Below are 144,179 nucleotides of genomic sequence, written 5' to 3' on the forward strand. Positions count from 1 at the left end.
GGCCCAGTATCAGTCTTGATTCATAAAATACGAGAAACAGATTTGCTGGATGTTAAGAAAATATTTTTCTGCTGAGCGTTACTCTAAGTGGGTTTAATCAAGTTTGACATCCATGAGTTTTAAGTATTACTACATAGATAATCTTACTTCTATGCTGATAGAAGTGTAGATATTCAATTTTATAATTTCAGAATGCTACTTTTAAGGCTGAGCAAAACTTGTTACTTAAACACAGTAACACATATACATAACATTTTATATTGATATAGTAATATTTCCACTTATGAAATCTATAATAAAAGGCCACCGAATTTGTCTGGTGTGACTTGCCCTTGGTGCAGCCACATTGGTTACCACCAATCACATTGTCTTTATTCCTATTTGCCTTAGAGCTTTCTGGAGAAGTTTCTCCATGAACTTGCCAGACACAAAGGTGATACTGACTGGACTGTAGTTGCCTGGATGGTTACTTTTTTTTTCCCCTTCTTGAAAATGGGGGTTCAGTTTCCCCTTTTCTAGTCAGTGCAAACTTCACCAGACTGACAAATCTATCAAATACGATGGATAGCGGCTTGGCAACTTCATTTTCCAGTTCTTTCAGGACCTGTAGATTAATCTAATCATGTCCTGTGGACTTGCACACCTTCAGGTTCTTTAGATGGTCTTAACCTGTTCTTCATTCACAGTAGGATGATCCCTTCTCTTATTTATTACCTCTGCTTTCTGCAGCTTGCATGGTCTCGCTAGAAGACTGAGACAAAGAAGTAATTGAGTCAGTTTTCCGTATCCCTTGTGACCAGGTCTCCTCTTTCCTTCTGGAAAAGGTCTGCATCTTCCCAGGCCTTCTTTTTATCAATGAAATACCTGTAGAATTCCAGAGCTTTATCTCATGTTGCTCTGCCAAGCAGTTCCCTGGAGAGTTCAAGGTCTGCTCTCCTGAAGTGCAGAGTAGCAAGCTTCCTGCACAACCTCTTTGATGCCCTAAGGTTCAAGAACCCCATCATTTTGTGGTCAGTGCAAAGCTGCCCTTTATTCCCCATTCTCCTTGTTTGTTAGGACAAAGTTCAACATAGCACTACTTCTTGTGGGTTCATGAACTACTTGGAAGAGGAAATTATCACCAATGCTTTTTGGGAACCTCTTTGATTTCTGGTGCCCTGCTGCGTTGTCCCTCCAACAGAACACAGAGTGGTTGTAGTCCCCCATGAGGACCACGTTAGGTGAATGTGAAGCTGCTACTGTGTGTTCATCCACTTGATCTTCCTGGTTGGTGGCCTGTAGCAGACTCTCATTATGCTGTCTCTTTCCCCTGCGTTCCCTTAACCCTCATCCATAAGTGCTATCATCAGTCTTATCTCAGCTTATCATCAATCCTCAGATGGAGCTCTATGGACTCCAACTGGTGGCTAATGTAGAGGGCAACACCCCCTTCCCTTCTCCTCCACTTGTCTTTCATAAAGAGTATATACATGTCTATTCCTATGAGCCAGGTGTGAGAGCCTTCTCACCATGTCTCAGTGATGCCAATGATATCATAGCACAGTAGATACGCCTGCAACTCTGCTTGCTTGTTCCCCATTCTCCATGCAATAATGTACTGACATTTGAGTTGGGCTCCTGTTGAAGCTGATTACCAATTGGTGTTCCATTACCCTGCACCTTAGGTAATGTCTTACTGGCCTGTGATCTAAATTCAGGCCCAGGGCATCTATTACCATCGTCTGTCTCAAAGTGGGGTAGTTTGAGGATTGCCTCCATGGCAACTCTAGTTGAAATTATAAATTATGTAGAAGTGCATTAAATGTTGACCTGCACTGTAATTCAGCCTCATCTAAAAAAAAAAAGCAGTGTATGCACTGAGAGTTTCTTGCAATGCAAGCCAGTGTGTAGTAACTGGATACACATGCGGCATTTGTTTCACAAGCTCAACTGTGAGTAGAAGTAGAAGGCTACTGTAGATTTAACCTCTGACTCAAATGCTGTGATGGGATGCTTTGAACTAGTGAGAATTGTATGAACTGAATAAGATGTTTATTCTTTTGTCTATGGCTTGTAAGGTATAGCTAATGAGTACTGTTGCTTTATTCTATTCCAAACCAGTAACTGTGATAGCCTTTGTAAAGGCTCCTACATAATTTTTGATATTTCCAAAAGTATTACGAACACAAGTTACACATCTTTTCCTGTATGTAAAAACTGATAGTTTGTAATTACACTTTATACAAATCAAAGAGAATTTATGACCATCACATGTAACGTTAGGCTGTTTGGGGCATTGAGAAACTGCTTCTATGGGCAGTGAAAAAGAACTTTTAAATCCTTTCCTACTGTATCATTTCCTGAAACATTCAACTGTTCCAATCACCTTGCTTCTTTGTAAAACCGACAAGGAAAAAATAAGCTGGAAATGGCTTACAGTTCTCTTGCTGCATGTGTTGTTGGTGGTGGTTGTTTGCTTTTTTTTTTTTTACATTGTCTTTATTTGCATTAGTTTTCTTTTCTTGCGTGTCTGTAGATGCAGACAAAAAAAACCCATTCTCTTGTTTGAAGCCAGATGATGTCACTTTTGACACTTTTTTTTCCCAGCTGTTGACTTCACATAAATCATTAATCCAGAGTGAAATAAAAGGACGCTGAGAATATCTCTTGCCAAATAATAGGTACTTTACCTGCAGCCCCAAGGCTGACTATCTGTTTTGAATAAAATTTCATCCAACTTCTTACTCTAACAGAAGCTTGCTAATGAGAAATGGCTCATAATAAAACATCAGTACAGTGTAGTACATTGTGTTATCAAATACATAGTTAAGAACGATCTGGCTGATAACTTACCTATGTTTATGCAAAGACTTATAAGGTAACTAAGAAGTCAGGGACTAAGAAGGAAGGTCTTAAGCCATTGATAAATATGTGGGTAAAAAATACATATGAAATCACCTTGTTTTTACTTTGTTTTCTCTCAGAAGAGAGAGGTTACAATTGTAGTTCCATTGAAGCTGTACTCATACATTTATAAATGATGTAGAAAAGGATATTGTCAGTGGGTGAGACCGCTGTCAAATGTTATTTGCCACTATATTTGAAGAATTATTTAAGGACATTAGAAAACTAAGTGTCTATGTAATGAATGAGAAGTTAGAATTCATTGTAGATATATACAACATGAGGACAAAAAATTCCTAATTTCACATATGAACTGACAGGCTGTTACTTTGCCATTACAAGTGATCTACTGGTGCTATGATGATTAGTTCTGTCAACACATTGACTCTACATTCAACAGTGGACAAATAGGAATGTTAATTATTACAAATGGAAGAAATAGTAAAAATTGAGTAAAAATTCATACCCTTGTGTAAATAAGTGGTTCATGTTCAAAAAAACTGAATGCTCTTATAGCAGAATATAGGCCTATAGTAGCAGTTGTAAATCAACAGAAACAAACAACAAAATTAGCGAAGATATGGAATAGCTACAACATTAGTAGTGATTAAACTAAATGATTTTAGACTGTAAAAGCTAGAACTGGATAGGCTTGTGATAAAGAAGTCTGACTATCTTGGGAAATCTAGGTGGGTAACCTATAAACTGCCCTTTGCGGGATAAGAACTAGGAAATAATGAATGAGGTTAGTATGAATCAAGTTCAAAAACCAGAAGGAGATGATCAATCATGCAGTGGGATTGTACATCTACTGAACATTCTGCAAGGTGTGTTTTATATGTGAAAATTAGTATGAGGTCAAGAAGACAGCTTAAAAAGATACTTAGAAACGTGATGCAATTACTTGATGTAGTTTATTTAATAAATTTTCCCAAGCAATTCCATAAACAGAAAATAGTTGAGACCAGGAAAGTATTAAATGAAATGAAAGTACTTGTTTTCCTTGACACTCAGGGTAAGGATTGCTCTGAACTCATGTTATTCAAGTTTTCTGCACTTCAGTCCTTAGACTTACATCATCAACTCATATATATGAGTATATGCAGTTTATATATGCATGCATACGTATAAACTGCACACCAGCAGTTACATCTAATGTAAATGAATCAATTTAAATACATTACATACAAAAACCAAATTTTGTTCTTACGCACAAGCAAGCTACCAGCCTCTCCCATGTTCTTTTCAAAGAGGAAAAGTGTCAAAGAACATTATTTATGTGACTATAGATGGAAAACAAAACAAAAAAAATCTTGTGTTTACATGCTGGAGATTACTGCTGTTAAACTAGGCTAGTTAAATTTAGTAACAAAAAAGTCAATTTAGTAATGATAATGTATGAATTTCTATGTGTAGTTTTTTTTCTTGTAGGCTTGCCTGCTCAGCTCAAGAGCTATGGTTAAAATGGGGTTTTGTGGGATATAGTACAGAGTTGCTTTAAACTTTCAGGAAAAACGTACCTGAAGACATGATCTGAGAAGACTTTTTTGTTATCTGTAAGTAGCACAGAAGTTAACACGGTTTCATGTAAAATCTTCTTGCAAAGGAAAAGAGGACTTTGAAATTACGCTGTTTAGTAAATACTGACTACCACCAGAGCAGGCATCAGGATTTATCCTCTTAAAAAATTTTGTGCAACCACCGCACTACAGAACATAATTATAAAAACCTTAGGCTGACTTTCATTAAGTAAGCTTTTACCTCAGGATAATTACTACAAGCAAAATGCATGCAGTAACAACTAACTTCAGCTTTTCTACCAGGTAAATAAATACTTTAAAAAAAAAAAAAAAAGAGAGAGAGAAACTGAAGACCTAATCTATTTTACCTAGAGGCAAAATTGAATAACCTTGCCTCCGCTGAACCTTTTTATTTCAGACTAGATCTGTAATGCTAGATGTAAAATAGAAGAGAAACAACAGGAAAACCTAAACCATCTGAAGTTTTTGTCTTACAAAGAAAAAAAAAAAAAAGGAAATTAACATAAAACAAAAGCAAGCCCACAAGAAACAACAATCAACAACAAAAACCTACCCAAAAACCACACAAAGCAAAAGAAACAAAAACTAAGAGCCACAGCAAACTAAAACAGGATTCTAAGAGCATTACATGTACATGTTTCTTTTTGGGAACTCGGGCATATCATTATCGCTATGGCTTAACTTTTTAAAAGAATAAGCTTGCAGAAAACATTATTTTCTTTGAGAAAATCCTACAGAATTTAATCAAGAATAGTCATAGACTCATAGAAGGGCCTGGTTTGAAAAGGACCACAATAATCATCTAGTTTCAACCCCCCTACTATGTGCAGGGTTGCAAGCCATTAGACCAGACTGCACAGAGCCACATCCAGCCTTGCTTTGAATGCCTCCAGGGATGGGGCATCCACAGGCTCTTTGGGCAAAGTCCAGACAAGTCCTTGAGAAAGGACCATTATCTACGTACTTGCTTAACCAACCAACTCTCCAAGTGTCATCATAAATGATTTGTATCCTAAAAGTTGGAAAAAATTCCTTATTTTGTGACACAAATGATAAAAATCACCCGAGTATTCTCAATATATTTATTAGTAGACTTTTTTCCTGATAAGTTTTCATTTAGACTTTGGGTAAATAGATGTGCTATCTCATATATCATGTTTTTCTGAAGCAAATGAGAACTTTTGATACTCATAGCTAGTATATGATAACTGAAATCACCAGTATGTAGTAAAGTCCTAATGAACATAAGTTGATCTTCAAATTTGTTTTTAAATTACAGACTAAGCTAAACCTTGCTCCAACAAAATGTATTATGTTCAATTACTAATGTGTGAGATTTGCAAACTGCCTGCCTTCATAAGGAAGTTACTAGGCACTTGTTACCACTGGTGAAGGCATACCTAGTTTCCTGGAGAAGACGTGTCTGTACTGAAAATGACTTTTGTACTTGGGAAAGGTTTTGCTTGCTGCAGGAAGGATCAGGCACTCAGAATTTACACTGCATTGCAAAGTATTTTGGAGTATTTGGACTCTTTGCTTAAATTAAGCAGCTGCTAAATGCTTTTGACTGCATTTTTGAATTTGAGGGACCCTCCTTCCACATTGGTTTGAAAGACCCTGCCATCAAAACCTTTATGAATCTACATGGTGTCACATCTCTTAAACTTTTGCTTAAAAATCTTAATAGGGTAAGGCTTTCTTGAATTTAGATAGGTAATGTTTTGTTTTGTTTTTTTTTGCTTCTTTGCTTTTTTGTTCGCTTCAGACTCGTATTTGTTCATTTTCTTGAGAATATGTTCATGTTGTGCTGCCTAGTTTATGTGAAACTTAAGCAAGTGCTAATAATACTACAGGGCAGATAGCAGCCCCAGGTGTTTTTTAAGGAAAGTGAAAGAAACATCTAAACAACAAGCAGTGGATTTCTTCTTATTTTCCAGGAGTGTAACTTGAAACAAATTTCGTAAATGGCAAACTTCCAAATGCTGTAGCTAGAACATGTAATTAATTTTGTAGTTTTTGTCTGATGTTTGACATATGTTACATTTTGCAACAACTATTTAATATAGTGAATGATTTCAATCTTTGTCTTTTGTTATGAAAGACAATAACTAGGGGAAACTTTGTCTTGCATCCCTGTTATGACACTGAGAAAGAAGTGGATGCAGAAAATGAATAAGGTTGTGGGATACTTCTACTTCAGTTAGGGCAGAGAGAAAAGGTGTAATTGAACTGACATCTTCTGTAATGACTATGTCAATCATGTAGTGGTAACTTGCCCATAGCTCAACCACACCACATGTTTCCAGTCTCTAATAGTACAAAGTTAAATTCTTGGCTTCTGACTAAATAAGTTTCCCACGGGCTTACTGGAATAAAAAAGATTTCAAGTAGTTAACATATACATTACTGTTTATATGCATGTGTATATGCAATTAGCAATAGAGAGATTTTTTTTTTATAGATGTGAAGTTATAAAGCTTTTTCCCTTACGTACTCAATTAAAGAAAGTTTGTTCCTTGAGTAGAAGGTGTGTTAAACCCAGACTGTAAAGTGAAGGTCATTTAGTTCTGGTGATAGTAAAACATGGTCAAAGCAAGTTGCTTGACCTACTTCGACTTGTGTAGGCTGCAACAAGCTGTTAGTAGTATCTCTAGTTTATCTCACTTTCTCTGTTGGAAAAAACCATGAAGCAAGCACCATGCTTCATATTAGCTTTCGGAGGATGCTTGTACAACAAGACAAGATGTGCAGAATCCAGCCCTTATCTCATGCCACATAATGTGTCCGGTAATGTTTTTTGTCATTGTGCATATAGTTTGACAACTGATACGTAAACATTTTTCTTACACAGAAATGCCTGCTAATATATGTGAGGAATATATGTTTTCATGTTTAACTGATCAACTTATTGATCCTAGCCAAAAGCAAATGAGAAACTTGGGAGTGGAATCTCCAACAGTAATTTTCAGAGATGCAGTTTTGCTGTGATAAGTGTACTAGTATCTACCATAATACTGTGACACAAATCTTGCAGGAAGGTGATGAGTATCTCCAGAGTTAGAATTAATTTGATTCTGCATCCAGTCTACACATTTCAACTGTGCAGCACACCTTACTATATGACTACAGAATTTAAGATTCATCTACTGAAAAGTGAGGCTAGGTAACTTTCTCACTTTTTCCCCTTTTTTTCTGTCTGTCTGTCTTTCTCTCTCTCCCCTCTTTGAGGGCTTAGGAAGCTTTTTTTTTTTTTTAAATAAAAATTTAAAAAAAAAAAAACAACAAAGAAAACAAAACAGAAAACAGCACACAAGTTCCTTCTAGCATAGAAGTTTCCTTATGGACTGTTCAGTAGAGTTATTTAAGAGAAAGTTAAAGTAAACATAAATGAAATATTTTAAAACTATTTACCTATTCTCGTCGAGAACCAGAACAGTTTATTTTTGTTGTTACTTCATTTGCTGAGTTGTAGGAAAATGAGGATGCTCTCCCTATTTTGGGTTTAACTTTGTGTTAAAGATTTAAAATTTATGCACAAATTTAAATTATTTTGAGTCTGAATTTCTCTTGAATTTCTTTTAAACTGCAAGACTGTGTTATTTTTATAGTTTGAGAATAAAAGTGTTTTAAATACCAAGCTTTTCTACAATTTTAGATTAAGTTTCTTTTTGGAAAAATATCTGAACGTACCTTTTCCCTGGATCAAACTCTCCTGTAAACAGGGCTTTTATGAGCAAGAGTCTATGTTTGTATTCACGTTGTCATTCTAGGCTGAAAAATGCAGAATAATTATCTTGCTAAGTTTTATTCCATATGATTTCTGTAGTGGAGCCAATGTACTAAATTAAAGACAAAGTTCAAAAATATAGGTCATCTGATTCTTAGTAATTTCATTTAGAGACGTGATTCATGAAAAGCATGGAGTCTCTGGAAAGTGAAGGAACTGAATTAAATAAAAACTTGCATGCAGGGTGAAGCCTCATCCCTGTTATTCATCCAATAAGTTAAATAGGTGGGCTTGTATGGGGTCTGTGGCTTCTTTGTTTGGTGTTCTGTAGATGCCTCTGTTTTTTTTTTTTGTGTTTTTTTTTTTTTTTACTTAAAGGTTTGGAGAAAACTCTTGCTTTTAGTGATGCTTTTTTTGAATTTTAGGAAAGACTCATGAGGCTTTTCTTAGTTGGTTTGTGCTAATATAAGCCAATGTAAGAAAATACGTACGTGAAACTAAGATTTTTATTATGTTGTAGAGACAATATCTAAGACCTCATGCAACTTCTGCCACATTCTGTGTAACAGTGACATTACTTAAGTAAACCTGAGGACTGATGGTGATGGAGCTGTATATGTTTTTGGAAGTTTTACAGAAAATAATTTAATTTTATAATCTGTAGTATGACTAGTAAATTCAGTCAATGGTGACTGTCACAGTGAATGGGAAGGTTTTTTTTTTTTTTTTTTTGCTGTGTTCTGTTCTTAAATGCTCTTTCTTGATACACAGAGATAAGCAGTAGGTGTTGGTTTGAGAGGTTAAATTGGATTGAAGAACCGATTACAAAAGAAAGAATGAGGTGGTAGAACAAACAAGTGGTTTTCCATAGCACTGTTTTATTTAACTCTGCCTTATAGAATAAGAGAGATGCCCTAATGGCAAGGCAGTCTTTAGAAATGCGAAGTCACAGTAGGCAAATGGACGTTATGTAGTACCTTTGAAGATGAAAAACAGCATCTCCCCATGTTTCTTTTTTAAATGTAGAAAAGCACACACGCAAAATCAAGCTGTAACTTCAGTATGTGGTACAAAACTGCAATTATTTTATTTTTATTTTTTTTTTAAGATAATACATCGCTGGTTGTGAGCTGAAGATATTAGAATGAGCAGTCATATAAGCATATAAAAGGCTTATATGTACTTTTTATTGCTACAGGTACTTTGAGATAGAATCCTTTGATATTTTACACTGTCTGAAAAATGTGTTGTGTTTGCAGTTTTCTCACGCAGGACAGATCTGCTACAGGTATACAAAGAAATATGACAGTCAGATTTTAACGTAGTTTAGTACTACTGGAGTACTTTAGGAGTGTTTATGAAATAAGTGACACTTAAAGAATGGATGCTAGATTTCTTGCGTGTATGAATGATGAGCAACAAAATAAAACAAGAATCCACATTAGCTATGGATTGTTTTCATAGCACAAGAAATTTCTTGTCTCATAATCATTCGTAATTCCTGAATCTAAATCATAAAATGCTTAATTAAACCACAAAATTCTGTTGTACAGCTCTTGCAGGTATTTTTTTTTTTTTTGCCCTGTTCAAGGGAAACTTGGAAAAGTTCACAGGATAAAACCCTAATAAGAACTTCTAAATGCCAAAAAATAAAAATAAAAAAAAAAATTCCTACATCTTGTAGATAACTGCAGACAATTGGCAATTGAGAAAACTCGGAGAATGCATTATACGCTTTTCCTGTTCTTATATTTCAAGGAAGTATATATTATTAGCTCTTTTCTCAAGCAGATTGTTGGAGCTTGTAAACATTTGGGCTAAGCTAGCATAGCTCGAGCACGTTTATATCCTTCTTCTCAGTTTACATAAAATTTTAGTTCTGCATTTGTCAGTAATTATCTGAAACAAAACAAACATAATTTCAGCTCAATTATATATAATATTAAAAATAGAGTACTTGCAAGCTACTGTAACAGTTCTCTCATTTTTGGAAACATAGTTATAATTAAGGCAAAAAGTTAAAAAAAAAAAAAAAAAAATTCTTGCTATGTCTGAAAGTTGAAATGAAGCGGTTATCATCCATGACTAACATCAGCCTGTTTTTTTTGTTTTTTTGTTTTTTTTTTAAGGGATGATACCCATTTTGGTAGGGGAGTTATGATATGCTCAAATAAAATTGTTGAATATAAAAATAGCAAAAATTGCATTATTTTTCCACTTCAATTATTATTATCACTGAGGTTGTGAAGCCTGACTTAATCTTACCTTACCTTTTTATTTCACTCTATACATTAAAATGTTTTTTTTCTTTTTAAGTGAACTCTGAATTTAACTAGAAGATCACTTTGGGCTTGAGATTTGCTTGATTTAACTGAACAGAAGACCACATGAAGCAGATCTGTTTTGTAAAGCATATTGTATGCTGTTTTCCTTCTCCATCTCAGGAATTCTTAGTGAAAAAGTGTCCCTGACTCTTTCTTCTTAGACAGTATGAAGTGAGCTATTTATCACAGGAAGGAAGGCTCTTAGGTGGCACTGAAAACTGCCTCTTACAAGCTTTTGAGGCTACAGGAATAAGTAAGTGTCAGTAGTGCATCTGATACAAAGCTGATAAGTAGTTCAAATAAACAGACCAAGCTAATAAGAAAATGATAAAATAAAATCACTCAGATGAAGACAGATCTGTCTCTCTAATTTGTGTAAGTTACATTTCATTTATCTACAAAAAGATCTCTGAATAGATGAACTCAAATTCTTATGTACAAATAGATCGTTCATAGTTTTCCATGGTTAAATTTAGAAGAAAACAAAAAGGGAAACTGCTGATAAATGAAAGCATTCTCATGCTCAAGTAAAAATTAGGCATTGCCCAAGGAGAATAATTTGTCACTTTTCAAGATCTCCAAGTACCACCAGATGTTTCAGCTGTAAAGCTGGTCTCCAGTTTTTTTGCCTATTGCAGAAATCCCCTTTCTGTCACTATATATTCAGAAGACTAATTGCCATAGGTGTGAGAAAGCAAGGCATAAAGAACTATGCGATACTGAAAAATGCTTTTCAAAATCGTACATATACTTGTATTCTGCAACTTAGAGAAATGAATTTTCTAGTTCCTTGCTGTTGTTATTTTTGCTGTGAAACACTCCAAAACATCATCTTTCATGTAGATTTGAAAATAGGATTTGTTTTGAAATAATAAAAGACAAGTTCACGTTTGAGTGTTGGAAGTTCAGAGAGGCATCAGCAAGCTCAGTACATTGCTAAAGATGCTAGGAGAGAGAACAAAGGTCGCTGGCTTTGATTATACTGAGAGGGAAGCTGGTATCAATAGCTTATTTACTGTACTTTGTTTACTGTAGTGTGAGATAAGGCTTTTTGATGTCACGTGTAGTCAATAAGTATACCTCTGACTATATATCAAAGAAGATCTAAATGAAGAAACTGCTCTGATAGTAGACAGCATAATTTTACACAGAAATCTATTTTTTTTTTTTTTTTTTTTTTTTCCCCCCCCCTCTGGCACTGGTGTAGGCTCCTCAGGGCAGTGATCACAGCACCAAGTCTGCTGGAGCTCAAGACGCATTTAGACAGTGACCTGAGACACAAGGTTTTTTTTTTTTAACTTGATCCTGAGTTGGACTCAAAGATCCTTGTTGGTCCCTTCCAACTTTGGATATTTTTTGATTATATGATAAAATTAATAAATTTAAAGCTTAGACTACATCCAAAACAAAAAGAATAATTATGGATAATATTTGTAATTGTATGATGGAAGAATTTCACTCCAGATGTTATAAACTCTATAAAAGCTGATGTATTCTTGGGATTTCCAATATTTTTTTTTTAGCCAGAATTTCCTAAGAAGTCATGAATTTTGACTCCATCCAGTCTGACTCATGACAAACCACAAAATTATTTCCACAACGCACCTGTAATTATCTTCACAGTGGGAAGTCACAGAACAAAAATAACTATGAAATTAGAAACTAAGGGATTTAAGGGAAATGAAAGTGTGAGGGCTGCTATGAAATTAATGCTTCCTATTTTACACTGGTGCGCATTGTTGGAGACAGATGGTGGTATGGCAGTAGAGGCTGAACCTTCCCAACCACATTCCATCTTATTGCTGTGCGACAGTCTGACAAAATATCTGAGATGGAATTGTGTACAAAACAAAGGTTTGTCATTGAATTCTTCCATGAGGAAAAAAATAACACACACTGACACGCATCAATGCTTGCTGAACATTTCTGGAGATCAAGCAGTGTGTGTGAACACAGTGAAAGCTGTATGAGCAACATTTTCCCAGCAGTGATGTCTCATAGCAGCTGTGAAATGGGGTCTCTTCTACTGGTGCAGATTGTTATGAGTGGGGCAATTAGGCTCTTGTTCATTGCTGGTAAAAATGCATAGCTATTAGTCGTGATTATGTTGAAAAATAGTGTATTGTAGCTGTGAATTTGCTCTTTTTATCTGTTGGAGTTTCCATGGAAATAAATTAGAGGCATTACTTTCAGCGCAATCTGTTCGCTGAGACACAAAAGCACAGCTTAATTGGGAGACTCCTGGGTCTGATGATAAATAGTCAGCTTAAAATTCCAAAAAAAGAGAGCATTTCATTCTTCGGCAAGGAACACCCACTGGTACAATTAACATAAGACTAATACAGCAGAAAAACAGTGAACTTGCTTTTTAGTAAAGTCATGCAGTGTTATGGTCTGTTGTGCTAGGATTTACTCAGTCAGCTGACTGAGGTAGGACAAAAATGTAAATAAATCAACACGAAGATACTTTTTTGTATTAAAAGATGTTACGTAAACATGAGAACTGTCTTGACTAGTTATGAAAATAATAAGTTTTATCCAATTTTCTACTTCTTACTGGGTTTTGCACCAAATGAGCTATTGGGAGTGGTTGAAAGTACGCTGCTCTTACTGACACTAATGACAAAAGCATAAGGTAAAACATCAAATAAAAGCAGTGCTTCTAGTGTTATAACGTTACTTAAGAACTTTGGAATATTAAGATTTTCCTAATCTTTAATTTTATATTGGTTTCTTTATACATCTGTCTTCAAATATATACTTATCTGAAGAGCTTTTGATATGCATTTCACTTCCCATTGCAAGGTATGCTGCGCTGTCGACTTGTACAACTGTCTTGTGTCCTTTCTGCCACTAAGATAGGGATCTCATGTTTTCATTCCTAATCTGTTGTCTTCTCATTCTCGTTAAGTCTTTTACCCATTTTTTTTTAAGATATTTGTGGAAGTTGTTTTACATATTTCTAAATAACTGTGTCTAAACAGCTGTGATGTTGTGAAACAAACTTTTAACCCACACACTAATGGAAAAAGTTACAGAAGTTGCTGTGGTGGAACGTGTATACTGGTAATGCTGATCTGGCACTGTGTTCTGAACTTGAAAGTAGTCAAAAGATTGGCTGGGTTCTGGCGGTTAAATGTAATTTAATCAACTACATGTACTTAGAACAAATTCTTCACTGAAAAATAAATACTTCATTGCAACCCCTCTCAATTTTAAAATCGGTATCTTTTTGCATACATATTTTGCACGACTAACAACTAAATTAGAGTTGAAGGCAATTAGAATCAGGTTTCTTTTCTCTTTACTGATATAAGAGGAACCCTTTTTCAGATGTTTGAAATCACATCAAAATAAACATTTTTATTTGCTTGTATTTCAGGATCTTAGTAGACTACTTAGAGTTTATCTTTTTTTTTTAATAATTTTTAATTTCTTTTTTCCCATATGCTCTCTGAAAAAAAGCTGGCAACACTATGTAGTAACTCCTTACCTGCAATTCCAGTGAAAAAAAAATCCTTTAAAAATAAGTATTGATTCTGCTATAAAATAAGTATTGATTGCTATGAAGCTCTAGGGGATAGTAGTCATTCTGATTAATGAAACTGGGGGGGGGGAGGGAGAGGGAGGGAGGGAGGCAGGGAGGCTTGGCAACGTAGGCTGCAAGACCATCTTATCTTCTGATCATCAACACCTCTAAAAGAAAGGAAACTATTCAAAAAATCCATATTACCTTCATTGTCAAGTTGCAGTAACTCATGCCACATGAATTAGTTTAATTTACAGTATGTTCTTCTGGAAGCTACATCTAGATACTGGTGTGAAAATGGGCTAGTCCACCTAAATTGTTTGTTGGAAATAAGTATTTTCTTTCTATACTGAGATGTGATAGCTCCGACTTCAAACAGTGATAGCAAATTTACTAGCCTTCTGACAGCATAACATTTATTTCTTTATGTTAATATGTAGGTTGCTCTGAAAGTAATGCTTTCTGTATATTCCCATGAAAATTACAACAGATACAGAGAGCATGATAATGTTATTTGTAGCGTGAATTCTCAACCAGAAAAGACAATTTTTCAACATAGTACTATTAGCCAATCTACACAGATGAGCTGACTGAGACATTTTATTTTACAGTGTAACAGCTGTGTATGGCTGTCCAGAATGCGGCTTGTCTTTCACATTGCTGTTGCCACTGCTGAAAGGCACAACCCAACACATCACTGTTCATATCCTCTGCTTGGTTGCCATAAATGTTCAGCAAATTTCAGTGAGTATCAATGGGGACAGTTTTTTTTTTTTTTTTTTTGTGCACGGAAGAGTTCTATGACACATTTGCTTCATATGCACTACCTTTTATCATACTGCCCCTCTGCTGTATCTGTCACACATCCCATTACATATTGTTGCTATTGGTGGGAAGGTTCAACCTCTGCTGCCGTACCACCGACATCCACCTCTGACATCAGGGGCCAACGTAATAAACTAGGAGGTGTTACTTTTGGAGAGCACTCATCCATATACATACTTATATGTAACTTCTGTCATTTTATGTTTGGAAGGCATTCTTAAGAAACCATTTTTTCCTTTTGTTATTAGCTGTAGTGTTAATAACTTGCAATAGAAGTTTGGCTGCTGAGAAAAGGAAAAGTCAAATGACAGGTTCGGAGACAGATGAACACACATTGAGAGTGTTCCTCACAGCTTTTATGTAATGGTATTGTTGCTACAAGTCTATTAGTTTGCCTTCACTGTGACCTTGAGCTGTCATTCCTGAGAAATAACACAGTTGATTTGGCAGCAGCAAAACACAAACTCCACAATTAATCCATAAAAGGTGACTGAATAGCTTCTCAGTTATCTGTTTACTCAATTCTCAGAATAGTCAGATGTTTAAAAAAAAAAAAAAAAGTCACTAGTACCTTTGAGACAAATAAATTGAATTTACATATATTGTATAATCAAATTATTTTTGAAATACTAAAATAACTGTTTCATTTAACTTTGTGATTAACCTGTGACCCTTGTGCCTCACTTAATGCGTGATTCTGCATGTGTCTCCTTCTTTAAGATTAGGACCTGAATGTGTAAGTGCTTTGAACTGCTATTAGGGATTTTTATTTACCTCCAAAATAGTGTCACAATCATGGAGCTGAAATACTCTGGGAAATTCCACCTTAAAATATTCCTCCTGATTCTATCACAAACATTTTCCACTCAGCAACAGAAAGTCCCATTCTCCAGGAAGCTATGATATACTGAAAGTATTCTAACATCTCTCTTACAAGGTCAGAATCCACTATATATTTTGTGCCCGTGAACATACATGAATGGAAAGGAAAGGATGAAAAAAATCTGTTCTTTATTTTCAGAAAGAAACACAGCATCAAATAAGTATTTACTCAAAATGTTTTCATCTTTATACTTTCTTCCTTAAAAGCCTTGTTATTATAGCATACGAATAATATGTAACTTGGCTATGGCATGGATATTTCATTACTATTGCGTGATGGGAGAAACTCTACCAACAGACAGTCATAGAGCACTTTGAAAAGTCTTTTGAAGCTGAGGGAAGAATTTTATAAGGGCCTCTCATTCCTTGGATTATATTCAAACTACATTGCTTTCGTGTCACTTCATAGTAGTAGAAGTAAATGTTTTGCTCAAGTAAGCAAAACAACTGTTTTAACTAGTATTTGCTGAAAAGAGAATATGGATTAGTGTGGCTTACAGGCTGAACAAGAACTAACAGAGGCATATTGCCATGAAAAGGGAAACACATAAGAACAACTTCGTATAAGCAGAAATCCAAAATATGTGAAGTAATCCCTCAGCTCAGCAATAATAAGGCTTCAGATAGTATGCTTTGCTCAGATCTATGTTTTGATCTCCAAAATAGGCAGAGTACTGGCTGAAAAGTGCATAGAGGAGGACTGTAACAGTGGTTTGAAATCTGGAAACCTTTAACTGTGAGAAAAGAACAAGTACATTCCAAAATACTTCAACTTTTTGTCCTAAAGAGGAGAAACAAGGAATATAGTGTGGAAAAGAAATGTGGTAAATAATATACTAGCAGAGAAGAAGAGGATAATGCAGATGGAATGAGAAATAATGCTCTTAAATTGCAAAAAGGAGTTCTGTTAGATATTTGGAAAAAATTGCAGGAGCAAAAGAAAAAAAGAAATCCTGGAACAAGCTCCTAGGGAACCGTGGAGTTGCAATTATTTAAGTTGTCTAAAAACAGGTTTAACAAGTATCTGCTTAGTCTTACATGGCTGATTCTATCTTAAAGTAGTACCCCTCTGATTCTGTATTCACTCACAATGAAAATTTTAGACAGTGAGTGTGTTGATTTGCTTCAGATGTATTGAATCATGTTATTATTTAAACTGGAACTTTTAAGGAGTGTTTTAATACACAGAGTTAAATTTTAATTAAGAATTTTACTCAATTTAATTGAAAAAAATTGTTTTAAAGAAAATTATTTGTTTGATATGAAAAAGAAGTTTTAATTTGATTAAAAACAACTATCAGGATGATTATTATGTTAGGTAGATCTGTTTCACACAGAGTGATAACCTTCCAAATGTTCTGTAATTCAGCAGGTGACTAAGCCATCTGATCTCTATATGTGTGCATGTAGAGAGTGTATGTGTGCATGGTATTTAAATGCATGCGCTTTATGCATTGTGACTTCAAGACAATGGTCAGAGGATTTGGGTGGGAGAAATGGAAGGACAATTTATTGCCTCCTATTGGCGAACTGAAGGAGTGGAAAGACAGACTGGCTGCTATTCACTGTACTGATTGGAGCATTTTGATGAAAATCCATATATGTTTTAGATCCTGAGCAAGGTGAATCATTATCGCTTTTTAGCAATTTCAATCACTGGTGTACTTATGTCACGGTACCTGTTCTGAAATCAACTGTCTTATGAAAGAAGAACAGCAGAAGTCTGATTTCTTCCCATAATCTGGCTATGTAGTGGTAAATCTACCAGATTCGTCTTTCTGCCTGCCTAGGTAATGTTTGGGATATTATAGTGATGCAATTAAATGGCTTTCCTACATTTCCAAGTAGAATCCATACATTTCACAAATTTCATACATTCCAAGCAGAAACAGAGTGGAAGAGTTAATTGAAGATCTCCAAGTTTTGCATTTTTTCCTAAAAAGCTCAACAACATTGGAGTGATTCTTCAGCAGAGAGGATACAAGTAAAACCTGCATAATTACTTCTGCAAATTTTAGGAGAAACTCTTTCTCCATGAGCTTGAGAGATCTGATCAAAGATGCTTCTACCAACACGGAAATTCCAGGGAGACAGCTTATCTACTGATCTTAGAGATCTCTTCCTTGGTATGTCTGTTTGGAGACAATATCCATATTCTGAAAGAGTAAACTTCCTTCCACATTTAGTGGAAATTACTCTCCAGGGATCTATTCCTGCAAGTATCCATGAAAAGAAATGAACTGCTATCATCTTACAGATTAAAAAATGCCAGTGGGAAAAAATTCAACTCAGACTTTCGATCAGGAAAGGAATAATAATCCTAAACTGTTTGGTGTAGTTAAAGGATTACTCTAAAAACAGGATGAACAAAAAGAAATTAAGCAATCTTTTTCTAGACCAGTTAGGAGATCACTTAAATTATCTAAAGCTAGGACATTTAACTGCTATTTCTGTGTTCTAGCTCCTGTGGTATTTATTTTCTGTCTGGATGAAAAAAAAATACAAACAAAAGTATACAGACTGTTTCCATGTTTACCCTCAGATTTTTATTTTTTAAAAAGGAAGTGGGGAGTAGAATAATGATGTGAAGAGTTGTAGAATGGAAAGGGGTTGTTTAATATTTCTGGATGTTGCATAACTATAATCTTACAATCTCTAAGAGTATTTTATAGACTCTCTCTACCACATTAAATATTATAGTATAATTGAAACTATTGAAATTACACATGTCTGAATCTGAAGATCTCTCCAGTCACTGCTGAGATCAATAGAAATACTTAAACTTTGAACAGAGCAATATTGGATTGCAGCAGAATAAAAAGATTCAAGATGGCAAGCATACTTTACAGATGTTTAAGTTGGGTTCAGATGTTCAAATTAGATTTAGATTTTGTTGCACATTATTTTTATGAACATTTTTATGTTTTTAAACATCTGACTAACTTGCAGGCACACAGCACTTAAACACCACAGAAGACTCATAACTTGCTTAACACATTGAGTTCAAAATATCTGTTAAAGTTTTGAAGCAAACTGAAAACTTTAGAATGATGATGACAAAGGTTGTGATTCAATTTCCTTTAGTAAAGTAGTAATTAAACTTCCGGCTGCAATGAGATGTTTAACCATTGCCTTTGACAAGCAGGTATGTCAGTCTAATTCAATTTTCTTAGACATTTTTCCATTTATTTCAGACCCATAGAACAGGGCTTTATCCAAGCAGGCTTGACAGCAAATTCTTATTCAAACCAGATTCATAAAAACTTCAGCCTAAAACAGAATCAAGCATATACTACATTTGGAACATTGCATTATCAGTATTAATACTGTCAGTCACTGACCTTTAGCTATTGAGTAGACAATTAGGAAAATGATTTATATCTTTCTTTTCAGGCTTATGGAAGTTATGATGGAATGCATATTCTGAAAAATTTTAAGATTTTTATATCCTTTGTGGCTTTTTTCCTTAGAGGTTATATTAGGAAGACAGCTCAGAGTAGTCATATAGTGATGCTGTGTTGGGAAACTAGTAGGATTCAGAAACATTACTGAGATTAAGAGAGTAAAATATGCCAAATTAAATGGCCTGAAATCTTGTTTTCTTCTCAGATACCTTGAAAGTGTTCCACACAGTAATAACTCATCTGTCTTTTCTGCTCTGATAGGTTAAATATCAGGAGAAAATCTACTTTTTTTAATGATACATTTTTGTACATTTTGATGGGAGCTAAAAGCAAGCCTACCAGCGTTTTCCTCTAGCAAAACTTATTTTAAAAACATTTGAGATTACTTGTGGCACATTTTCATATATTTCTGTAAAAAATATTCAGTGGACAAATCAGTGGGAATCTTGTGGAAAATCTATATTTTGGTGCGCTTATGAGCAGCTAAAGTACCAAATGAATGCTTTACTGGGAATATAAAAATAAGCAAACCATTTTCGGCACTTTAATGTTGACATCTTACAGTGCATTTCTCACAGTTTGTCCTCATTTCTGTTATAAGCTCTGTTTGACATGGTACATCTGGGTGAGCAAGTGCAAGGCACAAAGAGAGGTAAGAAAGATGCAAATAAACCTTTTGAGAATCATTTGCCTTTGGCTGAGTGAGAATATTACAATTTGCTTTTCTAATAATTAGATCACTCTGTGGGAAGACAGTCTTGCACAAACATCAGTGATAGAACATTGTACCCTGTTTTGTTCAAGACAAGTACGTAAATGTAGCTTGTGAATTTATGCGCTCAATTCAATTTTGTGAACAAGTCATCTACTTTATCTGGAGTTGCCAAATGAATGCATATGAAAATTGTTACTGAAGTATGTAGAATCTCACAGGGGCAAACAAACTCACAGCAGGTTGGACTTACGTGCTTAGTGGGGCTTGAATTAGGCACCGAATCAAAAAACTACTATGAATGGAACAAATAATGGAAAACACTCTTTCTATTATAATGAAAAAAAATATTTTTGTTTTGGATGGTTTTGTGCCAGAAGAAACAGACAGGAGAATGTTGCATTCATTACTACAAGTGAAATATTCTGCTTTAATTTTAAAGAAGGTTAAGTAATTTAAAATTCACAGATAATTGTATGGCACAGCCAATATTTGTTTAATCTATACTTGTTTTTTAAGCATTAGAATGTGATAAGATTCTATGAGAGCTAGTACAAGCTCAGTAGAAATTATGAGCAGTGTCAGGAAAAGATAGCATATATGATTCTTTCTGTGCTTATTGAGTGTGTGCAGCAATCGTTTTGGGCTACTCAGTGCAACTGTGCCCCTCAGAAGAAAACAGGATAGGAATGAGTAAATTATGTAAATTATGATAGGATTTAGACATAGGCTTGATACTTATCAAACGTTGTAAGAACGGTGCTTTTAAACAATTAAGTTTTCCAGTCATTTCAGATATGTTAAAATTAACGTTTGTATTTTTTTCCGGAATTAGGTTGTAAAGGAAGGAAAGGCAATGAAGCACTCAAATTTTCTTGTAGCTCTTAGTGCAAGTGGATGCTAGTTCTCCTCACAGAAGAGATTTGAATTTCATGTCAAGCCATGTCCATACTGTCCTCTACAGAGGGAGCCAGAGTGTGAACTTGGACATGAGTACTTGTAGAAGCATTAGAGATTTTATAGTCTGAAAGATAATGTAACTGCACTACAACTGGCGCAGCTGTGTAAGATGGTGTGATCTGACGGGAGAAATAATTAGAAGGGGAACAAACCACTTTAATACACTTAAATCTATGTCAGAAAGCGGTGTTGGAATGTACTCTCAAATCATGACATCTCAGGATGTCATTAAGAAATAAAGGTATTAGAATAAAGGTGAAATCAACTTAGGCCATTAAATAAGAAGCTCTCAGAATCTGTTTTATATCAACAGGACTTTAACATGTGTTAACCTGTTAACATTTAAGTTACTCCAAAGAGTTTTCAACTATAATGGTTTTGGGCGAATCATGTAAATTATTGCTATCTTCTCTAGTTTTTTAAAGACGGCTTTAAAAACAGATTAGCCATTCATTTCCTGTGTAAGAAAATTATATTTAACAATAAGCAGTTGAAAATCAACAGACAGTTTAAAAAAGCAGACTGTTTTCTGTACTAAAATACTATTTAAATATAATGTACAGGTACACATAGAATTACGTTTTTGTGTATGTCATTAGACATGAACACTTGGTTTCTGGACCTAAGAAATTAACGTTAGCTATTTTTCATTCTAAGATAACATCACCTCAAAATTTGTAGCAATTTCAAACTGAAGTGTAGTTTGGAACACAAATACTGATTACCTTGTATATTTTCCTTTTTATAATGAATGTCAGTGTTTGGAGTCTCTGCATGAAGTATTAATTCTGCTAAAGTTCATCCCCTTGAAAAAAAATTCACTCGTGTCATCCCTTAATTCGCATCAGAGAGAGCCATCTTGTGGTTCCACTGATTTTCTGATGTTCTCCTTAAATAAGTTCAGCCTAGTTACAGACCTGTGTGGACTTGCTCTGTTCTAATATATATATGCATAAGTTATTTATTCCTACTTCTGTACCTACTGTACATGCCTAATGAGAGCTTTATATATAGCTAAACATAAATGTAGTAATGCTGATTTTCAAATAGGTGAGGTATTCTCTTTGGCCTGTTAATCGAAGAATTACAACGTGACATAAGCTCATTATGCCAGTAGAGATTTTAAATGGCTATTAACTAAATAGTGGCTGAGATTACAAGAATACTTTTTTTTTCCAGTATTATGAAGGGAATTTCAAAACCCCCCACCTGGGGAAGAACTACCCCATACATCAGCATGTGCTTGGGCCACCCAGCAACTTTGCAGAAAAGGACTTGCAAATCCTGCTGGGCACCAAACTGAGCATAAGCCAGCATGGTGCACTTATGGGAATGACAACAAATGCTATCATATATTTAGGAAGAGAGCTGCCAGGAGGCTGAGAAAGGTGAATCTGCTTAGCAGTGATGAGGCTACACCAGCAGTACTGGCTCCAATTGTAAGCCTTTCAGTACAGGAGTTTCTAAAGTGAGTCCAGCAAAGGACCACTAAGATGACTAAGGGACTGGAGCACCTCTTCTATAAGAAAAGATTGTGTCAGCCTGTTTACCCTAGAAAACAGAAGACTCATGGTCAATCTCATCAATGTGTGCAAATATCTGATGGGAAGGCATAAAGTAGACAGACCATTTTCAGATGGTGCCCAGTGCCAAGATAAGAGGCAATATGCACAATCTCACATACAAGGGGTTTCCTCTGAACACCAGGAAATGTGACTAAGTGCTGGCCCAGGCTGACCAGAGAGACAGACTGTGGAGTCTCCTCTTTGGAGATCTTCCAAAGCAAGTGGGCACGGGCCTAACACTTTGCTCCGGGTGGCCCTGCTGGAGCAGAGTTTGGAGCAGAGGGACCCAGAGGTCTCTTCAACCTCCACCATTCTGTAATTTTGGGAAGTAAATATTGAAATGCTTATTTTTTAAAAAAATGGCAATATACGTATGTATTGTGTGTCTATATATATGTTTATACTTCTTTGACTCTCCACTGCATTATCTGGCTAATATGTTCTTGTCCTATTACTTGTTTCTTACCTGGTACTATGTTTTTGTAGCTTTCATGCTCTGAGATCTATGCATCTCAACGTGAAAGCAACTTGCTTCTGTAGTTTTAGAAGATTGTGTGTGAACACGTCCTAATAACAGTGTCAAGCTGATGTTGTGCTTTGTCATATAAGGGTGGACATGACTAAGCATCTACACTGAGGCTGCTAAGAACTCTTAGCCTACGTGGCATCACAATGACGTGTGGCTATTACATTGATTACATTGAGACATTGATTTGTATGCTATTTATAAATATATAAACACTGTTATAATCAGATTAGCACAACTCGAGCTGTTCTCAAAAGACCAATGTGTTAATTTTCTGGAACCATTTTCTATGAAGAAATAGCTAGCAGATCGCATAGATCTGTCTGTTAGCCCATCAAGCTATTTTGCTGCAAGCAAAATACATTTCTAATAATGTCAGCAGGACTATTTTGATAGGTAGGACTTATTTCAGTAGGCATTTACCAATGTAACTTTCTTTACGTTTTCACAATGGGTTTTTTTTCCTCTTTATTCATTCCTGCCATACCTTTTCTTTCATGTTCAATCCTGGAATACTTAAATGGTAATGCACCTTAACTACTGGCAAGGGCTTCAATTTATTTTTCAAATGGTATTGATAGTCTCTCCTGTGGTTTTAAACACATTGCCTAAAGTGTCATAAAAATAATTGCAGTTTCTGAAAAAATGTTCTTTATTTTTGAACAAAATATCTACATTGACATGAGTAACGCCATAAATTTCACATATTTTAAGACTTCTGTCTGCAGAGAATGTCAGTTTAAGTGCAATATGATACTATAATACAATAAAAAGAACTTTAATCAAATCCATGCATAACACATTAATAGTTTTACCAAAAAGGAAGTATTTGAGATGAAATTGCCACTGGATGTTACTAGACAGAATTCACAGGAGAATATGTTTAAAACTCACAGACAAGTTATTAATACACTATATATTTTTCCCTTCATTTTTTTCTGTATCCTTTAAAAATCTGGGATCACTAGCACACAAAATATGTATATAATGTTAAAACTTTATGGCAAAAGCTTATGGCACAATTTTTTTTTTTTTTTTTTTAAATACAGCTCACAATTACACATTCCTGGAACATCAGTAACTTTTTCATTCCATTTTATCCATTAACATCGCTCTGTTATGCAACAAAATATAAACATAAAAAATGTTTATTGCATATTTCACAAAGATAAAAGTGAAGAAGTGCAGTAATATTCAAGAATGTCAAGAATATAGTATGAGCCAACACTTTTCTGGCATTTAACCCACTGCTTCTAGCAATCTAACCTGCTTCCACAAGCCTTCCAAACTGATAATATTTCAGTAACTACTGTAGGTGATGTGTGTTGCCTGAAGGCACCTTTTCCATAACCACTTAAAAATAAAACACCTATTTTATTATTAAGAAGTAGCTTAGTTTGCGATTTATATCTTTTTCTTATTAGTTTTCTCAAAAAGGAAAAAATTACGATGATTTGATAGTTCTGATTGTATAGTAAGATGTGGAAAAAGTTATTTTATTACCTTCCAGGGGTATTTTGAAAATTAATATCTCACTCAGCAGTTTCACAGTATAAGGCCAAATTCTGCTCTGTTGGATTACATTAATTCCTATGAAAGCTCAAAGGAGAGCAGAAATTACAAATAAAATATATTTACTTTTTGCAACAAAGCATCTCAGCTTGGGCTGGGTATTGTATAGATAAGTCCATTTCCAGCTAATATAAAATTATTGCTAAAAATAATAATTTTTTTTTTTTAAGGATAAGGAAGACTTTCCCTCCTATCAAAAATATAAGTTTTTGTACACTTTATCTTATCTACATTAGCAACCTACAGTTCTCTAATGGATTATAGTACAAAGTGGAAGAAATACCTAATTTCTTCAATGTAAAGTGCACAGCTAAATCACCAAAATATAATACTTTCTAGTGAGTAAAGGGAATCATCTCTCACAGATGACAATGGATTTGTTATAGAGGAGTCTAAAAAAACTTTATGGAAACAACTCTAATAAAGAGAATGGAAAGAAAATTAATATATTATTAAATTGAAAATGATAACTAAATCCCTTGTTCTTCCTGCATTCCTTTAACCTAATTAAGTAGTAGCACTTGCTGTCAAAATTCCTTAAAAGGAATGTGTACTTTATTTTAAAATACCTAAATTCCAAATAGTATAACACTATTATTTCTTCTTTCCTTTCTCCCTCAATGCCCCTCTAATTTATCAACATTATTGAGAAAAAAGACAACTCTCTAATCCTATTTCACTGATATTTGAATATGGTCTTAAAAATAAGATGCAATTTGCTATGTGGAATTTAAGTGGGAATTTGGTAGTAGAATATATCCGCTGCACCTCTGAGAGACATCTCTTATCCTTTCAAGGACCTGAAGCTCTTGGCTTTATTGACACAAGCATAGTTTTTGTCACACATTTCTAGTCAGTGGTGAGTAACAGACATTCTTGCCTTGAATTGTCTTATAATCTCAACTGATGTTTCTGTCTTTCTCAACTAAGTGACTTCATCCTAAATCATTTAGGAATAATCTAAATAAAATTTAAATCTATTTTGGTATACGCAGTATTTAGTATACCACAGAGGCTTCCGTTATGTTGGCAAATGTTATGGTTCCTGTTAAAAAAAAATCAGTGGAGAGATCTTGGTTACATTACATTGGAATTGAAAATCTTTACCGAACTCAGGGCAGCAGATTACATGCCAAATGTATTTACATTTGAAAACATCATTATGGAACCATTTTTCACTTTTCCCCTATTTGAAATACTTTTCTTACTAATATATTACTTAAAATAAAATAAAATTCAGTAATGCTGTAGAGTTTTTATAAAATAAAAATATTTAAATCTCTTTACTTTCAATGCGCATTCCTAGAAAACTGAATGCTATATGTAAGTTTTCTGTTTTGCTTCCCAGTGTAATGGCTAAAAAGCAGAATAACTAATAGTTAGAATTACTAGCAGTTATTCTGATCTGGCCTTAGGTACTTACCACTTCAATTAAGAATTCTTTATTGAAGATAAGCCAGCTGTTTTGTAGGGAAAGAATTGAGATAAGCCAATTTTTAATATGATCGCTTATTGATTATGAGTCCATCCAGTACTTCAAACTTAAAAAGATACTTTGACTTGACTGTTGACTAGAATAAATTAATATCCCTTTTCACATGACACATTTTATGACAATTTTAAGGGAGAAAAATATAATCCAACTAGTTATGTAACTTCATGATACATGGACGAGCACCTGTGCTCATAAATGAATGGGGTTTTTTATAAATAAACTTATAAATTTATAAATATGAAGAAGTAACAAAAATATTATTTGAAGTGAATTGAGTTCGTGTCAGATCATAAAAGAAGAAAAACTATTAAAAATACTATTTTAAAATATTATTTTTAAAATAATAGCGTTGAAAATGAAGGAAGATTATAAATTTTCTGACAATAGCTGAATAAAATCTTAGAACAACTATTTTAGAATCTCTCTAACTAATCCTTGGAGGAAAACAACAACAAATTCAACCAAACCCAGGGTTGCTATGTTACAATCCTCAGTGCAGAGTTGCACTGCTTCCATTACTTCATATGCAATATGCCTTTGGCAATGCACCAGATGTTTGCCTCCAGCTGTATTTTGCTTTTGTATACACATTCTGAGCAATAATGAAGCAAAAATTCAAAACATGTTCAAAACAAAAATATTTTGCAATGAGAAACAGCCTAGTTTACTGGACTTTTACGTAATGAGTAATTCAAAATATTAGATTTATATCTTAGCATATTGTTGTTTTTCAGTGGACAAGAATGGCAAGACTGAACACCTGTCTACGAGCTATGTCATAAATATGATCTATTGTCATATAACTTAAAGAAGAAACTATTGACTGATTTAGTCCCAAAGAAGGAAAGTGTATTTGAGTATTAGTAGGTTTTCTATTTATTACATGAAACATAATAAATGTAAAAAACCATTCAGATCTCTTTTCATGTTTTAGAAGACTTATGTTTTTTTCCAAAATTGTTAACTAATCAATGCCTCAATCATACAAATATACTTACAGTAGTTTTCTGTAGTATTCTTTATGATCTATTCCTACGTTAATCTTCCTGTGATATATGTAACATGTAGGAGATATATGTGGATAAACGCAGCTGTACTCATCCTCATAATATTTCAGTGAAGCAGTTGATTATTTGCCTTTAGTTTTGATCCAATATCTCTTTGCACTAAATTAAAATGAAGCATTGCGAAATTTTGATGTAGTTTGTCTATCTCAAATGCTGCATGAGTTTTGTCAATTAAGAAAAAATTTTGAACTTATAAAAAGGATTTAAAAATATTTTAAGTTGTCAAAGTACAGGTAATTAAAAGAAAAAAAAGTCTTTTGAGGAATCAATACTTTATAAATGTTGATGTATCCTCTAGGTGATAAGTAGACTATTTAGCTGTAAATATTTTGTGCTAGCTAAGATTATTTCAACTCATACCACCCGGGAGATTGATAAGAAGCATACTGAATAAATTATATTAATTAAATGTGTCAACTGTGCTCATTGCAAAACCACAGGTCCTGTCCTTAGGACGAGAAAGAGTATTTAAAAATCTAAACTCAAGTAATTTATCGTTATCTTGTAAAATTGAAATAAAGGTAGCAAATACTAGTATATTCTCTAGTACTATGGGATATGTATATACTATTCTGGATTTGGGATCTTTTTTTTTTTTTTGATTTAAAATACATGAGAGTTTAAAAAACATTAAGGAACATCAAATAGTACTGTACAATTATACTACTATGTAACAGTATGTATAAACACTTGGCAGTAAAGCTTGAGTAGAGAGTGATTTATGATGAGTTGCTAATGTTTGATCTAGAAAGTTTGCAGTTGCAGGTGTCTTCTCTTGTGTCATTCTTCCATTGCATTGCACTGTGAATGGGCATTTCAAACTAGGCAGGATCTGTTTCCCCTCCTCAGTGCTTTTTGCTTTCCCAGTCACTCCTCACTCACGTTTCTCTCAGAAAGCCTCCTGTTGATCATGGCAGACAGATCTCTATGGACTGCAAGCCTCAATCTTTTTACTGGTGAATGTCTTCATGCCTTATGATTTTGTAAATTACCCAGTAAAAAATGTTGAAAATCAGAAAGGCTAATGGGAAACAAGCTCTGGAAATTGTGTCTATCTTCTTGGCTCGGTCAATGAATACTTTTCTCATCTCATCAGGGCTTTTAGGTGCAGCTTGAGCAGGATTATTTGGCCCCTTCTGTGCCACTCCATCTTTTGCTTGCACACATGGCCCCACTCCATATGCTGTAAAACTGAACTGACTTTCCCGTGCATCGTCATCCTGTTGCATGAAAAAAAAAAAAAAGAAAAACACGAAGATTTTACAGAAATTTTTACCAGTTACTAAATATCAAATTTAAATTTTACCAGTTACTACATCTTTACCTCGGTGACATTTTTGAGTCCATTGTTTAAGTGGTTGAAATTTCAGCCCAATCAAAGTTCATGTCAAAATATTGTTGCAGCTCTTACGAGCGCAGAATTTTTCTACTTGTTTGACTTTGTAATCTATCTAGAGAAAAGAGAAAGCTTAGTAAATGAGTTTACTGGCTTAGGAAACTAGTGACAATCAGGCACACATCTTCTGATTTGTTTTGATTTTCTACATTTATGGTAAATGCCTGCAATCTTCAACCAGGAAGACTTCAGAGTTCTTTCGGACAGCACCCCTTAACTCTACGTTGCTTAAAAGGGTGGGATGGGTTCTTGTGATACCTATCACACAAGCAGTAACAGTGCTCATTAGTGAGAATTCTGCCCATTTTATCTTTGTGTTTTGTTATTTCTGCTGTTCCCTGTATGTCAGATAAAGCAAATAGTATGTAAGGTATCTAAGTTTGGAAAAGAAATAATATAAAATATTTAAAATAAAGTATTTATTTTAAAAATTTAGTATCTTAAAAGTATATAAAATAAATTTAAAAATAAAATAAACGAAAGCTGAAGGCTAGAATTTTGATTTGACAATTAAGGTGAAAACTGTAAAAAACATTCTAAATTCAGGGAGCTGTGAGTGAAAGCAGTTTAAAATCACAAGATACACACCCGAAAGTAAATGATCTTGAAGATATATATATTTTCATAGCATAGATATCTGGAATGTAGCTTCTGTTTGGAAACACGTTTTGTACATCTCCTCACCCTGTTATAAATATTCTCTATAAAGCAGGCACAAATGCGAAGTGGTAAATAATACCTGGACTGTGAAGCCAGCATGAAATTTTGTTACAAAATACATTCTAACATATATTTCTAGTGTGTATGCTACTCAAAGATAGTTCTATGATTTTGATGGCATTCACAATTAAAAAAAATCTTTTCCTATTTTTTATGTCTAATTTAGCCTACTTGGTTTAACATTCTAGAATTCTATAAATCATATATAACACGTTATTTCTTAAAAAAATTCTTAATATTTTTTTAAATGTTTTATTTCTATTTTGAAAATCCACTTCTGTAAGTATTTAAATAAGGGGGAGAAGCATTCAATTTTTTTCCGTTGCAAGAGAAATTTTGATATTTTGAAACTCAAAAGAAAGCAATATAAACTTCACACTTACCACAGTAAGCAAAGCAATTAGTGTTTTGGTTCAATAGTTCTGAAGCTTTTCTGTTTCATGTAAACCTCTTTGTTTTATTTTTTGGGCTAACTTCCCACTTATCATTGTTTAAATCTCAACTTCAAAACCCTCAATTTTGAAAATGTCAATGCATTTGAAATTTTTTTTTTAAATGGATGATTAATTCTGAACATATTAAAGTTTTGATTAAACAGTACTTGTTAGAAGAAAAGATTTCTTCGTTTCAGAAACTATCAATAAACTTTGTAACTATTAGTTGAATCAGTCATTGGTAAGAGTATGTATATAAATTAGTAATTTTGAAATGAACTAGCTGGTAAGCAGCATGAACATTCAGTGTGGCTGAATCACCCAACTGTTGTAGTTGTAATCTAATTACAATACTTTTTCATATATGTAAACTGAATAAACTGATAGACCAATTCACTGAAACTGCTACACTTTGAATCTGTATCATATTTCTTATATAAAAACACTAACAACAAAAATAAAGGAAAATTAACATGAAAGCAAAGGATGAAGAAAAAAAATCATTGATTTACTTCCATATGGAGATGAATAACAGAAATACAAAATGTTAGGATGAATTTTGATGACGTGATAAAACAAATTACTACATTAGTGTTCCTCCCCTGTCAGAAAAGGTGTCATGGTTTTGTTGTGTAGGGCTCCAAACAGCAGATTTCTATCTGCAATGCTTGCCCACAGTATGACATGATCCATCCGTGAACAGGGCAAATTTCATTTTCTGGTAGTTCATTGTATGGTGGGGCCTCTTTAGCAAGATACTACTGTCTCCAAACTTTTTACCTTCAGGCCAGTCCACCATCACTTTAGGATTCCTGGAGCTGAGATTCCCCTTTCAATCGCCTGGCTTGTCTCTGTTGCAGGTGCTGTCTCATCACAGCATTAGAGTAAGGCCTTCGGCTTTCAGACGCTTGCTCTCATTTTATTTATTAGCTCCAATTCTAATTTTATTGTATTATAGTGCGTTATCTTGCATCCTGATATCTTATTTAGTAAATAAGTTTGGTTCTCCTCAGATCGTTACCATTGTTTTGATTTTAGACGCATGTCCTGTTTTTCCCCTTTTCCCTTTCCTGGGTTTGGATCCATGGGTTCCCCTGCCCCGCTAGTCACAGAATCAGGCCAAACCTGTCTGTAAACCACTGACCATAGGAAATAATATTTTAAGAGTAGTTGTATTCCAGAAGTGTTGTAGTGATGTATTCCAGTTAACAGGAGTTACAAATATGGTAGATGTGAGAATTTATACTGTACTTGCTATTTCAGCAACTTTGCACATACGAAAATCTGTAAATTGGGGCTTAAATCTTCTCATGGTTCTCCAGAAGATAATGTTTATGATTGCATCAGCTCAAAATGATTATAAAGTAATTCTGCTGTGTAGCAGCTTTCAGTTGGTTATGCTTTCTGGATGAGGCACTCTGCTTTACTGTCTCTGTTCTATGTCTACCTGAGTTGAACAATCCTCTCAAAATAGTTTTAAAAGGCCAGGTTCCTGCTCATTTTTTACTTGCAGGCATTCTTTACTTAATCTACAAGCAGGATGATCAGTAGTACTCTTTGCTATTGAGGAGCTGATGTGAAGATCTAGCCCAATGATGCTGGATGGATAGTGTCTCCATGATGGCAGGTAGGGTCGTTGGAGACAAGTCAGACTCAAGTGCTAGGGATATAATGCATACACGGGAAAGGGCACTTTCCAGAACACTGGGTATCACCATAACTATTTTCTGGGGTACTAGCTGGAATAGATGTAGTTCTGGAAGTTTTGTAGCAGGCTCATAGTGTATAAAAAGCATTAATTTGGCAACAGATTCATATCTAAGGGTGCTCTTGTAAAGCAGGAAAGATGCAGTTGCTATTATTGTTGATAATAACATTTGAGTGCTTTTTTTGAGGGCATTAATATAAAATGACAGCAGTACTCCATGTGCTTTTATAAATTGACTTGGCTACAGTCCTTCTTTTTTGACTAGAAATATTTCTGATAATCCATGTGTTGGTCACAGCTGTCACAGCTGTTAAAGTCATCTAATGGATACCCTGTATACATTTTAGTGGAATATCTGGACAGGGGATCTTCTTGGAGCAGTCCATTGCATTTGGGGTGATTTTTTCTTTCAAAACGTAATAATGAAGCTCTTGTGTGTGTGTGTGTGTATGTGTCTGTGTCTGTATTCATTTTAGTGCATCATTGTTAAAAAAAAAAAAAAAGTTTTCTCTTTTATTTTAGATAAAACTTCTAAATTTTTAATGCAAATGAACTTCATTAAAGCTTTGGTATGAATGTGCTTTTCACAAATACTTCTTTGGCACTAGTAGTTTGAAAGCTATTTTGTGTATGGCTACATGTAAATATGTTATTATCTCTATCAAAATTGCTGTAATCAAAGAAAGATAATTTTAGATAACATTTTTTTTATTTAAAAAGTAGAATTTTTTTAAGACCCAAGGAAATTTCAATGATTATACTCGGCTATAAAGTATTAGAAAGCTTTCCGTTTCTGTGGCCATGTGTGACTATGCTCTTTCTCTTCACGTATTTAATAATACACATCTCTTGAGGAATATTATGTATAAATCCTAAAAATATCTCTGTGGACTTTTGACTGTGGGTTTTGGTAGAAGTTTGAGGATTTATTTGAAGCTCTGGCTTTGGTTATTTGAACACTATTGTTTACTACTCTATTGTTCTGCACTGCAAACAGCTTGGTTTTAAACACTAATCTGGTACCAGCTGATTTCCTCTTGAACTGATGTCACTGTTTCTTTGAAATTGCAGAAAACAAAAATTTAATATCATGTTTTAATCCTGATTTAAACAGATCAAAATAGATTACAAAATTAATGAGATAAATACCTTTCTTAACATTTCACGTCATCACATACAGGTAGCAATGAATGGAATCCACATGGAAAGACATTATTTCAGACAAAAGGACAGGGCCTCTGTTAATGATTGGATATCACATTTTGACAAATGGGACATCTTCTTCATAGTTTACCCTTAAATTTGTACTGTAGATTTGAGGCAAAGTCCCGTCTATAGGTCCTGCACATCTCAAGCCATTGCTATGCTGTAATGATTCATTGATTTCATTTCCATCAAGAACTCCCTCAAAATACTTTCATCAAAATGGATGGGTTGACCAAAAAGAAAACAAAAGAAAAGAGGTGTGATTACCATTAAAGACAACCTACTTTGCATGTCTATTTTCCTCACTAAAGATACTTGTGATCTTTAGATTTTGGAAAATAGAATTCAAAGATTGACTGTTCTTGAAAACTAAATATCTTATTTTAAAAGCTAATCTAAAATCAGTGGTATTTAGCATAGGAACACAGTTCATGCTTTTTTCCCCATACAGAATAAACACAATTAAGAAAAAGCGCTGATCATAGGTATGTTTTGGTTGTCCTATATTGTTCTTCTAATTCTGACATATTTTTCTTTTGTTTCTCAAGACCTAAAGAAGAGTATATTTAAATAAACAATTCATATTCACTCTAAAGGTGTTTCCATCACATCAACAATATAATATTTGTGAAACTTGCATTCACTGGCTAGATTTCCTTCCCAGACAGAATTAAAGCACAATAGATCAGATGCTGACTAACAAATTAAGTTTTAAATTGGGAGCCAAAATTTATATATTCATAAGATGTATTTTGCCATTTTGGTAATTATAAAGAAACAAGAACATAATCTCTTATACTTATTGTGATGCTTACTGGGAAAAAAAGCAATGGATAGATTGCATATTATGCTGCAATAACTGTTGTTGGTTTTTTTTGTTTTTTTTTTTTTGGTGAGTGTGTTTATAACAAAATCCCAGATTTCTTTAAACTATCTACAAATTTTTGTCACTTCTGTAGGAATTGTATTGAGCTTCTAAAAAGCAATATGCCTTTCAGTTATTTGGAATCATTAAGTGAAGTCCATAGATACAACAATAAAAGTGGTAGCCAGAGGGTGCAGTTATACCTAAGAATCATCTTTGATGTTGCAGCTTCTGCTGCCCAGGAAGAGAGGTAGCAAATATTGTACTAAGGTGGGTAAGAAGGAAGCAGTGACTTTCGGTAAGAAAAAAAAAAAAACATAATGGCAAAGACAGATGAGCTTTAGATGCCAAAACCTCTTGATACAGCTCTGTATGTTGCACTGTGTACAATTTTATAATTTTTCTTAAAATTCAATTATTTTTCTCTGAGCTTGATCATCTAGTTTTTAAGAGTATTTATATGTCCTATGTTTTTAATCAGTATTGAGAAAGAATAACCAATTATTTTGATTAGATTTATGAAAGATATCAAGCTTGGAGAATAAAGCAAATCTATTTGAGGATATGTTTGGAACTAAAATTTAATCCAACAATTTGAACAAAGAGTCCAAAAAAAATATATAGGGGGATAATCAGTAGGAGCATGCACATGGTACTACATTTAGCACAGAATAATCAACTTCATGAAAGAAAATGGTTCTGCAGTAGTTCTGGAAAAAGCCCTGGAATTTATGGAAGATCACAATCTTTATATGGATGAATCTTATGCTGTTGTTAAAAATGCAAATAGCAAACTGTTTTAGATAATCATGTGTATATAACTTGCAGGATTTGATCCTCTGGCTGTTTGCAGCTCTTACTGGCTACGCCTAATGTTGAAAATACAATTTTTAGGAACTATGTGGCTTACAGAATTTCCAGAGAAGGAGAATGGCAATAAGCAAAAGTGTGGGAAACATGCCCTGAGGGAAAGGATTATACAAGCAAAACACTTAATTCCATTAAAAATAGACTAAAAGTACAGTCACATTAAATATCACTCAACACAACTGTTTATATTTGACATGGGACACATTTGTCATGGCCCACCTGCCCCCTGCCCAGTATTCCGTATCTGCCCAGCCTATCGCCCACAGTCCAAATCTTCAAGCAACTTTTAGAGAGCTGCCATATTTTCAATTAAGCACCTTGCCACGAAAAAAAAAAAAAAATCTTTCTCCTTTGTGTCACAGTAAGTACATTTTTTTCTGCTGCTGTCAGCAAAATTAAATAAATAAATATTTAATGGGGCCAAGTTTTGAAAGCAGACACAGCCTATATCACCCTCTAAGCAACAGCAAATGAGTTTCTGTATATTCCTGAACAAGTCTGAACACACAGGAAGAGGCAAATGTACAAAAATGGCATTTTCATTTGAATGTCTAGCTTGCCTTTTAACAGGGACTCTTGCTAGTCGACACTGCTTAGATATGCTTTCCAGAGTTACAGATTTTCAAAATCATCTAAGGAAGAAGGAAAAAAACTTGGAAAAGAACCTCTTGTGATGTAAGGAGTAAATTGAGGTTAGTCTTCAGGAATTAAAATGTCTGAACTTGTCATGTTGCTACAGTCAGACATTCATCCACATTATAGGTATTGACTGAATGCCATTGAAAAGCTCTGCATGACACCAGTGGTGGGTACTCATTGAATGAGAAGTTTGTAGAAATATTTTCTCTCTGAAAAATCAGAAGTAGGCATTTTTGCATGCTGTTGTAAAACGTTTTGCTTATCACAAATTTAAACTTGTAACCTTAGTTGCTTGACTTTACACGTTAGCAGTGACTTCCTTTAACAGCAATTTAGGTGGCTTCTGCCATCAAATAAATATAAGTAGCCACTGCTCTACTAAAGCTCTTTGCTAACTGTATGAACAATTTACACTAAATTGACATATGGGAAAACACCCTTCTCAGCCCCTTAAAAAATGTATATCCCACAAATAAAATCAATTCAAAAATTAATGTTCATGTTTAAAATACATGAAATCTGTTAAATCTAGAGTGAAATAAGGAACAATATTTTTTGAATCTTAATGCTGTACAAAGTGCTGCAAGTAACAATCATGTTGATCCACTGAAGTATAATCTGACTCTTCTAACAGAGCGAAATTCGTGTCTGTGCAGATGGCTCCCACATGGCCCATGCCTCATTTAAAGCCCTCTTAATCCTCCTTTTGAGAATTCAAGTTGGATTTATGCAGCACGTAGTCCTTGTAGTGACCCTCAGCCTAGAGTGGATTTTGTTCTGTGCTGCCTTTTTATTTATATTGCCACTTTAAGCAGCAGTGTGTTTACCAAACTGAGCCCATATCCCAGCATAAATCAGTCCATTAGACTCCCTTCCAAGCTGTGAATACTGTTAGTTTTACCTTGTTCTTCTTCCTCTTCCGTCGGAATCGCAGGAGTTCTTTATGCTGCCTTGACACAAAATTTACAGCTGCGTATTCCAAAAGTGCAGAAAATACAAAGAGCAGACACACAGCCATCCAGATGTCAATTGCTTTGACATATGACACCTAAGAAGAAAATAGAACAGAAGACTGAATATTTTCAAAGCACAGACGTAAAGTTTAGCATTTCATGTCAGGAAGAAGCTCATTAATATCTCCAAATCTAGCACTCATTTGTGAAACAAATTTTCACATGGAAGTTCAATAATAAGAGAGAAAACAGTGGAGTACTTATATTTTAATAGTTATTTTTAAGTGTCATTCACAAATGTTTACTATTTTTCACTCTAACAGTTTCTCTTAATGTACTGTATATTTTATCATAAACAAAATAATCCACAAGGATCACATGCTCTTCCTCCATTTCTCCCAATAAGATCTGTGAATGATGCTAAGAATTACTCTGTTATACTTATTTAAAGTTCCCAGACTAGAAATTAGGTGAAGTGAGATGCAAAAGTCTGATATGTTCATTTTTTCTGCTAATACAGGCAGAAATTATAAATTAAAGATATAGATTTAAATTCAGTATAAGTACTGAAAATGAGTTACAGGACTGATGAACTCACTGCAGTCCTTCATTGCCAAGCTCAGCTGCAGGACATAACCTGGACTGGGAATACGGAACCCTCTCTGTGTAGAGATCTCTGTGTAGAGTAAATCTCTGTAGAGATTTACAAGAATTTTATCATTTAAGACAGCAGAGCTAGCATCAGGCCTCAAGAATGTGACAAATACATCTGCATCTCTCTTTGGTAACCCCTTACGTTCTTGCTTTTCAGAGTTTTTACTGTGTTTCATTTTCTCATCTGTTAATGCTACACTCAGGCATATTGTGATCCATATACATGAGGTACAAAGCACATTCACCTCTGTTAGGGTTTTTTACTTTACCTAGAAAAATGTAATCAGCAAACTTAAAAAATCTATGTCATAACTAATACAGAAGTGGAATTTGTTTTTCTTACGTACATTTTTTCCCCACTAACTGCAATGAAGACGGTCAAGGAATAAAAACTGAAAGGAAAAGCAGTCTTTAAAGCAATTCTCTTAAGAAATTCAGTCATATTTAGTAGCACGTTACTAGATATTGGGATCCAGAAAAGGACAAGCTAGCTAATTGATATCAGCAGCACACATTTGGTACAGAAAAACATTGTTTTCATCGCTTGCTGAGGTATGCTATTTAGCATGCTGTGGGATAAATATTTCAAAGCTATTTATCTCCTTCAGAATAATAAGTGTTATTAATTAAAACATGTAAGATTGATGTAAGGACTTTATTTGCCACATAATGTTTTTCCTTTGTATTAATGCAGTACACACAGAAGAAATTCCACCTACCTTTGGAAGTGATGCTCGTGAGCCTGAGCTTTGTGTTGTCATGGTCAGTACAGTTGTTATGCCTAAAGCCACTCTGGCTGGAGCTGCATCCATATTGATCCAAAATGACACCCAAGAGAGAATCACGATCAAGAGACTTGGTATGTACATCTGGATGAGATAGTAACCCATCTGTCTCTCGAGGTGAAATCGGACTTCAATACACGTAAACTTTCCTTTTTATAACAAAGAATAAATATTCAATAGAAATATATTGTTATCTAAAGAGTGTATACTGCATCAAATACATTTCTTCTCTAATGAATGGTGTTTTAATTCCCCTTCTGTGACTTTTAATATGTGCATTATGCCATTTCAAAAGGATTAACTGCTGGAAAGAAACTGATCTGAATAACTTTAAGAATTTAAATTTAAGAATTTAATAAGCTTTGGAACAGTTGTTTCATTATATATGCAAAGAAAAACCTTGTACTCCCATTATGTTTTGGTCCAATTTTATGCTTATACAATTTTTTCTTTATTCTAATGAATTGGAAGAAAATGTACTGACAACAGTGAAGGTGCTAGGTCATCTACAAGAGATCCTGTAAAGTACTTCCCTTCTCCTCCATTCAAATTGTTTTGACTTAGAAATAGAAGACTTGCAAATGGGCTACTCCAGGAAACTGATTGAATGGCCTGATTTTTTTGAATACTGAGCATCAAGAAACTTCTACTGATTTAACTGAACTAGAGCAAAAAAATCTACTGTCTGCTCATAGCAGTGCCAAAACATGCGTGACCAGGGTTTTCTCTGATCTAGATATTTTACTCTGTAAATTGTATTTTTTTTCAGTGATCTTGACCTGGTCTCATTATATTTTCTAATTCTACTCAATGCTGACATTAATCAGACATAAATGGTGTTGAAGGCAATGCTCTTACAATAAATACTGTATATATGACAGTTTATCATAGCAAGAAATATATATTTGACAGATTTCTTACCTATTTGAATAAGAGCATTTCTTAATTCCAAATTTAACATGGAAAGACATTTAATTATTTATTTCTTAATTGATAGGAGGGTTTTCTTTTTTTGCTATGCTTTCGAGTAGTTTTTGATAGCATTTTCCCAATCCAGCTTTATCTGTTTTATAAGAAATGGTTCCATTAACAGTGCTTTAATATTTATCATACTAATGACATTTATGCATCAGATTCATGAATGATTCAAAGAATAAGCTTTGAATGATTCAAAGAATAAGCTTGTTCTTTACTCAGTATACTATATGTTATGCTCTAATATTAGGCATTCAGAAATGAATACTTGATAAAGTCAAACTGAAATGTTTTAATTCCAAGCATAATTAGTGCTTGGAATTATATTCTGAACTTTGTTCTTTTCATAGTATTTCTTTTAACAGGCCCCTAGTTATTTCTACAGTACTACAGTAAATTCCATTGTGTTAAACCTTTATTCTGATAAAGAAAGAAAAAAGAAAATCAACAACCCACCATATTTACAAAGGCAGTAGTTATGTTAAATGCACAAGTTGTAAATCTAACTCCACTGAATGTGTGACTTAATATTCCTGTCTTCCTCTGAAGCCCAGTGATTTTCTGCACCTGCCAGTCCACGTTAGGAACTAATGGAATTACACTGACTTCAGGATTTCCCCCTCAGCTGTAATGTGCTTCCCAGCTAAGACTTCTGTGTTCCTCCTCTCCTCTCTTCCCATGTAGTGCTGAAGAATTAACTTAATAGGAGGCAATTTCCCAGGAAGACAGGTGGCTACCCAAATAGAAATCCTTCTGTTTCTGCACAGGTTACTGGGCTTTCTCATCCGTGAGAGACATCAGAGGAAAAAGGCAGTAGACAGAAGTCAGTCTCAGCTGAGACCATTTGCAGCAGTTCTTGGTCTAAGTGTGGAAAGGGTATTGTTAGTTTTTGCCCTTCCTGTCTGAGATCAGAACCACCTGCATAAACTTGGCTGATGAAGCAGAATGGAAATACAGCATTCGCACTAGCAGATGTGAGCTTCAGCTAGGAGGAAGCCAGCAGAGGCTTTGCTGTTTTTTCCTAGCTGAAGCCATCATCCAGCTGTGAGATCCTGTTCTTTTCCTGTCCCTCGTCCCTTTGCCTGCTGCACCTTAGATATTTACAGACATTGATCAGATCCCCTCTCAATTCAGGTTCTCACTAAAGCAACCTGTTCAGCATGCTGTCATTCTGACAGTAGAGTTTCTCCTTCTGTTAGTATGGAACTTCTTATGTTCCAGTTTCAACCCCAAAAGGTTGCAGATCCAGGGGTTATAAATCACTACTAAAATTTCAGAAACAGTCTTAGTTGATTGTCAAAAAACATGAGGGTTTGGGTTCTTGTTGACAGAGGAAAGTTTGACTTCATTCTGACTTCAAAGTCAGGTTAGCTGTGGTTTAATGTTTGTCTGGGTGCTTGGATGGGTCAGAAGAGACACACTCATGCAGTGATCTCAGCCTGGGAAAGAGAGACCATCAGCTAAGAGCACTGGACAAATAATTCATTCTTAGTACATTAGAGGTGAGCACTAGTTCAAGATATAAAATATCCAACAGATATGTCAGATGTTGGATGTAAACAAACTAAGGCCTAACATCCAGCCAGTCGAAGGGACAGAATTTTGCTAGCTGTGAATATTTGCTAACATCATTCTGGGGCAATTCAACTGTTATCATGGTCCTCTCCTCCAGCACTGCAATTTCCCCTTTGAAAAACAGCTAGAGGCTCAGATTTAGAATAAGATTAAGTTCTGTTAGAGAAAGAGACTAAGACAACTTTAGTGATTAGAATGTGCTCAGCCTAAATGGCTGATTTAAATTTAGATGTGTTTGTACAATCACAGAATCACAGAATTGTAGGGGTTGGAAGGGACATCTAGAAATCATCGAGACCAACCCCCTTGCCAAAGTAGGTTCCCTACACCAGGTCGCACAGGTAGGCGTCCATGTAGAGTAAGATTCTGTTAAATGTAAGATTCTGGGTCAATAGTTTTGCTACAGGAGTCTTTGCACATAGGTTGCTTTACATGATGGTTTTATAGACAGAAAACCTGAATTTTATATGGATGAAATAGAACTTCCAGATAATGTTCATACGAAACAAAACATCCCTAGGTGGATGATGGAGGAACACATATCCTGCAAGATTTATCTGTGGTTCTACTTCCATCTTGGAGAACTAAATGGTGTTTCTAATGTACTATGGTGGTAGTCCTAGAGAGAGAATCAGAACAAGTAGACTCTGGAATAGGTCTCAAGATGCTATCTGACAGGATAATCAGCTTGTATGATGCAAGATGACTACTGACCATTATGACTTTCACTGTTTTGTAATGATTAATATCTTGGAGTTCACAGAATCACAGAATTGTAGGGGCTGGAAGGGACCTCTAGATGTCATCTAGTCCAACCCCCTGCCAAAGCAGACTTCCTAGATCAGGTTGCAGAGGCATGAGTCCAGGCAGGTCTTAAATATCTCCAGAGAAGGAGACTCCACAACCGCCCTGGTCAGCCTGTTCCAATACTCCATCACCCTTACTGTGAAGAAATTCTTATGCACATTTATGCCCATGGTTCAGTGTGTGGCGGTTTCCCCTTGTCCTATTGCCATACACAGCTGAAAAAGAGTCTGGCCTCATCCCTTTGCCTCCTGCACCTTAGATATTTACAGACATTGATCAGATCCCCTCTCAATTCAGGTTCTCACTAAAGCAACCTGTTCAGCATGCTGTCATTCTGACAGTAAAGTTCCTCCTTGTGTTAGTATGGAACTCCTTATGTTCCAGTTTCAACCCCAAAAGGTTGCAGATCCAGGGGTTATAAATTGCTGACAATTGTAATTGTCAAGAAACATGAGGGTTTGAGTTCTTGTTGACAGAGGAAAGCATCAAAGCTTGGTTCTCCTTCTTTAGGCACTGTCATGTTAGTAGCAAAAGGGCCCAATGTAAGACATTGTCAGTAGTAGCTGAGACCTAGAAGAAGCACAATCTGCAGGTTGTTAAGCAATTTATTAGGCTTTAAGAGGAAAGAAAGAAAAATTGTGTATGGACTGCATATGTTAAGAAGTTGAATAGGTTGAATGGGGAAGATGAAGTTGAAGAATTGGGCAGGTCACCAAGATTGCAGATTTACCAAATTACAGATACAGAGACACTGGAAATGGTCCCTTACAGAATCTATCAGTTCTGCTGGTGAGCAATAGCCATTCTGCGCAGATTCCAGGATTGCTACAAACAACACTTTGAGTGAAAACAAACAAACAAACAAACCATTCTACAGACAACACAGCTCTGAATATTTTTAATCAAGATTATGATTAGTGTAGTACTCGTGGTGATGGAATTATTCAAATTTCATTTGTGCTCGCTAGACAATGTTCATTATGTATGAATTTGTCTATATATGTTGGCCTCTGCAGTTACAGGTAGCTGCAGTTGAAAACTGGGTGTTCCATGAAAGCCCAGCATGCATATGACACAGGCAGGGTAAAGCAGGACCATCTTTGTAATGTGAGAAATCACATATGACTTTTCTAGTTACTAGGCTTTCACTTCATTTTCTAATTTTGTCACTGTAGACATGCCAGAGGATGTAAAAACAGATAAAAATGATCATAAATATCATTGCATCGATTCAAACACAAGACCTCATGAGCCATTATGCTGTGCTGTTACTGAAACTCTTCCATTCCTATATTTGAAGAACTTTATTTTTAAGCTACAGTTACAGCTATCCATTCTCAATTGGACATGAAACTCTAATGAGGGCATGCACTGATTAGTTCTTAAATACTGTCCTGAAGCTTCAAGTTAATTAGTTTCACAGGAAGATTTTTAAAAATTTCTTTCTATTCTACAGAATGTCTCTCAAAAGCTTTCTATCCTGTGTTGCACCTAAACTTAAACAGGAAACTGATATTTGGTCATATGAAATGAATTATATGGAAGTTTCTTGTGGATTATTCTAAAAGAGTATCTGTTTACAGGATATATGTTCAACCTTCGAACTTTTTGTTGTTGTTGCTATCTTTCACTTATGTGTTAATAAACAGTAGTAAAAAAAAAAAAAAAAAGATGCTTTGCTACCTATACACATTAATTACGTTATATATTCTATTCGTGGCTCAAGACGATTCCTCTTCAGTCAGTGTAGCCATGGCAAGCCAAAAGGTTAGAGACTCGTGGTCATGGCTCATAGGTTATGAAGAAAAAGGGCAGGGATAGCTGGCTTGGAAGAAGTAACAGGCTTTTCCTGATGTAGCCAAGCAGAGCTTAGTGCACAGCATATGGACTTGGTCTTGGCAGTGCTTCATATCCTGAGGTGTATATGTAGTCATGGCATTCGCTAAAAAAAGAAACTCCTGATTGAATTGCTTCTTTATTATTTCAAATATGTATTTTCTTAAGCTTATTGAAATAGAAGTTTTCTCAGCTGCCAGGTGCTTTTCATTGTGCCAATTATTTAAGACAATCTTGTCCTGAAAAATGCACCTGTATGTTTCAATCTTCTTGTGAGTTCACTGAGAATATTAAACAAATAAATAAATCTCTCCAAAATAACAATAAATGTAAAATGATGGCTTTTTTGGTTTTAATCACTAACATGCTTTCCTACCTGTATTGTAATGCTTGGTGCAGTAACACAAATCCTTTTCTTCTTTCAACAGAAACTGTGGCAGAGTGAGTCCTTCTGCTACTTGAACTGCTCCTTTTTCTTGCCATTCAAAAATGAGATCATTCATTGTGTATCCAACTAAAAAAAATAAATATAAACTTTAAGTCAGTGGCAAACTTTGAAAAGCAGGGACATACCAAATAGTGATGACTTCAGCAAATGTCATTAAAGTAGAAAATGCAGCGGATCTCTTTGGGCTGGTTAACAAAAAAACATTATTTACCATTCTAAGCCACACTGAGGTAGGAAAAAAAGAATGCTTTATTTTTTGAAATCTTAATAGTTATGTAGCATCAAAATCAACTATGTTTGGCTCATTTTTATGCATTTAACCTTAACATTTGTAGCTGAAATAATAACCAAGGGGAAGACTTTGTAAAGAGCAAATAGTTTTTCCTTGTATTTCTATCTCTCAGCTGAATATGTGCATGAACTTTCAACGGGGAAAAACTGTTCTATATCCTCTGTATATGTCAGAATATATATCTTTGGAATTCTTTTCCAAAGTTTTTCTGGATAAATTGTCTGTTTGTAACAACAGGAAAAAAAAATTGCTTCCTATTCACATTAAGCTTTCATTTAGTCTTTCTCAGGACTTAATGAATTCAGACAATGTGAGATTTTAAGACTGAAATCTAAAACTATTGTTGAAATAGCTTGACGCACAAGGGTACACTTGACTCATATATAATAGATTGAAGCATGAGGAAAAGTATGGAGTCATTTTTACATTACATCTAAATTATATAGTTTTCATCCATTTAGCTTCTTTGCAATGTTTCTTTTCTGCTTTACTCCAAAGCCAATTAGCTGTTAAGAATAACCTGCAGATAACTGGAAATATCTTTTAACATTTCAGTAACAATTTAGTGTTTAAATATAGTGTTCAGAAAATACTGAAATTTTGAGTTCTAGTGAGGGAAATAAACTCTGTTATGCAGACGTCAATCTTTCCCCCGTTGTGTTCAGTGACTTCATTACTCTTTGAATGCATCTACAAATACTATTCAGACATACTGTTTTGATATACTGGCCTCAAATCTGAAACACACTTCATTCTTTCTAATCTGTCTTTCTTGAATGTCTGCACATTAAGAATCAGTGACCTTCAGATTTGTTCTGTTTCTTTTGGAGAGTACCGTTAATATTAAGGTTTTTGCAAGCACTTAGGATGATACTGGTTTATCTTCTTTGGTATTTTGTTGGGACTAGATGAAAATAATAAAAACAAATCCGTATCCTTTTAAATAAATGCTTCAGTAAGATCGGATATTACATAAGACATTACATGCATGTATTAAATGTACTTTTTTTCATCTATACTTGCATGCATGACACTATAAACACAGATTTAAAGTTCAATATCAAATGTCATAAAATAGAAAAATTCAAAAATATAGCTCTTACCAAACTTTGCATGTATTCAGACAAAAAGCAGTTGTGTGTAAAGATTAGCATTTGAACCATGTAGATTATGGCCGGAAGTGATATCCCCTGAGTAAAACTCATTGAACTGACAAGAAACAACTGCTGCGTCAAAACGTATTTCACTAAATCAAATTCATTCATCTCTAATGCATTTTTAACTTTGAATATCTACTCTGTCCACTAATTCTTCAATAGTGTAAAATATGAAAAATAGTAAATATATACAAAGTACTGATATAATAGTTTATTTTTATTGTCTACATTTTAAATACCCAAACAGATCTTTAACATTCAATACTGTAATTCTAGTTTTCTAAGACCGTACTGGTACAGTAAATGTGTCCTAAAACACAAAGAGCTTAATGGAGATACAATTTTATGTTATTCCAAATAAAATAAAATATATAATGTATATCTTACTTCTATTAGATTTTTATCCTTTTATTCAATATGAAGTACAAATAAACCAAACAAATGTGCCCAATGAATTAGTGAAATCTACAGTCAAATTAATTTTGAATATTGAACTACTTGATAACACTAATTTGTCTCTGGATTTTCTTTACTGAACAGTGTTATCTATCTTTGATTTTCTAAATGAAAATATGTTATTATTTGATACAGTTCCAAACAATTTGATGAATACGTTCTCTTTTCTACCTATCACATCATTCTTTCATCTCTGCATGAAAGAAAGCAAAAAAACTACAGTGGAAAATATCGTGTTATTTGTAGATATGAAACAAAATCAGAGAATTTTTAAGAAAGAAGTGCAAGAACAAACTGCAACTCCCTGAATATTCTGTGCAAAAAAGAGCTAAATCCCATATTGTTCCGCATTACAGTATTTTTTTTCAGGAGTAACCAGAATACTCATAGAGCTAAATGAGCTTCTTTGGTATCTCAAAACAGAAAAATATTTTTGTTTCTTAACTGCTTTCATGAAGAAGATCTGCTGCATAGCACAGTAGTTAGCACTTAGTGCTGGTGGGTATAGTTGTGTGCATGGGGCATGATGGGGAATAGAAGAATATCTATGAAAGTGGTTTTTAAAAGTAGTTATTATACTGTGGTTTAAATACAGTAACAATTTAAGAGCATGGTATTATATGAATGAGAAGCCTAAAGATCAGATATGGAGCATGTTAGTTATTTGAGCTCTTTTGAATAATGTAATTTTTGTTTCCTATTGAAGTGGTGCAGCACTATGAAGACATTATGGCATATTTTGAAGTAACCATGAGGTTCAATCTGAGCAACAATGCCAAGTAGAGACTCATGGTCTTGATATGAATAAGGCACCAAAATACTTAGTATCATCAAATGTGGGGGGGTTGTGTGCAAAGCAAGTTACGGAAACATAGGGAGCTTTGGTAAGGAAAATTTCGGAGTCTCAAGGTCAAAATGTTATTTTTTTAGATTCAGGATCCTAGAATTGCCAGTCATAAATGTTTACAATATTGAAATTATGTGGATAAATTTAAAATCCTGAAGCCACCACTTGAGTTCAGTGGGGCTATATATATCATTCATGCATATGTATGTGGCAAACTGAGGCCTACATTTGCAAAATGGGTATCTGATTAGATACTGTAACAAAGCAGGTCTGCATTTACTTTACTCAGCTGCAGAATAAAACGTACACTCAGCCATCTGCTGCCAAAATAACTCGTACAGGAATAAAAATGAAGGTGAATAAAGTAGTTCACTGCCTGTATAAGACCGGCTACTCCTAGTTGAACAAAAATGGATGACTGAAGTGAGTAATGAGCTCTCCTTGCGCTAGGTTTATATAGCACCATCTACACTGATCAAGCTTGTAATTAGAGCTGAGTGTTTCTGAAGCACAACTGCAATTAAAAATAATTGATCTGAATGTGGCTGTATTCAATAGTATAATTCAACAAGACAGATATCTTCTCTGTGTGGTCTTACGTTCTGCCTGATACTCTTGCTAGGAGAGGAAAAGGTCCATTAGTTATGCTTTTTGTCTGTGTCTTGTACATATTCTAAGAGTGAAAAAGTAGGGCATTGTTAGAAGAAGCTCTGTTAGCTTCTACATTTGACATCACTGTACAGCTTGTTTCACTTCCTCTCAGTGAGTTTTCCTTCTAGTCTGTAGGATTCTTTTACAAATGGAAGAAAGAGCATGTCCAAAAAGTAGGAAACCACTATAGTGACTGACCCACAATGTTGACTGAGGCTCTGAATAAGTATAGTGCATTCACTTGGCAGAATGAAAGTTTGTGAAAGAGAATCAGGTGCTGTGAGAGCAGGTAAGATTTTATTTTCAGGTGTTCCACTTTGGATACAAGGGAAAAGAGGAGAAAATAGACAAGGAGGCCTCTAATGGCAAGTTAATCATAGAATGAACCAGAAATCAACAAACCTACAGAAGTATCTTATTAGTTTCTGTGTAAAAAGGCTATGATGTAGCCTTCTATACTTAGAAGCAGTCTGATATAACTGGCACCAGATTCTTCCTCGATTAACTGCACGTTATCTCCCTTCCCCCTGAAATTAGAATAAACTACTTTGTTTTAATTTGGTAGTACAATCTTCTGTGATGCTAGATGACATAGAAGGGCAATAAGGACCATCATAAGAGGTTAAGGAGGATCATTACGATTTTTAGGCTTCTACTGATATATGACTTGTTGTAGCATGTTAGTAGCATTGCAAATACTGTAACCTCCTCACTAGTAAATGGAAAGAGGGCTTTAGAGTTTTTGTTGTTCATAAATATAGTTTGGCAGAAAAAAATAAAAGGTAATTGTTGATATATATATAAGACACTAACTTTAAAGATATCGCTTATAGGTTAGGAAGTCTCAAGTTGCTAAAAGTATATCAGTGTAAGAAAAGGAAGGAAAAAACCACATTGCTTGTTGAATAGCAATTCAACTGGTTAGGTTGCATTAATACTGACTATTTTAACCCAAAGTCTGAGGTCTTGCACATCTGTAATGAAAAAGCAGATGGTAAATTGTTGGTAATTATATGATGTATGGGAACTGCTGAATAATGGCCTGAACCTCTGCTTGACCAGCTGAGGTGAGCAATGAGTCAGCCCTGGGAGCACAGGTGAAGGCAATTCTCCTGTGCTATTGGAAGGGGTGGAGCCTGGCTCCACCTCTCCTAGACCCCATTTAAGAGCTAACTACTACGAGGGAAGTATCTCTTTTGGAGATTACTCTTCTTGGAGTCTTCTCAGTGAGCCTAGGATAAGGGTAAGCTTTCCGTTCATTCTTCTGTAGCGTGATTGCCTGTTTAGCCTAACTTTCCTGTATATAACTTTCCTGTATATTTCTTAATTATAACATCTGTATGTTCATTGGTTGCACATTGGACAAAACTATAATCCCAGAAGGAGATGGTTGCTAGATGGAGAAGTTCTCAGGAACAGTCAAGAACTGTGTGTATGTGTAGCACCGTGGTATTTCAGAAAAACAGCTTTTTAAAGAGGTAACTCATTTTCTGAATCCTTAAGTGATTTTTAGTAGCTACTAAAGAGTGTACTGGTAGACTGAGACCTCTGCCTGAGGCAAACTGAGTAAAATTAGTCTTAATTCTCAGCGTAAAGGCTCTGAAACAAAGTTGGATTTGGCCTGCAGAAGTTTTTCTTTAAATCTTTAGATCTATTAAAGAGCTTGTAGTAAATGTGGAAAAACAAAAGCAAAACTCTGTATGGTGAGAGGAAGTGGAAAATATAAGAAAATACAAGTCAGGAGATGAAAAGTGGTTATCAGGACTTCTGCTTGTTACATTTGGTGAAGCTATTTGAATAACCTAGGCATCAAATAAAATTATAGTGACAGTTTAATTTATCTACATAATCTATACAGAACTCTTTAGCAGAAGACAGACAAGGCCAATATAATCTTATCTTTAGCCCACGATGAAAATTTTCAAGTTAAATTGAAAACTTTCAGTGTGTGCAGTTATATGCTTCAAGAAAGCATATAGATTCATATATGCATAAAGAAAGCATAAAGATTCATAGGAAGAAGAATGTAATCTTACTGAAATATTTCGAAGTAGTAAGGGCAGTCACACTGCCTACAAGAGAGAAAATGAGACTGTTCTCTTGGGCTTGGTTATCTTTCCCAGAAAATATTATTTTTTTTTAAAAATGTATTGATGAATTGTTACCAACACTTGTAAAGACAAATGAAATACTTGAAAGAAAGTGTCATTCGAATGTTTTCTTCCTTTCTTCTTCACTATTATCATTTTTAGTATCACATAACTTCTGCATTCATTCAGTTCTGAAAGAGGATCCAAACCAACTTAAGTAAGATTCAATTCAACCTTCATGAATGGATCTATAGAGCTGTACAGAATGCATTATAATAGAGTTAAGCAATTTATGACAGCTGTATACAGTTTGAGAATATGAAGATTTTAATTTTGTTAATTCAGCATCATCTTTGGGCAATAAAAGCCTATTGTTTCATAAGCAAAACAGCAGACAACCAGCAAGTTTGTCTTAAAGAATTATTAATAAAGTGTCTTGAGAGTATGGACTTCTCTGGAATAGTCCTTAAACATCTTGGAGAAGAGAAAAACAAAGTTTGGTATTCAAGAGAAGTAATTCCCATGAGTCTTCAAAAGTCCACACATACTTTAAATGAAAACTCTTGACAAATTTAAAATATCTGACAACTGTCTTACTTGTGAATTTCTTTCCTTCTAACCACATTTAAAGTACCATTCCAAACCATGAAAAATAATATTTTTGAGCTAACTTCTGATCTACCTATATAGCAGTATGGCTTGTAAATTTTCTGTTAATTCTGTTCTATTCTTGAAAGTATTTGCTTCTCTTTTTAAAATACATATACACATTAAAACCTCTTCAATAAACAATCAAGATTAACATTATTTAAAGAAAAACAAAAAACCTGAATATCTAGCATTTTTGTACTAGAGAGTTTGGTTTGACTAGAGGTTTTATTTTATGTTTAACCTAAACTCCTTTTTTTTTTTTTTTTTTTTTTAAAGTGTTTTATAAGAAAGAAGTGCAAGAGTGACATTGGATTTATTCAGCAAACTGAGATGTTCTGTAGGTATCCAACTGAGGAAAGAACAGCAGTCATGTTGACTAGAGTAATTTTGCTGCTTTTCCATTAGGTATCCCAGCAGAACAGGACAGGCTGCCTACAGATTACTGCTGCAAAGAACGTGATAGAGTTTTGGACTGCACCTTAAATTTCAAGCAACAAGACAATAGGAAGGGCTTGGCAGATCTAACTAATCTGGCTTCAGCTTGGGGTAAGTATAAATTCTTATAATGTAAGTTACCCACTTAGAATATTAGCTCTGAAAATCAACTGTATTGTGATTGTAGGCTAAATTTATTCTGGATTACCAAGAAAGCATTATTCTATGTATTTCTGAGCCACATTCCAAAGGGACTGTCCTCTGATGGTATCTCTCACTGTGATAGGTTTATCCTTATTAGATTTTCAGAGAAGAGCAGCATTTCAGTCAGAGACCTCCCACCTCTCTCAAACGTAACGTGCTAAAGTCTGTAAGTTTTCATATTAGTTTTTATATTAGTTTTTTGTAGGTTCAGCAGCAATTGCACAGTTGCTCCTGCCCTTTCATCCTGTGTTAGCTGGGAACTGAGGAGTATGGATATCTATCTCTTGGTAGCTGTGTATGAGGTCTCACTTCAGGTATACAGTGTGTTGAGTCACCTGCTACAGAATAGAAGCCATGTACTCATTCAAGTATATACCCCAAGATCACTGGCAGGTAATAAATGCAGCCCTGATCTTTCCCACGTCATCTGTGTTTTTATGGGAGAGGAATAATATGAACATAATTTCCCATGATGCAGACTACCTATTGGCCTGCCTACAGTCTTTCTATTTCAACAATCTCTATCCCTCCAGTTTTGAGGCTGGGAAGAAAGAAATTGTACTGCTCAAGTAATAGCATTTTGCAGTACATAGTCAATTTTCTCTGAAATTCCCCGAAATGGAAGATGATTCCTTAGAAAGACAAAAAAAGCTCCTATAAATCAAAAGGGGGATGAAGGTGATTTTTTTTTTTAAGAGAGCCAAAATATCAAAATAAAACTATTTTTATCCCTTACATATACTGCTTTTCATGGCACGTTTCTTTTGTGACTAATGTAGTGTTTTAATGGTACTACTGGTTGAAGATTTAAGAATACTGAAGTTCAGATCAAGTTATAATTATAATACGTATATATAATTATAATATATGAATCAAAGAATACTGTGAGATAAAAACAAAATCTAAGAAGATAAAGATAAGGAGATCTAGTACATGAAAGAAAGAAAAAATCTTTCCTGTGAAATAAGCCTCAGAAATAAATATCTTGCTGACATTTCTTTGTGTTTTATTCAAGCAGAATAAAACTAAAATTATCTAACATGCCTGTAGGCTGCCCCAGCATGAACCATAGAAATGTGGAAGGGATTACATCCTAACTGCGTTTTGATTTACTTCTTTTCAAAGATACAAAAGCAGCTCATTCTAGTTTTTGATAAGTCTTTTGGTAAAATAAATACTTTTGAAGTAGAATACACTTTCACTTAAATACTTTTTATGTGCTTCAAGATATAAGTGAAGGGGCAAATGCAGCTGCAATTACTGACCTTGGAAAAACCATTTCAAGAGCCACATAAAAATACAACTATCGTTTGTGGGGAAAAAAGCTATACATGAGTTTCCCTCTTAGGGCTTTCTGTGCTGGAGCAATGGTATCAATATTGATGGAAAATATCTATTACTGAATAAAATTAGGTTTTTTTTGTAGCAGAGGAAAGATCTACTATTTGTCCTTTAAATTTCAGCCTTTCTTTGTGACCTTGAATGGTGGCAAGATGAGAAAGATGAGCGACTCATTACAAATTGTCCAGTTTGCTTAGTGTCATATGCAGACTTGCAAGGTCAAGAACTTTAAAGAAACTCTGGAATTAATAAACACTGTAAATTCATAGTTGTACCAAATCCTACTTAACTTGACACTGGAAATTGTGTTGCTGTGCCCACTTTCTTTGAAATGTCCCACAGACATTTCTCTCAGTTTAAGAAAGTTGTTGACTTGATCATGAAAATCTAACATGTTGATCTTCTAGCAGATATCTAAGTATAGCCAAAGCTGACATACTACAAGATTTTCTGCCTCAGGCCACGTAATTTGGCCGTAGTACCTATTTTTCAATGTCTGGAGTTACAGGTAACATAGAGGTAGACAAAGCAACTCTTCCTTGTAAAATCAGGTTTGATCTTTCTCTGTAATTAAAAGATTTTGAACATCTCAAAATGAAGCAGCCTTCTGTATTTTGTTCAGCAGCTCTTTTATGAGCATTATACTTCTCTCTGTACTACCTGGATATACAGCAGGGAATTTATACTTGCTGCTGAACAATTAAAAATGAGACGTTAGTGAAGAATGTTCTGCTGGAAAACGCAGCAAGACATCCAAAGTGGTATTCAACTAACAAGTGTTTTTCCTTATGGTACAGTTTGTGGAAGCTGAGGACTCCGGCAAGGTATCTGTAGAGCAAAACAAATGCCCATTTTCTCAAGAATGCTCAGTTATTGTACAGTCTGTCCTCACATGGACTGAAAGACACAAGTACAGATGAGTTTCATGAAGTTGTTAAAGCAACAGTTTTTAAAATAGTGTGTGTGTGTATATATATATGTCTTTCTTCAGCACTTAAATACTGTGATACCTTCTGTCTGAAGCATAGTGATGTATAGTGAATATATTCCCAATCAGTATGTATTCTGATACATCTGCCTCATCTTAATATCAGTGATATCGTAAAGATGATATATATTATTAGTAGAATTATTCACTTGAGTGAATGTGGAATTCTGCTTAAATCATGAATATATAATATTGCCTTAACTTCTTTGACATTTGCAGTGAATAACCATCTCTCAGTTTTTGTCACAGCAATTTCTGCTGTCAGATTTAGCCATTGTCCTCATATGAAAGCCTCATTTGTAATATTACCGTCTGTCCATCACAATGAAAAAAAGGCTGGCTTTCACACTTAACCTATAATATATATTTTTTGTTTATAAAAACATGCCATTAGCCACACAACAAACAGTTCTTACGTATTAGCTGATACATAATAATCTCTCTTGCATACTACATTGTTGCAATTAAAACACAAAAAAAGTAAAAGAAAAAAAAAGAAATACTTTAATCAAATTATGTATGTTGTGTTTGTTTTATAATGTATTTCAAATAATCTAGTATGCTTGTTCTATATATATATATAAAGTTCTTTTTTTGAACTATAAATCTAGATCTCATTATCTATAAATACTTTTTTACTTTTTTTTTTTTCCCCACATCACTTATTTTCACAAAATCCACATTGCCAGAATGTTTGAAAGAATGCTATTCTATTCTACTTCTTTGTTTTTGTTCTTCACGTGACTAGGAGGATAGTTCTGGTAAGAATATCTTCCAAAATTTCTATCATTTTAGGGGAAAAGACATTTTGCATCAATTTCTTATTACAGGTAAAGTAAAAATTTAATACATATTTGTGCCTTCCTCCTTATACATCCTTTGTTAGCTCAGATCCTAGCATCAGACAAAATACTTCAACAAGGCTAAGTGCAAGATGTGTGTTACACTTAATTCAAGGCAGTCTCAGGTGCAAGTGCTGACTGGGGGAAGAGCTCCTTGAGAGCAGATCTGCAGAGAGGGACTTGAGGGGTTCTGATGGGCAAAAAGCTGGACATGAGCTGGCAATTTGTGCTTGCATCCTGAAAGGCCTACTGCACGCTGGGCTGCATCAAAAAAGTGGTGGCCAGCGGGGTCAGGGAGGTGATTGTCCCCCTCTGTTCTTCCCTTGTGAAGTCCTGTCTGGATTACTCTGTCCAGGTCTGGGGTCCCAGTACAGGTAGGATGCAGAGCTGTTGGAGTGGGTCCACAAAGATCATTAAAAGGCTAGAGCACCTGCCCTATGAAGAAAGGTTGAGAGATTTGGCCTTCTTCAGCCTGGAAGAGAGAAAGCTTTGAGGAGACCTCACTGCAGTCTTTCAGTACTTGAAGGGAGCTTACAAGCATGAGGGGAACTGACTTTACACAGTCTGACAGTGATGGGACAAAGGAGGATGGCTTTAAACTAAAAGAGGAGATATTTAGATTTGATGTTAGAATGAAATTTTTTACTCAGAGAATGGTGAATCGCTGGAACAGGCTGCCCAGAGAGGCTATGGATATCCCTATCCCTGGAGGTACTCAAGAAAGGGTTGGGTGGAGCCCTGGGCAGCCTGATATAGCAGGTGGCAACCCTGCCCACACCTGGCAGGTTGGAAGTAGATGATCCTTAAGGTCCCTTCCAACCCAAGTGATTCTGTGATTCAATTATGCAGTTTTGTATTTTTGTCTGTACGTTTTGTCTGTATGTGTGCCTTGAAATGACATAGCTGCTGTACACTTTCCATCCTGTCTTCCGTTCTAATGGAAATATCAAGATACATTATAAATGCAACATATGACAGATTGAATTAGCAAATACTGATTTTGTTTCACATAAAAGGTGTTTTTATTTATTGTAATACAATTATTCAAAGCCTGTCTTCTGTGTGTTGTTTTTTTTTTCACTTTCCCTCTGCTCTCCTCAGGGTAATTGTGTATAATGCAAATATGGTTTTATGAACCCTATCCAAAACACATGCAGTTGTAAGTTTGTTTATTCCAAGTTCTGATATAACACCTGGCTTAGGCAAACCATCAGACCTTCTCTGTTGTTAGAAGATCATTAAGTAGGTCTTCTGTGTTTTGCTAGGTGTTTCCAGTCCCAGCCTAGTTGCTATACTATGAATTACTTCAAGTCTCAACAACCTTCTAGTTTCTAGGATTTCTTCCAGTGTTATGGCTGTTAGTCATGCCATGCTCAACTTTTGCTTCCTTGCTGGATGATACTTTGTACAGTTTTTTCCTCTTTGTACCCTAGAAGGTTCACAGCCCTTTCTAAGATTTTTCTAAGGGATATTTCACTGATTTAAGGTCCTGCCCCAGAAGAGAGGCTGAGGACTTGTGTAGGTGATATACTTTATATAGGATCGTGAACTTGTATATATACATGTAGTGTAACCTTTTACATTTTCTCCTTACGGTAAGCCTTTTGACTGGTCATTTCTGGGATAATTAGGTAAAAACTACAGATATGTGGCTCTAACACGTAGATAAGTTGAAGAGCTGATGCAGGAATCTGAAGAGCATCGACTTAGTATAAATAATCTTGTTCCCATTGTTTTAGTACACAAAGTTATTTTTAATCTCACGATCTGCATATAAATAACTTCCTTGATTTATTCTCATATTTTCCTTATATTCTCCCATATAACTGTCTTCTTGTGCGTGTGAACACAGAGAAGACTTCATAGTGAATCACAATACGCTTAAGCGTCACACAAAGGTAAACTTTGGTACCGAGTCAGTAGGTCAGTTTAGCAATAAATGTTGATTTACATGAAACTTGATTGTCTGTAAAAGTACGAATGAAAAAATCTTTTCTCTTGAAAATTATTAGTGTTTCACAGATTAAAATAGGTGATTCATTTCTGAAAGATTGTTCTCCTTATGTCATTAGAAAGGAGTGTTTTTATTCCATGCAGAATTGCTGTAATCTCTAGTAAAGTATTTATAAGATGATACACTGCACAAACTTACAGCTTTCCAACTGCATTATACATGTTTGTACATCCATTGGAAAATTTTTGAGATCCATTGGGCAGGACAATATTAAAGTCAATCTGAAAGAACACAAAAATATATTAAAAATATACCACAGAAATACCATATAATTGCACAAGTGGCGTACATAAAAGCAGAGGGAATCATTAGAAAAAAAAAAAAAAATGTATTTTTTCATTAGAAAGCTCTCAGAAGGGAGAGTCCCAGTAGAGTTGCCTAACTTACATCTAAGGGAATGCAACAACAGCCTGCTACAATAGAATTATTATTATTATATTGTTACAGTGTTTCAAATCCTTGACATTTACACAGAATTGCAAGAATTTCATTTCAGATATCAGTTGCAAATTGTACTGCCAAAATAATTTGTGTTATTGCTCTAAAATAAGGTGCTTAAATTGTCAATACAAAGATTTAAAATAACATTTTATGATATTAGTGGTAGGCAACATATTCCTGTAAGTTTGAAAGATGGTTGTGTTTTACATTAGCTATTATATTTCCTGTTAAATGCTTTGCAACCTATAGAAAAAAAAAAAAAGTAATATTTTTACATATCAACACAATAATTCATCTTTAAGTGGTAATTCTCAGAGGAATGAGAAAAGAAAATATGAGGTAAAGCTGTGTCTTTCCTCTAGCTGGGCATGACTAAGTATCCATTCATCATTCAGTGTTGTGACAGTACTTTGTACTTGCTAAACAGTGTCTTGCATGAAAATTTTGTTCATTTGTGTGTTCAATTGCTAGGATGCTCTCTGAGGGTTTTGAGTTCAGCTCCTTAACACATAAGGCTCTTCTAGAAGGGCAGTACTCTAATTCCTCTCTCTTTAACCTGTTCCCCCTTTTTTGGGCTTTGGAGAGCATGCTGGAATTGGAACTGAGCAGCAAGCACAGCTGCACATTTCTTTTACACTTCTTTTTTAATTCTCTTAACTTCTTTTGTTTCTTTGTTGCTATAATGTCCTTTCAGTCCACCAGAGTCAAAAGAAGGAACTCACACCTGGGTCCTGTTAAGAACAGTTCCAATTTCAAAACCTGGCAGGTAGGCCAGCCATTTCAGAGAAGAGGTACCTGGACTTTATTGTGTATTTTAGTAAATATTTTAGAATTTTATACAGCTTTTTATGTTAAATATCAGCAGTCGGTACCTTTTCACTGTTTGCTTGCACAAATATTTTATTCAGATGCAAACAGGAGGGGAAGGGAGTGGAGGAAATGAAAAGTAAAACAGATTTAGCACTACTCAACTTTCTTTCAGCATCAGTTCTTTAGCAATTATATCACCTCTTATCAAAAGCTTAAGTGACACAAAGTTGCATAACAACTCAACTAAGATGTTCACTGTATAATTTTAAATGTGTTTCAGAAATTTTAATAATTAAATCATGGGAGCTTAAGCATTCTTGGATACCACAAGAATATGGGATCCACAAGCAGCACGGTCAACATTTGCTCTTATATCTTTAGTGTTGTGTTTTTTTCCACCCCATTTCATGAGACTGTGTGGTCAGAAATCAATAAAGTTGATATCTGAGCTTGCTTCAGCAGAGTGCTTGTGTTTATAGTCTATGTGTTGTATGTATTTGGAGAGAGTAGGGCAAGAAGGAAGGGTTATTCATTCAAACTGCCTGTGTCTCTCAGATTGACTGGATCTGGAGATAATTGATTTAGCTTTATGTTTTGCTTTGGTTGAGGGAAGGAAACCTTTTTGCTTTCTTTCAATATTTCTAGTGACAGAATACATGTTGTGACACTGAAGAATGGTTATGTTCTTGGACTGGCATACTAAGCTCCTTTTGGATATGAAATGTGTGTAAGACTTTTAGCCAAAATCTTTCTTCCAGTGTAAGCTTGACAGTATGCTGCTCACTTGCACTGGAAGGTAGGAAGAAGGAGACTTTCTTGTCACCGGTATATTCATGCAAGTCACAAGCACTGCATTTTTTTTTAATTTTTTTTTTTGTCCTGGTATACAAATCGTTCTTCAGAGTCCTGATGTCTCTTCAAAAAGTGAAGTATTCAGTATAATGCAAAACCAAATGCTAAGTGGAAAAGAGATGTTACATTTCTCAAAAGGAATATATTTTTTTCAAGTAGGCCAAATCTATACCATGACTATAACATTAGTATACCTATATCAAATTCGTTTCCCATTTGATTACATTTTTGAAGGTAACAGTAAGAATGATTTTACTGCTGTTACAGTCTAATGATGTCTGTTTTAATAAAAGTGGGGAGAAAAGAATTGGAACAATTGCATCTTGTCAATATTTAGATGTGATTGCTGCTTACAGCTTCTTAGAACTTTTCAAAAATTTACATTCCGCTTTTCTCCCCACGTTCTGCAGTAAGTGAGCTATTCTTAAAATCTCATACTTCCTCGTGTTCCGAGGAACGTGGCTCGTGTTTCCGTGTTGGACTGTGACTGCAATATCCAAAAACAGTGAAAGAGAAATTACACTGGATTGTTATGACATTGGAGACTACAGTAGGTAAAGCTCATACGCAGGTCTGTTCAGATTGTAATATTCCAAGCATATATATACCATGTGCGAGAGTCTGAGTTCTTCTAGGCTCAATATCTGTGATTTAAATTGGGAATGATGCTTTTCTTATTATTTTCACTAAAAATACTTCAAATTAGAGATCTCTTTCTATTTTGGCATTAAAAATGAACAGTAATTACGATGAAATTCAATATTCAGAGTTCAATTTACTTTAGTAATTGAACTGCATGACTAGCAACTGAAAATAGCTGTTAACAATTCTTAGATACACTTATGAACTTCTATCTGAAAAAAATCATGTCATTAGAGACTCACCTGATGGAATAAAGTACATTTCCATTTTTGAAAATTCTTAACAACTTATTATCTGTTGTAACTTCATGAAAGTTGGCACCTTTTTCATTAGCAAAGAACAAATCTGGTTTCCAAATGGAATCCAGCATGGATGGATCTAAGTCTAAAGAGTCATCTGGATATTCACTATATGCAAGACGTGGATCGTTCCAATTCTGACGGAGAAAGATGTTCACTCGGTAATCCTGAATGAAAGAGAAAACAAGCAAATTTTATCAAGCATAGGGATTTAGCTTTTATTTCATTTCTTAGCCATGTAATCCCCTGTCCATCTGTGGATGACAAAAGAATTACTTAGCTGATTGTCAGAATGATACCTATTTGTATTAGTGGGGGCACAATGGATAAGCATAATTTCAAGATAATTGAAAAAATCCAAAGATAAGGAAATCCGATCTCTATGTAGTCTATATTGCTCCACATAACTCTAACCCTTCCACAGCGTTTTCTTGAAATGGAAATGGCAGAAGCATGCAGAAAGTTTAATGGCATAATCTTTTCCTGCTCAACTTCCCTCTCTTAGACAGTGAGTCTATTCCACTGTAAGAGAACCTCATTTCACATCTCCTCTCTCTAATCCTTACATATTTTAGACATATCACTTAAGTGTTTCTGTGCCTCAGCTCCCTACTGAAAAATTCTGTGAGAGTAGTACATTTCTTTGTATGAGGAGGATGTATTTTTTTCTCTTCTGTTCAAGTGTGGTAGAGAGTTTACAAAGGCTATTCCAAAAGCAATACTTCCTATTTCTTTAAGTTGGCCCATAACATCAGAGGCAAATGTTGTTAGAGTGGCAGTAGGGACTGAACCTTCCCACCAGTATTCCATGGCATGTTGTTGCTGTGTGACAGATGGCAGTAGAGCGGCTCTCTGACAGAATGGCATCTGAATGGAAGTGCGCATGAAGCAAAGGTGTGCCACTGAATTCCTCCATGTAGGAAAAATGGCACCCACTGACATTCACTGATGCTTGGTGAATGTTCACGGAGACCAAACAGTGAATGTGAGAACAGTGAGGTGCTGGGTGGTGCGTTTCAGCAGTTGTGACAGCAACAATGGAATGAATGGATTTCTTATAAAATTAGGGGCCAATTATTAGGTGTAAGACAGAATAGATGAAAACATAGCAAGAAAAGGAAAATGGAGAAAGATAAATAGAGGAGTCTACTCCATGTTCTGTAACATTGTATGTCAATTTGCCTAAACTGAGTCAAAGTAAATTGTTTTAAATTGTTTCCAGACATAAGGTGAAAAAAATCCAATTTAAGTTGTGCTGAAGCAATTTTTCTTTCCTTCTTCCCTGAAAAGTCTGTCTTAAATTGCCTCTCATTACTCATTGCCAAAAAAAAAAAGAAACAAAAACAAAAAGAAAAACCAAGAAAAGCCCTTAATCCATTAAAAAGATATACTCTTGAATACTACTGCATGAAAAACAAGCATTCATTGACTCAACTTGTAATTATACCTTGTGAACACAGTACTAACTTGCTTTAAACAAGTAGGGTTGTTTGATGCCAACACGGAGAGCAGAATTAAACTGCCTGAATTGATTTGCTTTCCTGCAAGAGGATTACTACATCTGTGTGCTACTTCTACAGAGGGGTGACTCCTAACTCAAATTACTCTGTTCTGAGAAGGTTCCTTTGTGGGGGGAGAGAAACCATCATTTAAGCTGTGTGATTTCCTCATGACCTCAAAGCTGCCATTATCAAACAGCTGCTGTGCCCTGGTTGTGCAGAACGAAGCTGATTTGTGGGTCTGCACTTGCTTCACTGTCTTTCAAAACTCACATTCACAGAATGAACTTTCTTATATGGTAGGATATCGGTCATTTGCTTCATAGGCACAATAAAATTTGCGCATAGACATCAAGTAGCTGCTCTTTGCTATCTATGCTGAGATCAAGACTGTTATTGGCTCTAGTATTAGTGTTTGATTAGCAATTTCCAACACACAGTGAAATCTAAAATATTTACAGGATATGCTGATTTCTTATTCTTTATACTGATACGAGTTACATTTCTCTAGTACATGGAATGTGGAATACTTCTAGATTCCAGAGACAGATATATAAAAACAAATTTCCAAAATACGCACTTCATCTGAGTACTTCAGATTACCTGCTCTTGTAATTTTTGAATGCTGTCATTTGGACGAAATCAACACATTTTCATGCTGTGTAAAATCTAGATTTGCCTTTGGCATAATGAAGTCAATTGATACTTGCTTTATTTGTTCTAGGTTACTATGGAATTTAACATGAAAATCTGTACTTTCCAAGAAAGTCGCTAAGAGTAAATGCAATGCCCCTATGTGAAATGCCATTCTTTTGAAGAATATTTAAATTTTGACTGATTATGAATTTCAATTCTTGTCCATGAAAGTTCTGCCTTGAAAAATAAATGAGCTTCTTGTGAAGTTATAAAAATCACATATAAAACTGATGTATTTGCTAAAGAATAAAATATAAAATGCAAAGACTCGTTGGAACATGTTTTTACTAAATTAATTAACTACATGTATTGTGAGTGCTTGAAAATCAGGCCCCATCTTTCTAAGTTATACACATGCATAGGGCAGTAGGTTACAATGATTACATTTCTGCCTTCCTAGGTTTCTACATCTGTTGTAACTGTTCAGTTTTACATAACGCTGGAAGAGCTTCTTGCACATGATGGAGTGGATTAGAATTTACTTTATTACAATAGATGCTGAATTTGATCCTTAGTACCTAAGAATTTATCACAGATCCAAATAGAGCTGTTCCCGTTAAAGTTGAAGTGAGGAACAAACTTTAGCAGTGTGAGCCGCAGTGAGAGGCACAACAAGAAGGAACTGGTAAAGGCGTGGTGAAGCAGGGAATGAGTTAAATGATTAAAAAGTACGTTACAATAGATTGGAATCAGTATCAGGGGAAATAAGACCCAGGTGAATATTTGAAAATGTATACAATGTTTTGATTGTTTTCAGTATTTTGAAGCACCTCATAGTTAAGCTTAATTTTGTAACCATAGTGTGGTAATTGTTTTACTGAACTTGTGGATCACTGTATGGGGAATGAGACTATCTTATCAAACAGTAATGTGTGTTTGCAACAGGTTATTACCAGCTTTTAGCATAATTTCCATTTGTTATTCTAATTTTGATGTAATATTATGGTGAAAAAAGAAATACTGGACTAAATTCACCACTGGCATATAAAATAGAAAACAAAGAAAAGAATGTTTTTTTGGAACCAGAGGAGTGCTGAACACTCCACTACAATACTGACCTTGTTACCATGAGGGGAGAGTAAAAATCTGTTTCCTTTTTTTTTTATTTTTCACTTTCTCATATGAGCTTTCCTCAAAATATGCTCTGGCCATAAGCTCTGTGGCTGAGCTTTAGGTAGCCAAATTACTTTGGGTAAATTGATCGAGTTTCCTTAATTCTCCTTTGCATATCTGAAAATTTCAGACTGGCCCAAAAGCTAATTTAGCTAATGATTTCATTATGTCTTTGATGACATTTCTCGGGTACAGAAATACAAGTATTTAAATTTAAGTAAGCCCCTCATATTGGTAGGTCATTTTTCTTGCAGGTAACCAATATCATTGCAAAATCAAAAGAGAAGACCCTTTGCACTGACATCTAAGAAATGTAAATATCAGTTGTATTAAACCTGAAGAATTCCCTTGTCTTTTTTCCTTCTTAGTAGTTGAAATTCCATGATTGCTGAGATTATTTCTGATGGGGCCTCATCTGTAGCCATGCATGTTGAAAGAATAGAATAATTAGAACATTCACAAAAGAATGCTATAGGATCAGAATGGGTAGCCAGTACTGTGAGAGGAGAAAAGAAAATTTGATTTCTCTAAAGTGGTAATGCAAAGCTGAGCAGAAGACTCACTTGCTCTCCATAAATATGTTGAAAAGGAGATACTAAAGGGGGAAATCAGTTTAAATCTAGGGACAAAAATATTTACAACAATAAATTTAGAATAGACTGAAATGGCTCATAATTCAACTTATTCTGCTAATAAACATCAGTGATCTTTTCACTGGTATGATTTATTATTGAAAAAAATGGGACTCCTCCCTACTTTTAATAGGTCTTTCCAGTATTACAGGTCTGAACTACAGCAAGGCTAGTAGCAATCTATGGATGTAGGACAGTTCAACTAATGAGCGATAAGAAGCTGCAGTAGACTCCATGCTCCAGCACTAACTGCAACCCATTAATCTCTCAGAGATTTACAATAGCAGCTAAAGAGAAATTAACCATGATCACTGAGTACTTAACTTTAATTGACACATCAAATCTGTGTCAGAGTAACAAGATCTGACTAATGTCAAACATCCCTAAGAACATGCTTTTCTGTACTGAATAGCTACGGGGCATTCATTACAAGAAGCAGTGTAGATACACTGTTGAATATGATAGTTTGTCTGACTCACTGAATCTTTTTGACTATCAGTCCCGTAATAATTCCATGATGGAAATGTTATTTCCAGAAAGGATTTGGGGAATGAATAAAACTAAGGATGATTTTCCTGCTCCTGGCATATAGAAACCTGAGTCTGGGAGAAACTGGCATATTTTTCCTTCTCTCTTAATAAGAACTCTGTGAATTTTCCAGCACTGCAGGATTCTCCCCTCATTAAGAAGTGTCTTCATATTCCTTAGGAGAAAGCCACTTTCTTGCAGTTTTCCTTGCCAAGACTTGACTCTTATGACTTCGTCTTTATGATTTGTTGTATGAGGTCAAGTATGCAGCTCCTTATGCAGAGATGGAGAGCTTTCCTGTCTGGTCCTGCCTTGAGTTATGTGGCTAAGCACTTTGTTGGCAATTCACCTCTTTAGATCTGAGCCCTCACAGGCTGAGGATGAGCAGTAACGCCAGTCTGTTCTTGGATAAAAGCTGTAATCCTACAGTAATTTGAAAATGGTGGGTGCTCTTACCCTCTCCATTAAGTAGGACAGGCCAGATGGTTTGAGGATTTGGGTGAAGGCTTCTCAGGAAGCTTTAGTTATTCAGAGCTATTCAGAAAAGATTATTGATGGATTTTGGATCACGATCTCTCTCTTTCTCCATCCATAGGTGTATAAAACCAGATTTTAAGCTATTTAATGTTTTAATTTTTCTGTTCTTTTCTTTTTTTTTTCTTTTTTTTTTTCTTTACTATCAAAACTACTAAGTGTCCAGGTGGGTATCCCATTAATAATTTTGTAAATATTTTGTTTATATTTTGTCTAATTCTTTGCAGAATTTGACTCCACCTGCTCCACAATATTCATACTGAAATCAATAGAACTAGAACTCACTTGTTGAAGAATTAGCTGAAACTAGGACTTTGAAATTGCTGCTTATAGTATCAGAGCTTTTAGATTCCCTTTCAGAATTGAAATTCACTGTTCAGTGCAGTACTCATGCACAAGATATTCTTTCTAAGTTTGTCACCTGCTTTCACATCCTTGGATTCTGAACTAATAAGAATACTATTAATGTTCTTCCTGGAACAAATAAATGTAGCTTGCTTGCTTACTTGTTGGATTGAAAATCTCTTTCATCATCACTACTAATGGTTTGGAGTGCGTGAATAGTCCTGTCACTACTCTTGTTCAGTCTTCTCCTTACTAAAAACATGGGTAATTTAGAGGATGCTCATTAGTACAGAGCTTTCAGTCTTTGTAATTCAACCCATAGATAAAAAATAAAAGTATATACAGTAGTTTCTCTGAGGAATCTTTGATTTTAGATTTAGATTCTGATTTTCTTGTCTTTATTGTAAAACATTCAGTATTCGTTGAATTCAACAGTTCTGCAAAATCTACCTGTTTTCCATAGGTTTTGGGGCAAATGCATAGGTTTAGTTAATTTTATTTTTATTAGTAGTAATATTACTTTTGTTACTGTTATTATTTCTGATTTATTATCAGTAGTAATGTCCAGATTTAAGTCTCTTTGTTCACAAATAATTGTAATATCAAAAGTCAAAACACCTGGATTGTTTACTCTTCCTACAAATTAAATGCAGTATTGACATACTATATGTTAGCCTTTATCACAGTTCTTATATATTAATTGCAGGCTGAATATAATTCTTAAATTCTTAATGGAAGTTGTGTATTCCCAACTCTTAACATATTACACTAAAATCACATTTGTGTCTTGTTCAATATAACTGAGTTGTTAAGCGTCATCTGAGGGGCTTTTAAAATGTTTGCACTTTAAAAGAGCTGTACTAGGGATTAGATGAAAATGGATATGACAATTACATGAACAAACATCATACTCTAAAACTGCCATGTTTTCAGTTAACAAAATCATTTTCTTCCTTCTCCAGAGAAATTGTGTGTCCCTGAAGATGCTTTTGTTATAACACCAGAAGGTATATTTGCTAAATGAAATGCTGCATTTTTATGAGATGATTCACTTGTGCAGATGACCTTTTGGTGCTACATGTTCCATGTTGTTATCAGTGTATTTTATACATTGGCACTTAGAATATCAGTGGTTTCAGTGAGTGACTGAATAACAATAGAAATCTTCACTGAAAATGCGTATTTGAAATCAACTTCTGTTTAATCTCCTTAGGGAAATACAAAGGATCAAAGAGGAATTCCATACTAACTTTCCTCTCACTTTTCCATCTGTTGGGAGCTAAACATGATATTGTCTAGGGTAGGGTAAATAGGGTAAAATAAAAAAAAAACAACACTGAAATAGGTTATATCCCGAAGCAATGTCTGCTAACTCCAGAATTTTAACTAGGGTTAAAATGAGCTGTGTGAAGGGATCTAGCTCTAATTTAAAAAAAAAAAAAACAACTTTTATTAGATACGTGCCATCTTTAAACTTGTTAGTAAGCATGAAGTGTGCCAAGAAGTCTGTACAGAAATTCAAGTTGTAGGTTCTACATTGACATTATAGCAACACTTAAAAGATAATTTAAGGTTGAACTGTATTACAGCTATGGAGAATGGATACAATTTGTTTGTGCACACAGAGACATGGCATTTGGAAAGCCCTGAGATATTTTCCTTTCATCTGCTGGTTCAGAAAGAGGCACATCTGCAGTAATTCTATATGTCTATCAGCCTAGATATCCTAGGGTCTTTGGGAAATTAATTTGGCTGTTTCAAAAATACCCACTATATACACTTCAGGGAAATAAGCAAAATCTGAAAAGGCACAAACTCCATTCAGAATCCAGTTTGCATTTTCATGGAAGGGCAGGCAGTGGACTTTTCAAGTCCTGCCTCAGGGATATGTGCATTTGCCTGCCTTTTGTCGTAAGCTGATGGCTCATGACTTGGCAAATTGAAACAAACCATCTACCATATGAATGTACCAATACATCAACAATCTGATGTCTGACTCAATAGAGGCATTAGGGAAGGTAGTAACTTTGCTAACTGTTTATTTAAAGGAGAAATACTGAGCTATAAACCCACCAGGGCTGTTAGTTAAATTCCTCAGTGTTGTCTGGTTGAGTAAGAATAAGGTCTCACCAGGTGTGATCATAGATATGGTCCAAGCGCTCTCAGTTACTATGACACTGAAGCAGTTGCAGGAGTTTTGGGGTATATTAGGATACTGGCGATCCTTTATGCTCCACATAGTGCAACAGTTAAAACCTCTGTATCAGCTAAAAAATAAAAGGCCAAGTATGTGACTGGGGTAGAACAGAACAAGAAGCCTTTCAACGGGTAAAAATAAGCATTAAACAGGCCCAAGCACTGGACGTATTTGATATAACCCTTCCAAAATAGATGTTCATGTAACTCAAGAAGGATTTGGCTGGGGGTTACCAAAACAGCAGGAGCTTACCTGCTCAATCATTGGTTCATGCTATGAAGGGGTAGAGTGCAATGGAATTGCCAGGTCACAGTCTGAACCAATGGTTGAGCACGAGGTGAGAAGGAGTGGCTAACCCAGAGAGCTCAGGTGCAAGCAATACAGCAGAGTGACCCCTTATTTAAAGGTTAGCCTCTCTTTGGATACAGATTGCATTCCTCTCAAGCTATTGCTGGTCATTGGAGGGGGTGAGCCAATTTTCCTTTTTTTTTTTTTTTTTTTTTTTTTTTTTTTTTTTTTACCTCCTGTTGTTCCTTGTGTATTTGTATATTCTGTTTTTAATTCATTTTCTATGCTTTTATGGTTGTGATAAGTATTTAAACCAAAGAAGCCAAAGGGGCTGAGTTTTACTGCTGCATAAATTGGCAATGGTATCTAAGAGGATTAAAAAAAAAAAAAAAAAAAAAAAAATCTAGCTGCCAACACAGGCGGGGTCATGTCAATATAAAAAGTATATCTGCTCACTTCTTGCTTTGATTACACTGACATTTAAAGAAAATTAAAGTCTGAATCATATTTTTATAGTCTCTTGTTCTGCTAGCAGTTCATGATGACATGTGACAGTGTTGTGTATTCTATTTAGAAAAAAAAAAAGGCGTAGACCTTTTCCTTACAAATTCTTTTAATACACTGTATCATTTTACTGTTGAATTTTAAAGTATCAAAAAATAACTTTTTTTCATAATACTTTTAGGATATATCTTTGTAGTATGTGTATGGTGTCTAAAAATAATCAGGGTGAGCAGCTTTTCCGTGTTGGGTGATTACTTTAGCTACTGTAATCAAAAGCTCATACCTACAGTGCATGATGTACCAAGCATTCAAAACAGGATGAAGATATGAGAGCAGAACTGATTTTTTTAGAGATGCCAAGATAAGTCAAAATTATTCATGCAAAGAATTTTAAAAAATAATGTTTAATGTAAAAGCATAATGCAGATGAGATACTTCCCAGCACACTTGTACTAGACTCAAGAACATAAATTAGGAAGAAAATGACAATTTGTAATTCCTTTATTTCCTTAATTCAGGTACTTTTTACAGTCACTCTCAAGTCATTTATCTTTTGGTTCTGTTAAAAAAAAATATATATATAATACAAATTTTATATAAATTTATTATGTTTTTATAATTTATAAATTATATATTTAAGTATAGCAATAGGAGTTTATAGATTTTTCTTCTGTTAGATTTAATGGAAGGTAATGGCAAAATCTACATATATTATGGTGAGATTAATTGTGTTAATACATATCTTGAGATAGTCCAGTGAAGATATTTGCAAAATGGTTTATTTTGGCCTCTCTTGCTATCTTTTTTCCTTTTTACATTACATTTACATTAGTATCTGTACCTTTATGTATTAAGGAGATGTGAGAGTTACACAATCATAACTGTAGTTGTAGCCCTAATCTTCATTTGCTATTGCAAAAAAAGTAGTAACTTTATAAACAGCCTGCCTTATACAGTATGAGCAGATCTTTGTAGTGATGCCTCAATCTTATTTTCGACAGTATTGACTGAGTGGATCTCAGCTTGGGAACTGGTTATCTTCATAGCTTTTTTTCTGGTTAATGTTGAATTCTTATTTACAGGGTATGGTCTTCTAGCAGTAGCTAATCTAACAGCTGCTATTCAAACAATTTAGATATATAAATGTAAAAATATAAAAGTAATGAAGGAAATGTTGGAGGGGATAGAGTAATGTCATAGTTTTTTCACAGTGCAGTAGTGCTGCTGAAGTCGGGCTTTTGATTGCAGTGAAAAGAAAGCAGTTAGAGAAAGGAGCATCATATGAAGCAAGAGATAAGAGATAATAGGAAGTATGAATTTTTCTGCAACATTTCTAGAGCAAGATCAGATAGGTGCAGGCAAACACAGAATGCAGAGAAATAAGCTAAAGGTTAAGTAAAGTTTACATGAGCATAAGGAACCCTCCGTGAGGGCTGTCATATGAAGGAGCCCTTAGACAACACTTGAACAACTGATGAGTGGGATTATAAAGCTAAATTGTCTGCAACAGTGAGGGCCTGCACTGATGATACGAAAGGGCCTCTCCACTGATAATTGCAGTGTTTGGTTGTGGGGAAAAGAAATTGTGATCTATTTCATTTAAGCTGTTCAGTTTTCTGTATAATACAAAGTGATTTGCCAAATCTGAAATGTTTGATATAATGGATCAGAGAGAATGAGCAACAGTGTTCTCTGGAGTATTCATGGAGGATCTGATTGTGACACCTATCTTGGTAAATATATTATTTTTAGTAAAAAACCAAAGTGGTTTGTGTGAGTGATAAGTAGAGGCTGAATTTTCCTATGCTTTGGGTACTAAGGTTGCTGTAGACCTCGATTCAGTTTTCAGTTGGATTATTTAGGGCAAGTTTTGAGATCTGAAAACAGGCCTTGCAGTTTTCCCAGTATTTTCTGAAAGAGATGCTCTCCGTTAGAAAGTATAATTGCAATTTATTGCCAGTGCATTCAGCAGAATTTGGCCTTAGGATGCTGTCTAAAATAAACCTGGCACTTGGTCTTCAGTTCGCCTGTTGCTGGTTTACGGTGACAAACAAGAAAAAGTGCTGATCTTTGTTAAGGCAAAATTATTTGCTCAGATTTTACTGACTCTATTCATAGTTTATATTTCTGTTTTTCTTTACATGCATACTGAATATACTGCCTTTCAAAAACACAAAATATATTAATATCATCCCTGTAACTAAAACTTTCTTTCAGATAGCTATTTCATACTCTACTATCCAATGGTTAAACACTACTACTGCCTGATGACTCCATGGAGAGTTGCATTTGGAAACAGATTAAAAGCCACTGTTTTGAGGGACTAGAAAAAGACGCCTGCCATCAGCTTCTGCAAAGGCCATCCATTCCAGCAAAAGCAAAGCTTCTGACCCTTTTTAAAAATCAATTTGATCAGCTGTTTTTGCTGTTACATTTAAACCAAATAAATAACAGTCTAGGTTGTTTTCATTGATGCAAAGCCCATTTGATGTTCAAATTTCTGGAACTTAATTCTGGAATGGTCCAACCCAGTTCTCTCTTGTTATTTTCACACTGAATCATTCATCAGTCTTAAAAGGAAACAAAAAGTGAAAATTGATGTTTTCTTTTTCAGAATCATAAGATGAGCTGAAGAAGGCTAGAGTCATCTTCTGAGGAAAAACCTCATTTATAGATGCTTAAAAAGAATATGAGAACATAGTCATTTCATAACACAGCAAGAAAAGGCTAGGGAAAATGATCAAATAATGAAGTCATATTCATAACCTTTCCAGAGGTCAGGAGATGAACATGGTGAAACTATTTCACCTCATCTCCAAATGTTTGAGTAAGGATGATTTCTGATGATAGAAAGGAACTGGATTTTTCCAGATTTAGTAATTCAGCTACTGATACCTGACAACCAGTGTGTGTGGTATCAGCTGTGCAGGTCCCTTATCCAACCCATTCTACTGCTGTACCACCTACTTTATGTTGCAATTTCTCTCAGTAAACAAGATATTTCAGCCTTATGTTTCTATGCAGTGTTCCAATTGGTCTTGTTCTTGATATACTGGCCCATGCCACTGCATACTATTTCTCCATTTTTCATGCAACCTTGATATCCTAATCAAATAGGTAAGCCTAAACATAATCTTTTGCTTTAAACCAAGAGTTAGGAAAAACATCTAGTGTTGCAAAATATGCCATATTATTATTATTACTGCACTTTCAAATGTGTAGTAGCCAAGAAACCTGGGATAAACAGTAAATTCCATTCTATTTTCAGGCACATTTTTGTTACATTTTATAAACTTTCTGTACATTATGAAAAACATACTGCAGTCAGGAATGGTTATGTGATGCTGTCTGTTTAGATAGTTGCAAATCCTGTAGAACTTAGAAGATGCCATGTTCTCCTGACCTCATGAAACTAGGTTACAGAGGCACAATAAGACAAAGAATGCCAAACAACTTGCCTTCAACCCATACGTGAACAATCTCTTAATTTGGCAGAATCAAGTCTACAATCAGTATCTTGACAGAGGGGAGTTAACTATCAAATATGAGGCAAAAATAGGTTTTTGGTATTGATGCTATTGTAAATTATGAAACTATAAGGTAGCTTTTTTGTTCACTCATTGGATCAAGCCCTGGGCAACCTGATTGAGCTGTGCATGTCCCCTTTTCATTGAAAGGGAGCTGAACTAGATGACCTTTAAAGTTCCCTTGCAACACTAAGGACTCTATAATTTATGATAAAATAAAAATTGTGCAAAGTAGATCTTTCTGCCATTCACTTTAGTATTAACACACTGCTATTTCCATTATACAGAAATTTACAGCATATTTTCACCAAAGAAAAGCAAACATTTCATCATATTTTAGGTATAAAGCTAAATGATTCATTTAAGAAAAAAAATTGTTGGTGGAACTCATCCGCCTTGAACTTTGCAATGCACCAACTGAAGACTCCTTTCAAATACTCTATTTAAAGACAACCTAAAACAGGTAGAATAGAACATAAAGAGAAATGATTACTTGAAAGATGAAACTAATAAAATTAGGAGAACAATTAAAAGAGCTTAAAAATGGGTTAATGTAAGTTGAAGGTACATTTTATTTGTAAATGTAAGATAATCTTGTTATATCTGGGAGCACAGGAATATATGCCACCTGCTTCTTAACAACATTCAGGATAACACGTCTTTTCAGGCTGAGTCAAGAAATATCCATTGACAGAATGTGGCATGTGGCAGGAAAAAATAACAAACATGCTTTTTAACTTGTTAATTATCTGCACTGATGTCATTTGCTATTACTTCTCTCAGCAAGTGTCCTTTTCAATCAATATGCTTTAATCTAAGCATAATAATGCATAGTAAATATAGCTGTACTGCTGTATCATGATTGAGTGTTAATGACCTTTAACACTTACAAATTTTTGAGGAATTTGGTCAGTCTGGATCAAAGCAGTACTTTTGTATAGTTGGCCCCACAGCTTAAGCAAGTGTTCTATAACCACTGCTTGAGTGGTAGCTGCCAGCAATATGTATTAACACCGCTTTTAGAAACAATAGAATTTCTTAGCATTAGCTTATGCACTGCAAAGTGAAGCATAACTTAAGCTACATAGAGAAAAACTCGAAGCCATTCTGAGGATGTTGTGATAAAAGTTGAAACTTAAATTATGGTACAACAGTAAACAAACTTCTGGAGGATTTAGTTTCCCACGTTGCCAATCAATATTTAACTCTATGTGGACAAGCAATCTGATAGGTTTCTCAGGTTTTTAAAGTTGTATGTGCAGATACTTTCCTTTAATCTTAAATAAAAAACTTCTGATAATATTGTGCAATTATATTAAAAAAAACAACACTCTGGTATTCCATGTTTTGTTAACATCCTGCTGTTCCTTAGATTTCTAAATCTATAAGTAGAAAAGAAAAAAAAAAAAAAAAAAAAGAATAGTAACAACAAGTAAAAAGTGAAGGACTGGACCTAGTCACTTACATGTGCAGATCAGTAAGAGTTTATTTGGCAAGAGAATGAATGTGAATGCCCAGAGAGGTTGTGGATGCCCCATCACTGGGAGGTGTTCAAGGCCAGGTTGGATGGGGCCCTGGGCAGCCTGGTCTAGTATTAAATGGGGAGGTTGGTGGCCCTGCATGTGGCAGGGGGTTGGAGATTCATGATCCTTGATGTCCCTTCCAACCCTGGCCATTCTGTGAATATCACTGAGACATATTCAGCTCTGGACTACTATTCAACTCAGTAACATAGATTGTTAAGGCTTGACCCTTGAAGTAGCACTGGTAAAACTGCACTTCAAATACTATGTTCAGTTCACTATAAAATTACTGAGCTGTTCAAGCATGTACAGAAAGAGCAACAAAACTGGTGAAGGGACTAGTACACATGTTATGAGGAGTGACTGAGGGAACTGGGATTATTTCCCCGGAGGAGGTTGAGAGGAGACCTCATCATTCTCTTTAACTACCTGAAAGAAGGTTACAATAAGAAAGTTGTCAGTCTCTTTTCTCAGATGACAAGCGATAGGATGTGAAGGAATGGCCTCAAGTTTCATCGGGGCAGTTTACATTAGATATAAGGAAACCAGTTTTCATGGAGAGGACAGAAAACACTGGAATAGGCTTCCCAGGGAAGTGGTGGGGGTATTTAAGAAACGTTTGGATGTTGTACTAATAGACATGACGGGACTTGGGTAATGATTGGACTTTGTGATCTTGAAAGTCTTTTTAACCTAGATGATTCTATGATTCAAGATGTGTCAATTATGAAAGTTTGTTTAAAGAGAATTTAAAATTATATTTATTTTTCATTGCTCAGAGAATTCCTGACATAAATTAAGCTTCTCATATGATTAATTAAAATTACTTAGATTTAATTTGAATCATGGCTTCCTAGTAAGAAGTGGCATACCATTATTCCTGCTAAAAAGCACTTGATTTGTCTTCTGAGATAGAGAAAAGAAATAACTATTGCCTGTGCCTTAGAGAACGTTAAAGAACTGTGTAAAAAGTACCAATTTCAACCACTGACAAAGTGCAAGTCAAATTAAGCTTTTTTTTGGGAGGGGGGGTGGCTAGTTGTCTCTCCTGAACTTTTAGATCTCACTACAGAAGAGTAGATGGAGGTGGATGGGTGGATGAGTTCAAGATAACTCTGACAGAAATTTGAGCCCTGCTGTGCATTGTAAGATCCCACTGCACACTGACAAACTTCTTTGTTTCCTTCCTTTTTCTTTTTTCTTGTTTTTTAATCTATTCACTTTCTGTAACTGCTTATTGTGTCATTTGTAACCAAAGCAGCAGAGGGAGCTCAAAGATTTTGGTCATAAATAAGCGAAACAGAATCAGAAAGAGAAAGCTAGTACCAAGATCAAGTACAATGGCAATGAAGGATAGGGACTAATTTATAGACTTCTATAAGAAAATGCACTGTATGCATATCCCATTTGTCAGCTGCTGCTTTTACATACCAGAGGATCTTCCAGGTACCACATGACAGGTCTTATTTTGTACCTTTTGCTTTTAAGCTCTTTTGTTTCAGATTGGAAAAAGGAGTACTTATCAAGAATGTGTAAGATTTACAAAGATGTCTGAATTATAAGGATTACAGTAAATAACAATTGGTAAAATAGTGAGAACAGATAAAATTGGTCAAACTGTGGTGAATTTATTTTCCTTTAATAAGGCAGTACTTCAGATTTAAAATGATTCAAGATATTTTTAACTGTAAGATTAACATCTTTTTCAGAAGATATTCCTTTTCAGTTCAATGGAGAAGTAGACTAATAATACATACAATCAAAAGTCCTATCTGCATAAAGGCACTTGTTCTAAAATGTGAGATTTGAGTCTCTAAGAGTTCAACAGCTGCTGACCATAAGCAAAAGTTCTGCACTGAGCTGTTAGTGACTATTATAATCAGAATATCAGCATTATGATGCAACATTTCCCCTAAGACCGAGGTTGTGCTTAATTGTCCACTTTTGGCACACACATTCTCAATAGAATAAGGTCTTTGGTTCTGAACAACTTTGGTATTTTCTATAATGTGCTAACTGGAAATGTTTGTAATGGATCAGGTTGTACAGCAGTATATCGCAACTATTTTAATCAGTCTGCTTTCAAGGCAACTTGGAAAAAAAATACAATTGCTTTATAAATGTGTAACTATTTCCTAATATAGATTATTAATATGGTTTTATATTATGCACAGGTTCCAACTGACAGCTCAAATTAGAAACGTTTTTAGCTTGTTTTGTTTTGTTTTAGGATTAAATGTTCTTGGTCTCCAAATTCAAAGAACTGTTGTGCATGTTTAAATGAGATGAACAATATACTAAAGGATGTAAGTAGTCCACAAGCATGCTGCTGCACAATACTGAAGAGAGCCTGGCCCCACCCATTTGAATCCTGAACTTTAGATATTTTTGTAATATTACATGTAAATACATTAAAAAAAAAAAAGTGCTGTAGCTTTTACAAAAAAAAGGCAGAGGTAACTGCTATTACTCTGCCTGGAGAAGAGGGGAGGCCTCATTGCAGTTCTGCAGTATTTAAAGGGATCTAAGAAATGAGATGTAGACTGATATTTTACACTGCCTGCTAGTGATAGGGCAAGGAGGAAAGGGGCCCTTGGCAGCCTGATCTGGTAGAAAGCAACCCTACCCATGACAGGGGTGTTGGAACCAGGTAATCATTAAGGTTCTTTTCAGCTCAAGCCATTCTATGACTCTACTCTCTCTGCATCATGTCTATTTAAAAAAAAAAAAAAAAAAAAAAAAAGACTTTAAATAAAGTATGTAGCCTCATATGCACTATATGGAGTGAAATTTAAAATATAATTCACTTAACAATGAATGGAGATTTGTGAGGTTAGAAAGGTGGAGCAGTATAGAAACTAATACCTTTCTAGTGGAAAATAAGTCATTACAGTTATTTAATAAAACTTATGGAGAACTAAATTTTTTTTTTTATAGTGTGGTAATATATTTTCTATTAGAAAAAATTCAATTGCTAAATTAAATGTTCTGTTTTCTGAAGAGGATTTATTTCACTTTGTTCCATGTTAATAGAAGTTCTATCTTGATTTTTAAATATCTTGAACTTAAAATATTTTTTGAGATAGGATATCTCACCATGGTTGTCTCTGCAATGGATCCAAAGCTGTTTATAAATATGTTGCATGTGACATTAACTGGAGGACCTGCAAAAGGGGGAAAACAAACAAAAAAGCATCAGTGTCCATTTCAGAATCAATGCATATTGAGTGACTGTAAAACAAATTGATGTGGTAAACTGTTATAAAGCAATATTTATTGACTTAAGAGGAAATACTGTTACATTCAAAACTCATTTAATGCGAAATTTGAATGATTTCTGGTATGTAATAGATTATTCCTTTCAATTTTTCTCAAAATTACCTTACCAGACTGACCAGTTCTAGCATAAAGATAGGCAAGGAGTTCGTTATGAACTTACACAGAGAATTATATACAAAAGAAAAAAAAGACAGCAGAAAATCAACTAAATTTGAAATGTGTACTTTTAATGTGCTTTTTAAGTGAAAAATGTATGCTACTTTTTACAACAGTTGGGGGAAAAGTGACCTTTTCTCTCAAGGCAGCTTTTGACATTATCTGTCATCACTGGTAACTGAAATACATTATTGCTGCTCTTATCTCTGCTACTGACAGGAACAAAAGTGAATAAGGAAGAATGACTTAGATTCTATTCTCATTTCTCTTAAATTCAAAAAATAGTTAAGAATCCATTTAAGCTGAATTTGTCTTTTACTATGGGTCTTTAGCCAAAGTTCTGCTTTATCTTGCATTTCTGAAGCATCAGTACTGGTAGAGCAGTCATTACAATAACTAAACAATAAGCCATCTCTTCATGGAAAAGGTTTTAAATTACTTCTATGCAAGTCTCTGTAAAAATAGCATTGTGACATAGCATCCTAATTTCTCCATTATTTCTTATCAATCTATGCCTGTGTGCAATGAAAACAAGGTTTTTCCATCTTAAGGCTCTTCTGTCACTCTCCTCACCTTTGTATTCGTATATCAACTATCCATTTCAGAACTGGAAATACTTGTTTTTTTTTTTTTTTTCCAGTTGTAAGCAATCATTAATAATGAAAGATCTATACCTGGTTTTGAAAATAATTCTGTAATATTTGTTAAGAGTCACTGAAGTAATAGGCTATTCTGCCACTGGTGCTTTAGAACTAGCAAAATTTAATGCGACCAATGAAGTTGACGTTACATATTTGAAGAACCAGAATATTTATTGAAAATTCTTCCAACAGGACCATCTTGGAACATCTAGCTTTCTTTCCTCAGAACAATAATTGTTACGAAGTACTGCATGGCAATTATAACAAAATGTAACTACATGTACTTCAGTCATTCTAATACACAAGGGTACATGTGCAATGCAGAATTTTCAGGTTAAGAGGTATTACTCTACTGTCACTTTGACACTACAGTCATTTTGCAACTTTGTTAACCATTTAGAGCATGTAAGTGTATTTAATAGAATTTAGTAAAGGCTTCTCATTGATATCATATGGAATGAACTCCTGAAGATGATCAAGGAAAATGGAAAAAAAAAAAAAAAAAAAAACCCAACCAAACATGGCAGGTAAACAAAGGCAGAGTCACTAGAAACTGTTTACAACTGTCAGACAAAATTGTATTTCCTTGCTGTGTTAGGTTATTGGATAATTTGATTCCAAGGCAGCTTTCCTTTCTCAAATATCTATGTTGTAATACTTGTCATAATTTCAAATTTGACATGATATTATCTTGCTTAAAATAGCTCTATTTTGAAGTGTAATTTTTCTTTATCAATAGTTGCTTTTATAAAGGACATAAACCCTGGTCTATAATTTGAAGAGCAACATTACAAGAAGACAGTTAATAGCTAGTTAAAAATAGGGTAAATAGAAACTAAAAGCAATTCAGAAATGGTTTAGAGATTCAAACAATAAAGTGTTTGAAGACATTGAGTGTTAATTAAATGCAAAACCATCCTTGTTATGCGCTTATACTAATGGGCTCTAAATTAATGATTTCTGAGCAGAAAGGAGTAGATACATGCATTATCGGTGGTTCACTGAAAGCATGTTCTGTAGACATCAGGATAGATTGATAGTCATAGAAGTAGATCATGAACTTCCATATCCTGAATACTTCAAAATTTGTTCCACCTTAAAATGATATATTAGGGAGAAAAAAGATGTCAAGAAGGAAGTCGAGGTTGACAAACTCTCTAAACTGCTGCTGAAAAAAAAAAAAAAAAACAACACAACAGCATAAGTAGAAAACTGCTTTTAACTTTGGGGGGAAAAAAGAAAAAAAAGGAATATAGTAGGGAGAAATATATGAACACAAAAGTCTGTAAAGATCAAAAGGAATTTTCTCCATTTCTTAATAAAGCATGTGGCAATAAAGTAGTCACCACATTCAAACTGAACAAAAAATTGATACTTTGCACAATTGCAAAACATCACTGTTTTATTGCCATAAAACACTAGAAAAATCAAAGTCAGGGCCTACGTGAACTTAAGAAGTTCCTAAATTAATGATTGCTGAGTGCTGTTTGTCAATATCAAGGCAATGAACAAATTGTACTCTCCTATATGAAACTGAATGTTAATTTAAAATCTTGTCCATGCAGAAATGTTATTGAAAGGGGAAAAAAAAAGCATAAAATGATTATCAGAGATCTCTTATGTCTGTTTCTTTAAAACTGTTACCAAATTAAAAACTCATAAAGGCAAAACTGCAGTATTTGTTCTAGGACAAACACAGCTAACGAGAAAGTGGCAAAGTCACTTGAGGAGACACTTATTCTTAGTGATAGATCTGAATCATTCTGGACAGATTTGTTCAAACTGCATAGCTGTCTAGAAGACTTAGAATGTGCACTTTCTGGAAAAGAACAATGTCAAATTAAGTTTTGTCTCTTTAAATTCCAAGAGTTACAAAACAAGGCTCTGAGTCTTCTGAATTATATATTCAATAAGTACTACACTGAATTCACTAATCTCTACACATCTGTCTGTTCTTCAGTGTAGTCCCATCAGAAGACTGCATTGTGTCTGTGACAAACTCCAAAATCCAATCCCCAAGTCAATCCCTAAAGTATAATCTCCCAATTTTTAGCCCTTATTTGTAGGGCTTCAGGAGTCCCAAAAAAATGAAGAAAAACTGCAGTGCTTAGATTTTTCTTGAGGTCTTTCATTGCCACTCGCAATGTTACCTTAGGTTGAACCTGTAGTTTACATGCTAAGGGGAATACTATGGAAACAAGGCACAATAAGATTAATAAGGATGTGTTATAGCTATAACCTGGCAAGTGGCTGAGTATCATATGTTGTTCACTCAGCCCCTTTCTCAGTGGGATGTGGGAATTGGAGGAGTGGGGGAGAGGGGAAAAAGTAGAACTTGTGGATTGAGATAAAACTGTTTACTAAGATAGCAAAAAGGATAATAATTATGACCATATATATGTATATAAGAATATATATCACAAGTAATGCATAAGCAATTGTTTACCATCCCCCAAGCAGCAGAAGAAGGTGATGTGAACTCCCACCCCCTTCAAAAATCCTTCCACATAATGTCATGTGGTATGTGATATCCTTTTGGCCAGTTTAAGACAGCTATCCTAATTCTGCTCCCTCTCAGCTCCCTGAGCCCTGCACTGTGAATGGCCTTGGCTCTGTACAATATTTATTAGCAGCAGCTATAAGTGTCAGTGCATTATCAACATTGTTTTTATCCTAGAACAAAAACATAGCATCACACCAGACACTCAGTCAAAAATCCATTTCAGCTGAAACTAAGACAAGATCAAAAATAAAAACTTCTGTTCATATAAGAAAGCAGTTTTAGATGTGGAGTGTTTTGCATTGCTTTGCAAGTATTGTTTGATACATTGACTCTCTGGAAAGCACATCACTGCAATATTCTTCAGGGTGCTTCAGACAAGCATAGCCTGAGGGACTTGTACCGTATAGACATGAGGGATATTGATCATTGTTGTAAATCTTTTAGTGAAGTGTTTAATTTCCAATGCATGTTTATCTTATTTGAAAAAGATCAGCAGTGCTAATTAACTAAAAATGAATCATTTCCAGATGTTGTAAATCCTTGATAATGAGTTTATACATGCAGTACTGACTGTTCATGACTTACTGGCGAGGAAGTAAGTTAACAAACTACTTACTTTGTACTTTTGAATTATTCTGGGCAAATTTTGGCAAAAGTAGCAAATAACAAAGCTTAAGAGTCATTATTACTGAAGTTACTGAGGTGTGGTGATCTCAAACTATAAAAATCAGTGCCAGACAAGAATTAAGTTGTAAAGGTAGCAGCAGATGATTCAGAGGGGGAAGGCTTGTCTGCTCAAAGGGAAAGTTTTGTAGTAAACATCATAAAAAGCTGGAGCTAAGAGAACTCATTGCAATGAAAGCAAAGGGAGAGGCAACTAAGGCAAAATAAAAGTAATATTTTAAATCACAACAGGTTTATCCTTTCTATAAAAGTGTTTGTATTTTGGAGAATTTTAAACACTTGATATATAGATTCAGGATTAACGCTAAGTATAGTTCCACTATATTACTGGAATCTGCATTCTGAAAAAAAGTATCAAATCTACCTGAAGTTCCCAGACTACAAAAGTTAGAATGTGTAGCGTTTTTGTGTATAATTGTGTAATTGCATGATAACATATCAGATATGTATGTATTATCTTTCTATTAAATATTCTAATTTAACATGCCTGCATTTCAGTAGTATGATTTGTGCTAAATAGCATGTAATATTTGCATCTGCAAACTTTGTACTTCTGATCTTACTTGAATCTTCTTTATGATGAATATCAATAAGGTACATAACAATAATAATTCTAGTTATCAAGAACTTGCAGTTTCAGAGGAGAACTGAGAAAAGGGTAAAGAACAAGAGGAAATACAGCCTCTCTTGAGGCACGAGAGGCATCTCATGTTACAGGAGAATTTTGTGATATATTTGGTGACTAAGGCAAACTCTTGAGTTTGATTCCGATGGTTATGTGCTTAATATACTCCTTATATCCAGCATCAGGCAGGTGTTTCATGTAACTTCATTTCTAGGTTACTTCAGACTACTATTGTGCTAGATGGGAATTCAAATCCATTAACAAGTATTTCAGGAAAGAGAAAAAAGAAAGCTATTAGACAGTCCAAAAATAGTTATAAGACTAAAAATCTGCATTAATTCATCTGTGAAAATGACAGGAATAAAGTGTAATACTACTGAAACCGTAATAGAAAAGGAAATTCACTTTAAAAAATAAAAATGTATTTCTAGGTTTTCTTATTCTTTTCATCTTTTTTTGTAAGAAGAAATACTGAATTATTTGGAAGTTTAGGTTTGAAATTACCTTTGAAATTTGGTCTGATCCTTGCATCGTATCCCGACATCCTACCCATTAGCTTATCCAAGAAATCAGATGGTGACATTGGCATGCTACGGGATCTTGCACTGTCTGTTTCCTTTGTAGCTACCAAGCTAAGAACAGGTGGGGGGGGAAAAAAAACAAAACAACAGAAACAAAACATTTTGTTAGATATTTTGTTAGGAAAACTAATTTTGCAGAATCTATCACTTTATTCATTTGTGTATGAACAGGAAAACAGCGAAGTTGATACTGCATTTCATGATAGTTTAAGCTTCAAAAAATAGTAATAGCAAAGAAGTAGAAACCAGTTTTTTTTTATTATTATTTGTTATTTTATATGCAAATGTTATTTTGCTAAGCTACAGACTCTATTACTTCTTCCTCAGGACTACTTGAGATTAATGACACTTCCAATCAACTTTTTTTTTTTTTTTTTGAAGCATTATCACAGAATTAAAAAATATATATATTAGAATTGTGCATGTGGAATATCATAGTTTGGAGTCTGCTCTAAGATTGGTCTGTCTAACTCGGTATGATGTAGATCAGAAATAAAACCTATAAAGATCATTCATGGAAAAATACTACCATCACTAGTTTTTCCTCAGTGAATGTTTCATGTTGATATTTAAACATAAACCTACATATCAAACAGTCCCTTGGCAAATGGTATTCCTTTACATTGTCTTAAAGGTTCATTTTTTATTAAAGCAAAAGTGACTGCTTGCAGTGGGAAAAAAACTTACTGAATGAACTATCTTAGGGCAAAATTTTCATCTCAGGGCCACATGGAAAATGTCATCTCCTGTAGCCTCCTCTCCATATGTATGCAGAACTCCCACTGACATTCTAAAGTGTGTTCTGCACATGTCAGGAGAGAAGAATATCAGCATTGTGATCAGCCATGTGGACCTGAAGAAAAGGTCTTTATTGTCATGGAAATCTTACTTAATAGCTGGCAATCATTATAAAAACAACACAGTCAATAAATATATAAATTTTATTCACATATATATACATGAATAAAATTGTGAGTAGCATTACATAACTAAGGCCACTCCTGAATTTTGGATCCTGCACTTTGGCTGCAACGGCCCTAGGTAGTGTTACAGGCTTGAGGCAGAGTGGCTGGAAGACTGTGTAGAAGAAATGGAGCTGAAGGTATTGGTCAATGCTTGGCTAAACATGAGTCAGCAGTGTGCTCAGATGGTGGAGAACATTAATGGCATCCTGGCTTGTATCAGAAATAGGGTTACCAACAGGGGCTGGGAGGTGGTCTTCTCCTGTACTTATCACTAGTGAGGCCACACCTCAACTGCTGTGTTCAGTTTTGGGCACTTTGCTACAAGAAGTGCACTGAAGCCATGGAGTGTGTCTAGAAAAGGGCAAAGAAGCTGTGAAGGGACTGAAGTACAAGTTTTATGAGGAGTGGCTGAGGGAACTTTAGGCTGGGGAAGAGGAGGCTCAGGAGAGATATTATCATATGCTACAACTACCTGAAAGGAAGTTGTGGTGAGGTGAGAATTGGCCTCTTCTCCTGCACAGCTAGCAGTAGGATGAGAGGGAAATGGCCTCAAGTTGTGCCAAGGGAGGTTCAGGTGGGATATTAGGCAAATTTCATCTCTGAAAGAATGATCAGGTACTGGAATGATCTGCCCAGGGTGGTAGTGGAGTCACCATCCTTGGAGCTGTTCAAGAAATGTTTAGATTTTGTGCTAAGTGACATGGTTTAGTGGAGAAATATTGGTGATAGGTGGATGGTTGGACTGGATAATCTTGGAGGTCTTTTCCAACCTTGATGATTCTTTGATTTTGAATTATGAAGAAAACAATAAATAGGTTCTGCAGTTTGCGCTGACTTCTGTTAAAAACTCTGTTGCAGGAAGATATGAATCTCTTCTCTGCTTCTTTCATTGCACTCTAACAATACCAATTCACTCCTTTAGAAGAACTTAAATAAAGAGTTCTTCAGTACTAAGTATTGCAAATTTGGATGCTCACAGAATATGTGCTTAGAAATCTCTAGACAATTTTCAATTTTAATTGAAAAATGGTTATTACATCTTTTATTTGTAATAGTAAAAGTGAAGAGAATTAAAAATTTCTAGTAAACTTGATCTGGTATTTATGTGAAAGCTGATTTGCATATTTCTACTTTATTTATAAATTTCTACTTTGTTTTATCTTTCTAAATCTTTATGAAAAACTTGTTATCACCTTCAGTATTATGCTTCGGTAAATACTTCTACAGTCTCCTTTAGTAGCTAAACTCATTCATTTCTTCTTGTAGCTGGAGAACGCATTCTCTTGCAGTAAATATCCAACTCTCCTCATTTCAGTGCAATTTGAAATTATTACTTCTCATCCTGTTCTTACTGACCTCAGACATCATTTTCACTATCAAATATTCTTAATTGATCTGCTTTATCATAGCATCGCAACTTCTAACCATTTTTATTTTATAAAAGGTTATTCATGGTTAAAAAAGTAAATAAAATAAAATTTTATTACATCTACTTTATTGGTTTGTATATATCTGCAAGGCATCAAAGAATCAAGAAATTGCATGCGTACATATATACATAGATTGTAACATCTAGATTTCTTTCTTACACACTTTCATATATATTCATATACACGTATATGTGTATATATATGCACATATATATACGTGTGTGTGTAGATATATATATATATATGTATGTGTGGATATATATGTGTGTGTGTGTGTGTGTGTGTATATATATATATATGTATGTATGTGTGTGTGTGTGTATATATATACGTGTGTGTGTATATATATCTATTCTGGTGATAGATAAATGCTCCAGAACATAAATATAGAGAGGCCAATTATTAGCTTATTGATGACTTTCTCTAAATGGAGATTTGTTTGTTCATTTTCATTTCTGTATAATTTTCTCAGATCTTTCTGTTGTTGCAGATGTAGTTATTGTTTTTAAAGTCTGCCACAGAATAAACTATTTATATTTATTGTGGTGACTAAAGATTTTATCAAAGTAGAACCCACTATTTTGTTTGCATTACTAATTTTTCTTTCAATAGTCAGTTGAAAACCTCATAATATCTTGAATAATTTTACTGTCTGCTTCTGAAAGCAATTTATTCAGCAAAATTAGTACAGTTTGTGTATGCAAGTTTTATTTTGGAAATCAGCTTTTATTTGTAATTAAATACTTCAAGGAGTACTTTTCTTTCTTCTCCGCTTGATGTATTACTGAATGGAAGCTGAGTGTTGAGTTCAGTCTGCTCAAGTTCCCTTTAGTAGTAAGAAGTTCAGGAATTCTGTTTAGAAAATAATAATGTCATCTAATTGAGCTGCATGTAAATGAAGTCTGAGTGAGACAGTGAATTTTTAGGAAGGTCTTATAATTGGTTTATTGGCACAATATTGATTTTCTGTATTAAAATTATCATCAATTATAGTAAGTATAGTAAGGATTATTCAGCTCTATTGTACATTATCTGAGGAAAATGAACTTTTGGCTAAGTGGGTATGGAAAAAGTTACACACTTTTTACAAAGTATGAATTTTGTTTCTTTAGACTTCTTCAATAAACTTCTTCACTAAACTACTATATAATTCCAGGAATGTCTTTGCGCTCATCCAAAGGGAATTAACTTGTTCCTTTTTTTATTTTTATAAATGCAGAGGCCTCAATTTTTTTTTTTTAAAGAGGCAGAATAATAAGAATGTAATATTGGCAAAACTTTCACACCGTGGTGTACTCAGAAGTTAGGTGCAATAGACTTGTGGTTAGCCTACATAATTATGCAGCTTCAAGTTATATGGGAAGGGAAGATGCATACTTTGTTCACAGGCAGAAATAATGAATTCTTCCTGTTGAAGAAGTTTCTTATGGAGAGAAATTAATACCTCTTAGTTTTCACTTCACTTTGTTAACTAAACCTGGTTAAACCAAGAAACTTGTTAGTTAAAGTAGTGGACAAAAATTAAGAAAAAAATGGAAAAATTTATTTAAAATATTTTTGACTTGCTGAATTTAGACCATCAAAAGTCAGAGTGAGAATATTTGTTCCAAATAAACAGCTCTACAAAAACAGGCATGAACAGAAAATTAGAACCACCAGGACTACAATTACCTATCTTTCATCTATGTCGTCCATTTAATTAGTGTTCACCTACAATTTGAAGAGAGCTTTACATCATATCTTTCAGATTGTCAAGTTGGGAATTCATGGGCAGAAACAGGGAAACATCCAGAATTAACAGGTCTGTGACAATTGCATGAGTCACATTTGAGCCAGAAACTGTTAAGTTAGACTAAGTGGGATGAAAATGTTACTCAGAAAGTAAGCTGCATTCTGTCACAGCCAAGACACAGCTTCTCTATACATACCTCCATCCTTGACACTAGACAAAAGGCTACTCAGTGAATTGTGGTAAGAATGATGGTCAGTACTGCCATATATGATCTGGAGTTAAAATCAAAAAGCATCACAAAAAAACCCCATTGAGTTATATATTCTGATGAGGGCAGGGAGATAACCTGACTGCTTAAATGCAATCCATTTAAGTAGAACAACTTAGTACTATGAAGGCAGGATATTAGCAGTATATTGATCAGAACTGTGGATAGAGTTGAAGAAAGTAGTGATTCGGAAGACAATTCAGAATTCCAGTTGAAAAATTCAATTGTTGTGATAAAGTTTTAACTGTGCTACTGTGTTATCCGTTGGTGTGGAAAGGTTAAAAGAGTAAGTAGGAACATGAAGGTCAATTCTTTCACATGATATTCATGGGACATTGCATCAGATCCTGTGTTTTACAGGGACATCAGAGCATTAGGAAAGGTAGTCAACAAGGCTAGTAAATAATAATCTGAGAAGTAGGGAAAATTCCTTACAGTAAGATGTTAAAAGTTTAATCTGCTTAGTTTATCAGAAAGAAGATTGAAAAGTTAACATGACTGAAGTGTTTGAGTACCTCAAAGGGGCAGAAAGCAGTGGACATTTATTCTAAGGAGAAAATGCAGAATAATTAATGAGAGAGGTAGAAAAATTCAAACCGGAATTTAGATGCACAGTTTGGATTGTAAAGTTAACTTAAGAGTATATGAAACTCTCACATCCAAGGTTATCTGAAAGAAAAAAATAGTAACATGTAAGGTATTGCTTTTCATGTATGCAGAGTTTCTTGAGAGAGAATGAAAAGAAATATGTAGAAGAGAGGGCTTATCTCAGAGTATACGTTCCAAGTCTCACACAGAAAACTTCAGATTGCCAAAAGACATGCTATAGACTTGAGGAGCTTAAGGAAGGGAAACAATGAGAGTAGTTCAAAGTAGAAAATGATGCCTTCTCATGGTTTTTCTATTCTGATGCTGGGTAATAGGCTTGCAGCTGTTGGTCCTATAGCCTGTAATCTGGGGTGTAGTTTAAATGGAGTAATGATGGCCTATTTTACTAATTTACTTTCACAGCTGGATATTTGACTTATCCAGCAGTTGTATGACACCACCTTCCTGCTTAGTACAAAGTTAAGCTCCAAAAAGTAAAATGCACTTGAGCTGCTCATAAACTACAGCCAGCTTAAAAATCAGAGATTGACCACAGCTAGAAAAAAAGAAGAGCTACTATTCTATCTGTGACATGCACCTGTACAGAGGAAAGAATTTTAAGCTAGATGATAACGTTGTCATGAAAGCAAAGGGATATGAAGTGGCCAGGGGTAAATTTAGATTATAAATTAAAAGTCTTTCAAACACTGAAACACTTCAGAAATAGCCCAGCAGTTTAAGCAGGGATACAAAAACCCTTTTCTTTTTTGAGATGGAGCTTGATAAGAATATCACAGTGCTCTGATATGTATGACATGCAGGTGATGGGACTCAGCTCTTTTCTAACCCCTCTACTGAGGATATGTAATTATTGATTCTTTTAATTTACTAAAATGATAACTAATTTAGTTAACATAGTTAAACAGCAAGAAAACTGACATCTACAGAATTTAAATAGAGTCCATATAGAAACTGACAATTTAGCAAGCAAAAGAAATATGGGTCATGAATTTGTGCTCCTGAAACTTCTATTTAAAGTAGGCATTTTTGTTAGAGAAAATCTTACCATCTCTCCCATTCCTCCAAAGCAAAATGGTTGAGAAAAACTCTGCAAAGAGAATTTCACAATCTCCAAGAATGTCTCCTCCTCAAAGGCTGTAAAAAGCAGACTGTCACTTTTCTATCTGCCACAAACTTGTGCATGTTTTTACATAAGCACAATGAAGGAAAGGAATTTTACAAATGAAATTGCTTTACAAACACACTTTATTTTAAGAGGTAAATATTCTCTTTCCTGTTGCTGCTACAGGTGGAAATGAGAGATGAATGAATCACATACTGTGCTGCAATTAGAATTTCTATTAGAAACTTCTCAAAGAGAAGTTACTAAGTCCAAGTTAGAGCAGTCCATAAATTTACCTAATTCTGAGAGCTGTCTTGAGTTTTACTATTCTCATGTTGAATTCAACAGATCAGTTTCTTCCATCCCTAACTAAACTTGCTATGTAGTTTATCTCGAAGATCACATCTTAATGCCAAGTTACAGTCAGTTTTGGCTTGCTGATTTCCAAATCTGATAATAAATCTTTCTTTCATCTCGAATACTGACCATCTTAGCCATCCAGTAAGGTAGAAATTTTGCACTTCATCTAGCAACACATACTACAGAGCTATTATATGATGCTTTGCATGTATTACAGTGGTCCAGTAGCAATTTTGTTTCATTGTTTAGTGTACTCTCTGAGACAGCAAATGTGGCCAAACCCCTGAAGCAATCCAATTTGTGTCTATGATCCATTCTTTTCAGGCATTGTTTAAATGTTTTTATTACACTTTTCATTAAATAGTTCTGCAGACAAGTTCAAGGAAATTAATTGAGTATGCATAACTACAACCAGACATTTTGTACTCAAATAAATCTCACAAACAGCAACACACAAAAGTATTTCAGTAAATAAATCTGAGTCAGTACTTATACAGAGATTTGACAGTAATAAATTAGGTTAGATTTATTAATCTCAAGAGTATGTCCTTTAATTCTTTACAGGTAAGTGATGGTGACTGAACTGATTAATTTTCAAATGAAAAGTATTCATGTTAACCATTTAATAAACAAGGTCTGCTAAAATAAAATTATCCACAAATAAGTAGCACCAATTATCTTCATATTGCATATTGAAAAGTGTGGTAGTAAGTTTTTCTACTAAGAAAACAGTTAAGCCCTCTTCTGTATATTAGGGATACTGAATAAGATTAATGAGAAATGTGAACATTATTTGAAGAAGTCAGAAGATTAAGGTTTTTATTTTTTTCAAAAAGGGAGTTTCTCTAATTATCTGATCTATTTGTGAAAGTTGATAAAGAATGAAAAAGGTCAGAGTTTATAGTAGCATAGTTTATATGTAGCAGAGTTTATATGTAGCATTTCCTTGTTATTTCAAGAGTGAACATGAACCTGATTTAAAAAAAAAAAAAAAAAAAGACATTCTGAGAGGAAAAAGTTGCAAAATGTGATAGCTTCACGCAAAATAAATAAATAAAATAAAATCCAAAACTCTGAAGGCCCCCAATCCCTCAAAATTAAAGTTTGTTTTGGTTCGAAAAACAAAAACAAACAAAAAAAAAAAAAAAAAACAAGCAAAAATAAAAACTATTTTCAATTTTAGAGAAGTATATAGATGTAAAGAAGAAAATGTTTGATTTCTGTGGATAAAACTGTTTCTAAAATTTTTCCTTTTTTTCTGCATAGCTTTTAATTAAAATATATTTGTAGCATAATAGACATGTTCTGTAGTGTGATGTGTTTAAATTTGCTACCTGAAGTAACTGATGAGAAGAGAAATGATTTTCAGAGAAATGATTTTCAGTGTTTGGGATTTTGACAGCAAATTTAAACTTTCAAAAGCTTTGGAGATGAGAACAAATATTGTGGAATGGATGCTGAGAAGGAGGTTAAATATGTTTAAAGCAAAAATTTTACTGCAGTTTTAAGAAGTATTTAAGCAATCTTTTCATTCTTCTGGCAATTATAATCCCTTAAAGAAAAAAGATAAACTTCTGTTGCTGGAGGCCACTCATTGACAATATTGGTTCACAAAAAGCCATGGCCATTTGAAAGCTATGAGAATCAAAGAATCACCAAGGTTGAGAAAGACCTTCAAGATCATCCAGTCCAACCATCCACCTGTAACCCCACTAAATCATGTCCCTTAGTACTACACCTACGTGTTTCTTGAACACCTCCAGGGATAGTAGCTCCAGCCCCTTCCTGGGCAACCTGTTCCAGTACCTGATCCCCCTTTCAGAGAATAAATTTTTCCTAATATCCTGAATTGCCATGATGCAAATTGAGCCTCTTCCCTCTGTTTTATTGCTAGTTATACAGGAGAAGAGGCCAATTCTCACCTTGCCATAATCTCCTTTCAGGGAGCTATGGAAAGAGACAAGTTCTCCCCCTGAGCCTCCTCTTCTCCAGACCGAACAATCCCAGTGCCCTCAGCCACTCTCCTTAAGACTTGTGCTGTTGAGAAGTGTCAGAGGATCATGGCTGCACAGATCTAGTTCTGAAAGAATCTGTAGTCACTGCTGTGCCTTTCCAGCCCACACAGTTTCTTCTGAGGGAAAAAGTAAGACTCAAAATTAGACTCCTGATGTAAATTATATTTTGAAAGTCTCAGTCTCTTTACATTACTTATACTTTGAGCCCAGGATAATTTGGATACATGAATTAGGTAACATGAATTAGGTTCCTGCTGTTAAAGGCTTGTGCAAGGAATTCTTCCTGTACCTACTTCTTACTATTTTAGCAATAAAAAAGAATTCTACTTGAGCTTTATTCATGAATGAATGAATTTAATCCTGAGGGACCAAGAAAAAAGAAAAGCAAGTTTCCACTAGTGAAAGAGTATGTGAACGAAGAGCATGACATATACTAAAACCAAAGATAGGAAATGAAGGAGAAAATTAAATTTGACATGATTCAAAAAGAGTGAGATTCTAGCTGTCTTTCTGTTCTGTTAGAACTGAAAATAAAGGATCTATAATACTAGCAATAGCAGGAAAGTATTGCTAATTAAAAATGACAATTCTTTCATTTGTGGTAGGTCATGAAGTCATCAACTTCTGATGCAATGGAAACACAGATTTTCATGTCCTGCAATGTTTTAAAGATTTTATTAGCTCAGATTGGAACACAGAACTCTTAAATTCTGTGTACCAGAGAAAGGACTGTCAGTTCCAATAACAGGAACAGAAGCAGTATCTCACCAACATTTTGAAGTGGTGATTTCTAACAAAAATTCTCAGAAGTTCAAATATTTTCTGTGACAGGTTAGATTCTCCTACAGATTTTTCACTCTTTTGGATTTTTTTTTTTTTTTTTGGTTACCCTTTTGTCCTCTTACTTTGAGTAAGTTCAAAAGGTCAGATTAATTTTTTTTTTTATATAACACTGCAGAGATAATTAGAGTCACAGCAGAAATCATTGGACATATTTTCAGAAAAAGTAACATTTATGTGCTGCAAAGAATGAGTTTTCATTTTTTAAAGAATGCTAATGATCCATTATTTATTATGATAGCCTTGGAAAGAAAAATAAATGAAAAATAAATAGGATTGCATCTCTATTATTAAAAATGTCTTTTGTTTCAAATTTGGAACATATTCATTTTTCTTGTTCTGTGACTGAAGCAATGTTGCATTTTAATGCTCTTTATAGTCTAGGCAACATTTACTTTTTGTTATGAAGTTTCTGATACCTTTACAGTGTCGTATCTCTTCCTGTTTTGCAGCTGACCATTGCTCTGCTGCTGCAGTCTTCCTCCAGCCCTGTTTGTCATAGAAGTGAGCTGACTGTATATATTAGAGCTTCTTTACAATATGTTTTAAAAAGATTTGGATTGCTGTAGTGTTTTTCAACTTAAACATTAAGGAGTTTCTAAGTTTAGGTCACTCAGACTCAATCTTCATTCTGCAAGTCCAAGGGCTTTGCAGTCTAGATGAGGCTCAATTTGGATACGCTTGTTCTTTTTTGTGACTCTATACATATGTTTAAGTGTAGTGATTGCTCCTGGCTCTGTCCTTCCCTGCCCCACTCCCCACTTTTGGAAAAACATGTATTTCTTTGAGTAAAGGAGGAAAACTGTTTTTCTTTCTTTTATCAGCACTCTTTATAATCCAATGGATATGGTTCTCCAACTTAATTAAGAAATGGATTTGATAAATGTTGTCTCTCTAATTTTGATCTCTAAGACAAGTTCATTGTTGCCAAACAACTGCAGCCATGCAGCATGTGGTTTTGCTTAACATATTTTATGAATTCTGGCTATATATTAAATATTTATTCCTAACTTTCCCAGAAGCATCATTTTCCTCAGTAATCTCATATATGTTGTTCAGTTTATTTTCATCAGTGATATAAATTTGGGTCCTATTTCTTAATTATTTTTAACCTCGTTTTTTGGGAATAAAAAGCTCATCAAGTATCTGCACAGAAAGCTGAAAAATATTCCAAATTCTGATATCTATAACTCTTCCACAGACCGACTGTATGGGTTGCATTTCTGGCAGCGTTAACTCCAAATTAAAGATAGATCCTTCAAAAATAAAAATATCTTTTGTTTTTCTTTGGCTGATTAATTTTTGTTTGAATGGATGGAATATATCTGAATATAGACATTGTTAATCCTCAGTCTACAGTAGTCTGAGCTTGCATTACTATCTCATTATAAAGACTAATTTGTCTATTAACTGAAGAATGGAAAAAAGTTATTGGTGTAATGGACAGCTTCCAAAAGTGCCAAGCAAAATAATTTCACAATTTTATCTTTCATAGCACTAGATATCCTTCTATAAATGCATGTCAGAGCTGAACAATTGCATTAATTTTTGTGATTAATGAATGATTCCTCTAGCTAACTGAACACATGCAAGAAATGATTGGCGTCTTTCATCTAATGAATAGTAATTCAATTGATATCAGTGAAGAAACAATAGATTAAAAGGTGAATTAAGTAAAAAGAAATTTTTGCCTAGCTAAATACTCTTAACTATTCTTTCTTAAAGCAAACTTTGTACAAACAAAGGACCAATCCATGACTACTGAAAGCAGAATACAGGTGTTTCTTTTATGTTTCTTCTCAAATAATTTTTTTAACTATTCACAAAAAAAAAAAAAATAAAAATCAAAGAAGTTCTTAAAATATAATGAAATGTGAAAAATATCAAAACTGATGAAAAAATTTATTTTGAATGAAATCTCCAGGATTCTTGGAGACTGAATCACAATTAAATTAAACACTTTTCCATTTGCCTTAGTAAAACTCTGCTTACAACAGCACAACAGTATTGTCCTGTATCTACAGCATATATCATTTGGCTCTTTTGAAGATGAGACTTTTTGTCCAAAATAAGTTTGATAAGATATAAGTTGTTACAGAATGCAGAGTATAGCTTAAAGAGTGACTCACCTTAGCACAAAGTGTTTCAACAGGCATGATAACTACAGACAAGAAAAAAATTAGCAATAAATACAACTCAGTTCTGTGTAAAATTCATTCCTAAATCAGTTCTTATGAAATTATTTATTTTGCTTAGTCAGCGAATTATGGTATAGATACTGTTATTACTATTGATTAAGGATTTCCAAGTAAGATGAAATATTACAGATGGAAAAATATGGTTTTATTATTTAAGTGTTTTACAGAAACATGTCTGTTTTAATGCTGTTTTAATGAAAAGCTGGAAGGTTTGCGTGGAACCTGGTTAGGTCTCTTGCTTATTTTCTCAGCAATAATCAATTTTCTAATGATGACAGGAAGTGAAATTGGGATCTCAGATTCTAATGTTCAAAAATCTCTCTCAACGTGACTCCTTTGGAATTGACAGAGACTTTTTTCCTGTATGCTGGAAACTAAAAACAGGCTATCTCCCTGTTTTCAGCTTAACATTTCCTCTATGCATAGGAAAAGCAATAAAATTATTTCAGATCTGTGGAAATTTCCATGAGACAGGAATTACAATGTTCAACGAGCATTGTTAATTTACATGAGATAAACAAATTAAGTATTCTTTTTCTTTTCATTAGTTCTATCTAGATCAACACTATAATAATTCAATATAAGACTTTCTTTAAGGCAGCAACAGAGTTGAGCTTCAGGGTGATGCTGAGAATGGCAGGATTCATGCTGCGTAATGACAGCGCCCAGTGTTTGTAATGCATGTACTGAAGCATATTCCTTACTGAATGAATCAGGAAAAATAATGTGAAGGTTAAAAAACAGTGCTGCTAGCCTTTCATATTTTTACCATAATTATCATGATTCACTACACTTACATATATTCTCTTACATACAGAATTTTCTTATGTATACAGTATTACCCTTACATACATAGTTTGTATTTGTATTTGCTACACTAGTCTTGTTTATGCCACATATTCAGTACCTGCTTGATTGTCATCTCAGTAGTCTTAAATTTCCTGTAAACAAATGGAAAAGTACCAGGTGAAAGAAAAAAAAAATACCAAATGCAGTCTAGTCTTATAGGAATAGCCACTTTTAAAAAGAATGAAAAAGACCATTCTGTTGACCATTACTTAGAGAAGTTATATTTTAGGGAATCTAATCAAATACATACACAGTGATTACAGAAAAAAATTTGATCACCCTTACATCCATCTGTGTACAGGATTAATAAGAACAATTTAAAACCTAGGTGAACACTTAGAGTTCACTTGCAGTGTTAAAATTTTGTAATAAGTTTTAGAGGTAAGATTTTAACATGTATGTTGAGAAACTGGATGCAAGTAGCTGTTTTAATTCCTGTTCTCTATTGTACCTTTTGTAATCATATATAACTGTCTCAGGTGGGTATATCCCATATTCATTTTATATAGAAGTCTGAAATATTGTGTTCAAAACAGTTGAGAGTCCTATCTTCAGTGTGCAAGAGAATGTTCTCCTATCTTCAAGGAGAACAGAAAATAATGTATTTCACTTAAACTCCTGCAATTTTTTCACTATAAACTATCTGATCTGATAGCATGAGATAGCAGAGAAACCATCATTCAGAAGCATATCCCTTCATGGAGGCATTTTACAGGTATTAGACAGAATTAACATCTGCCATAGAGTACATCATTTAGTTACATTTCAGCTATGTGAATCCAGTGCTTAGAATGCATGGCTAGAGTTGAGGTAGGCCACTGTCCCATTTAGGGACCACAGCCCCTAGTCAGTGTCCCATCCTAAGTTAGTATTTGGAGTTTAGAAGGTTGGCAGATAGCTTCCCAGCTTTAAAAGATGCATCTTTTACCCATGTAATACTGGTGGATTAGGATGGGATTTTTTTATGGCCATTCTTTCCAGGATCTGATATTATAAAGCTGTTAAGTGTTGCATATGTTATGTATATTTTATATAACATATAGATTTATGTAGTGTATAGAGTGATTTTCGTTATATCAATATCTCTTCATACAGCTAGAAAACAATATCTCACAGAGCAAATGACTTATTTCCTAAGAGGCAATTAAAATAATTTTCTTTCAGCAAAGTGCAGTAAAGCACTATTGATTACATAATTTTTACTTTTGACCTCAAAAATGAAAAAATTTACACTACCATTTTCAGAAAGTTACCGCTTTGTGACATTTATTTTATTTATCTAATAGGGCTCCCTTAGCCAGCAGATATGTTGCTAACTAAACTGGAAGTTTAGATGGTCGCTGCAGCTGAATAAATTTTAGCCTATATAAGCCCAGAGCATGGACCTCTTTGTGTGTTACTGAATTTAACAAATGATCGTGCATTTTTAAACTTTATGAAATTAAAAGCCTTTCGGGAACTAGATACAAGTTGTTTTTTTTTTTTTTTTTTTTTTTAACAATCAAAGCCCACTGTATCCCATTACAAAGCAACTTCTCACACCAAAAAAAAAAAAAAAAAAAAAAAAGTCACTAAATCCGTAGGCTCTACAGTCATCCATTAAAATGTAATAATATATTTTTTTTTTTTAAAAACAACCTTTTAAAGAATCGTGCTGACGTAACTATATTTACGCAGTGGTTAGTCATGAAAATTAAAGTTGGTTGAAGGTGATTGTATTAAAAATTGTATAGATTTCTAAAGAGCCAATCTAATAGAAAAATCAGCTTGGAAACAATATGTTCTGGTACCTCCAGAGCCTTGGAACATTAGAGCTGATATTTTGGTTCTCATTAGGTTCGTTTTTTACCTTTCAAGATTCTGTAAGAGAATTCATATTCTATATGAAACTAGAGGTAAGGTCTATGCAGGGTAGGGTTTTATGCAAGCTATACATAGTTTGTAAAGCCTTGAACAACAGTGAAGTCTGTAGCACCTTCTAATATATTAATCAAAGATGGAGTGCAACAAAGGGTAAAATCTTAAAACAGTAAGTTATATAGTTAAACTCCATCTTGAATTTTTAATCAGGCAGAGGGAAAAACTGCCCTGCTCTTTTAAATGACATAGCTATACTCATTTTGCTTATGATACTCTTCCTAAATTAGTTTTATCTCCAAGAGTGACATAAAGATTAATAGCAACTCACAGCCCCACAGTTTAGAAAAATTTAGTACTCCCATGTTTGCTTTCTAATTACTTTATTGTTTCACAAAATTAATTTTAAAGTGTAGTCAATTAGCTCTGGGGGGTCTTCAACTTTTTTACATTTTCTCAAAACTGTTTCCCTTGGAAAATGCATTTAGCTAGTTCATGTCACCAAATACAAACTTCAGTAAAGACAATATTGAAAAGGACTGATCTTCTTAAAGGAAGTGGGGAATTCCTGCTTGGAAATTACCCCAATTCTCTCTGTCCCTTTTCATTTTGTACATCTGCTATAGAGCTAGAGGGACAACAGGATAATGTGTGGTGCAGGAAAATTATATAGGAAGCTTTTATTATGTTAAAAAATCTGTTGAAGTGTGGACCAAGCATTACCCTGCTTGCTGCTGAATAATGTTGGAACAACTCACTAGCTAGTTGGCCGGGAGAGTAATACCAAAATATATTCTTTTATTACTTCACATCATGCCATGCTGTCTACTTTTGTACGCTTTCCCTTCATTCCTTCTATTATTACTAGTTAGCATTTATATTAACACATCACCTAAAGACATCAGTTGGGAAGGATCTTATTGCTTCAGCAGTCAGAACAAATAATGAATTGTAATTCCTGCTAGGAAAAAAAAAAAAACCCACAATTTCAAAGACTTCCCCCTTCTTTTCTCTCTACATTATTGTGCAGACTCTTCATCTTCCTGATGTTGCTCTTACTCTCATGCCTTAGTCCTGCGTTCTTGTTACATACAGTTTCTGGCTATGTCTTTCCCTGCCTTCTGAGATATTCCCTTTCTTCTGTAACTAATATTTGTCCTTGAGAGGGTGCCTTTTATTTGGTCTCTTCACAATGCTCATGTATCAGAGACAGTAAAACTTTCTTATAGTTTGTCTGCCTCTACTGATTCTTCCAGTATCATAAAGATCCCTAGGAAAAGCAATAAAAAGAAGATTCAGCATCACACAGAAGGGCTCTTTATTGCTCACTATTAGAGAAAAGCTGATTTACTGGGATCATTTGCTATAGGTATTATTATATAATACTCAGTAAGGTCATTTGAAGCTTGTATTATAAATCTGTTAAAATAAGAAGCTCTAATCTTATAAAAATTTTCATTTTCTGTAATTGTCACAGTAGGATAGCTGGACAAGACTAATCTGATGGAGGAGCTATTACATTTTTCATCACACTGAAGCACAGCACAGCACTCATCTCAAAATATTACTAGCTTTCAGTTGTTGTTAGCATCATTTGGCTTGTAATGAGTTAGGAGAGGCTGGAAAGTAAGAAAATGTCAGTAGCGTAGTAAGAATTGAAAGACTCATGTTCATAATTGAAATTGTTTTGTTATTCAATTATATATTCTTACAGCTAATTGTGTTTTACCTCAAAACTCTTCATGCTTTTCTTTCTTAATGTTATAAACATGATAATCATTTAGGAAAATAATTGTTTTCTTATAGAAATTAAGAATAGATAGTAAAAGTGCTGATCAAATTCATTCTAGTGTCAAAACTCATTCAGTTCAAAGGGGCTTCAGTGTTTTCACCTACGTATTTGAAATATACAGAATTTGAATTCTGTAGTCTTGCTCACAGATAAAACCCTTCTGTGTCCAAGTTTTAGAAAGTGCAGTGCCTCCCTATGTGTTTATCCTGCAAGGGAATACCAGGGCTCTCCTCCTGACATTTTATAAGGGCCATGACCACATTGCCTTCCTACCAAGAGTCTGGCTACCTGGGCTTAGTGCCAGCTCTGATAATGCAGAAGCCCAGTTTTATCAGAGCTTTTTGATAAAAACTGTGAGAAACCTCAGGAGCTGTTCGTTTCTTTTTTGTTCTTTCTGTTTTTTGTTTGTTTCTTTTCTGTTTGGTTTTTTTTTTATGTTTTTTTTTTGTTTGTTTGTTTTTCCCTATCAGGGATGCTGGAGAATAGCTCTTGGTCTCTGCTCAGGCCAACTGGGTACACCTGCACCAAGCCTTGTACCTTCCTAGTTCTCATTTGCTGACCTGACTTTTTGGCTTGACCTTGAACTTACCTCATCATTGTGGACATGGCTTGGTAATCCAAAGTGTTGTGTAGACAGGATCTGCTCTGTTCTAGTGCTGGTTCTGTGGAACTGCAAACCTTATTCATAGAAGCCAGCTCCTGTCTGACTTGCTGTGATTCTGAACTCGGTGTTCACCTTCCCTTCTCTTGCTGCTTTCTGACATGCATCAGGTCTTTTTCATTAGGATATGGAGTCTGATCTATTCCACAGAAACTTTTCAAATTGAGTCAGGACTGCTAAGGAAAGGTCCTGTGACTCAGTGCTCTCATTATTTTTTTCCACACTCTATTTTATTCACATCCTGATTTTATTTCTTGAATACTATGGTTGATACAACACTTAACATCTTAATAAACTATTGAAATCTTATTAGAGCATCAGGAAAATCTAAGATGTTAATGATGCTAATTCAAATTTAATAATTCTTTGGTGTTGTGTCTCTTTCATTATTTGCATAAGAGAGGAACTGATGCTAGCTTAAAAGACATTGACTTGTGCTTCTTAAAGCTACTCATCTGAAATCAATTTGCAATGCAATGCAAGAATAATTTCAAAATCAGTTAACTATGAGCTCAGACATGCCCCAGAGTTAGGATCCATGGAGATTTTTTTTTAAACAAGAATCTGGCTTCGAAGTACAATTAACTGTCTCTATCTATGATACTGTTTCTTCCAACAAAAGGCCAATGGGGCAGTGAGAAGAACAAGAGGCAATAACATAACCAAGCATGATTCCTAGTCTCTGCTAATGTGGTTATCTAAAAAACATAGAGGCAATCTATTTTGCATTTCCATACCTTCTTTATTGCTACCATTTTCCCCATTTACAGGTCTATATACAAAATGCATATACTGTACTCTTAAAGTAGAAAACTTAAAGAAAAAATTGCTGGCAAGTCCATGATGGTGTAGTTCTAAGCCCATGCAAGTTGGAGAGCTGTCATAAACCTCCTTAGCTCACAAATATGATCTTTATATGACTTTACAAATGCCTTGCTTTCAGCGTGACCCCTTGGAATCCAGGCAAATGTAGAGGAATCTGTGCTTACTTTATTACTTCAATGAAAACTCAGAGGTATATTCAGTCTTAGATGTAACTAAGATGTCAAACTCTGTCTTAGAAATGTTTATTTTCCTTGTTTGGTAGTGAATTACAGTTATTACTTCGGCTCCATTATTCTTTTTTCCCTTAATTTCTCACCTTAATTTTTTACCTCTCTACCCACATTTTAATGTAGCACTGCACTTGGCCTGACATTAATTAATAATTTTTTGTTTGTTTGTAGTCTGATGATAGCTTTTCTCCCAGTCCTCAAATGTAACAGCGAAAACATAATCGAATGTTATTTGCTTAAATTCTTGTTTTCCTTATATATAATGTATTGTTGTATTATTAGCATGTTATTAATCTAATCTATTAATAAGTATGTTATTAATCTAAAACTATTATGAATTACATTTAATGACTTTCTATCTTTCTGGAACGTCTTTCAGAAATCAAATTAATAATTACAAAGGCCAAAATATATTTTGTTTTAGTCACTCCAATCTGATAAACTTTTAAATATGAAATGAAAAATGAATTATTGCAAAAAAGAAAAATCTGTTGCCGTTTCCTCTTGTAAAGTGAGCAAATCCAGAGACCTTGCTCATTAAAGTAGAATGCCCATAGTGAGAAAATCCTTTTTGTTTTCACCTACACTGAACATAAAACTGAACAACTAGCTTCATAGGCATAGTATTTAAACAGTCACTTTACCCAGCTTCACATTCATTGGGCAAGAATTGAAAGTTTTTCCTCATATGTTTCCATTAGAGTTCTCTCTCATACAGCTTTTAATGCTTGTTAACAAAGGGCAGAAATGTTTCAGTGCTGTACAGTGAGTGTAAGAGAAGATATGTTATTTTTTCCATAGTGTTTGAAGAAGTCAAAAACTTAAGACTTGGTTTTTCCTAGGAATTCCTGGCAGATCCATGTAGGCACTAAGGCTGGATGTTCCGTGCCTTATAGTGGAATCGGTGTCCTAGTGTTCCCCGTTCCCTTTGCTCTGATGTACATCAGCTCACAAGGCTTAAATTGGAAGAAAACTGGAATTAAAAGCTTGGGAATACTGTAGCCTTTAATGTTTTAACCTTTGTGTGTGTGTTTGCGTGTATGCGCGCGTATACCCCTTTTTCTATTTTAAAGCAATCTGTCTTGGGCATGAAGGAGACTCCTGTGGATCTTAATGAAGTGACTTGGGGTTCTCAGGTCCTATTGCGTGACCAGCAGTCTCTGTATTGAGAGACTGAGCAGCTTTCTGAAGTCTTTCTCAGACACTATATGAAAGAATCCGTATGCACAGGTACATCTATATTATTTAAATAATATAATTAGAAAAAATATTCACTATGAGCATGTTGAAACAAAATTATGTTAACAGTATTGTTTGCTTTGCCTACACAAGGGTTTGGTTATCTACTTTGAATGTTAAATTTTCAGTGCAACTGGAAAAGTTAAACTATCATATACATGTATTTACTATTTCCTCCAAATGTCAATTAATCCCATCCCATGTGACCCAATTTCTTAAAATCTCTTCCTTTATGCAAAATCACACACACACATACAAACATATTAGGGACTGTTTATATTATGCATGTTCACACAAAACAGATAATTAAGAACCTGTCAGGCACTACACACTACATTTAAATTTGTAGTTTAAACCCCTTAAATCTATAATTCACAAATTCTCTTTGGACAACCCCTTTTCAAATTTAAGTTTCTCTATTTATTTTTTGTAAAATAACAACGTGGTACGTAAAAATAATCTGTCAGTGTTGTAAAATATGCCATGATCTATTTATTTTTATCCAGTACTACAGCTGTTTGTTGATAACAAGCCCTGTTAACTCACCATCAGCACTGAATATGTGATAACACAGATGTCTGCTTCTTGGTATATAGGATTTTGCTAAGATTCCCTACACCTTTTGAGTAGATGGAGGACTCAAATTTATTGTAGCCTGATATCACCACACTTCCAGAACTATGTATCAAAAGAAAATGTCCATTGATATCATAAAATTAGTTTAGCGAGTGAAAGCATGCTGGGCAGAAAGTGGAGAAAAGCCTTATGAACCTAAATCTTCTACATGGCTCATAATTAATGGATAGATGATTATCGTTTGTAATACACATCCAAGATTATCAGTGTAGTAGAGCAAATGCCTTCTGTCTTGAGTAAAATCCCATAGATCACATTCTCTGTTCACTCAGCTCTCACTTCTATTTCTGGATAGGACTTTTTTTGACCTACAGCAGACCATGAATTTCTTCTTACTGAAAAAGAACTGGTAGCAATAGATCTCATCTATATGTTTGCATCCCTGATTACCTTCTGAAACTTCTATGCGTGGACAATTTGCACGTGAAGAATTTTCAGAATCAATAGCGCTACAGTTCCTGCTAAACACAGTGATAAAATTCCTGGGCAAAACAGGGAGTCCCTACCTGTGAACAGGCAAAGGAAATACGGAGCCCTTGTTTTCCCCAACGCTAATCAAATTCAATGCAGTGCAATACTATTCGCGAGACACAGACCCCATGCACGTAGTTCTCGTGCCCAGAGTGCAGCTGCTGCCGCTAGTAGTGGTGAGGAGAGACAGCGACAAGCATTCCACCGCGAGAGAAAAGCGACACGGAGAAAGACGCTCACCTGAGCAGCACCGCAGCTTCCCACAAATAGAAGCCCGAGACAGCAGCGCGGAGGTACCTCAGCCGTGCCATGCTGTTCGGAGCCGCCGAGGAGCCCTGGAGCGCGCGTGTCCGCGGCATCGACGCGGCGAGCTCGGCCGCGGCGGGCGGCACTCCGGGACCCTGGAGAGCTCCGGCGGCCCCGCGCCCGCCGCCCGTCTAGCGCCCGGCGGCGCCCCGCGCCCTCCCGCTGTGCCCCGCCGCTCCGTCCCCGCCGCTCCGCATGGCAGCCGAGCAGGAGCCTAATCCCAGGAGCGGCGGTGGCGCCGAACCGCGGCGGCGGCGGGAGCCCACCTCCCCGTCCGCCTGCCTCTGGCGCCTGCCAACAGCCGGCGCCCCGCCGCCGGCCGCATCCCGGGTGCGTGGGGCCCCGTGGACCCGGCGGAGGTGGGGCGGGCGGGAGCGGGGTGGGGGCTGGCCCTCGTCTTCCCCCCCTCCGAGCGCGCCGCCTCCGCGGAAGCCAACTGGGAAGAAGCGGGCACGGCGGCGGGGAGGGAGCCCCGCGGGGTCTACCTGGAAAGGGAGATGGCCTCGCCATAGGTTGGGGCTGCGGACTGTGCTCGGAACAGCCCCTGCCCCGTTGCGCTCCCTCCTGTGGGTTGTGGGGTGATGCTTGCACGCGGGAGCTGGGGGTATTCACAGAGCCTTGAGTCTGTGAAAGGGCTGGGGAATGGCGTGTGTGTGGTGGGTACTCCGCTGTGCCTGCTGAGCTGTTGGCATGCTTTTCTTATGAAATTAAAGGGGGAAAGCCTTTCGTATTTCAGACTTTTATTTTGCAACTGCAGTGCCGATGGACTTCAGAAAAGTATTGTCCTATTCCAATCATTAGCAAAAAGAGATGATCTAGTAACATATAGCAGTCTAATAGTCAAATCCAAACAATTTCAGTTATTAAAGCCAGGAGCTGCTTGCATTAGAAAAGAATAAAGATTTATAAGCTTATACTGATAAATATTGAGAAAATCTGCATGGTTTGTCCATGAGGGAAGATAAAAAATGTATGAGGAAGGCTATACCTGTAAGGAGAAGATAAGGAAAGTATGCTTGAGAGTGTAGATTGGGAATACTCTTTAATAAGGAGCCTTTAAGGACCTACACATAACACTGAAGAACCAGTGGAAGGAGAAATCTGGAGCAGTTTAGGGACAGCCTCTGCACATGTGAAATGTATATGGCTGGACATAATCTCTCTGTCTGCCTAAATGTAATCCAGTGGCTTCCTTTTTCCTGTAGTCACTGATTAGTAACTAGACAGCAGCCCAACTACTTGTGCAGCTCTACTACCTACACGGATTCATTGGCAACCACATGATTGTCTCAGGCCAGAGTTTTACTTACACCATGAGAAAGCCACAGGAAACTCAAGTGCTGAAGAAGGGAGATAATGTAGAAAAAAAGCAAAGCTTCAGCAAGATTAGACACAAGAAGTAGGATAGAAGAAACTGAAATTTGATGGAAATATAATAAACTCATTACAGAAGATGGAAATACAAAGTGTAATATAGAGCAATATTTTTATATAGAATAAGAAAAAAAAACATAAAAAGGTGGACTAAAGGTCATGAAGTAAAATAAGAAACAGAGTGGGTATTTTGTTTGTTTGTTTGCTTGGGGTGGGGTATTTGCATTCCTTTTATTTATGCTTAGAGTGTGTGCCAGATACAGACATTTTTCATCAGAAATCTTTAGAGACGAATATTGTCTCTTCTGCTTCAGAAAAAATTCCTAATAGTTTTCAACTCAGATCTTAATTTAGGTTTTCTATTTTCCCAATATCCTTAGTTTTCCTTCTTCAAAGCTATTCAAGCAGACGTCACTAAATTATAGCTCTTCCTTACTTTTTAAATTTAGTTTGGCTTTCTTTGTTGATACCATTCAAGTGCATGGCTAAGAAAGATAATAGAATTTCTCTAATCAATTTTCTTTGTTCCCAGAGTTGTTTTGTTTTGTTTTGTTTTGTTTTTTAAGTAGTGTTTACATACTCTTTATATTCAGTACTCTAAGTTTCTAGATCCACTTTGGAAAAAGTTTTTCTTTTGTTCCTGGTCTTACTCTGGCATTGATGACAACAGCAGTCATGAAAAGAAGCTGTTCAAACCCTTAACAGTGGCGATCAAAATATGGAATGCCTTTACTTGCTCAAAGACATCTTCTCAAAGTATGCACTCTTCAGAGTCACTGTAGAGTACTTTGTGTGTTCAGAACAGTTGACTCTTTTCTTTCCCTTTTGATTGGTATTTAGTGAGGTTGTTCCTCAAGGCTGTTTGTGCATTGCATACTTCAGCAGTGAATTGATTTTACATTTCAGTCATTTGCACTGAGGCAAGAGGCCTTTACTGGTGATGCAAGTAGTTCATGCTACCCACATGAATTCTCCAGTTCTCCAACAAGAGCAGTTCTATGAATTATAAATACAGGCCATCCTTCAGATATGTCAAGTTCAAACTTCTTGAAATCTCTGTGGGAAAAACTCATGCTTGTGCTTTAAGTAGCAACTTTTCTGTTGCATCATTTTGTTCTTCAAAATACAAATATGGTCTTCAAGCTTTAGAAAATTACCATATAAGTAGTGCTGGATAATAAAATTCTCAATTCTCTGTGTATTCAAACAGTTCTCCAATAACATTAAAAGTTCCAGTTCAACAAAACACTCAAGTGCATACCATTGACTTCAATGAGATTAGTGAGTCTAGTAGCATATTCTGTATTTAATCATAAGCTTTGATAAAATATTACCTGATTTTTTTAAGTGTTTTAACTCGCTATTGTTTTAAAGACGATCTTTTCATTCCTTCCATATTACTACTGGAAAATTTGACTACTATTATACAAAGCAGAATACATGGCTGTGTCCAATCTAGAAGATTGTAATGGTATTTCTAGATACTTCTGTTAGATGTGGAATACCGAAAGATTTGAACACTCGTTTTAAAAATAGTGTGACCGTGATATTACCCTATCTCCAGTGCTAATATTATTTCTCTCTAGCTGCCTCATATATCTGGATAACAATGTCATAAAATATTGTTCTTCATTCACAACAATTTATCTGGTGCATATGTGCCATATATTTATAAAGCCGAGCTCTGTAATTCACTTTTAGTAGCACTGGAAGTTAATTAAGTACGTTCTTTATGACTGGAAAACAGTAGTATGTCAAAATGAAAACTTATCACCAAAATATGTTAATTCACATCAACCTATGATTCTCCTCGCAATCAGCAACATGTATAGTGGCTACTCTTTCTCTAGTGCAAAGTATGTAGGTATGTTTAAAAGAAAAACATTTGTATTTATGAGCTTCAGATTTCTTCAGAAGCGGTAGCCTAAAAGTCAATGATGATTTAATGTTGCTGGATGTAACAACCCTGATGTGTATCATTACAGCAGATCATTTGGTGGTGGTGATTTCTTTTGTGTTTTTTTTGTTTTGTTTTGTTTTGTTTTGTTTTGTTTTGTTTTGTTTTTGCCTTGGAAGTGGGATACTTGAAAAACTTTCTGTATTTGGATCTAACAAAACATAAGCATTGGTCAATTTTGTAGAATAACTTACTTTAATAACATGCAATTTATACAACTGAATGCAAGATCATGCAGCTATTCAACAGTAATCATACCGAGAAGTTAATGTGCAGATATAGATTGAGGGATTACTGAATGTACTTTTTTTGGTGTGACAAAGTCATTGTAGAAAATATGTTAAGACAAATTAGTTGCAGCACTATTCATCAGAAATTATTATCATTGGATTATGTCCATTCCTGCAATATGTTACAGTTCATAATGTTTAAATAATCATTCTGTAAGAAGGATGCTAATAAACTTGAAAGGTTTCTGAAAAGAGCTAAAAGAATACTACAATTTGGAATAGATTTCTTACATAAAATTAAAGCAGTTCAGTCTGTTTAAATCAGGAAGGTTGAGATGCACTTTATACACTTGTATGAAAGATTGTGAGGTGAAGGTAATTCTTTAAGCAAGTAGAGATGGCAAATTAGCAAGACTTGAAACTGACACTATGCATATAATTTAAATAATAATTTAAGAAATATCACTTTGGAGAAAATAAAAGCTTAAACAGCTAAAGAGGGAGCAGAGCTGATCACTATTTATGGTCTTTAAATCCAGGTCAACTGTAAGTTCTGGATTTGATCCAGAAGCCACTGGGTAAAATTTGATGAGTCTTGTGATTCAGTAGCTCAAACCACATGATGGTTGCAGTGTTAAAACATGACTCTATAAAACCACAATGTTTTGTCATGACATATTCAGCTAGAAAGTTAAAGGTACTTATGTTCTTAGAAAAGTGAAAAATCGACCTTATCAACATTGAATTGCTTCTGAAGTGGCAACACTGAAAGAGAAATACATCATAATGGTAAGGTATACAGCTCTTGTGTGCAGTCTTTACCACACTTGTATTGCCAGTTTGTACATTCCAACATTTTAAGAAGGTGTTATGATGGGATATGACATCACTGTTGTTTTAGATCCTGGCTTTACAGAGACATGTTTGATTATGTTAATTAATCTGGCTTTCTCAGTACACAGGATTCCCCAGGATGTAACTCATTCAACTGTGAAACCCCAGAGGCTTTGACCTATTATCAAACATAAAACTACAAACAGAACAGTGTTTTTTGTTGTTGTGTTTCTGAGAACCACAACCTTAAAATAGAAAGGACAGCCTTAAACTACAATAGTAATTGTCACTAAAAAGAAAAATAGTTGTTTGCTCTACCTCAGTAAGTATCTAAATACTTAGCAACACATTCTACTCTCTGAAAATAAAGTGAAGAGTCTATATAGGAGCAATTGCCAGTTTTCTCTGTTAGAAATATAGGTGCTCGCCACAAGGATGAAACATAACATTCTTCAAGATGTCTTAGCTCAAGAGCCAGACTTGAGCTAACAAAAATGAGCAAAATTTTTGTCTGATTTGCTTAATTGTTGGCTGCTGCATTTATCTTCTTCATACATGCAAAGAAATTGTTACTTAATAGTTAATTGAATCATTATATTAATTAATTTAAATAATCAAAGATAAGTTCAGATAATTTTCCCTCTCAAACACTTATGCACATCTTAAGCATTAATTCTCTTGTGCAAATGGAGTTGCCCAGATTCATTGACAACTGATGTTCCTCTGTCCGTGATGTTCTTTAGATCTGTGCTAAATGATAGAAGAATCAAATCTCTGATGGGATAACAGTAGTAACAGAAATTAAAATGCTAATAAATGATCTGTATTTTACTTTCATTATTAGAGCTCATCCACTGTTAATGAGCGGTATATTTTAGGGTAATAATGTATAATATGTAAATATCAAATGTATATATAGCAGAATGTGGAAAATCAGCACATGGAGAACAGATAGGAAACTGCAAGCAAAAAGCCCACATTCTTGTAATTAACATTTATATATGTAAAAATACTACTCTGAAATTGTCTGATATCTAAATACAGCATTATTATTAAATATTAGTCACCGTAATTAGAACACTGTCATAACAAATGTGCATATGTATGCATTGTATATGCATATGACTAAGCAAGGTTATATATAGAATGCAAAATTTGTACTCCACAGGCAACACTGAAAAAAAATATTGAGGAATGGGTGAAATGTTTATATTCAGCATAGTATGTTAGAGTAGAATCTGATCTTTTCTTTGTTTGCTTGTAAACATAGAATTTGTGTTAGATAACAGTCAATGGAAAATGAGCATTTTCTTTCTGTATTCCAAAAAGAATGGAACAAATAGTGATCTGAAAGATGCAGAAATGTCTGTGAATCATTATACACAGAGTCCTGTCAAAATCGAAAAGATTTTCAAATTTCATACATTTCATTTTGTTTATTAGCTCAATTTATCAGTCAAGGCTTCAATCCCTCAAATACTGTGTTTAGCTCAAAGCAAGTTAGCTGTTCTGCTGGAGTCAGCAGCCTTATTAGTATTTTGGTGGTACAAGCCTCAGGGGAGACAGTGCTTACTAGGTAGAGTGCTCCTTTTTTTTCTAGGTAATTACTCATTATGATCATAGCAGGACAATGCTTAGATATCCAGAGTGGCCTGCCATTTTCCCAACATGAAAATTTAAGTTTCTTCTATCTTTTGAGTGCTTTATTTTTTCACTTGTGGGATAGCGTTGTGTACAAATAATTGGCTTTGTGAAGAAAATCACACATAAATTAAATCACATAGATTTTCATGCTAAATATATAATTGTTTGCATGACTAAAACAGAGTTTTGTTTAAAAGCATGTTAATAATATAGTTGAAAACATCTGTGGGCCTTTCTATTATAATGATGATACCTCAGAGTTTTGTAGTTTAGGCTGCATCAATATTTGTGCTTGAAAGCATAGATTAAGCATGATATTTTCAAAATCCGCTAGTACTGGACTACTTTTGTTCCTATTGGAATATTTTAAATCAAAGTTTAAAAAAATCTCTCCAAGTAAGCATGTCTCTGCCCAGAAACAAAAACAGCAAAGTCACAGTGGTAGTAGGCATACGGGAAAGAACAAGAACCAAACCTGAGACCCCAGATTTTCTCAACCTGACACATTTTATCCAAGTTTTCTCATTCTCCTTTAAAGAGAATACAGATTTTGCAGCATGTTCTGGAAACTAACACGGGTAGGAACTTAGGAAGAGTGATTTCTAAAGACATACCCCAAATAGGGGTAGCTTAGTTTGGTAACATGCTGTTACTTTAAAAACTCTTCTATTCAAAACTGATTTTCAGAGCTGCTATTGAAAACAGAACTATTTATACCTACTTTTTCCTGAATAGCTCTTCCCAAACTAATTTTAACTTCTAACAGCTATTTCAGCTGATTAATTTGCTGGGAAATATATTTTTATTGTGATAAGTGATTACATAATATTATCCTTATGAATAGTATATTTTTATATGGAATTAGTGGTTGACAACATGTTTTGACTTTGCTATAATGTTTTGGCCCCATGGATCATTTGCACTGAAATGTAATTGTCCATTTCTCTGACCTCACCTCTTTATTAAAGTACCCAAAAATCCTGCACTTGGAAGCTTTTTCAAGAATTGCAATAAACATTATTTCCAAATTTGAAAAACAGAACAAGGTGGAATCGTACTTTATTCTACTGTATAATAACTGATATATTAGCCATTTCCATTTTGGACAAAATATGATTTACAATAATTTAAGAACAGGGACTTAATATGAAAAATGATACAGACAGTATATTGCTATAATACATCCTTACCTACATTCCTTCTACCATTAAGACACTGTCTTAATACCTTAGGATTTTGGAAAATGTATTAATGTGAGCAATTCTGTTTGGGTAAAATGTGAACTGAATCTTCATTAAACTTGCTGAAGTATTTCCACAAAGGAACTTTGGAGTACCAGTGGAAATTTCTCAAACAAAGATACCCCTCAGATTTGCTACAGAGTGAGTCTGGAAAAAAGAACCTGAGAAAAAACTGGACTTAAGAACCAGTTTCATTTTTAATGTTCTTCAATCCTTATAAACCCAGCATTTGATCACATAATACATTAGATTGCCATAAACCGTAAGATCTCTTATAGCTCACAAGATTTTGAATCTGTTCATGTTCTAAGTCAGAGATAATTACTTCCAGTTTAGTGATCCCAGATAATTTCTTCCATTTCTTTTTTTTTTTTTTCTAAAGTAAAAAGTAAAGTACATGCCAAGGCAAAGTTTTTCACAGAGAGAGTGGTAAGGTATTGGCACAGGCTTGCCAGAGAGTCCGTGGATGCCCTTCACACCCTGGAGGTGTTCAAGACTACGTTGAATGGGGCCATTGGCAGCCTGATCTGTTGTGTGATATAATGGCTGGCAACCCTGCCCATGGCAGGAGGGCTGGAACTTGATGGTTCCCTTTTCACCTAAACCATTCTATGATTCTAAACTCTTCCACTCAATTATTTTCAGAGTGCTTTCAGTAATCTTGACTGTGAATAGAAAAACACTGTCTGGGACAGAGAGGAGAAATGCCCTGTGAAGTTCACGGACAAAATGATCCAAGGACCAATAAAATGAAAGGAATTCTTGACACTATTTATGATTCTACATGTTTCATTGTAGATACTTGAGCAAAGGTTAAATAAATTGGCAACCATAACGTGCTATTGCAGTGCTTCGCCTTGGCCTAATTAGTCAGGTGGGAAGGTAGTGGGAAGGGAATGAGATATACATCTGTTTGCACAATGCTAATTCCTTTACTTAATGAGGTCCTGTGAGTACTGTGAAGCTGAACACAGGTCTGAAAATTAACTTCTGAGACATTCAGCTTAGTCCACAGCTATTTCAGGCAATCACACTGTGGAAAGTGATCCACAGTTTGATGACTGTAAGTTCTGCAGTGAAATTATCTATCCTTTCTTCTGTCACTGCTCTGAGAAGGCTAGTATCTCCTCTTAGAGATGTACTATCTTATAGCTTTGAAAATAAGAAACTTTTTTTCTAGTTCCCAACCCTGATTTACTCTTGCTAAGTTTAAATTCACATAAAATTTTCTGGTTGATGGGTTTGTTTTTGTTCTTTCCTAGCAAATTTATTCTTTTACTTTGTGTTTACCTCAGGAAATGCATTTACAAAGTGATCTGAGCTCTCAGTCTCTTGAGTAGCTTTTCTCACCTTTTTTTTTTTTTTTTTCCCAGTTTGAATTTACCTTTCTCAAAACTAAATGATGAGAATGTAATGGTTTTCTGAATAAGATCAGTTCAGGACTTTATACCATGCTACTAATATTTTTCCATAAGAAAGAAAAAAAGGAATATTTCCCAACATATGGGAAAAAAACAAACAGACAAACAACAACACAAGAGAATATGTTCTGGACAAATACAGATACATTTGGAATGAAATAAAAGAACATAAACAGAAATATCTCTGTTCTTAGGCTTTGAATCTTATTTTATTGTAGGTGCCATGCTTGTCTTGGTCCTTCATCTTTGTTCTTCAGAGCTCATGAAATCTACAAGGTTCAGTGGCTTTTAAATGTACTGTATGAATGCCCTGGTCTACCTATATAGATTTCTAGCTATTCTGTTTAATGTCAGTTTTAGTGTCAGTATAACTCCTTTAACAAGTTTCTGAATGCAAGCAGAATGCAAGCTTTTCTAAAGCAAGACAGCCAAAACTCCTTTGCCTGTTCCTGATCTGCCAGCACTCGAATCAGGAAGAACATGCTTAACATAGAACTGGGAGACATTCTTACATTGCTTTAAATGTTGATGTTATGGTCTACTAGAAACAGCTCAAATATGAGAACATATATCGATGCTGCTACAGTTTAATGAGATTGTCAGCAGAGGAAAATGGAGTAGGCATGCAAAAAAGAAGGCTACAGTTTCTTTCAGGGCCTTTTCCAAATTAAAGTGAAGGCAGTTCAGCTGCATAACAACTTTCTCTACCTTTAGCATTCCAATTACTTTGAGATTCATTAATTAATCTTAATTTATTAGTCATATTTCAAATTGTTTAGAACACTGAGTAGGTGAGGAGTAAAATACCAGGCCTCTCAACGACTGCCATAAATGGCGTCTCTGTAGACATATTTCAGGACTGTAACTCCACCAGTGAGTTTTATCCTGATGCAACCTTATCTCAGGGCTCCATCCACACTCAGCATCAGAAGGGATGTAAGATTGCTATCTTCTTTTCTCGTATTTCTGTGTTTTACTATTAAATTTGTAAGCCAACACAGATTGTTGATGCCTTTTTTACTGACCCACCAAGTTTAGCAATTTACATTAGTGTAGTTTTTTTTACATTAACTTTTACATACTTTTACATTAATTACCTCATATGAAATTACATCCTGAAGAATGGGACTTTTACATTAGTGAAGTTCAATAAGATGGTTTTTTTGTAGCATACATCTCTGGAAAAATCCAGAAGTGTCTTGAAATTTACAAAATCTCATTCAAGATTTGGATTCTAGGGAGCTGTTTCAGCTGCTTTGTAGATACACTGGTATTCTACTTGTGTAAGAAGTGTTTGGAGGAAGGCTCTGTTTTCCTGGTATCAGAATACAGGCGCTCTATCGATGACCAGACATAAAATGGTCTGAAATGTGTTGACTAAAATAGTGGCTGTGTGTGTACTTCTGCCTTTCAATAGCTTGACAGTGGGAGAAGTTTATTTCAGATTTGACCCCAGGATATCTTTTGTAAACTGTGCTTCTGACTTTCTGTTTAGCTTCTGCTCATCTGTAGTAAATTATGTTATGAGGGGAGGGGACTAAGGAAAGCCTCAAGAGAAGCAGTTCTGCACAGTCTTTTTTTGGCTTAATTGATACATTTAATGCAACTATTTGGTAGTCTTTCTAATTAGGCTTTTCTTAGCCTCATCGTTCTTTGGAGAGATGAAGGAAAAAGTGCACTTATATCTGAATGGGATATAATTTCATAACTTAATGAACTCTTAAGACCTTAAACTTTCAGGTAATCTTACAACAGTATAAGGAATGTTTTACACAAGGAGTACTTGATTTTACAAAATGAGAAAAATGAGATCCATTTTGTTTCGCATCTGTTACAGAACAATTGTGATCTTCTGAGGCTCATTTCTCTAACACCACCATGGAGGTGGTGGTGTTGTTCTTCAGCATTTGTATTTAAAACAGAAATGCATATAGTGCATAGTTTTTAGAATATTAAGCATTAGATTGCAAATATTTAATGCTGGTTAAGCGTGCACTTTAAAACAATCTTTTGCAAAAATGTAGTTTTGAAGTTCAGTTCAGTGCCTAAGTGATCATTTATATGCATTTACAGAACTGTTTATCTACTGACAAGAAACAATTATCTGCTTATTATTTAAAACTCTATGAAGACAGCTACTGATTTTCATGATTATCCTCCTGATCTGATCAGTGATACTAATAGCTTTGCAATGCTGTGTCCAAGTATCTATATGCAATAAGTAATCTTTGGCTCAATCAGATGAACACTTGATGACAGAGATAAAACTTTTGTACCTGTCTATTTAGCACATTGCTATTGTGTCCTCCAATAAAGACCTATATGTTTCTGAAGCTGAATTTAGGTTTTTATTTTTTAAAGACAATTTATTAAGTGCCAAATTGGAGGGTTTTTTATTCGGTAGTGGCCTTCTATCAGAACTACAAAATAGCTCTTATTCAGTGCATCTTGTTCCCATTCTTCAGGATGTAATTTCATATGAGGTAATTAAATAGCAAGTTTTCTTTCTTATTTTTTTAGAAGGCATGTACTTAAGTGTTAACTGATGTTTATAGCTTGTATAAAAGCTTGGTAAAGAAAGTGTTAGAGAAGAATTGCTTGTTTCCCTGCAAATGCACTGTAACCAAGGGCTTTTGCCTCAAATGTATACATCTCATTTCCAAACTATTCTTTACTATTAAAGTAAATAGATAAAATAATAATGTACAGTTAGAGGAGAAATTTAAAAATGGCTCTTCTAACTAGTCAGTATTTCCTCTCCTCTCATCCAGTACAGCAGTTGTTTAGCTCCTGGATGATCCATTTATAGAAAATCAGAACTCTGCATTCCCAGAAACTTCAGAAGAGTTCAGTGTGACCCCCAGACATTCTGCCATTGTGATTGTGCTGCTTTGGATGGTAGTCAAAGTATAGGCAAAGTAGAGATGTGACAGACATCTTGTGCTATGTCATTAGACTAAGTTTCTGTTGTGTTTTATTAAATGTTTCATGTCCTGAACCAGAAATGTATACTTGCATTTTGGATGCACCTTCTTAGATACGCTTGTATGCATGCTTAAATACTGTGCGGCGTTAAGTGCTGTTTGAAATATGGTTTAAAAACAAATGTTTAATTGTGCTAAAAGTAATTGATCATATCCATAACATATTTTCAGACAATTTTCTACCAATCCAGAATGTACCCTCAGCAAATTTGCTGATCTGCTGGAGAGGTGCTCTGTGGAGAAGAACATGGATGTTCTTATAGACAAGAAGTTGGCTATCGGTCAGCTATGTCACTATGGCCAAGAAAGCCAAAGGGGTTCATTAGAAAGAGTATCACCAGCAGGTTGAAGGAAGTGATCATCTCCCTCTACACTGTCCTGGTGAGGCCACATCTGGAGTACTGTGATCAATTCTGGGCTCCTCAGTTTAAAAAGACTGGGAACTTCTAGTGAGAGTCCAGAGGAAGGCCACAAAGATGATGAGGGGCCTGGAGCATATCTCTTGTGAGACCTGGGACTGCTCAGCCTGGAGAAGAGAATGCTGAGGGGGGATGTTACCAGTACTTATAAGTATCTAATAGGCAGGTGTCAAGTGGATGGGGTCAAGATCTTTTCCATGATGTCCAGTGGCAGGGCACTGGGCACAAATCATAGATCATAGGAAGTTCCATATGAACACGAGAAGGAAAATCATCTTTACTGTGAGAGTGACAAAACACTGGAACAGGCTGCCCATATACATTGTGTATTCTCCTCTGGAGATATTCAAAATCCACCTGCATGCTCTTCTGTGTAACCTACGCCAGGGAACCTGTTTTAGCAAGAGGTTGGACTAGATGGTCTCCAGTGGTCCCTTCCAACCCCTACAGTTCTGTGATTCTGTGAAATAGACATGTAGTTCTCCTGGGCTTGGAACAGATAAGATCTTGGAACAGATGGATCAAGTTGAGACATTAATTGGTCTATATGCAAAACTGATGTTAAGAGTGATTCATACTGTCAGTCTGGAGATGTGTCTATGCAGAGCAGAAGCTGCCTGGGAACTGTTCTTTGGAATAAGCAAAGTCGGATGAAAAATTCTAATAGCAAGTCAGTAACCCTGCGCTACAAATGTAGCATGTCAGTTCACCAATTAGAATAACTAAGAATATGAGGCCTATTACCAAGGGAACAGGGAGGTAGTAATGGCAAAAAGTAAATTAAGCTGCTGTGCATTTCCTGGGCCTCAGTAAATTAAGCTGCTGTGCATTTCCTGGGCCTCAGTAGAGTTGGAATACAGTCTTCATGAATACAAATTGAAACCATTTCTGTCAGCAGTTCTTTTCTTGTCTCAATCTCTATGGCACTGATTCCTGCCCCTTTTAAGGAAATGGCTGAAATCAGCAAAGGAGCTGGATTTTATTCCTTGAAAGAAAACGTCTGGATATAGCAAATCGTTTGGATAAAGCAATACTCTCTAATGTATATAAGATATAGATAGAGAGTTTCAGAATCTATCCTATAGTAAAACTACTTTTTTTTAATTCTTTTCAAGCTCTAATATGGGAGTAGAATGATTCCTTTCTCTTGTCTGCTTCTTGACATAGTTGAATGGCTGGATATAAGTTAGATCAGTCCAGTTTGCTGACAACCCCACTAATGGATTTAAAGAAGAAATCACGTTTGTGAGATATTTGTAATGTACAGGTTTTTAAACTAAACTTGACAAGCTGGAAATACTACTAGTTCTTCTTGAATGTCAAGTTCCTTCTGCTAAAGAAAGATCTAAAATAATTTTGTTGTGTTAAAATCTTTTAGTAGCATTATACATTTTTACAAAAGCTATTAAGAACTCCCTGTTGGAAGATAAATTAATAAAATTCATTTAAGGAAAAGATGACTACCTCAGCTTAATCTGAGCAGAATTCAGTAGCAATAGAAACAGATTAAGCAAGAAATCGGGAAAAGGTGGCAGGAGACATGTGTGGATGAGCAAGAAGCTCATGCGCAAGCTCAAAGGAAAGAAGAAGGTCCATGAAATGTGGAAAAAGGGTCTGACCACTTGGGAAGAATATAGGAATGTAGTCAGGGCCTGCAGGGATGCAACGAGGAAGGCTAAAGCCCATCTGGAATTGAATCTGGCTAAAGCGATAAAGGATAATAAAAAAGGCTTCTTCAAGTATGTAAACAGCAAAAGAAAAACTAGAGAGAATGTGGGCCTCTTACTATGTGAGGGGGGGGTTCTGGTAACGGGGGATGCCGAGAAGGCAGAGATACTGAATGCCTTCTTTACTTCCGTCTTCAGTGAAAAGGCTCTCCCGCAGGAATCCCACACCCTGGAGGTTAGTGAGAGGGTCTGGGGAATGGGAGACTTCCCTTTAGTCAGGAAAGAGGACGTGCGTGAGCACCTAGGCAGTACTAAGGTCCACAAGTCCATGGGACCTGATGGGGTGCATCCACATGTGCTGAGGGAGCTGGCGGAGATCATTGCCGAACCGCTCTCCATCATTTTTGAGAGGTCTTGGATAACAGGGGAGGTCCTGAAGACTGGAGGATAGCCAATGTCACTCTGGTCTTCAAAAAGGGCAAGAAGGAAGATCCGGGTAATTATAGGCCTGTCAGCCTCACCTCCGTCCCTGGAAAGGTGATGGAACAGCTTGTGCTGGATACCATCTCCAGACAACTGGGAGAAAAGGAGGTTATCAGGAGTAGTCAGCATGGGTTCACCAAGGGGAGGTCGTGCTCGACCAACTTTGTGGCCTTCTATGATGCTGTCACATGCTGGGTGGATGGGGGAACAGCGGTAGATATAGTCTACCTTGATTTTAGAAAGGCATTTGATACTGTCTCCCACGACATCCTTATAACAAAGCTGAGGAAGTGTGGGATAGATGAGTGGACAGTGAGGTGGGTTGAGAACTGGCTGACTGGCAGAGCGCAGAGGGTCGTCGTTGGTGGTGCAGAGTCTGGCTGGAGACCTGTAACCAGAGGTGTCCCCAGGGGGTCTGTGCTGGGTCCAGTCTTGTTCAATATCTTCATCAATGACCTTGATGAGGGGATAGTGGCCACCCTCAGCAAGTTTGCTGATGATACAAAGTTGGGAGGATTGGCTGACACGCCTGAAGGCTGTGCGGCCATTCAGCAAGACCTGGACAGGCTGGAGAGCTGGGCAGTAAGAAACCGGATGAGGTTCAACAAAAGCAAGTGTAGGGTCTTACACCTAGGGGGAATAATTGCATGCACCAATACAGGCTGGGGGATGAGCTGCTGGAGAGGAGCTCTGCAGAGAGGGACCTGGGCGTCCTGGTGGACGACAGGTTGGCCAAGAGCCAGCAGTGTGCCCTCGTGGCCAAAAAGGCCAATGGCATTCTGGGGTGCATTAAGAAGAGCGTGTCCAGCAGGTTGAGGGAGGTGATCCTCCCCCTCTACTCTGCCCTGGTAAGGCCTCATCTGGAGTACTGTGTCCAGTTCTGGGCTCCCCAGTACAAAAAAGACGGATCTCTTGGAAAGAGTCCAGCGGAGGGCCACAAAGATGGTGAAGGGCCTGGAGCATCTCCCCTATGAAGAAAGGCTAAGTGAACTGGGTCTGTTTAGCCTTGAGAAAAGAAGACTGAGAGGGGACCTGATCCGGGTTTATAAATATCTGAGGTGTGGCGGCCATAGCGGTGAGGCCAATCTCTTTTCAGTGGTACGTGGAGACAGGACGAGGGGAAACGGACATAAGCTGCAGCACAGGAAGTTTTGCACGAAAGAGCGTAAGAACTTCTTTACGGTGAGGGTGACGGAGCACTGGAACAGGCTGCACAGGGAGGTTGCGGAGTCTCCTTCTCTGGAGATATTCAAGTCTCGCCTGGACGCCTACCTGTGCGACCTGGTGTAGGGAACCTGCTTTGGCAGGGGGGTTGGTCTCGATGATCTCTGGAGGTCCCTTCCAACCCCTACAATTCTGTGATTCTGTGATTCTGTGATTAATTTTCAGGAGCGTTGCTTGAACAACTAGAGAAAATCAGAATTAAGTCCTGTGTCCATGAAGAAGTGGAAATATACATATCCCAAACTACTTCTGCTAACTTCTTAAAAACAGCTCAATCTTATATTTCCTTAGGCACAGTAAATTATTTACTTGTTTTACAATCTAATTCTGTATCTTACAAGAATCATCAGTGATTAGAGCAATGTAACTCCAATGTTACTAAAATGTGTATATCTGACATTGCTTAAAAATCAGATGTAAGCATTTCCCATGTTCTGAATATCTGAATAAATCTATCAACAATACAGACTTCAACTATGATGATTATTTTTCTTTCAGCGCTAAAACACCAGGCAAAGATTTTTCTGTAGTTTTGTTTCTGGTGCAGAGAAAGGATAAAAACTTCAGAAATACATTTAGACTTACCCTGTCACTTGTGACTTCACTGTTTAGTACTTAATTATTGTATTTAAAATTGGTGAAAGGTGAGATCAAGCAGTATGCTTTGAAGAGAGTTTCAATTCAATATAATCAGCATTTACAGTGTTATTTCTTAAAGGTAGCACAATTTGGCTTATTCTTGCAGAAAAATGTTTCCTAATTATTATGTATTTCTATACACCTGCAGGAGCTTGTCTTGAATAAGCGAAGTATATATTCAAGTATATATACCTCAACAAATACAAGATGGAAAAAGTTTTGAGTTATTAGAGTTGATAACAACGCTACTTAATGGCTATAGGCAGTGGCTAGCCACAGAATCCTCTATGGAAATGGTGCATATACAAATGACATCTGAAGTTAAATACAGTGCAGACATCTGGCAAAGTCTGTGGAGGGGAAATAAACTCCCCTTGGAAACCTTGAGACATTTGGAGCCTGGCAAAAACTGTTAGTGCTGAGCAATAAACAAATTTCTTTAGATTCATGACAGTGAACTGAATTTTTCCAGCAGTAAGAAAGGCGAAAGTCATATATTTGAAGCATTTCTCTGAAAGCAAGTTATTCTCAAGGAACACTGATGAGTGAGAGTGCAGTCAGTAAGATATCTCAGTGTCTCCCAGGTTTTTTCAGCACATAGTTCAAATTTTTATCAAAATTTGGCTATTAGAAGTAAATGAATCAAGCTCTGTGAATGCCATTTCAATTTCTTAAAATTAATTATATTATAAACATTATATAATTGAAAATAACACTTATAAAAGAACCATTGCTATATGCTGAAAAGAGGCAAATGGGAGGAATTTCATCATGGTATGAATACCCTAGAATAAAATATTTAGCTTTTGCAAGAATTTTGTCATACTGTGGCTCATGCTAAACGTTTTCAGATATTGATGCTTATTGCCAGTGACTTCTGAAGGATTTGTGTTTATTGATACTTAGGTATGGCAAGAGTCTTCGAATTGTCTTAGAAGAATATTTTCAAAGCTTTATTTTATGGCAACTAGCCAAGATCAATTCTAATTTATTACCAGTAGTGACTGAAATACTTTGCATGAGATTACTCATTTTCCAGGCAGTGAAACACACCACAAGTTGTCAGTTGTGTGTCAGCTTTATTTGTTTATGGAAAAGCTTGTACAATTTACTTAGTTGATTATCTCTAAGACAGGACAATTCTGACAGACCAATGTTCACTAGACCTCCTTGCCAATTTCTATATATACATATACACTGTCTTCACAAAATATCTCTACACAAAAAGGAAACAATACTGTAATTTTTAATAGCATACTGCAGTGGAATTGCTAGGTCACATCCTGAATCAATAGTTGAGCACCAGGTGAGAAGGCATGACTAACCCAGGGAACACAGGTGCGAGCAATGTTCCTGAGTGACCAGAAGGGCTGGATTCAGGATCCACCCCTTCTCACCCTCATTTAAGGGTTAGCAGCTGAGGGAGTAGTTTCTCTTTGGATTAAGGTTATACTCTTTTCAGCTATCACTCATAAAATCTTGATCATTGGTGGAAGCGGTGAGCTAATTTTTTTTTTATTTATTTTTTTTTTTTAAACCTGCTATTGTTCTATAGAGTTTGTATTCTATTTTATGGCACTGCTTTCATCTTCTTTTGCTATATATGTGTTTTCTCTTTTTAATTCATTTTCTGTATTTTTCATGGTTGTGGTAAAGTATATAAACCAGAGAGGCTGAGTTTTATCTCTGCATAAGTTGGCAATGGTATCTAGGAGGATTAAAAACAAAGGAAATATCTAGTGTCTGATCCCAGAGCCTGGGTGTGCCCCTCCTTACTCTTGTTTAAGGGTTAGCAGCTGAGGGAACACCGTCTCCCTGAACAGAGATCCCATTTCTTATCTTAAGCTGTCACTTGTTGGAAGGGGTAAGCCAGTTTTTCCTCTCTGTTATCTGCTTCATAATGCCTGTATCCCATTTGAAGGTGCTGTCATACACTTATGATGTCTCTGGAGATAATTCTCAGTACAATTGCATTAGCTTCTCAGCTGAGGAAAAATGAGAGCAAAAAGTCAAATGTCTTAGCCATATATATATTTTTGTTTGTTTTTCAGAATGGTGTAATTCTTTTTTTCTTTTTTTTTAGTACAAACTTTCACCCAAGTCTTGGAGAGACTTCTTCAAAGTGTGTAAAAATTTATGCGTACTGACTCTCTGTGCACTAAGGAATTTATGCATGTTAGAGATTGCAAGCATTTATCTGTTGTTATTGCTAATTCTAACCGAGTCCTGACATATGGTGTTGCACTTGAGATTACTGACACCATGTTGCCTAACTGCCAATTTTGTAGTAGTAAAGGGAAAACTGCTAATGTGCTAGTGTTAAAGAGATATAAAGTTGCTTTAAATGGATGGGTTGTTATCTGATGTGATTTCTTCAGTGTGATGCGTGGCCAAGGATGGTCGCTGAACAACATCTACGCTAAGTAGAAAAAAAAAAAACCTTTTTAGCAATATGTGTGGATGAAGCCACCACTTCCTACAAGAAGTGGGATCAGACCTTTTAAATGAAATTGGCAGATTATGACAGTTTCTAGTTGTAAAGCTGTTACAGAAATAAACCAAATTCTCAGTTGGACGTCTAAAACTTCTTGCTTTCTTGTGCTCAGAATGAGAGAGCTGAACAACAATTCCCAGGGCTGTGGAACATAATGAAACTCATTTAATTGGGTTAAAGATTATTGGAAGAGGATCTGCTTGTAATTTTTTTTTTATTGACTACAGTGAAGTACTGGACTATTTTATAACAATATCTGGCAAACCGCTGCTTAAAGAATTAGTGGTCACATAATGGTCACACAGATATGAATACATTTATATGGCATTACAGCTTAAGATCGCTTGAGTGAATTCTCTACCTGGTAATCCCTGAACAAATGAATTTGGGATGAATGAAGATGTCTATCTAGTTACGATGAGAAGTAACAGAGTAAAAGAATGGAAATACAACTGCACATGCTCACACAGACATATACTTTAATGTATGTATGTATTGCTTGCTGTTCTGGGCTCCGTAACGCAAAACTAATGTTGAAGTCCTTGAAAGCATCCAGAAAAAGATAACAAAACTGGTAATAGGGTTGGAGGAACATCCAGCGCAGTCTGGAGAACAGGAGGCCAAGATGTGACCTCATTGCTTCCTGCAGCTCCCTGAGGTGGGAAAGCAGACGAAGATGCCAGGCTCTGCTCCTTGGGAACTGGTAGCAGGATAGGAATGGCACAAAACTGTTCCATGGGAGGGTCAGACTGGGCATTAGAAAACACTTCTGTATCATGAGGATGCTCAAACACTGAAATCTGCTTTCTAGAGAGGTGGTTGATGCCCCATGCCTTTCAGGAAGCATTTAGATAATGTCCTCAGTAGCATGCTTTAACTTTTAGCAAGCCCTTTTCTAGCCCTGAAGCAGTTAGGCAGTTGGACTAGGTGACTGAAGGTTGCTTTAAGGAACAACTTACTATGATATCAAAGTTAGATATTCCTGAGATTGGGTATTGGGTGGGTATTGGAAGTTTATCTTTATAGGTACTGACAATATGTACCTTTACCTTTATAGGATATCTTAGCAATGAAATAAGAGAAACTGTCTTTTGACAGGTAAAACAACTTTAACTAATCTTTTAATAAACGAAAGACTGAGTTCAACTTCTAAGATCTTCATTAAAAAAAAATAATCACTATTTGATGTCATCTTGTAGTAAATCTTACTGCAATCCACCTATGATATTGTTATCTGACTGCTGAAAATATCAAGTTATTCTTAAGCCCTGCTCCTTTTCTTCCTGCAAAAGATATTGGGTTGAGGGGAAGAAAAGATGGTTTAAAAACAAATAAATGAATGAATAATATTAAAAAGCAACCACAAGATTAAACATAAGAAATAAAAAAGAGAGTGAACAACCAAAGAAATAACTAAACACCAGGCAGTATTAAGTTAACAAGTACATTATTTAAATTCATCAAGATTTCTATTGCAGTGACAGCTTTCAAAACATTTTTTACAGCAGAAATGCTGTTTAGTAGCCCATAAGCTTGATTATTTGTTACATTATTTATTTATTTATTTTATATATTTCTTTTGTGTATTCTGACTGGAAAATTGCCTTGATTTCGAGTAAGTCTTTATCTAAGATGTGCACAAAAATGTTTCCTTGTAGATTTAAAGAAAAGTTACATTTAAAAATTTTAATGTATTTTTCCTTTTCAAATTAGGAAACATGGCTTATATAGACTGACAGTATCGAGATATGATTTGTTTTTTAACTGTTTTGGCTATTGTAGTTGCAGACAACTTTTGCTTAGTGCTCTCTTGTTACCTGTATGTTTCAGAGTGAAAAGAGTCTCCTGAGGTGTCAAGTTCTATATCAACATTTCTGCAATAATTGGCCAAACTTTAAAAAAAAAAAAAAAAAAAAAAAGTAACTCTAATTTACAGTAGAAATATTGAGTTGATTGCCACAACTAAAATCCTCACATGTGATTGACTGACAACCTGTGGAATTGGATAGAATGATGACTAGGTTTAATAATAATACTGTGGAGTTCAGTTCTTAAGTATACCTGCATTTTCTCCACAGGCAGTTGGTATTTGGAAAGGTAGAATTGTTGTAACAGAGCGAGTAATAAAATATATCCTGGGACAGCACATATGTTTCTCTGTGCATTGGATGCTTTACTGGCTGAGCTCCATTGCTGTACAAGACACCAAGGACTTGACTGCTCACCTACATCCTAAATTTGTGTCAAATCTAACAGGTTTTCTAAGAGCATGTATTCATCATAATGACATGTATGCTTAAGATGTGCAGTACCTTCAATTTTAACAGTTTAAAAATATCGGATATGCACTGGAATATTCATCAGCAGTTTTTTCTCTTTCAAGCAGTCCTTGTTATTTTCCCCTGTGTTTCAACTACAAGCATTAATAAAACTGATGGGCATCCTTGTGAATGCTTTCCAGCTCATACAAGGATTTTCTTGAATGTTTCTTGAAAGTTTTCTTGAATGCAGTGTTAATGCATAGTGAATTTATAAGAGAGGCCAAAACGAAACAAATATTCAAGTCTCAATGTCTTACAGAAGCTGTCCGGAATACTGATAGCTTTACAATACTCAAAATAAGGACAGTAAATAAAGTCTAAGTTGAGAAATGTGATTTTGGAAGAAAGTATTGGCACTTTAGGTTCCAACAGGTTGGTCCCTTTGGTTTCAGTAGTGAGGATACTTGGAGGGTGAAAATAGAGCAGAAGTGGGAGACAGCTGGGAAGAAGGGGCAAAGAGGGGAAAACTTAGTACTCTTGCTGTGTTTGTGTTGATGATGGAGATTGCTTCACTTGTCTTTCCATAACTGTGAAAACTACCATTAAAGTTAAACTCTAAACAAGAACTTGGCCAAATGTTGGGAGTGTCTTCAGACCTAGATGGTCAGAAGGAGTTACAGTAGTTCTTGACCTGAGAAAACTGGAAAAGAGATGAGAATGTGAATTTTCTGTCTTTGTGTATTAGCTAATATGGTTTACTAAGAGTAAGATGAGTACTAGAAACCATGTGGTGAAATACTTGTAGAAGTTCTTATGTGAAGAATATTTGAAGTAGGAGAATAACTTGACACCTTCTTCCATTAAACTGTGAAGTTTATATGGAACAATAAGTTGTACGATGCATGTTCTAGATATAAATCACTGCTTGGATGCAGTTAACTAGTCAGCCACTTGCATTGTGGAAGCAAGTTGGCTACCTTGTGCACGCATCTAACTCTGAGAAAGAATGCTTCCATAGAGTACAAAAATACACAGAGTTGAAGAGGACATAAATGCACTCAATCAATTTTGTTGCAGGAATTAATAAAGCCTTAGTCCAGTACAAATTACCTTCTTTTTCCTTTACATTTTTTGATTGTTCAGATATTTTGCTACATAAATATGACGAATTGTAGATTTAGCTTCTTCTAGTTATATGGTACAAAGTCTCAAATCTCTGGAATTTGTAATTTTAGACTCAAACCTGATCTTCTGGTCTGAACTTCTATGTGAACATTTTCTCATTGCCTCTTATTAAGGAATGTTTTTTTTTTTAAAGGAAAATTGAGATGATTGGATAGATTCAAGATAGAGTTAGAAATTGTGAACAACTACTTGAAGATAAATCTTTTAGAAACTCTTATGTTCTAAAAATAAAGATACAGGTGCCAGGCTTTGTCAAGTCTGGTTTGCAAAACCTTGCTTTTAAGAAAAAAGGTCATTCAGTGTGCTATTGCATCTCTGTGAAGTTATTAATTTTACATTAATCAGGTTAACTGCTCATTAAACTCAGAGGTAAAACTTGAAATTGTAAACCCTCACCTGTCTCTTGCATTTTACAATCCCAAGTGTCAATTAAGTAATATTAAAAAAGTCAAGAGTCAACAGTAAAAAAAAAAAAAAAAAAGTCCTTTGGGGTTCCATATCTAATGTACATTTTGTTCCCTCTACTTTCAAGTGTGAGTGGGTTGTTGTCTTCTATCTTAATAAGAATATTTAGAAATTTTTGAATATTTGATTACTCCTGCACTGTTTTACTTTATGCATTGTTCTTGCCTATTTTTCTTAGCCTCTTCAGTGTGTTGGTATTTTCCTTAAAACCTTCTGTCTACCCTACAGCACTTCTAGTAGCAGATCTGTTTTCCTAAATCAGCTTGAGAGAAGCCAACACTCATAAAGTAAATATATGTTGATTTCTGCACCATTCTGACATGTAATGGAAAGTCAAAATAAAAACCACAATGAAATTCTGCTGCGGTTCATACCCTGTTCACTCTGTGGATATGCAATTTTTCTTAAAGAACAGAATATCATTCTGATTTTAATGTTTCTTTTTTGTTTGTTTTTTTCTGCTTGTGAAATAAGATGGTAATGAAATGAAACACAACTAGGTTCCAGTCCTGAATTCTCTTCTCGCTTTTTCATGAAGGCAAAGCTTTCACTGACGTCAATGACAGTTTTGCCTGAGTCAGAATTGCAGGATTGGGCTGATAGTGTCCGACTTAATGAATTTCAAAGACAATTCATTTCATGACCAGACAGATCATTTTGAGCTTCTTTTCCAGCCAGTGGAAATGCGTCCTGTGATCACACTTTTGTCATCTTTTTGTTCTTATGTTTCCTTAAAGCTTTTTTTTTTTTTTTTTTCCCCTTAGGAGAAGACATTCTAACAAATGAATGGTGTTTTAATCAAAAGGATAGCAATGAGATTAATGTAAGAATGTTGTACTGAAAGATACATGAATATTTTACTAGTGTCTGATTTTCTTTGTTTCTAGTAGAGCTGAAAGGTTTTGTAGCAATATCTTTTGTAGAAGCTTGAACTGCTACTTGTTAACTAGGAAGCTGGTTTAATTAAAGAAAAAGCCTAATATTTAAGTAACTTTTGTTTTTGTAAGTAATAAATGCAACAAGAGCAAATCAGCAGTGAGGCCTGTGAGATGCTAATAGAAAAATACTTTTCCGGTAGTATTTGTCATGATAAACAGAATTTGTTATTATACCTTTTTGCTAGTATGGTGTTGTTTTTTTTTTTTTTTTTTTTTTTTGCTTGTTTCTAAGCCTAAAGACATCATTTGCATGTGAAACTCTTTACAAGGCTTTGCAAATATCTTTACCTAAATTTGCCCTTTTCTGAACTTAGGCTATTCATTCACAATAGCTCCTTAGCCACAGGCTGCTTCACAGATTGTATTGCCAACTTGTATGCAGTTAGTGGCTTGTTTGGACATGAGCTGTAATGAGTAGAACTCTTGTTCACACAGTTCCATATGTGAACAGCACAGAAAAACAGTGATTTTTATCTTCATTTAAACAGGTACAAACAGTAATTTAATAAATGATTTTCCCATTCAAGTTTCCTTTCAGCTTGGGAAGAGTGACAGGGGAGAACTTATATGCACTAGCTGCATTGGATCAGAATTACATAGGAGTGGGTGGTTGGGGAAATTTCCCTTTATGGGTCTGTCTTCACAGATCTGTCTTGACTATTGGCCTACTAATTTAAAACCATCAGCCCTGACACTTAAAAGAAAAAAGAGCAAGAGAGTTAGAAGCAGAGTTAGAAGTGTTTGGACTAATGGCCTGTGGTTAGTTCCCTTGATATTTTATCTAGAAGAGGAAGTAAATAGCAAAAAGCAGCAGGCTGAAACAATGGGACCGCTCTGTTCCTGCTGTGAGATGAGGTAGAATTCTCAGCACTCTAATCTTGGTGGCTATATTTTGTTTGGGAGTAAGCACTTTGAATAACAGGAAAATGAGATGTCTGTTTATACCACCAAGTTAATATGAAATTCAGCCCTATCATTAAGTGGTGTTGCTAAGATACCAGTAATTATCTTCCAGCCAAAACCAAAATATTATTTTTTTCTTTAAATAAAACACAAAACAACCACAAGTCATCTTGATTGTTGTTTCTTAAGCATATTCATCTAAATAGAAGTGTTTTTTTTTTTTTTTTTGGTGACTGATGAGCTTTGTAAGATGCTGATTTTTATTCTGTCCCCAAAGGGGGTGGGGGATGCTTTTTGTTCTTAGCAGAGTGTGAAGATATATAGGGTATATATGAAATTATGGCAGTATTGGTGAGATGACCAAAAGATGACCTAAGCACAAAGACATGTGGAAGCAGACAAAGAGTAAACCATAACTGTTTTTCGGGTAGAGAAGTTGGTGGAAGATCTCATTTTTTATGTTGCTTTCATGTAGTGCAGAAGGGAACGGTGACAAGTCAAAAAAAAAAAAAAAAAAATGAATCGTACCTATTTCGTATCCGGTTGTTAGGACTATTAGAATTAAATAGAACATATTTCTAAGCAAACTAATAAGCAAGTTCAGGGATGCTTACTCCTGAAAGTAAAGTTGGTTTTACAATGTGATTTGTACAAGCAACTTTATCCATGCTGAAGCTCCTCATGGTTGTGGCAGTGCTCGTCTGCCTACTGTACTCAACAAAGAGAAGTAACGATGAGAGAAATGGTTTCTTACCAACTACTAACCTGACCTTCCTGGTTAGATAAATACGTTTCTTCTTCTTGAAAACTGGTTCTGGAACTATTTATGGAATCATTAAGTTATGCACTGTAGTAAAAGCAGAAAAACATAAACATGTTCCTATTTGCTTTTATCCAGATTCGTCAAAATAATCTGAAGTGACTAGCAACAGCACAGTGAACTTCATTGTAATATGGGTTATTAAATGCAGCTTGCATGTCAGTCTGACAATGTCATATTCTTTCTGCATTGTCTTTGACCTGATTTGCTACAAGGCTAGGTCAAAGCTCTTACTGGAGGAGAATAACCAGTTTTATTGCTTGCTCTGTAGCAGATTAAAAATGGAAACGTTTGCCACCAGGTCTTTTTCCATCTGGATGGTGTGAATACACAAAAAGAGAAGCAAATTCCATTTTAAGTGGTGTCTAACTAGCTACTGAAAAATATTCCTCACAAACTGTCAAAATCCAGAGTGGTTTCTCAGGACTGTTACAAACTAAATCAGTAGAACCTGTTGCACTTCTTCTTTGGTATGTAGTCCAATATAATAAATGGAGACTGTGCATCTTCATAAAATGATACACAGCTGACTGCTGGCCACATGCATCATCTACTGAATCACTGTAAAGTTCTGTACTGAGCAGCAGCGTTCTGCCAATACTTTGCTTTTTAAGGATAAGAGCATCTTCCAGGAAAATAAGCATGTAGAATTTGGGGAGTATTCTATACGTGATGAGAAAATTAAAACTTGTAGCTGATATTTGGGCTCTTACTGTATATCAAGTAGTGTGCAGTTATATAGCAGTATGTATAGTATATAGTTGGTGTAAGTATAATTTTACTTGGTCAGATTTTTGTTTCTGTCCAAAAAGCTACAGTGGAGTGTGTAAATGCATGAGGTGGAGAAAACGATTCCTTTCCGTTTTAGCCACTAGCCAAAAGGAAAGTTCAACAAGAAATATGCTGTGTGGATCAGACATGTATAATATAATAAAATGTCTGGTGAGTCATAGCTTAATCATATCTTAATAGCTGATTATTCAGTTCGTTTTATTAGTTCTTCAAGATTTTAAAACTTCCTGATTAATAATTGAAGTTTAGGTAAATTTATGTTCCCACAGTTACAATCCTATTTGAGTCTTCTGAGTGCTCAGTGATTAGACAAACGTTTGAAAAGTTCTGCTTTTTAAACACTGTTAGGGTTCGGGATTGGAGGTGGGTTTGGGGGAGGATTCTACTTTCAGAATGTTGGGAATATGATGGCAGAGTGGGTCAGATCCAGAAAGCATATGTAGGTCTCTTCAGATGGAACTTGTGACCTGCAAAATTCACCCACTTCTGTTGGCATCTGATTCTAAAGTTGTCCAGTGGTCTTAGGTAAATATAGATAAATGGTTAATGTTGGAGGTTGGCAGCCCTGATTTTGGGTGATGAAGGGAAAATGAGTGCAAACTTGTGATGAATCTCATTTCCAATGGGTAATGTACTCCTTCAACAAAGTAAAACATTCAAGAAGCAGGAAGCCAAAACACCTGTGGGCAGGCACTTGTAGCATGTTACTGGCTTTGAATTAGACCCAATGTAATTCAGAATTAGATTTGATTTGGAAAGAGTTATAGACTTTATATGCATCTTGAAGAATGATTGCTGCATAAATTGAAAAGGCTCATGGGTTTATTTGCATTTAAAAATCTGAAAGTGTGTATTATCTCAGGGAAAGCAGAGCCAGATCTCAGCATCTGCTGTTTGGTATACTAGAGATGTAACAACTATTCCAGTAAGAGTGTATTTTTGTTTTTTGTTGATTTCTTTTTAATTGAACTAGCTCAAGTAAAACAGGTTTTGGCATTTTATGGCAATGCATATATCATTCTAATGAAAAATATTTTCAGCTGGCAGTAGGTATTCTGCTGTTTTGGTGAAACATTGATGCAGCTTGATTGCAGGGTTCAGATGTCATTTGCCTGTGTTAAAAGCTAGAAAAAAATACATCAGACTACAAAATTGCTAGCAGCATTTTGGAAAATATATTTTAAAAGCAAGAGTATGAGGATTTAAGTAAGGATCATATATTCATCTTTGATTTAAGTAAAGCATTTTTCCTTCAGTAGGCACTTAACATTATGAACAATTGTATTAGTTATCAGAGCCTTCCATGAGATGCTGAAATTTCAGAAAATATAATGTCTTAATTGTTACAGAATAATGCCAAAATTTGGAACCTTGGGTCAAGAATAGAATAATTCAAAACTATTGTATATTCTACTACATGTATAACAAATTAAAAACTGAGTTTAATATACAACGTCAAGATGATGAAACAAGTATGTTTGCCTAATGCTGAGTTTTATTTGGCTATTTCAGAAGCTAGTAGATGGAAAAATGTCCTGAAATAAGAAGATTAGACATCACTGTAGTTGTTATGCTATATGTTGTATGCAAACATAACCTTGTAGAAAATTGTTTGTTCCTAGTTAAAATATTAGATAACTATCAACGAAACTCGTGGGGGGAAAAAAAAGATGCACTTGTTCTCCATTTTACATGGTCTGTTCTGACTTAAAACTTTTTTTTCATTGTAACTGCAGGAGATTAACTCCATGGAATTTAGAATTAATAAGTATTTATAATGGTACATAAAATAGAGTAGGTTTTAGAATGAACACTTGAGACTGTAAAAGACTCACTTTTGGTTTGGGCTGTGGTATTTGCAAGAAATATGTGCAGGTGTTTTATGAATGTTTGGTCTGATTTCCCAACATACACCTTATTTCAAAATTTATTTTACTATTTACAAAGAAAACATTACTCTCACTATTCAGAGTAAGACTGATTTAATATCTGATATAAGTTTCATGTCTGCTCATGCTTATTTGTTAAGCAGAAATCTATAAATAAGAAGGTGTAAATAAGATTTATTTTTTGCCAGTCCTCCTTTCTGGCAGGAGTTCCTTGGGAGCTTTTTTTAAAGCTACTTTCTTACTAACGCTTACTTATGATGCTACTGAAGATGGGACTTGTGGCAGACTGAAGGTTGCCTTGGGTCTATATTATTTGTTTCCTTTTGCCATGTCATTGCTCAATTCATCTGTTCTGTTTTTACTGCAGAGTATCCTCTTTTTTTTTTTTTTTTTTTTTTGCTTATATAGAATCACCACCCGAGGGAATATCTCAGAAATGGAATGACCACATTTGGCAGCAATAATAATAACCTGAAACAATGCATGTCAGAGGCTCTGTACCCTGGCAGCATGCATAGGGTGAAGCAGCATTAATGAGTGGGTGCTCCAGTGATTGCACATGGTCCTACAAAGTTAAAAGTTTATCCTTCTTTTATGATGAATACTAAGAACCAAAGCATGTGTCCAGTTTAACTGAACTCCCTGCATTTAATTCTGAAACACCTATGTATGTGTATTTCAAACATTGATCTAATTTTCATTTACTCAGGGACTGAGTCTTTTGAGCAGGGGATGATTTCACAAGGATGGTGTCCTTAAGTACTCGTCAAGATTTATCTAAAAGGCTTTGGCCTGTCAGACCTTTTGAGATCAACATTTCCAGTCACTTTTTCTGCTGTGAGATTAAGGAAACACTTTTCTTCCTAATCTTGCAGTATGGTGAACTTGAGATCTGTAAACTTACAAATAGAAGATTGTCCTTTCATAATATATTAATAATTTAATAGTATTTGGATATTTCACTACTTGTTGTATAAATCCTGACTGTGTATATCTTAAATGAAAACCAAGAGCATCATTTATGGGGAAGGACTTCAGTCTCTCTCTATGTAATCTGATTTATTCCTTTGAAGGGAAAGGAACAGTAGGATTCTGCCCAACATGTTGTAGTCTCTTGCCTTGTCTGGAACACGCATGGAACAAGAACAGCCAGGAAAAAATTCTATCTTGCCTTGTTATTAGGTAGTTTGAGCTTGGAGACTAGAATTGACAGTACAATAACAAAAGCTGTGCCTTTCTTTACTGTTTTCTGTGAAATTCATGGGAAAATAAATTCTGCCCAATTTCGTTGGCACAAGTAGTATTATCATGCAGTGTTATTTTGTAACACACTCAAATCCTTTTATGCATTTGAAAATAATTTTTTAATCTACCTTCAGAAATTTCAAATATAAAATGCTTATTCTGGAAAATGAGCAAGAAATCTTATCCTCTGGTAAGAAAGACATGCTGACATATCAGTCTGTTCACAAAGATGTGAAATTTAAGCAGTAACTTTCTTTTCTGGGGCACTTTGATACTGACAGAATAATCATTGATGAAATGATCACTGATGCATCAAAAAAATTTAAACTGAGCTGAGAAATATTGAACATAAAAGATCGTGTAGCCCTGTGAATTCCTCCATTTGTAGAGCAAATCTGATTGCTTTTCTATTCTCAAAGATTTCTTCACTGAAAAATAAATCTGAAAAAGAGTTGAGTAAAGAAATTCATTTTAATAGCAGACTCGCATAAAACTAGACTTTGCCTAAAATATTTCTCCTTAATTATCAGTAACAGAATGAATACTTCATGAACTTCATTGCCAAATGTAATCTATTGTTCAGAAAAGAAAGTATGTTAGTTACTATGATATTCAAACAGGAATTTTAACATTGTCAAATTGAAGTTTGCAAATGTAAATATTGTCATAGCAAAATGTGAGACTTGTTTTGTCTTATTTGCAAGTCATGCTCCTTGTCAAAAGAAGCACATCTAGCACAGAAAAATTATGTTCTCAAGAGTAAGAGAACCACTTTACATCTGTGGTCTGACCCCAGTCAGATGGATCTCAAATTCAAGCCTATCTTGTGCTTTTATAGTTCTTGCAAAAGAAGAAATCAGGGCATGGTGAGCATGTCTTAGGGACTGAAGCATCAATTGTATTGATGTAATACACATAAAAGTTCAATGAAAATCAGTTATCTTGAACACTTCTCACTGGTAAAAGCACAAGACAATCCAAATGCTACTAAAACTGTTATCTATTATATTGCACTAACTGAACAATTATTTAGTAGCTAAAAATTCTAAAACACATAGTTAACGTCCGCTGTACCACAAGGGAATAGTTGATGCACATTTACTGATGGACTACCGTATTAGTCTGGATGACAGATTTTAAGAAAGGGAGATGGAAGTACATGGAGCTTGTTTAATTGATCACTTTGAGTTAAATGTCTGGGAAGCAAGGGGTTACTAAAGTACAAATTCCACTTTGTGATCAAGTCTGCTATATGATGGCAAATAGACCTCGGGAGGGGAGGTCAGGAGGAATAGATGAGAAATCAATCTGGTTTATATAAATAATAATAAAGAAGCGTACAATGTAAAAAGTGGCTCTTTTAAAACTGCCGAGAGTATTTAAGTGCTACTGTCCTTCTCAGTGCCTTAGGATAATTCCATGTGGCAACAAATGTAAGTGGTAAAATATTGTTCAGCTTGTTTCATGACACCATAACAGATCTAGCAACACAGTCTTCAGATTTTTTTTGATCTGTATCACACGTGCTGCATTAACATAGCAAAAGCCCTAAGTGATATGCAGGCTTAAAATTTAATCCATAATAAGAAAGTAGCTGAAGATGTAATTTAACCAGACAGTAGTTACCTGTGTTATATAAGATATGAAGATATATTTTGGAAGTTAGAACTGAAAATACAGAAGAAAATCTTGTCAGACGTAACAACTTGTTCTAAGTGTTTTTCCATCACATTCAAAATAAAAAAAAAAAAAACTTGATATTTTATTTCCTATTGACTAGTCAAATCCACTTCTATTCCTGGTTCAGTTATGTCCCATATAATTCATTAAAAAATGTTTGTGCAAATTCTAGTGTTGCTTAATTTTGAAAATAACTTAGAAATCTAGATTTGCATACTCAAGAGAAGATTTTCTGTTTATTCAATGAAATTGCTAAAATTAATATTTCAGGACTAATGAATTTTAATTGTAGCCTAGTATTTATGTACAACTTAGCCTTACTTCCACCGTTCCCTTCTCCCCTGGAAAATAAGAAATTGCCTAGAGTAATTGCCTGAAGAGCGTAACTGAAAATTCATTCTTAAATAACATTGTGCTTCTCTGAAATAAGTTCTGTCTTGCATTTTCCTCTAAGATTTGCTGTGTATGTTCATCTCTTAGTCAGCTGCAAGACTTTATGTAATGGTAATAAGACTGCACTGACATTTGCTATGCATAACTGAGTGTTAAGATTTTTGTTGACTCATAATTTGGTAGTTTACAAAGAAGAATATGATGAGTACTGGAGTTAGTAGTAATTGTTCTTTGTACTAGAAATGAGGTATTGCTGGATTAAAATGGCTTTTGTTTGTTAGTTTTTGATCGTTTCCAAGAAAATTCCTTTTCGTATTCACTTCTGGGTTCTATACACTGTTGAAAACTGGTAAAGAAACTAGAGGATTTCATATCAACGTACAAGTTAGTTTGTAACATGGTAAAAATGCTGCTTTTTTTTTTTTATAATAGTTTCAATTCATTGAAGTTACTGACTCAAATTTATAAACTATTAGTCTAAAGATACAAAGAATTTTGGAAAGCACCAGTGAAACTGTTAATTCATTAGTTGTGGTGGCATCCTTTTGTTCTATTATACAAGAAGTACTATGAGGTGGAATGAACACTATGAAGAGTGTAATATTGAGAAAAAGTTTCTGCATGGGTAAGTTGAGTCTGAAAGTTCCTAACAAATGTTTTCAGTGCCTCTCTGAAGAATTCAAAGGCTGATTCAGGGATTTTGAGGTAAAAATTATTTCTATGATTCTCTCAACGGAACTGCTGGAACAATGAATAACATGGCTGCTTTTATTTCACTATCTAAAAATGAATAGGGATGGTGGCCTGAAATGGAAAAGAAAGGATTATGGGGATATTAATGAGGAGCAGCTGTAGGCCTCAGGTTATTGTGAGGTTAACAAATATAGAAAATATAAGCAAAAAGCAGCTGAAACACTGAGGCTATGAGAGAGAGAGCAAGCTAGAAAGAACTTGAGTGGGAAGGGAAATAAATAATTACAAAGGGATGTGGATACTGGCACTGGAGAGCAGCTGGAGCACCCAGAGGATGTAGACAGAGGATGCTGCAGGGCTAGCAGCAGGGGAAGCCCAAGTGTACTGAAAACACAAGGAGCCAATCTATTTGTGACCAGTTTGGGACATGTCTGCAAGGAAGTGGAAGATAGGAAATAATTTATTCTGTGAATAGACATTTGTTTTGTGCTCTGTGTCCTGTCACACAGCCATTAAAATTTTGCTTACCCTTTTGTTTACAGATAAATTCCTATGTTTTTTAAGGAAAACAGCTGCTATGGCAAGTCTTTGCAAATGATTTGCATCACTGAATACAGTGTCAGTGATCAGAGAGAAATGACCTAAACCTCTACATTGCTTTAGTTGGCACTTTTAGTATGTTTAGCTACTTTATGAATATTAATATGCAATAATTGTGTTTCCAGAGTTAATATAGATACTTCTGTGATGAGAGAACTTATTTATAATGCTTCCTAGATGAATTCAATATATTTGATATTTTCATTAGTGTCTTTAGACGTAACTTATGGGCAGTAAATTATTAAATCTGGAATAATACAGTGGCAGAATAATAAGATACTGCTAGATGTCTTACTTTTTGGATTAAAATATCTTTTTCTGTGTACTGCATAATATCTACAAGAACAGAAATCAGTATGTGTATCTGGTTGATGCTATTCCCCAAAGCAGAAGAAGCATAGAAGTTTTATCAAAGTGTAATTTAAAAACGAACTAAAACCTTATTACTGGGGACTAGAAAATAATAATTAAAAAAAAAAAAGACAATGGTAATGCGCTTAAATTTGGAAATGCTTTTTTTCTTAAGTTGTCTTGAATAAAATCTGAATGTACTGAACAAGTCGAAGTGAATATAAAAATCATTAAAAATATGGAGGGCTACTTCTTAATCCAATTTTTAATTACAAAGAGTACTTAGTGAAGAAAATGAAAAAATGAAAATTTTCTTAATATACAACATTTTATTCTTAGTCATTTAATAACATTTAGACAGAAAGTAGCTTTTCACAGCTTTGTACAAAATTATTCCTTTCTAAAATATCATAATGACAGTGGTTGGAAGGTCTATAAAATGTCAAAACTACTACTATTTTATTTTCTTGAAAGATTTTATTGATTGAATGTAGAAACGTTCTTTTGTGCTTGTAGCTTGTTTGTGACATTTAAAAGGAAGATAATGTTTTTCCATTATTATTCAAATGATAATACGATTTCCATGTCTATCTGTGAGCACAATCTTTGAAGTAGCAAAAAGAAAAAATTAGAAGAAAAAGTGTCATGTGTTACTCTATAGTCTGACAATGACATGGATGTATTACTAGTATTGTTGCTTTACAGTAAAAATAGTTGTTATTTAAATCAAGGTTTATACCATTCAGTCCTTCCTAGAGCATTTCCTTACACTGTCTTAAAGGGCATATTTTAGACATGACCACAAATTAAAGACTGTAGGGCTGCAGAGATGTCAGCAGTATGAAATCACCCATAAATATGTTAGAGCTCACTGTGGATGTGTGAGTCAAGATGATTAGCTTCTTTCACTTACACTGAGTTTCTAAGTAAATATTTGCTTTTTTTCTAGGTCTTGATTTTTATTTTTAACTTTTAGAAAAACTGCAATTTTTCTTTCACTTGAATGTTTTAACAAGTGGGAGGGTGATAAGATTTGGAGATTAGGTATTTCTTTTCAACACAGTAGTTTTTTTAGCATAAGTCATGATTAACTAATTCAGGAATCTTAGATTCTTTAGGTGTTGAACTCAAAATAAACAAAACTCACAGCCATCTGGGAAAAGCTTTTACCATAGATTTGAAGAACTTAACTTATAATTTTCCCAGAAATGTGTAATATTAAGATCAAGTTGTACAATAGCTGAACAATTTTCTTTATTTACTGCAGTAGTAATAGACTTCTGCAGCTTATTGGTTTTGCAGCCCTTATTTATACTATGTGGTTGTGTAGCAACGTTGCTCTCTAAGATGTCATATATTTCTCCTTATGCTACTGTGAGATAATATATTCATATAATCTTAGGCAATTATATTCTTTCCCAATATTTCAAGAAGAAACAATTCCTTAAAATAGGCTGAAGTAATAAAGAGTTTTCTATTATATGATAGCAGCTATTAAAGAAAAATTCTGTTACATAACATGTACCACCAGGCCTTTTGATTTAGCTCAGCTGACCACCGTCATGATATTGCTCTGACAACCCTGTAAAACCTTGGTCAAGATGAGGTGATGCATCTGATCTGATGTACTATAAAATCTTTCACTTGTGAGAGGCCAGATTATAATAGTTCTTTCATTAGACTTTACAAGGTAAGAAATGTCATTTTTTACCACTATTTAAAATTGGAGACTTTGAGTCATTAATAAACACATTAATTAACAAAAGTTAAGAGGTCTCTTGTGGTGACACTTAAAGGGAATATATTTGGCTTCTGCTTTTCTCATCTCAAAATTCTAAGTAAATGCTTTCTTACATCACGATTAGAACCATTACAAGGAGTTAAAGCACATTATCTTTGTATTCACACCTACTTCCTCTCCCACACCCAGCACTAATGACAAGTTATGGATATAAACAAGTGTGACAGACACAATCTACCAGACAGTCAGAACAAGCTCTGTTGTGTTGCAAATAATATAAGTGTAATTTCTAGTGTGGTTGGATGAATGATACCTTACACAGACAACTGTAGAATAAATATTCCAGTCATTCCATGAGAGATTAGAGATGTAGAGATTGATGCATGAGGCACTACTAACAGGATGCTAAATGATTAAAGCATGAGTACAACTATGTAGTATGCTTTTGCATAGTGCAAAACAGATATTTTAGATAGAATATAAGTTTTTATCTATTGGCTGGTGCCTATATGGACAGCTAATTGCCAACTCCTATGTGGATGGATGAAGTTTTGACCTTTTCCCAACCAGTTGTAAATAGTTTCAGTATTCAGATAATATCTGACATACTTTAATTACATTTGAGGCTGTAGTTAATCAGAGTTGCAGTGTTATAACAATTAATACTTATATCTTTTGGGTAGAGTCATTTGGGAAAGAGAACATATACAATGGATTAATTTTTGTTTTTAATTTTTATTAGCATGCGTACTGTGAGCATAGTCATCATCATACTAAAAAGATCAACTGCCAAACAAAAACAGCTACATGGCTGTAGCTTACTACTGTAATCAGAATATTCCTCATTAAAACCATGTAAAAGAGCTGTTTTGAGGATTTATTTTCAATTTTTTCTCCTGTTTATCTCTAGCAGTCTCGCATGAGTTCTGCTACCTCCAAGGGGAAGATATCCAGATAAATACTTTGTACTTTTTTTGTACTTTTTTTTTTGTATTTATGTTGGTGAAGTGTTGTTAACAAAAGTTCTATTGCCATTAGAGCCTTTTTCTTTTTTAAAATTCCACGTGGCAATTCCAAAGGTGCCAACTGCTCCTCAGTTAAAGGATACCTAATGTTATTTTTCCTTGGTAATCATTACTTTTTATAGTTGACAAATGTAACTTTGGTCTCCTTTCTCCATGATTTACTAATCTGCTACTTTAGGTTGTTCTACTGATGAAGGTTCATGAAAAATATTCTTGAAGCAAAGATGATGAAAATTTTCAATTTTTATTGAATCAGTTATGAATTTCACAGATCAGTGATTATTTCAAAATACATCCTGGTTATTTGCCTATTTTCTGAAATGCCAAGAATTTTTTCAATTACTCATTTTAGTAAAACAGTATGAATTTCTGCTCAGCTGATCAGGAGGGTGACATGAAACCCTAAGTTAAAGCATTTCTAATTTTTACTACAAAGGCAATTAAGGTGGCTTTTTTTTTTCCTTAAAATATTTACATTTTGTCCTTATTTTCAGAAGTAATTTCTTTCTGGAACAAAGAAAACTATCTCTCCATTTAAACCAATAGATACTCCCCCAGGTTTAAAAAGGTGTTGATGTTGGCCATGTAAAACACTGTTGCTTGTCTGAGCTCTCAAGATTTCTGCTCAACAAAACTGGTCAGCAGCTCCTTACTTTCTATGTGATAAAGCTGCTTTGAGATCAGTGGGAATAACCGCCTACTTAATGTCTCTTTGCTTCAGTGATGAGACAGCTTTTGCTTTCACTCTCCTCTTCATGTGCAAAAAGTGTTTTTTGCATCTTTGTTTTATACATATTTTTAATGGTGTAACTTTTTTTATATCATCGATTAATGGATTTGATACAATCTTGTTTTCAGACCTGTATTAGGTCTTTTTGCAACTACTGAAAAATGCCATTCACATGGGAGATCCTGTATTTTAGCTTATTTAATATTATTACAGACATATTATGACATAATGAGACTGTATGGGGGGGAAAAAAATTCTGATCAAAGCATGAAAAAAAGATTAATACCCTTATTTAGAAAGAACTGCAAACACTGTATTTTATTCTATAAAAATGCTCACCTTTCTGACTCTAGACACCCAATTGTAAAGGCAGCAGTCCTCTTTAAACAAAGACAAATGTGACCATTTCCCATATCTGAAATATTTTGTTTTATTGAACCCATAATTGAGCCTCATAAATGAGGATTAAGAAATTATCTTAGTTATATTTGCTATTCATGATTGGAAAAGCTTTCTGTTGTTGTTTAAAATAAAAATAAAGTTGAAAGAAAATCTAAACTCCTTTAAGAAAGTTTTTTTTGTTCACTTTTTTTCTTGTTTGATCCTTAATTTTTTTTTTAACTTTTGCTGCTGGGAATCTCATGCTGTCATGGGCACTTGTGTGTTGGTAATTAAGCAGTGTTTATTGAACCTTTTTTTTTAACTTCAAAAAGAAAAATCAATTTATCTTAAAGCTATATTTAATATTTACCATAGTATAAAAAATTTTGTCTCAGCCCTGAAAATGATGACTTCCAGCTTATTATGCAGATCGTATCACAAAGTTACAATAGTCCCAAACAGTTAAAGGAATTTAAGGGGTGAAAAATATAGCTTTACAGGTCAAGAATACTCACAATTATACTTAGCTCTACTTGACAAAATTTTCATGCTTTCTGTAAAGCTCTAAGATAAAAAAAAAAAAATAAAAATCCATTAGTCTTCAGAAATCTGATCTTACAGTACTTAACTGTTAACAATTAATATTGGAGTATATGGCACTGTTCTGAGGAGGAGACTCCAAGAGTAACTTTAAAGATTACTTTTAATTTAACAAAATTTTAAGTGCAACATTAACATGACTAACAACTTGCTTTTCATTTTGTTTTTCAAATGTTCCTCTGTGAAAATGCAGGCACTTTTAGTTTTAAGATTGCAAAAAATCAACTATCTAATATGAGAAGTATATGAGGATAGAGTTCTTATGAACAATCTCATCACTCCTCTTGATGCTGAAGTCTCTAAAACAATTAAAGCCTGTTTGGGAAATGCAATCTAGTAGTTCCTTCTAAATCTAGTGCCAACATTTATAAACAAGGCTCAAGGGATTGCTATTAGAGGATTTTCTTTCCGGGCTTTAAAACAAAGTGTCAACTTTAGTGCTTAGGGTTTAAAATTCTTGCTGTCGTGGAAAAAAAGTTTGAATCTCAAAAAGCTTCTGGAAATGTCATTTGAAGAATTCAAAGCACACTTTTTCTTTTTTAACAAAACAATATAAACATAATCAAAAACAAATAAAAGTAACATCACCTCCAGATTCTTGAAAATACTTTCATGGTAGAATAACTCTCAATTTTGGATTTATTTTAATTGCCTTTATCTGATGGGGAAAAAATCTCAGTATCTTGAAATTTTTTAGAAGCTTTTTAACTTTTTTTCTTATTTGTAAACCCGCAGCAAAGTGTTTGTACTTTATCCTTGTATACAATACAATCTGTTAATGACATGTACCTTAAATTGTTATCTAGGTGTTACTTAGCTTTACAAAACCTTGATTTCATACTTCGTTCAGGCTTCAAGGGGATAAAGCAGGATGTGTACTTAGATCTTGGCATGATTGAATTTAGTTTGTTGAATACTGGTACATATTTGTGATCTTTTTTTTTCTAGCATGTGGTAAATAAAACATTGATTGGAATTAAAATCTATATTTTTTTTCACTTAATCTCTTCCTGAAAGTCCACACAATATTTGAGCTGTCACATGAGAGTGTAATATTTTGCTTTTAATGAAATATGCTACTAAGAATCTGTCTGTAATTAGCAATGTGGTTTTTTTCTCACACTTTTTTTTTCTTTCTTTATAAAAAGATGATTTCCTTTCTGATGTCCATTCTTTGCTCTTGCTTTTGGCAAAGTCAGCTTCCTTCACTAAATCATCTTCCTCTTATTTGACAGTCAACAATGACAACTGAACCTATTTGGTTAATCCCCTATGGTTCAGTTGTAAATAAAATGTCCTGGGGCAGCAGGAAAGGGAGTCAGAATTTGACTTTGCTTGTCTGGTATCACAGAAGAGTTGCAATAAAGAACTAAAACCGTATGTGTACAAAAGCACTTGCTGGAAAAAAGTCAATTCTTATGTATGTATGCTACATAAACTATATACAGGTTGTCTCTTATGGAAAGAGATGTTCATAGGTCCAGATTCTACAATAAACCCTTTATGTCTCATGCATCTTATCTGACAAGTGAAGGTTAATCTGCACTGTCATCTATTACATAAAAGTGGCAGCATTTCAAGAAATTGGAGATGTTATAATTAAACTCTTGAAAACTTAAAATGCTGCAGCTCATAAGATGTACTTTGCAAGAAAATGAGACTTTTTCCTTATTTTTCCTTCTATTACTGGAAAATGGGAATGGAAGTTGTGCAGCAACATTCTTTTACTGTCATACTCTTTCCAAAGCCCAGTCCAGAGGGAATACGCATTTGCTCCTTTTCATTGTGGTTACTTAGCTCAAGGCTTTCTGAAGTTTGAAAGAATGTCTACTAGAGAAATGTTTTTCAGTGTTGCTTTTGCTCTGTAATTGAGGAAAATTTGCCTGAAGTCTTAAGAGAATTTTTAACAATTGTTCATTGATATTGCTGAAAAAGAAATAAAAATCCTTCATTTGAGAGATAAGTTAGCACTTCAAGTTCTCTATTGATTTTCTAAGTTGATAATTTTTTAATATGCAAGTCAAATGTGAAAGATTACTTGTACTGTATCTCTATAGATTAGTTGCAGCCTTTATACTTTTGGATTAATAAATGGTTGTTTTTGTTGAAGTTGCAGCCATTGTCAGATGAATCTACTTATTTTGTGCATCTTTTTCATATACGTGTTTGCATGTATATATGCATTTGTATATGCATATTTCCAAATTGCAGTGATCTAGAAAATGTTCCATCAGTATTTGTTGTGGCCTGTAAATTAGCTTAACAAAGACTGCTTCAAATCTGTGCGGAATTATGACCTGATGTGTGTTATAAATACAAACTCAATTTTAATGTAAAATGTATGATTTTAAAACAAAACAAAAAAACTTTCTGCTGAAGTTGAACCACCCTGTGTAAAATGGATATTCATATGATTTCTAGCAATAATAGTAAAAAATGAAAAAATCATTTCAAATGATTGTAGAAAGCTATAACCTTTTCACAAAGTAATCCATAACCACCATCATCCAGAACTGAGTATGCTAAGAGAATCTGAAGGAGGGAAAAAAATAAAATAAAATCAATGCTGCTGTTCTCTGAATTAACCCAAAATCTGCATTCAGAATATAAAAAGTAGAATGAAGAATAGGTGAATGGAAATGTAATCAGGAAAATTTCTTCAATCAGAGGCTTTTCTTCTATTTCTTTTATCACTCAAGATAAGTTTTTCTGATTCCAATGCTGTGTTCTATGGAGAAATAATTTCCATTTCAATAAATGAACTTCCCTTTAGGTTCACAGATTTAAAACTTTCCTGTGGTTTATTTAGCAGTTCTTATCTTTTCTGATTTGTTTTTGAACATAACAGGCTGCAAGTGGTTGTGATGAGACAGAAGGCCAAATGATTCTGCCTCTCATAGGGAGAAGATATTTATGCAAGACAACTTATAATACAAGAGGATTGATATATAGTAAATCATGAGCTGTTCAGAGTACTCCTTCATAGCATGCTTTCAACCATCACTTTCTCTCTGATGATAACAAATTAGCATCATGGCTATTATGCTTTCTGAGAACTTTAGTAGACTTTAGGCAATTTCTGTGAATAACTGTACGAAGCAAAACTTATGCTATTGGTATATTTCTTTAAGTGAAGGAGACTGATTTTTTTCAAGAGGAAATTTGTTGAAATTCCCAGGTGGTTGAATCATGAAGTAGAAAGAAAGACATTTAAATTTTATTTTTACATCTCATTTTCCCTTTCCTGTGTGAGGATGAACTTTTTTTGGAAAATGAATGTATTGACAAATTGTGCAGGCATATATACTTTTGTCAGTTAGCTCTAGCAGAACAATAACAGCTAATGTATTATAGGCTCGAGTATCATGGAGTGCTAAGTAGCAGATACTACATTTGTGTTGTTTTTTTTCTTTAGATATTTCTTTCAAACAATTAAATAGAATATTTACATGTTTCATTTTAGAAAATTACTTTAATCAAATAATAAAGGGAACATGCAAGTATTTAAATTTTTGCTATTGGGATAAAAATAGTGATTTATTTATTTATTTTTACTATCATAACAAAATCAGAGGTTTTAGGAAATCCTGAATTTTTTATGCTATATGTAAATCATACAACAGCTGCATTCCTTGTATTCTGTTGCATGAAATATTAATGAAGGAGAAACACTCACCTTTATTTTCCCATTAATGACGTGTGAATAATTTAACTCAGTTATATTTGAGTTAGCTGTCTGAGTATCTAAATGTGCATTTATCTGCAACTGTTTGTAGGAAGGGGGAAGAGATCTCTATGGTTAGCTATAACTACTGTAGCTGCTAGTTAGACTAATATCTCAGTGTTGGTTTAACAGAATTGCCTGTTATTAAAACCACAGCAACTGGCTACTGCTAAAAATGAATATTCTATGAAATAATGTTTTCACTGGATAAGTATTTTAATGGTTAACATTAATAGGTGCTGGTTTCTAACTGTACTTCCCTGTATGGGCTCAGGGTGAGTTACAGTGATGTCCACATTTGCCTCTCCAGCTGATTTTATTCCCTTGCTCTGAATTTGCCTTTGCCACTGTAGACTAGCTAGTTGGCTTGAGAAAATGCATGTTCTCTTCATAAAACAATATGATATCTATAAATGACCCTCCAACAGTAAGATTTATTTTACTAGAGTGAAAACATCATCACAATACTTACTGTATTTTTTTCTGTACATCCACTACAACATAATCAGAATCCTCATTTTCTGCCAAAAATAGTAAGGTGAAGATCTCTATGGGAAAGTGCAAATTGATTTATATCTCAGCCTCTGTTTGAATTAATTCTGTTATATTAACTGCACTTAGGTGCCTCTATCTGTTAGTTTTTCCCTCAAGTTTCATTCCAGAAGAGTGACTGCAAGCTATTTAATATAAAGAAAAGCCAGGTAATGAAAGTCATCAAGTAAAATTCAACTTTTTTTTTATCCCAAATATAGTGTCCAAAGTATTTGAAAATAATATGAGGGCTACTCTGAAAGCAATGACTCCTGTTTCACAATGGCCCATGATGTTAGAGGCAGATGTTGGTGGTATGACAGTAGAAATTGAACCTTCCCAACAATATTTCTTTATATTTTATGCTGTAACAGATGGCAGCAAAGGGGCAGTCTGACAGAATGGTGTCTGACATAGGAGTGTGTATAAAGAAAAGGAGTGTCATTGAATTCTCCATGCAGGAAAAAGCAGGAAAAAATTGCACCCAGTGACATTCTTGCTGAATATTTATGGAGAACAGACAGTGGTTGTGAGCACAGTGAGACAGTGTGTGAGTGATGTGTTTCAGTGGGGTAGCAATGGCATGAAAGACAAGCCAGGTTCTGGATGACCGTGCACAACTTTCATATGATGAAATGAAGAACATCTCGATCAGCTGATCCATGTGAATCTATTAACAGCAGTGACTATATTAAAAAAAACAGTTTTTTTGTAGCTGAGAATTTGCTTTATAGAATAGTATTATTGTTAACTTTCATCTGTTATAGTTTCCATGGAAATAAATAAGAGGGACTACTTTTGGAGCCACCTATGTGTTTAACAGCTGTATGATAAGAAATTCAGTACAAGCCTTTGTATTTTGATTTATTTATAAGATTTGAAATGTAGCCCTTTTGGCAGTCCGGAAACTAGGGAGAGACACCTTTCTTTAAATGCAGCTATGCTGAACTACATATGTTGGCATTAAGGAGAGAAAAACAAAATCTGTCTCTATATGCATCATATGTACTTTGTTAAGATGTCTTCTCTGCAGTTGCATTTGGCAGTAGTAATCATTTTATTAAAAACTATAATAAAAGGCAAGTTTGTTTCTGTAGAAGATGACTTTTTGTCTTACTACAACTGTTTTTATGGATAGAATTCAGAGATAAGTGCATGTGGTTGGCTTCTGAGTGAGGGAAAGTAAACGTAAGTTCCTGCTGTTCCCTCATTTTTAGATAGCTTTAATCACTTCTGGTGATGCATCTTACATATTTCAGCAGCAGCCAAGTTTTTAATGAAAGATGATTTGACCTTATTTGTTTATAAAAACTGTCTGTGCACAGTGGATAGTAATAATTGGGCTACTTCAGGGGTGCCAGGTTACTGGTCAAACTTGAATGATTTAAGCAACCTTTCTCAATTCATCAGGACTACTCTGTAACCAAATGTTCCATCTTTACCATAATTAAGGAGAATTTCATAGTTGGAAAAATAAAAGCAAGCACTAGACCAAATGCAATATAGAAAAAGATGGCAGGTGGCAGGATTGGTGAGGTTTCCTCTTCTGTAGTCTGAAAAAACCGAGGGATTGATGTTGAAGAGCAATGATCCCAAGAAAGAGCTCTGGGTTGTACCACTTGTGACCATCCTGCAAGTGGACTTAAATCCATTGGTTTTTACTGTTGAATATAATGTACTGTTGAATGCAATCTATTTTGTTTAGACAACTAAATATCAGTTGAATATTCATTTTTCTATTAAGGTTGACTCATGATGAGAACATAGTTGGAGTTATCCTTACTATTTTCAATTACTGTCAGTTCCTGAAGAAGGAAAGCTAAAATATAGTTGAGATGGGATTATAATTCCCTAACTTTGAAATTTGGCAGTTTGGGTAAGGCCAATAACCTGGAAATTGTTTAGGAAGTTATGTAAGAGGGATTGTAAGTAGAATATAATTTAATTTTCATAAAATTAGGGTAATAGCTTTCCAGGAAGTTTTAAACTTGGAGTAATTTTTCTTCCTGAAGAAGAAACGATACCCCAGAATTTATGTTATTTGGCAAATAAGTGAAAACAAGGTGTATCTGAAGTTGTTTTTTACCAAACGTGTAATGCTGATTTATTTAAAAAATTAAATAAATGTAAAAATAATAACATTAATTTAAAAAATGGGCTATGACAGAGGATCTTGAAGTATAGGAAATATGACAGAACCTGAACTTGTGCAACTGTGGACCAAATTACCATAAGCAATCTTCCTTTTAGGCAAACATTACATCCACCAATCAGAGACCATTTTGATGTATCATATAAAGTTGTCAAGAATTCTTTTTCACCTACAGAAAATTTTTAAAATGGAGGCCTCGTTGATTTCTATTTTTCTTCTTTGAGGATGGGATCCTCTCAAGGATCTGACTGTCTGAGGTTTTCCTCAAAGATGAGGAAGCTTTGGGTACTCCTAGGTAAAGTCTAAAAGCTAACATTTGAAGAACTTTAAGAAT

The 144,179-nt window shown here is 34.9% G+C and overlaps 1 protein-coding gene across 1 annotated transcript; it reads right to left on the reverse strand.

Annotated features, from left to right (window-relative positions):
* Nucleotides 1–27,787: 27,787 nt before the first annotated feature.
* Nucleotides 27,788–100,188, reverse strand: GLRA3 (glycine receptor alpha 3). Its single transcript, XM_085221912.1, has 10 exons — nucleotides 100,070–100,188; nucleotides 79,674–79,801; nucleotides 74,378–74,445; nucleotides 57,839–58,062; nucleotides 54,990–55,072; nucleotides 42,812–42,949; nucleotides 37,177–37,391; nucleotides 35,752–35,898; nucleotides 32,565–32,684; nucleotides 27,788–28,232 (listed from the first exon to the last, which is right to left on the reverse strand). The coding sequence occupies exons 1-10, from the start codon at nucleotides 100,186–100,188 to the stop codon at nucleotides 27,963–27,965; spliced, it is 1,512 nt and encodes a 503-aa protein (XP_085078038.1). The 3' UTR covers nucleotides 27,788–27,962.
* Between the last annotated feature and the right edge of the window lie 43,991 nt (nucleotides 100,189–144,179).

Source organism: Meleagris gallopavo, chromosome 4 (assembly GCF_905368555.1).
Source record: "Meleagris gallopavo chromosome 4, MGAL_WU_HG_1.1, whole genome shotgun sequence".
NCBI lineage: Eukaryota > Metazoa > Chordata > Aves > Galliformes > Phasianidae > Meleagris > Meleagris gallopavo.

Bases quoted from the DNA above. Each gene is read 5' to 3' on its own strand.
- GLRA3 (XM_085221912.1), bottom strand. From the start codon at position 100,188: ATGCCGCGGACACGCGCGCTCCAGGGCTCCTCGGCGGCTCCGAACAGC. The intron at 79,802-100,069 runs GTGAGCGTCTTT...ACCTGTTCTTAG, and splicing joins GAAGCTGCGGTGCTGCTCAG to CTTGGTAGCTACAAAGGAAA. The intron at 74,446-79,673 runs GTAATTTCAAAC...CCCCTTTTGCAG, and splicing joins GATCAGACCAAATTTCAAAG to GTCCTCCAGTTAATGTCACA.